A 127,922-nucleotide genomic window follows, 5' to 3' on the forward strand; every position below is an offset into this window, starting at 1 on the left:
TGGCATATAATCAGCATTTCATTATATATAATCATAAAACAAAAAGCAAATGATACCAGCTTAGTAATAGTGTAGACATTGTCACAGTATTGTAATAAAAGCAGTTGCAAAACTAAAGGGCAACAAAGACATCTTCTGGACATCTTAAGAATTGCATAGTTATTTTTTAAACAAAGGACCTTATTTCCATTGTGTAATAGTTATTTAAAAACCACACATTAAGAAGTGCAAAATCAATCTATAATTAGGTTTGAAATTTTAAATATTACATGATTAAATTACAAACATACAACAGTTGAGGAAGAAAAATACAAAATTATTGCATATACATTGGAACTCTATCTTTGCAAAATTTCTTTGAACTTATTGCCAGATAGATTTATAAAAGTATAAACATTTTGGAAAAAACAATTTATTTTTATTAAACGAAATACCATGAAAACTATATGAAATATATATATTGAACCAATACTTTAAAAATAGGATACTTTCTGAATCATGGAGCCCTTTTATATCAAAATATAACTTGGTCACCAACTTAAAGAACTGTACTTAACAAATTCAAAACCATATTTAATTGATTTATGATATTTTAGGTATGTAATAGGTTAGGAAAAAATTCTTTCCAGTGAAATATAATTATTAAATATCAAAACTGTTCACTCAGTTTAAACATATGTTTTCAGACAAACTACTTGAAAATTGTTTCCCTGTAGACACAATTCAATTTGTACAAAAAAAAAAAGTCTCTTTCATTCTGAGGAACCAGTATTGATGTTTACTATGTGCATCTCTAAACAAGTTTGAGGGAAGATCTGGTTTTAGAGATTTTGTTGTTTTTTGTTTTTTCTCCCAGGTATAATCCTAAAAATCTGTAACAAACAACTAGCTTTAGCAATGGTTGTGTTTGGTAAGCAATGTATGCTTTAGTTTAGTAATTTCAAATGAATATGCTATGAATGAAAATGTGCTTATTTCCTAAAATTACCTTTTCCTAATAATTTCAGATGATAGACTATAATTGAATATCAGAACTAGGCATTTAATTCTCTGGATTTTTTTATGTGACTTTCATTTTTTTCAAATTATTGAATGCTATTAACAGTTCATGATTTTTATAATATAGAAATCCAAATAATTAAGATAACCATAAAGAAAGTTTAAGAGAGGTGATATTAAAATCAAATTCATCAGGAGTGATAGATCATGTTCAGTTGGCACTGAAGTGCTTTAGTAACATGAGTAACATGATTCTCTTATTCTTTTTTTTTTTTTTTTTCACTGACTACTGTTTGCTAGCTTTTGCACAACTCCCAAAAGAAATAGGTTTCCTGGCATATGCTCATTTGTGTAGGCAGTTACATTCGATTTGATCTTGAAAAGTTGCTCCCAGGAATTCTGTAAGAAGTAGGATATTTATAAGTCAAATAATGGTAACTTATTATCTTAATGAGGTAGTTAAGGTAATTGTACAGTAAATAATTTCTACATTTAAAAAATATTTATTTTTTAGGGTTTTTTTTAGGTGGGCACAATATCTTTATTTTATTTCTATGTGGTGCTGTGGATTAAACACAATGCCTCATGGATGCTAGGCGAGTACTTTACCATTGAGCCACAACCCCAACCCCATAATTTCTACATTTTATATGCATGCAATTTCATAAAAATAATATAAAGGAGAAAATGATTCTAGTTTTGAAAAATAGGTTATCCTGAGAACTCACTGAAACACAACTGATTCTAGCAGGAGAGTCAGTGCAGAAAGAGCCATGCCTATACTAGATCTGCTATTGGAGAGTGAAGGTATAACTACAAAATATCTGGGGGCAAGCAACTGAGAAATACAGGCAGGGAAGTTTGGACTCTGAATGAGAATTAACAATATTCTTAGGATTGAGCTGGCTGTATGGCTGGGTCCAGCCTAGAAACGGTGATAAGTGGGAACTTGGAAAAAAAGCTTTGAAGAATTTAGAAAATTCTTTACCCTCACAGTTGCATAATTGAATTTATCTGCTGTTCAAAATTTAAGTAAACTACTTTCCAAATTCAGTGAGTAGAGTGGAGAAAGAATACAATTAAAAGTAGTTCCCAGGTAATTATTTCAGTGTTACCTCCCGAGCACTTGGAATTTCTTGAGGACTATTCAACCCTGATTGTCATTTCGAATCTTTTGAATTATGATGTGAATACTCTGAACTTTGGGAAAGGTTTGGTGAATGGGTGAAATGAAGCCCTATGCTGATAACTTTTCTCAGCTATCAGTGTACATATATAATAATATATAACATATTTACTACACTTCTATACATGACTGGCAAATATGGAAAAATTTTTTTAAATGGTGAAAAATGATGGTATTAAAATAGAATAGCTTGGGGCTGGGGTTGTGGCTCAGTGGTAGAGCACTTACCTAGCATGTGTGAGGCACTGGATTTGAGTCTTAGCACCACATATAAATAAATAAAATAAAGGTCCATCAACTACTAATAAAAATGTTAAAAAATAATAGCTTACCTTCCCTCATTTTGGTTGCTCTGGTACATCTGTGCAGTTGGAGATGCAATATTAGGATGTGACAGAAGATTAGGAGAGAGATTTATCCCTCTAAGTTGCCGAAAAGCTATTTCTGCATGGATGCTCCGAGGATTACTTGTCAGGATCCCTGTATTCTTGTCTTTTTTGTCTGAATTTGTAGGAATTCAGACAGTTAAAATTATGAAACAATGAAAAACATTAAGTAATAAGGCTTGGTTGTGGGTAAGACGAAAATATGTTGTACATGTTTTATAGTATGAATTAAACATTTAAAATAAAAATACAAAATTGACATATAGCACTTAATGTGGCTTAAATTTTTGTGAGTTAGTGGATCAATTTGATCCTTTCTGGGTATTTTTTTTAAATACAAATATCCAGATCTGCATGCTGTAATAAATGTACAGATGAAGTAACTATACTTTTCAAAATACAACTTAAGACACCAAAATGAAAAAAAAATAGGAAAGAAATTAAGGACTTTTCCACGAAATCCTAACAAATCTTGAAGAAGGATATATGAAAAGGAAGTTATGAAGATGAATCGAGGATTGAACTAATAGGGAAAAGACATTCCTGAAAACGATAGTACACTGTTAGGGAAGCTAAAAACAATTTAGTGTGCCCAATTTTGTGTATAGTTCTACCTACTGGACAAAAACAGTTCTCATTTTTACTAAAACTGAAAAGTCATAAAATATGTAGAAGTATGAAAAATAAGATAAATCTAACAGAATAAATTAGCTAGGTGTCTTTTAATTGTGTTTACTTTAAAACTGTAACCATATTGAGTAATTGCCTACTTTTATATAGTAGGCTTTTAAGATAATTTTGTAATTGTTGTGATGTTGAGTTTTGTTGTCTAACAGTGGTGTAAGGACAAGGGAAAGTTAAAAGCAATGGAAGTGGTGAGCCCTGAAGAAAGACTAGCTATCCCCAATTTTGCTGAAATGATAGATAGCCAGTTTAAGATCTGGATTCTGGAACAGGTTTGTTCTAAATCTGAATTAAAATGTGTATTTCCTTGTCCTGTTCTTTTAGTATATTCCCTCCTTTAAAGCTCTACCTCTTGAAACTCTTCCCTAATTGCTTCGTAAATTTACCAGTGGTTTTAGTGAAAAAATATGACCTCTTTCTAAGATATCTTCTATTCCCAAATATTCTGTTGTTATTATTTATTTATTATGGTACTAGGAATTGAATTCAGGGATACTCTACCACTGAACCACATCCCCAGCCCTTTTTTTATGCTTTGAGACAAAGTCTCACTAAGTTACCCAAGATGGCTTCCAAACTTGTGATTCTCTTGCCTTACCTAGCCTACCTCATTGCTGGGATTACAGGCATGTGTTACTGTGCCCAGCTCTGTTGTTATATTAAAAATTTTCTGATTTCTACATTTAGCAGGATTTACTAATGAACTATGATCCTAAGATAGCTACAATACAAAGAAAATTAAAGATTTGGAAAAAGTCAGGAAATAATAGGGCACGTATCACAAAGTTTACACTATGAGAGAGCAAATGTTTAGCTAGTTTAGTAGTTGAGTAGAACAAAAACTACCATAGTCTCTGAAATCAGAATGGCCACAGAAAACTTGAACATACAACTTTAAGAAATATAAATTAAAAACATCCAATTTTAAGGAATATTAAAAGTAAAGTGAGATTTTCATTTCAAATGAAGTGTTTTGTTTACACTCTCTGAAACTCTTGTCAAAATACCTTCAACTTCAGGAGTTAAAGTGAAGTCGGGTCCCAAGTAATGGCTAAATCCACCAGGCAGAATTACATTTGTTATTTTAATGGGAGATGCTTTCATTGGGCAGAATGTTCCACCATCCATAGGAGAGTTGGTAACAGGAATAAACTACATAATAAAACAAAACAATTAAGAACATCTTACCTCCAAATCTTAGATCAACAGGTTTAGTCTTCACCACAAACCTCACATGGCAATCAAATTTTTCTTAGTCAGCAGTTAACACGGTTGCCTAAACACAGAACTGGTACTAACTAAAACCTGTAGAATCCACAGAGCTCTCTGGGTGATTAACCTTATGTTCTGTTTCTTCAGACTGCTTTTGCACTCAGCACTAGAAGCTGGTGCTTCATGGCACTTCCTCTTTTCAAAGTGTATTAATAAGGTAAGTGTAGAATTAAGAAAATTAGAATTAAGACTCCTCCATTTGTAATGTTTCTTCTTTTTCACATTACCTTGTCAGGTGCCTTGCAGTTACTTAGTTTTTCAAAACCAAGTTAATAAAATAGGGACTAAGAAAAGCAAATTACAATAATTTTAATGAAAGTGGTAAAGCTTTAAATAGTATTTACAATGTAAACCATCAAGAATTAAGAGACTTTTAAAGAATTTCAGGAATTGGCAAATGGAGAAGAAAAGTATTTTGAGAGGGAGACTCTTGCTGTCCCTAGAAATTTATGACCCCTCTGATGTCATTAATACTATGAATTTGTTTATACTTTTAAAGATATGAATTCTGAACATATTATTGAACCTATTTAGAGACATAGGCCTTTGCAATTTGTGTAAAATTACTGATTTACTTCATATTTTCTTGTTACCAAGAAGACAGCTTTGAAATGAATGGTTTTTACTAAAGCTGGCAAGTCTCAAATTCCCTTATTCCTTTGTGGGAGTTACTTCCTATCACTAATCTAGAATGCTAAAATTTAACAGCATTCTATTAGGAATTAGAAAACTAATTTCAAAATGTTTTGGTTTAAAAGACAGCTTTTAGAGCTCATTTCTCCTTTTTCTGGTATTTAAAAGCAAGAATAGCAGTCACAAAGATTAGTATATTAGACTGAACTGATAATGGCTCAATTTTGTTTTAGCCATGAAAATGAGAATTATTGTTGAATCAAAACATATATCTCCAGAATAAAGACTTCAAATACACCTTTTGTTTTACTAACCATGTATTGATGAACCAAAAACAATATTTAAAATAAAATGTTTACATATAGAAAAACTAAGTGGAAAGATAAATTCTTTTATGGAGCACTGATTCAAATGGCAAGAATATAGACTAAGATTACATCATAGAAGAGCACTGGGAAAAATCTGGGTTCATTATGTAAGATATAGAAAAAAATGGACAATAAATAAACTTTTCAATGAAATATTCATCATTGACTGAAATTTAAGTTAATGTACTTTATTCTGCTATATGAAAACAATTTTTAAAAATTACCTAGGGAAATTGGGGCCTTTAAATATGTTTTAAATGATTTTTTAACATTACTTTAAAATAGAATCTATAAATTTAATATGATAATTTTTATAGGTTTCTCAATGGAGCCCTTACATGAGGTATGATAGAATAATTTCTCTCTCCCAGAGATGTTCAATATCCTAATCTCCAAAACATGTGAATATTTTACTTTACATAGCAGAGGAATTTGCAGGTGTGATATGGTTAAGGATTTTGACATGGGGAGATTACTGTGACTATCTAGATGAAGGGAGACAGAAAGATCTGACAGAGAAGAGATGTGATGATGGAAACATGCAGTCTAAGTGATACATTGCTGGAAGAAGGCCAGTATCCAAGGGATGTAGATAGTCTCTGGAAACTGGTAATAGCAAAGAACAAGTTCTCTCCTGGAACTTCCAGAAGGAATGCTGCCTAGCCAATGCTTTTTTCAGATGTCTGATTTCCAGAAGTGTAATATAATAAATTTTTATTGTTTTAAGGCACAAAATTTGTGATAATTTATTGCATTTGGAATAAAAAACTAATTCCTGAGGCATACAATTTTCAAGAGGTGACTTGCTCCAGGAATACAAAATCAAGAAAGGGAAAGAAACCTTCAATTACTGAACTATATTTTATTTCATCTTTTTTTTCTCTTTTGAAAGACTGGCCTGTGACAAGAATTTGAGTACATGAGACATGTAGTGCTTTTCTTTATCTACGTCATACAGATTGATGGTTAAGATTTTTTATAAGACATATATTTTAGAAAAAATGTAGATATCCACAAATCATTTTCATTAATATTAATAACTTTTATTAACATTAAACAACTTTATGTTTCACAAGTCTCTGTGGATACTTTGACCTATAGTAGAAACTCCTTTGTTAATTAAAGTCAATATTAATCAGAAAAGTTAGGATTAATAAAAAAGTCAGGAAGTCATAAAAATATATAGTAAATATCTTTTTAAAAATTTATAACATAAAATTACATGCATTTATAACATAAAATTACATGCATTCACCAATCTTCTGATAAAGGGGCAAGTTCTTTTCTGTAAGCAAGGGTCTTTTGATTGGTATTTTATCTGATTTTTCTTGGATAAAACATACCCTTAAGGTTTTTCCTACAATTTCCAGTTTGGGTTCTTTAAAATAACAAGAATTTAAAGATATGTGAGGAAAATTTGAATATAAGAATTTGTCTAGATTTAAAAAATAATTTCCCCATATATTTTCTCTAAATTTTAATAATTTTCTCCTTTATTTTATAATTTTTCTTCCATACCTAATTTGACATTATGTACTAATAGTGTGTGTGTGCTTGCTTTTTATCCAGACTTTCCAAAATATCCAATTTTGTATTCATAGAAACAAATAATAATTTAAACTTTGTTCTTAAAGTTCATATATTGAAAATAAGAATCAGTATAGCAGGTTTTGAAAAAAAACAACAGAGTCAACTCTTGAAGAGTATGTCAACCTACTGCTGAAGTGAGAAGTAGACTAGAGCCCAAAGTATCAACAGTTCTGTGTGTTCTGAGAATTCATTTGGTTCACAGAGGGAATGGAGAGTATCAATTATCTCCATACTGCTTTCCAAATTGGCCTCACCAATTTGCAGTCCCACCAGCAGTGTACAAGTGTACCCTTTTCCCCACATCCTCTCCATGGAGATTCCTGGGAAAGCTGGGAATGGATCCACCATTTGACCCAGCTATCGCCCTTCTTGGACTATTCCCTGAGGATCTTAAAAGAGCGTACTATAGGGATACTGCCACATCAATGATCATAGCGGCACAATTCACAATAGCTAGACTATGGAACCAACCTAGATGCCCTTCAATAGATGAATGGATAAAAAAATGTGGCATCTATACACAATGGAGTATTATGCAGCACTAAAAATGACAAAATCATAGAATTTGCAGGGAAATGGATGGCATTAGAGCAGATTATGCTAAGCGAAGCTAGCCAATCCTTAAAAAACAAATGCCAAATGTCTTCTTTGATATAAAGAGAGCAACTAAGAACAGAACAGGAAGGAAGAGCATGAGGAAAAGACTAACATTCAACAAAGAGTGGGGGGAGAGAAAGGGAGAGAGAAGAGAAAGCATATGGAAATGGTAGGAGACCTTCAATGTTACTCAAAATTACATATAAGAGGTTGTGAGGGGAAAGGGGGAGGGAAACAAGGGAGAGAATTGAACAACAGCAGAGGAGGTAGAGAGGGAAGATGGGAGGGGAGGGGAGGGGGGATAGTAGGGGATAGGAAAGGTAGCAGAATACAACAGTCACTAATATGCCGTTATGTAACAATGTGAGTGTGTAACCGATGTGATTTTGCAATTTGTATTAGGGGTAAAAATGGAAGTTCATAACCCAATTGAGTCAAATGTATGAAAGATGATATATCATGAGCTTTGTAATGTTTTGAATAATCAATAAAAAAAGAGAGTATCAATTAATCTAGTGAGTTAAGTGAAAGCCAATTGGGAGGGCTTCACAGTAAATATCTCTTTCCTCTGCAAGATGCCTTTTTAAAAATAACTTTTGTTCCTTAACTTTTTAATGTCCTTGGTCTCTGGTTTTCACTTACATAGAGGCTCACTTATATTCTTCATCCACATCCATCCAGGTCTTTGCAATCTCTCTCTTGGGTTATTCTTAAAAATGTCAACTGGTTTCCCTATCTCCTCCAGTCTCTTCTTCCTCACATTTTACAAAGGCTCACCTCTAATAATGTTTGGTCTTGTTCAAAAGCCATTGATTTTCTGTGTTAAATTTAGTCATTAGGGCAAAGTCATTAAGAGAAGGGGTGGTTAGTGCTAGAATTTCCTAATGATATGTTTTTGTGGTTTCTTCTGTCTCTCTTTCCTACCATAGCCAATACATTTTAGGGCCCACAGGTAAAAGGCCCAGTAATTCTGCCAGCATACAAGAAAAGAGACACATATCTCCATTGTTATGTGATCTGTATGATACAGAGTTGAGGTGAGAACTCATTCCTTCTCTTCCTCTCTGCCTAAGTGGAAACAATTTTATTGTTAGTTTCTTTTCATAAAAATGATGTTATAATTTCTTACCTTCAAGCATAATCTGATATATTAAGCACATAGATACTAAATAATTGTCAAGGTACATTAATAGAAAAAGGTAGTTATCACAAAATAGATACTATAATAATCTATAAAAACATAGATTTAAACATTTTAAGTCACAATGTATAAGATATAATGTTCATTTACTAATAATATATATGTTTCAAAAGGAAAAGTATCAATAATATGATTACCGTATTTTTCTTTGCTTGTAGTTCAGAGAAGTGAAATTCAGCTTTTACTCTATCTTCTGAATTTACAGGAATTCCATCTAACATCTGTAAGTTAGGCAGTCGAAATATGAGCACATGACGATGTAGCATTTTTCTACAAATCTAAAGAAAGTTAAACATAACAATTTATTACTAAAATCACTTTTACTTCAAATATTAACCTTTAAAAGAAGGCAGTTTAACAAAGACAGCAAAGATGATGGGTAACAATTAATTTATAGTATTAGATACTACAGATATGAGCCCCTTTTAATTTCTTATCATGCTAAATGCAGGTAAGAATTTTTTTTTTTTTAGAAAAAAACTAAGGCTATTACTAAGGCTATACTTGTAAAGTACTGTTATTAACTACAGGCAATCTTAATTTTTGGACAGGATTACATTATGAAAGTTTGTTGAAAGTTCTGGAGCTTACATGATATTTTCCAAAAGGAATATCCTATTTAATTTAGTACATATCTATATGTGGTCTATATGTACCAACTCTTCCTAATGTCAAACTACTCCCCTCACCAAAAAAAAAATTATAAACCATGCCTAAGAGGGTATGTAGAAAGTGTTAAATTTAGTAGGCCTGAACTTTAGAATGGTGTGCTTGTACAGATAGATGGCTCTTGCCTGGTGTTTGGTCCTTGAAGTGTTCCCACCATTCCTTAACTGATAAGGGTAGTTCACTGTGCAATATGATTTGTACTCAACCTGCTTCCCTTCTGAGAATCTGGAATTTTGGCACATGATTAGGAGAGGGTCCCCTATGTGATTATGTAATCAGTTTCCAACAAAATTCTGTTCCATGTAATCTTCTCACAGGCATGAGCATGAAGAAGTCTGCATGTAGATTCCTCCAGACTTTCCCTTTTCATCTGTATGTTTATCCTACTCTTACCATGTCACTGCAATTAACTATTTTAAAAGAAGATGGTAGATACATATACACTAATGGAGAAATATCTCTAACATATATGATTGATTTAAAACACACACACACACACACCAAACAACTGACCACATTCAAGGCCACAAAACCAAGCATCATAAGTACCAAAATATAGAATATTTCCTTTGATTGAAGTAAAATAACATCAGAAATAAACGACAAAGAGATAAATAAAACCACACTATTTATTTGAAATGAATACAAAGACATGCACAACAAATTAAAGAAACAATATTTTGGAAAACAGATGATTTTAAGAATAAAAAATAGTTAAAAAAACTAGGGCTGGAATTGTGGCTCAGCAGTAGAGCGCTCGCCTAGCATGTGCGAAGCCCTGGGTTCAATCCTCAGCACCACATGAAAATAAATAAATAAAATAAAGATATTGTGTCCAACTACAACTAAGAAATAAATATTAAAAAAACTACAAACCAAAACTTTTAGAATGCTGCTGTACTTTGTAACCTAAAATTTATTAATTGATTCAGAAGAAGTATTGAAAATTACTGAGCTAGGTATCCTATTTAAGAATTTTTTTGAAAAGAAAATTTCAAGAAACTAAAAAAAAAAAAAAGGGTAGAAATTAGTGAAACAGCAAAGAAATAATAGCCTTAAAACCCAAAATCTCATTCTTTGAAGTAACTAACTCAATAGACAAACCATTACCAAGATTTATCAATAATAATAAAAACCAAAAATTGACAATTTTAAATATAAAAAGAGTGACAAAAATACTCAGGGGAGACTTTAAAAATTCATGAGTACTATGATAACAATACATAAAAATTTAGGTAAATTTTTACAAAGAATTTTTACAAACCATTAGAACTAGAAAAATGGTTCACCAAGTTTCCTAGACAAAGAGAAATATACAAAACCCAGAATTTCTTTAGTTCTACAACCCCAAAAATAGAAAAATACAAAAAGGTACCATTTAAAATAGAAATTAAAACAACAGAATAAATCTAGCCAAAAATGATTAAAATCTTTAAGGAGATAATTATGAATCTTAATTGAAAGACAAAAAAAAAAAAACAAACAAAAGGAAGATACATGTGTTTTATGAGTGAGAAAGCTGAATGCTGTGTTAGTGGAGACTGCTTATTGACTGTTTTTCTTTTTTGTTTTATTAAATATTTATTTATTTTTTTAGTTGCAGTTGGACTCAATGCCTTTATTTTATTTATTTATATGTGGTGCTGAGGATTGAATCTAGGGCCTTGAACGTGCTAGGCGAGCACTCTACCGCTGGGCCACAACCCTATCCCCTTGAATGTTTTCTTCTTGGTAGAAGTACTATAGATCCTTGATGTAGTTCTTCTAGCTTTTTCAACCTCTTCACTCCCTCTCCACTAGTAAAAGCAGAGTGACTTAACTGGTAGATCTGGGAAGAGTGAACTGAGCATTCTTGGATCCTCCTTTCTTCTTGGGAAAGAGGTTATTGCTGGGAGAATGTGTCCTCCCACGTAGAGAAGTCTCAGTCTAGTATTTTCTGCTTCTGCGTGATCAGGATTGCCTATTTCTGGGATTAGATAGCATGCCTATTTGGCTTTCTCACTGAAGGGATCCTGCTTTACTGAATGCAACCATCTTGAGACTTCTATGAGTATCCCTATGTAACCCTGTTATGTTTTCCCTAAATAATTTCCCAGCATACTCTAAATGAACAATAAACTTTTGAGGGTTATGTGGGGCTTTACAGTGCCAGGAATGTGCCTGGTGTTTTTGATATTAGCTTGAGATAGATCAGGACATTCTGGCTCAGATGAAAGTCACTTTCGTGCTATTATGTAAACCCTTCCCTCTGACCCAAATCACAGAGATCCAGTGGTCTTGGTGCGTCCTTCACCATACTTGCCAGAAAGTCCCAAATAAATTGCACTCCATGTAATACGAGATCTGTTTGCCTTTCTTCAGTCTCACAGAATCTTGCCATCAGTTCTTTTATACCAGATCCAGAATACTAAGCTAAGAAGATATTTTCATTTCTTCACTGTCATTTTTTCCAGTTTGTTCAGATATTAGGAAAACAAAGGTAGTACTTATTGGATCCTCTTGAAGACTCCAACAAGAAGACTCCAACAAAAATTTCCCTCAAAATTAATTTAGAAATGAATTCAATTCCAATTAAAATACTAACAGAATTTTCATATAATTTGAGAAATTTGTCCAAAAATCATAGGCAATTTTAATGGGCCAAGAATCACTAAGGCAGTAAAGAAAGAGAAACACATAAGGAGAAAGAGAAGGAGACAGAATAGAAGAATATTTGGAATCTCTTACTCTAACAGACATTAAGACAATATAAAATGTTAGTAGTTAAGACAACATAAAAATACTAGCACAACACTAGACAAACAGGCAAATGAATACAATGTAGAACTCTGAAATAGACCTTCTTATATAAGATAGTAGCAGTTTTCCGTGTAATCAGGTAGAAGACACTATTCAATAAATTGTGCTGGACAATAGTTTTTTTTTACATTAATCAATAAATTAACTGGCTATGCAGATAAAATTAATATTATAAAGTCTTTCTCAAAAAATAAATTACATACATAAGTAAATTAATAAATTAGAAAGGTAACATACTCACTGGATTGCCATAAACTGTAAGCTCCCTGAGAGTAGAGATGACATCAAGTTTTTCCAGTTCTGTGATATCCTGTTAAAAAAAAATTAACCAAATTATTTGATTAGACCCAAAATTTTAAAATATGGACTTATGTAAATATGGACTTTATGTAAATGCTGGATTCCAGGCAGCTCATAATTAAATCCTATGAAGTGAGCCTGAGTGACAATTTTTTGCATGTTGAATAAAGGCAGATCCATGTACTGTAGATTCAAAATATATGATTGAAAGAGATAATATTAGTTTAACATGGAAAATGTAAGTAGTGCTTATAAGAAAAGGCCAAATAGTTTTTCAGAAGAGTTATAATTTATTCTATGGCTTAGATTATATTTAGCTATTTCCTCCAGAGTATTGATCCAGAAGTGTGGGAAAAGGTGAATACAGTTAAAAAAAAAACCAATATCAAAGATACACATTTAAATATAATCTTAACAACAAAGGAACAATCAAGTGGACTACATTTGTTGCTATTTCCAAAATTTAACCATCAAACTTCACCTAAGAATTTTACTAGTTCACATTAATACAATGAAGTTATTGATATACCTAAATTTTATTTGGAATTACAAGTGGATACATACAGCCAATTCATCTATATTTAGACCTATTTTAGTTCACTTGGAAGTGGAATTTGATTTTTAAAATGACTGATCTTTTAAAAATTATTTTGATTTTGGAGACATCATAAAGGGGGGCTTTGAAAACACTCAACATCTAGTGATCTATAGATATTGTGCCTTTTTACCCACAGGCAGTTCCTATCTATGGCATCCAAGTCTGATTAGAAGTCAGAAACACATGAGAAGTCTGTAAATTATTTTTTCAAAGTACAACAGTACTTATTAGTGAACTATCCCTAATTGAAATATTCATTTCTCATGAAATATATTAATGCAAGAACAGTATGTTAAATTTTTAGAGGATAATTGTGGCATAAAATTTTAAAGAGATAACAAGCAAACTAATATGTCCATAATTACAGAAAGAGAGCTTTCCATTTTTTATACAGGCTATTTTTTACAGTACTGTGCTGGAGTTAACTTTTACTGGCTCACAAAAGTTGATTGGTATATTTTCAGGAATTTTACAGGATGGTGTTTTAGCTTGCAATTGACCATGGTAGAGGAAATTATACCATGGAAATTGGCAAATGCTACTAATTAGGGCTTTTTCTTCTAAAAGTTATACATTAATCACCAGCGCATCAGTGGTTATTAGCTTTTGAGTACATTATCAGGATAAGAACTTAAAACAATCACAGTAAAGGTCTGGATTGGGGCTTTCATTTAGGTCAAGAAATACCAAAGATTGTTTTTCTGGTGTTACTTATGGCTTCAGGTTATTATCCAGATGTTTAAAAGTAGACAAAGTAGTTTGGATGCATGATAGAGCAATCATTCAGATGCAGGAATCAAATGGGACTATAGAGTTGAACTCATCTTCATTTGTGTTTCTGCGATTCTCATAAGCAAGTCTATAGGCCACAATTTTCCAAATTTACATTAGTGGACATTGAATAATTTATTCTAGGGCTAATTTATTCTAAGGCTAAGTCAAAACCTTCACACCAGAATCTATTAGATCAAATTAGGGACTGCATATACTTTCACATGAAGTATTATTGTTCTGCTAATTTTTATGAGCTTTTCCCCTCTTATTCTATAATCATCACCAATCCAAAGGTTGTACTCTGACAGTCTAGTGGAAATTAATGTTGGTATCAGCTTGTCCAAGTCAGTATAAATCTAGAGACAAAATTCTCCCCTCAAAAAATTTGAAATGAAAGTTAAAAATTTTTGAAGAACATGGTTTTAAAACTTCAAAAGAATCTCCAACTTGCCCTTGTATTCCTCTGGGTTTGGTTTTTTTCCCTCCTAGCTAAATGTATGGTCACATTAAGGTACTATAATATTAATGGTTAGAATAAGTTTAATGGCAAAATGATCAATCTAAACCAATGAAAATACCATTTCAAGGGTGAAAATAAGGGCTGATATCATTAAATAATCAATAAAACTCATCCTTTCATTCAATGATAAATGTGTCATTCCCCATGATTTAAAATATAGTTTATCACTTAATTTTATTAGACTTGATAGTAAGCCTGACTAAGCATTACTCTGTTTAAGTTGCCAAGGAGAAAGTTGCCATACTAGCTGACCTGTCTATTCAGCCCCTTAAGAGGAACCAGGGGGCTGGTGAGGTAGGGGGACACTCCTGGGGAAAACCCAATTACCTGGTATAATCTTGTAAGAATGCTGGTAACTGGACATCCTGTCAAACAGAACAATGATATTTGTTGGGAAGAAGGTCTTTATGGTATTCTCTTAGCTGATCTGCCTGGCTAAGGACTGTTTACAGTAAATATATCTGGAGTCCTTAGAATTATAAGGTAGCTCCCTATATAATGTCACATAAGCTCAAATTATAAAATGGAAATGTTTCATAAATGAAACACTCCCTTGCTATATGAGATTACTTCACAGAATCTGACTTGCAGACCTCATCTTTTAGTGTAGATAATGTGTATGATGTGGGAATAAAGGACCTGCAAAGCAGTGGAATGTTCCTATAATATTCTTGAAATTATTAGTAAAGCCTGATGCCAGATAAGATCTTTTTCTTTTCCTTTTTCTTTCTCCCCTCTCTCTTCTTTGTCTCTGTCTGTCCGTCTCTCTTTCATGCTGGGGACCAAACCAAAGGTCTTGCACATGCTAAATACATATTCTTCCACTGAGTTACACTCCTGGCTATAAGTCCAATTTGTCACTCCTATGATTAACCTAGTTGTTATCACTGGAAATATTTCCAATAAAATAGCAATTTTTTAGATTTCTTCTAAGTAAATCTTTGTAAGAATCATCACCAGTTTGGTAGGCTTTTCACAGATGAATGTTTGAATCTGGGTAATTAGTTGTATATTGTTTTTCTCTGTATGTACATTCTCTACTTGCTATGTAGAAAGGGGCACTGCTTGTGATTTCCTTCTAATCTTGGGAGAGACCTTTTATATCACCCAGAAAAGGCTTCATGAACTATATCAAAGAAGACCATAAATATTTATCAAGCATCTACTCTGTACCATGTATATGCTATATACTGATAAAGATGTAAACAAGATAAATTTTTTCCCCAGACCTAGAGAAGTACTCCAGAGTTCAGTCTGTTGTTGAGACCGTCTTAGAAGTATGGACAGAAATAGAAGAGTGAAAAGAAGCTAACAGGACATTACCGAAATGCTAAGAAAAATATAAGGACTGCATAAGATAATGTATTCAAGCTCTCTTATTAGTACAGTATCTCAGGAGAGAGTCTAAACAGACTCCGTGGCCTAAAAGTAAAAGTGGCCTAAATAGGTAAAACTAAAGGGAATCTGTGTAAGGAAGACTTGAGTGGGAAGAGTTGGAATATCAAAGCCATTATAAGGAGTTGAATCAAAATACATATAGAACAAGTATGCCAGATTTTATGAGCAAGAGGAAGTTTGAAATCGAGACTCAAAACCCAGCTGAATCAATAGTAGTCAAGGAACAAATGATAAGTCTAGGAGAGGACTGATGAGACAAGCCTGAGAACATTTAGAGCCAAAAGTTATCAATGGGTAGATGCATATGGGTTTGCCCAGTTTATAAGTCTAGCTGTAGGGTGGACATGTCTGCATCACAAAGTATATGCCTCAAAATATACATGTATATAAATGATAAATAACATTTACATACTAGCAAAAACTTCATTGGTATGTTTGGAAGCTTTATGTTTAGTGTTTAGAGGAATTAAAGCTTATAAATCTCAATACAACAACAACAACAAAAATGTTACCTGGATTTTATTATATCCTAGGAAGAGTTTCTCTAGTTTTACCAAAGGTTGCAATTTGCTCAGCTCTCGTAGTCTATTTTCCTCCAGATGAAGTGCCAAGAGAGAACTTGGTTTGGCAAAAGCACTGTCATTAAATGCTCTGATGCGGTTATGGTCTACCACCAATTCCTGAAGGACTGCTAAGTTGTCTAGCCCTTCAACTTGACTGATTTCATTCCCTAAAAAAAGACAAGTCATGATATATGAAGTGATCCCAAATTTTAAAAGTTATCAACCTTCTTCTCTATATTTTTTGAGGGGGGTAACAGGTATTGAACTTGGGGGCATGCGACCACTGAGTCACATCCCCAGCCCTATTTTGTATTTTATTTAGAGATAGGGTCTCACTGAATTGTTTAGTGCCTTGCTTTTCCTGAGGATGGCTTTGTACTCGAGATCCTCCTGCTCAGTCTCCCAAGCTGCTGGGTTATAGGTGTGCACCACCATGCCTGACTCATTTAAATGTTTTTATCAAATGACTTTAAAAGGTAATTTTCATTTTTATGTCTCAAAAGGTTTACAAACTGATTTTTCTCTAACCCCAGATAGGAACTTCCTCAAAATGACATTAGATAGCTTTAGTATGTCCTTTTGCCATTATGAAATGCAATTATGCAATTTTGCAATTAAATTATGGAAATATCTTGGATTCTTTTGATCTCCTTATATATCTAATTAGTCATTTTGACCTAATATTTCATCTTTTTAAGTTGATGATTAAATGAGATATGTAGACAAACATCTTGCCCAATGACTCCATAAGTGGCAGCTATCATTGTCAGAGTATGTTGTCTCATTCCTTATATAGAACTGCCCCACTTGGATTTGTCATGCTAACCATGGCAACTGCACAATTCCCCCTTTACATTATTAGATTAAAATAGACCTTCTATGGTTAGGTTTTCCACTTTTTGCTATGTCAATGTATCTTTTAAAAGGTCTGTCATTATTATGGTCAATTTCTTGATTTTTTCCTTTTTTTGTTTTTTCTTTTTCTCTTTAAGGCTAAGTCTCCATATTCTTGATCCCAATCAAAAATACTTTGATAGGCAAAAGAATACATTAATTTTTTAGAATATAGTCTGAAAAACCTGAAAAAAGTAACTATCCAAATTTCTTCCCATGTCTCATAATGAATTTTGTGTGATGTTAAATAATTATTGTTAGATAATGTTCCAAACTCCATTGGTTTTTTAATGCCACTTTTCTAAAAAATTTACAATTCCTATCTATTGTTGACTATATTCTGTCTAAATTTCTCTGTCTAGCTTTCCTTAGTTTGGTCCTGCTCAGTATTTTTAATTTCAATTCTTCACTATTCCACAAAAATTTAAAAAAATACTATAAAGTGATGAGGCTTACTTAAAAAACTAAATAAAACAAATAACTCATATCATACCTTTTTAAGTGTTGGACCACAGACACTGCAATTGTGTCCTATGACTCTTTTCTTCCTCCCTTGCAAAGCTCTCAAAAATGATCATTTATAATCAAAATTGAAGAGGAGTTAATCTTTCAGTTTCTCTTCCTCTGAATTTCTATTGCACTTACTTAGTAACACATAGTTGAAACTTAATTCATCTTTGTCTCAGTACATCTCCTCAAGTATATCTTAAATTACTTCAGATTGAGGATCTCTATTGTGTATAATTGCAATAATACAGTACTTTCATAGTACTTAGAACAATTTTGACTTAGGAAATATTTGTGTTAATGGTTACTTTATATTGTTTGTTAAATAGAATATCATATAAAAGTAAATTATGATGTAATACTGTATGTAGCCCCAGAATATTCTATTTTCCTTCAAAAAATGGTTTTGAAAATCTGCAGATAACCAAAGAAAAATCCATGTATGATTATTAAAATATTTTTGCTAATAAATATTTAAATAAATGTTGATACTTGAATTTACTTATCAAACAAGATGAGATCAAGTTGATTTAAAACATTTTGATATTAAGTGTTTCTACTTACCCTGCAGAAAGAGGAATTTTAAATTTCTTAGTCTGTTAAGTTGTAGCTGGATTAAATTACAAATTCCATTGTAGCCCAAATGAAGAACCTCTAAACTGTGCATTATTGGAGGTAAATTTTCACTGCTCATTGTATCTCTGAAACACATAAGTTTCAGAACATAAACCTAATTTCAAGTCAGCTATCATAAAAAGATAGTCTGATATGTATTTAGTATAAATTGAAATTATAAGAGAAAAATGAATTGATTAATATATCAGAATTGAGCTATAATATGTATTATCTTATATTTTATGTAATATTAATATTTATTTTTAGTTTTATGTGGTAAAGAATAAAGATGTACAGAAGGTCACAATGAAAAGTGATAGTTAATGCAATCAGAAAAGGAAAAAAAATGTAGCCAATTGCAAAGAAATAAGTAAATTTGTCTTTATTCTCAGATGATATGACTCTGTATTTAGAAAATACAAAGAAATACATCAAAAGACTATTTGAACGAATAAATGAGTTCAGAAAAATCACAAGATAAAATAATATATAAAAATCAATTGCATTTCCAATATTAGCAATAAATAATCTGCAAATGAAATAAAGAAAGCAATTCTATTCACAATAGTATAAAAAGAATAAAATACTTTGGAATAGATTTAATGGAAGAAGTGTAAAATTTGTACACAGAAAACTATAAAACATTGCTGAGAGAAATTAAAGATCTAAATAAATGAAGAAATATTTCATGTTTGTGCATTAGAAGATAATAATTAATTCAAATTGATTAATAGATTCAATACAATCTCTATTAAAAGCACAACAGCTCTCCATTCCCATGGAAAATAATCCTAAAATTTATAAGGAAATGCAAAAAACCCAGAATATTCCAAACCCAACTTGAAAAAGAAAAAAATTAGAAGGCTTAAATCCCTGATTTCAAAACTTATTGTAAAACAGCATTCCAAACCAATCTGGTACTGGCACAGAGATAGACACACAGACCAACAGAATGGAATTGAGTCCAGAAATCCACTTTCACATTTATGATCAACTGACTTTCAGCAAAGGTGACTAGGCAATTCAAGAAGGGAAAGATATGTTCTAAACAAATGGTGTTGGGACAATTGGATCTCTATATACAAAATGATGAATTTTAGTCCTCATACCTAATCTCACAATATGCACAAACATTAACTCAAGATAGATCATAGGTCTAAATGTAAAAACAAAAACATAAAACTTTTTGAGGAAAATGTGAAAAAATCTGTGACTTAAGGTTAGGCAAAGAATTATTAGAAATCATCAAAATCACAATCTATAAGAGAAAAAATTAATCATTTTATCAAAATTAAAATTTCTTCAAAAGACACCACTTAATAAAAAGACAAACTACATATTGAGAAAAATATTTGTAAATAATTTATTTGAAAAAGGGCTTGGTATCCAGAATATTCCAAGAACTAAATAATAAAAAAGCCACATAATCAAAAAATTAGCAAAGGATTTGAACACACATTTCACCAAAGAAAATATATGTTGGGTTTAAATAAATATGTGAAAAATCTGCCCAACTATATTACTCATTAGGGCATTATTAATTAAAGCCTCAATGAGATGCCAATTGAAATCCAATAGAATGGATGTAATGAAAAAGACAGTCAATAACAAGTGTTAACAAGGATATGGAAAAATTAAAATACATAATATAATGTAAAATGGTACAACTATTTTGGAAAAGTGGCATTTTCTTAAGCAGTTAAACACTAAATTACTATATAACCCAATACCTCCATTTTTAATTATCTATCCAAAGTGTCTAACCAAGGGGAACATAATGAAAATATAAGTGTACATAAACATTTGTTCACAAATGCTTATCTTTCATAAGGCCAAAAAGTGGAAACAATTCAAATGTCTATTAACTGGTGAATGGATAAACATAAGATAGCATATACATACAACAGAATATCTGAATTCCTAATACATGCCACAGAATGGATGAGCCTCAAAATCATTGTTCTGAGTGTAAGAAATGAGATGCACAAAACCACTTATTATATGGTTCCACTTTTTTTATTTTTTATTTTTTTTTAGTTGTAGATGAACACAATATATTTATTTGTTTATTTTTATATGGTGCTGGGGATGGAACCCAGGGTCTCACACGTGCAAGGCAAGTGCTCTTCGACTGAGCTACAGCCCCAGCCCTATATGGTTCCACTTATATGCAATGACTAGAAAACACAACTCCATAGAAAATAGATTAGAGATTGCTGAAGTGAGAGGTATGAAAGGGAATTGACTGAAAATGGACCCCAAAGATCTTTTCAGTGTAAAGGAAATGTTCTAAAACTCTATTTCAGAAATGATTGCATAATTATAAATTTAGTAAAAATCATTGAATTATACATTTAAAATGAATTAACATGGCATGTACATGCACTTCAATAAAAAATGTTAGAATAATTAAATATGAATAGTTCCAAAATAAAGGATGTATATAAATGTTCATGGTAACTTTAATCATAATAGCCTCAAATTGGAAATATCCCAAAATGCCCATCAATGGTAAATAGATAAACAATTTGTTGTATAATTTTGTGATTCAATTCATATAATGTAATACTACTCATCAATAAAATAAAATGGACTACTGACACTTGCAACAATTCAGATGAATCCCAGAAGCACTGTGTTAAATGAAAGAAGTCAAGACACAAAAGAGTAATTACTATGTACTTCCAATCTTATGAAATTCTTAAAAAAGGCAAAATAATAGTAGTGGAAAGTAGATCAGTGATTATTGACATGGGTGAGGATGTGGGAGGAGGAGATTGCAGAGAGATAAAAGGAAATTTTCCTGGGGTGGGAACATTTTGTGTCTTGATTGAGATAGTGATTATATGACTGAATATATTAGTTAAATGTACAGTTAATGAATATTTTATTACATTCAAATTGTACTTCAATAAAAGTGATAAACACAAGGAATGTTCTTAATTGGGAATACTGGAAATGAAAGTATTCTGACTGATACATGTATTATATATTATCTCTATATATATACATGTACATAATTTTCCTATTCATATATATGAACATATATATTAAATTATATACATAAAGTTGAAGTATCTATTTATGAAGTTCATACACACATATATATACAAGGTGTATTTATGTATACATTTATATGTGTGTGTGTGTATATATAGATATATTTATATAAATATAAATAAGATGTGTCCTCATTTTCATGAAGTATCTTTTTATCTTTGCCATTGATATTGGGGCATTAAATGTACAGATAAATAATTTAGAAATAAAAAGAAAACAAATATTAAGAGAAACCTAGGCCCATACTACTTGAATAAAGGATTCCTTTTTGGCATGATAAAAATGTTCTGGAATTAGATAGTGGAGATGGTAAACAAACAATCCTTGTACTGTACACAAAGGGTTAATTATATTTAGTATGTGAATTGTATCTCAATTAAAAAAAAACTCAAGGTCACTGAATCTACAGTGACCTTGAGTTTTGTTTTTTTTTTTTCTTTATTTACAATCTAAGTATGAAATGGAGGAAGCAAGGATAAAATGTCCAAAGGAATAGTTTCTCATTTGTTTATTGATACCTGGGATTGAACCCAGGGTTGCTCTACTACTGAGCTATATCATCAACCCTTTTTATTTTTTATTTTGAGACAGGGTCTCACTAAGTTGCTGAGTGATCCTCCTGCCTTAGCCTCCCCTCCAGATTTGCTGCAATTAGAGGTATGTGCCACCATGCCTGGCTGCAAAGAATAGTTTAAGTATTTTCTTTTTATTTGAGAAGTTCACTTTTGACACATAGCTTTTGAATAAAATAATTAATAAAATAAGTTAAATGTATGTACTGGAACATATTGCTTTAAAATTCCCAATAAAAATTATTTGTAATTTAAAAAAGAATTGTACCTATTTATTTTTGAGGTTCCTTGTTGTCCATAACCACTTGAAGGTACTTTCTGGTAAAGTAGTTGTCTATTAGTTAAGTGAGTCTGAGGCTTTAGTCTAGGCATGATTGATTCAATATGATTATAGTTGAGGCATAAGACCTATGGGAAGAATATCTTATTAATCCAATATCCTACAAACTATTAAAATTATAAGGAAAAACTTGGAATATGAACATAATTTAATAAAATATTAGTGTTAAAGGTAAGTTTTTATAACCCAAATTATTCAGATTTAGTTTTAGATGTGTTTTTAATTATCTTATATGTTGGAAAATTATAACACCACACATAAAATAAGAAAGACCTTGAGAAAGCTACACAGCTTTCTCAATCTGCACTTCTGATTTCTTAAGGTGTGATGTCGATGGAATAACTCCTTAGGCTAGGCCTTATTTGGTGGCTGGTTGAGGTAACAGGAAAGGAGACAATGAGGCTGCTTGAAGAACCTTAGCATTCTCAACTTCATGTCATACCTTCTCACTATGGAGGCAGCCTTTTATCCCCTCTCTCCTCCTGCAGAGTAAGATTTACTGCATGCAAGACAATCAATGAATGGAGGTCAAATCAAAATAACTTTGGGAGTTAATACTTTTTCTTGACTAGTAAAAAAAAAATAAATAAAAACAAAACAAAAACCTTTGGAATAATTTCTCTGCTTTAGTAAATAGAAATATATTTTAATTAAAAATAAAGACTACTACAATTTTGCATTGAAAACCTAAAACAAAAAAGAGAAAAGATTTGTAGGTGACTCACCTTCACATTCGGCAGATAGATTAGTCCACTGAAAGAGGTAAGATTATTGTTCTGTAGGTTCACATTACTCACATTTCTAAATTGGTCAACTGGGATCAAATCTACAGTTCTGAATTTAAACAAATCAAATATAGTTATTATTTTAATAGGACAGAGGAAAAAAAAACTTCCTATGTTTTTTGAGTTCCTCCATATATAAACTCCTTTTTAAAAATACCTAAGGGTACTATGAAAAATAATTGCCTTAATATAAAATGTGGGAATCAAAATAAACAGCTAAATACATATTTTTGTTGGGCACATGTGTAAGAAAATAATAGAATTTGATTGTTTTAAGAATGCCTATTACCACATAAACATAACATTATTGCAAAAGAAACCTTATAAAATAAAAATCTGAAATTCATTTATAAATTCACTATACGTCCATAAAACCATGGTGAAATTGATAAGGTAAATTTTAAGATTTTGAGGTTATAAACTTCAGAGAATATATATGTAAATCAGGTTATTTCTGAAATGACAGGCAGTGGATAGGGACAGTAAAGAAAAGGAGAAAGTAGTTATGACATTGGAAAACAGACACCTAATATATTTAGGTATGATGATGTTTTAGGGAAAGAAAACCTATAGGAAGAGAAAGAGCTTGAGGTGAGACTTTGAGGATTTGACCCATAGGTGTTAAGCAAATTAGTAGGGCTGACAGTGCAATAGGCACAAAGGCAGAGAAGCATGAAAACAGTATCTTATGATTAAGATTTAGAAGCTAGAATATTTCAGAGTTTCTAAAGTATAAAGTGTCATGAGAAGCAAAGGTAAGAATTACAAAAGATAAAAATTATTCTACGCTACGCAGAATTTTAAATTTTATTCTGTAGACAATGAAATCCACTGACAATGTTGAAAAAGGAAATGATATGATAAGACTTGCATCTTAGAAGGCAATATGGGTAACAGAATGGGTTTTCAGGGAAGGTTTATGTAAGTCAAACCAAAAGATCACCAAAGGATTTTCTAAAAACAGTTTACTGCAAATGGCAGTGACTATGGAAAGACAAAGGAATTTTGAGACAAAATTCAAACATGGATCTATTGACAAAGATGGTGATGAATTAAAAATGGAAAACAAAATTTTTCTTTCTTTCATTTTTTGGCTTGGGTAGATGCTGTCTTTTAGATACTATCTACAGAGCAATTGTATGCTCAGGTGAGAATAAGTTTGGGCTAAATATGGTAAATTTGGGAATCATCACCAAAAATTAAATCTTGTTTGCTCAGGAAGAGTACAGAATAAGAAAAAGATGAGAGAAAAGGAGAAGTAAGATAGAATAGAAGGGGGACTAAGGATGAAATTCAGACATCACCAGAAAGTTAAGAACTCATAAAGAAATCTGAGAATGTTATAGAAAAACCAAGAATGTGAAACTATGGTTTAGAAAGGGAGATAAGAATGCTGGGCATGATGGTGCATGCCTATAATCCCAGTGGCTTCTGTAGTTTTCATTATATAGATCTTTCACATCTTTCGTTAAGTTGATTCAGGTTAGAAGTTTGAGGCCAGCCTCAGCAATTTAGTGAGACCATAAGCAACTTAGCAAGACCCTATGTGAAATTTTAAAAATAAATTTAAAAAGGGGTGGGGATGTGACTCAGTGGTTAAGAACTCCTGGGTTCAACCCCCAGTTTAACTCCCCCCACCCCCCAAAAAGGGGATATGCGAAGTGAAAGAGGAATCAGCATTCTTGGCCCCTCAGAGGGGTCAAGTTTGATAAGAACTGAAAACAGTTTATCATAGGAATGGTATATGGTTGGGAACTTGTTTAGCATTGATGATTCAATCCCTAGCATCACAAGAACAAAAAATGTGCCAGTGGAAGTACTGGTGCATTGGAATAGAGGGATAAGATATGAGCTGCATAACCTGTTCCTAGCATTGGTCTGGTTGCCAATCTGACATCACTGTTTATTAGTTTGTGTAATTTGGGCAGGTCTCCTCCCTTGTTGGGTCGTTCCCCGCCCCCCCCCCCCCCCCCCCCCGCCTCCCCAGTGTCTTTCACCATGGGTTTCACTTAATCATGGTTTCCACATTGAACTCTACACTCTGGCAACTGCAGGCTGTAGAGTTATTAGTGAAGACCTGGGAATCCATGTTAGCAGACAAGTCTGGAGGCTGAACAAAAGAATACTACTTTCATGTCTATTATATGTCTTTGATGATGCTGTTGTGATTAATAAGTTGCAATTTAAAGTGTTGTAGAATTTAAAAAATTTTGATCTTTAAGATTTTTCTTAACTAAAACATTTAAGTTTTTGCTAAAAAAATAAGGAGAGAGACTAATATATTTGGTTGAAAAGCAAAAGCACAATATCCAAGAAAGAAATTGATATTTGAAAACATAGTCTTATATAATAAAAAATTATTAATTCATTTCAAAGAATGGTAAAGTTAGCATGAATTTTGGAATAGGGTTGATGATTTATTGGTTATGGTTAGATAAGATGTATAAATGTATGAGCTTTAGAAAAATCATCATAATAATTATATATTTAATTATAATATCAAAAGGTATCTAATAAAGTGATTATACCTTATGGATGATGAAGTCCAATTTAATTCCTGCATTTGGGAAAAGTTTGAATGTCCTTGTCGTTCGGTAATCATATCAGAGGTAAGTCTTCCACCAAACAAATCTTTTGCACTCTCAGTCTCTGGTGGTTCCTATATAGGATACCAGTTTCAGGTAAAAATGGAGTGGACTGTATTCTTTCCACTAAGTACAGGTTAACCCCTGCTCATTATATATTTAAAAAACATGAGAATACTAAATGGTGCAGAGAAGGTAGACTAGCTAGGGACCTTGGGACCTGAAGAATGATAATCTGGATTTTCTTTTTGCCTCATTTATGTCATTCTGGTGCTGGAGAAACTATAAATGCCAAAATGTCAACAATAGAAAAAAAAAAAAAAACCCCAGTCTGTCTTCTCTAGGATATTGAAAGCCTCAGAAGACAGAAAACTTTTAAATAATAATATGTCTACTCCAGGTGAACACCACAAAATATACTGTAGTCATAACTTTATCCCCACCAGTAAAAGCAGAATGGGCTGCTCAGACTTGCCCAGTTGTAACAAAGCACTCCTCTGTCATTCCCCTGCGACTTGTCAGCTTGAACTTTTATCAGCTCCTAACAGTAATACACCCCCCCTTCCCCCCCAAAAAAAGTATTACTTCAGACCAGATGGGGAGCCTGGATTCCCACTTCTACTTGGTAATAATGAGGTGTCTGTGGAGCATTAATGAGGTATTCCTACCTCTGTTAGCTAGGATGAATGAGTGGAGGCCTATGGGGAATAGTAACAAGGAGTCTCTCTCTTCCTCTCCTAGCCAGAGAGAATCAATGGAAGCCTGGTGGGAAATATAAACTCCTACTGCAGTCTAGCAGTTAATTAAGATGTTCATGTCAGGTTGTTAACAGAAGCCAAGTGGGGGGAACTTGGATTTCTGTCTCTTACTGAAAACAACAAAGTAGTAGCCCAACTTCTCACTGGTATAGTATCAAGTGAGGTTTGCTAAAATAGAAGATTTGAGAAGAAAATTTGGACATAATACCAGTACATCCAAAATAAAATAGAAAAAGCTCTCACCATGTGCCAAACTAATGAAATCTAAACTCAAGCATGAAAACACAATCAACAAACAACAACTTTGAAACAACACATATTTGTAATTATTTGACAAAGATTTCAAAGCAGGCATCACAAAAATATTTCAAGAAGCAATTATGAATTTATTTAAAACAAATAAAAAAAATTGAATCTATCAGCAAAGAAGTAGAAAATATGAAGAAGGTTGAAATAGAAATTTTAGAACTGAAAAATACAATAGACATATAAATGCAATGGAAATAAATGCTCAACAAAAGAATGAAGAGGAAAGAATCAGTGAAATTGAAGATGAATGATAAAAATAGAAAAACAGACAAAAACAAACAAAAATAAAAAACTCTTCTTACCATGGGATTCATATAAGGAGAGAAGAAACAGATGAGGTTGAGAAGATATTTGAAGAAATAATAGCAGGAAATCCTCCAAATCTAGCAAAAGACATAAACCTACAGATTTAAAAAGCTGAGTGATCTAAGAACAGAAAAAATTACCCAAATTCATGCAATGACACATAGACACAATCAAAATCAATCAAATTTCTGAAAACTAATAAAGGAAAAATTATAAAAGCAGTGAGGGAGGAGTAAAATTTTACCTAGGAGGATGAAACAATTTGAATGACAAAATATTTGTCATCAGCAACCAATAAACAAAGGATGTGGCACAAATATTTTTCAAGTGGCAAAATAAAATAATTGTCAACCTAGAATCCTATATTATATCAAGAGAAAATGTCATTCAGAAATGAAAAGGGTAATTAAGACATTTTCAGATGAAAGAAATCTAAGCAAAGTATCATCATCAGAGATACCATAAAAGACGATTAATGGAAATTCTTAACCAACAAAAGAAATTTTGGAATACCAGGAAAGAAGCAAGTACAATAGACTTTCCTTTTTGAGTTTCTAAATTATCTTTGTTTGGTTAAAGCATAAAGGGATATCTGATGTGGTTCTCAGTATATACAGAGAATATATTTAAGATAATTATTAACAGTGGAGGAGAAATAATGGAAAGAAGATTTCTACTCTTAATTAAAACGGGTAAAAATTTCAACAATAGAGCTCATTAAGTTATGTATATGTAATATAATACTTGAAGAAATCACTAAAATGTCTATATGAACAGACATAAAAAACCATTACAGATAAATAAAAAATTTGACATATGTTCAATCAGCTCATAAAAAAAACAGAACAGAAAAAAAAAGATATAAAAAAACAAACAGAAAATAAAAACAAAATTGCAAACCTGACCACTAGCATGTCAATAACTACATTAAATGTAAATGGCCTATATTCATCAATCCAAGATATAAATTGGTAGTAATAAAAAGACCCAACTATCTGCTGTAAACAGAAAATCACTTCAAATATAATGAGACACACAGGTTTAAAGCCTTCCAACAAAATAAAACCTGGGACTAGATGGATTCTCAGCCAAGTTCTCCTACACCTTTAAGAAAAACTAATGCCAATCTTCCTCAAATTATTTATGAGGTATAAAGGGAAGGAACACTCTCAAATTCATTTCGTGAAGCATGATCCTGATACCAAAACCAGACAAAGACACATAAAGGAAAGTAAATTATAGGATAATATCTCTGATGAACATAGATGAAATTTCATAACATATATATATGTGCTGAATATATTCTCTCCCTACTCATAAATCTAATGCATTTCTATTATTTCTCATTTAATGTCTAAGTTCTTCAGTCTAGTCTTCATGTAAAATTATTAATTTATAAATTTATATCATACCCCATTCTGTAAAGAACTTGTGGCAGTTTATAGGAAACACATATAATAAAATAGTAAAATGCAAATCACAAATAATGAAGACATAGACTAAGAAAAATATAAGTTAAAATAGATAAAAACCAGGGTTAGGGACAGAGAGACCATAAGATCCTACTGAGTTATAAAATTTGGGCCTGAGCTTTTTAGTTGTCAAAGTGAGGAAAAAAAATAGTTGAACACTACTCATTATGGGTGAGAGAATAAAACTTTTCCTTAGAGGCAAAAAGGCTTTTTCTATACTTATCTCTATAAGTATTTTCTCATGTGGTCCTTTGAATGAGGTCACAGAGAGATAGGAAGAAATGATTCTCAACATCTTTTACAGAAAATGCAGAACAGTTTCATAAGACTGTATTACTAAGCAGTCCTCAATGAAAGCTAACAACTAAATAAAACCCAGTATACGAGATTCTAGAGAATATGTATTTGTTGAAGTGAAACTGTTTTAGATTCTCTCAGGAGGACCCTTTAAGAATAAGGAAAGGGATTAGTAATTTTTTTTTCAGAGCACCTGAGTACCAAATAATCATGAACTACCTTCTCAATTTCCTAAAAATTTGTGAGTTTTATTGACTAATGGGAGTTAGGCAACATTACCCAAGGAAACCTTTTATTCTTCACACATTTGTCATGTATTTACCCTGTCCCATGGAAATCATGAGCCTCATATGAACTTGCTTTTTATAGAATCCAAGTTTCCAAATGTTGCTTTTATATTCAGCCATGAATTCTGTGTGTGTGTGTGTGTGTGTGTGTGTGTTTAATTTTTAACATTTACTAGTGATATAGTCATACTACACTTGTTGGTTTTCCTTAATTACTAACAATCATATTTTTCCAAGAAACACGAAGCTGGTTTTAGGTTTAAAGAGATAGTAAGGCTCCAGAGCATATTTTTTTCCTACCCCGTTCCACAAAATTATGCTCCTACTTTTTAGACATTGATCTCAGTGGGTACAAATGTAAGCATCATATTCCTCCCTTTCCATCTCAATTTAGACAATTAAAAATTGCCCAGATGAGAAAAATTTAAAATCCAGATCTAAAATGAGTTTTGGAGACTGAGATCTTAATAAACATAGTAAATTTTGGTATGCTAGTGATAAGTCAGTGATCTAAATAAATGATTATGGCCTATGAGTATATGAATTTGCTGCTTGAACCAAATGCTATGAGTCATCAAACAACTTACAATTGAGATTCCATCTAAAGCTTTTAATTCTGGAAGATGAAATATTACAAATAATCGGTAGTTTTCTTGATTCCATACAATAATGTTTCCGTACACGTCCAGAATGACCAAGTTGCATAAACCCTAGGTAACAGAAGATATACATCATAACCCAGAAAGTTTTTTTCCACTATGAGATTAAACACCCTTGAATCATCTATAATTTTATAGAATTTGAGTGTTTTTAGGTATAACTTTAAATGCAAGGGTTACCTTTCCAGACCACTAAGGTATATTTTTATGCCACATTTCAGTTTGATATATGTTATCTGATAGGAAACCTTTTAAGGACACTAGACTTTCAGTGTTTTCTTTCAGTGGTAAAGGTTTAGAGGGGAACTTTGATATCTTTTAACACAATATATTTTGTTTATGGAATAATGGCCTATCAAATGGTATGTATGTGTATATACGGATATAAAAGGAATGAAAAGACACTGCCATTTGAAAAGAGATAAAAATGAGAGGGTGACAGAACACATCTTAAGGGAAAATGTGCTTTCTTACTCTATGAGACATTTAGTTGTGCTATGAAGGAAAGACCCTGAGTAGGAGAGGATAGAAGTTAAAACAATAGGAAGTAAAATTTTTCTGCATCAAAATGTAAAATGGCTTATTTGGTGGCTGATGTTAATTAGGTTGGTTGGGTGACTTTAGAAGTTATTGTGTGGGAATAGGATGGGGATAACACTGATGTAAGGAAAAACAGGAAATAGACACAAAATTTTGATATAAGATAAAGTCCTATAACATGGTATCAGCAAAAGGATAGGCCAGTGTAAGACTCTCAGCGGTAGAAAGTGGCCACTGAACTTAACATGAAGTTGTTACATTACATTTGCAGTGAATTCCTATTCTGTGCTATAAAAATCCTCCAATTCTTCCAAACCTTTAGTAAAGCCTGTTACACAGTAGCCTTGAATTAGTGATTCTTTTAGAGTACAAATCTGAGTAAAAGTGAAAAGAAAGAATTGGAACTATTGGTAAAAACAGAGAGATAATCAAGATTTGTACTGACAAAGGAGAATGTTAAGAAATCCTACTTCCCTATCAGGTCAGTCAATTCTTGGAAATACTGAAGGCAGCATATATGAAGAGGAATGGGCTTGGGTTCTTTTATTAAAGTATTAAAATAAAAAGTTATCGAATTGGGGTCATTATGGTTACACATACATATATGATTGTTCAATACACAAATTAAATGCAAATGTATCTTAATAAACCTTATTATCCTTATTTTAATTTAGTTCTATAGATTTTTCTACATTTTTCAAATTCTTTACAGCTAACATACATTGCTTCCAATGTATGGATAAATGTTTTAAAGAAACAAAAGTTTCCTTCCATTTCCATACAGTTTCCCTTCTCTCTCCCTTTCTCTCCCCCCACTCGTCTCTGTTTAATGTTAATCTTTTCCTCATGCTCTTCTTCCCTGTTCTGTTCTTAGTTGCTCTCTTTCTATCAGAGAAGACATTTGGCATTTGTTTTTTAAGGATTGGCTAGCTTCACTTAGCATAATCTATTCTAATGCCATCCATTTCCCTGCATAATCCATGATTTTGTCGCTTTTTAGTGCTGCGTAATACTCCTTTGTGTATAAATGCCACATTTTTTTTTTATCCATTCATCTATTGAAGGGCATCTAGGTTGATTCCAGAGTCTAGCTATTGTGAATTGTGCTGCTATGATCATTTATGTGGCAGTATCCCTCATTGTTACACAAAATTACATATAAGAGTTTGTGAGGGGAAAGGGGAAAAAAAAACAAGGGAGAGAATTAAGCAACAGCAGATGGGGTAGAGAGGGAAGATGAGAGGGAAGGGGAGGGGGGTTAGGAAAGGTAGCAGAATACAACAGTCATTAATATGGTATTATGTAAAAATGTGGATGTGTAACCAAGGTGATTCTGCAACTTGTATTTGGGGTAAAAATGGGAGTTCATAACCCACTTGAATCAAATTTATGAAAGATGATATGTCATGAGCTTTGTAATCTTGTGAACAACCAATAAAAAAAAGAAACAAAAGTTAATAAATACCCCAGTTACCTTTAAATTGTAGATTTCCTGATTGAGAGCAATATAGTTATTGCTTATGTACAATTCAATTAGACTAACAGTTTTTTGTAAACCACTCAATGAAGTGATTCTGTTGTTCTCAAGAGAAAGGGAGTGAAGATGAAGCAAGTTATCAAAAACATGCTTTTCCAAACCAGTTAGAAGATTATTATTTATGCTGAGGCGAGTTAATTTAGTTAGCTTGGAAATGCCTAGAAAAATAAATAAATTCAAGAAAACTTCAGACAGCACTGAAAAGAGAATTTTAAAAATAACTGACCATTTACTGTTTCTCTTTATTTAAGTTCAAATGGCTTTAAAGATTCTGTAACCATCACTGCCTTTCAGAGGGAAACAAAAATAAATAAAATCCCTTTTCAAATCTAATTCTAATTTTAGATTCATTTTTTTAGGTGTTAAGGAAAAGCACCACATAGCAAATACTTACTTTATCCATCAAATAACCTTAAAATGATATAATTAATCAGGACTTTCATCTTCAAGACAACACAAAGCTATACACAAAACTCAATAATCACCTGTCCCTCATTTTAAAACATTAAGGTAAGAAATTGGAAATTATAGAATCACCTGTACTTAAGAGAATCATTTGGCCTAATTTCCCCATGGTATGTTCAGAAACGCTCTAAGACAGTTTAGAAAATAGCCCCTCTAACTAGAATTTTACCCCTGTGTAACCTTTGCAGCTATAGGTCCTCTGTAATTGTGGGGGGCAAGATAGTTCAGTTTAAAGATGGTGTCATAGTTGGTCGTAAATGTATCACTATTAGGTTTGGGACCATAGGTAAATGTTGAAACTTCTGAGCCTCAGTTTCTTCATCCATAAAAGGGTCATACTAAAATCTACTTCCAAAGGGTTGTGGAATTAAATACAATGATCTTTGGAGAGGAAGAATAAGAGGAGTTGTTAGCAAGCCATAGAAGTTTTCTTTCCAGATTCAAAGCACTAAAGGAGAATACAAGTAAAGCTATGAAGGAATCAGAAAATATAACTTGGAATATTCTAGAACAAGCCCTCCAAACTCTGGATTCTTAGCTACAGATAAGCACAAACCCAAATGAAGTAAAGAATCTGGAAAATCTGAAGACAGGAATAGTCTTTCTTATTCTGTTCATTTCAGAAAAATGTTTTAATACTGAATTTTAAAAATTCAAATAAAACATATTACATTGGTCTCTTATTTTGAGACATTACTAAAGTTGCTTAATTGTACTTGTATGTAGATCCATTAAAAGGTTATAAATAGTACATTTGATTTTCATTTTATACTAAGTGTAATTATATTTGTTGAAGTCTTAAAATTTCCAAATACAAACTTAATTCCGTATTTTGCAAAATAAACTAGCTTATCTTTTTCAAGATATACATCATTTATCCTTTTATTCTATTTAAAGATATTAATAACTCCCTAGTTTGTATGTGCTAGGGAGTAGTAATAATTGGTAAATCCTGCACAGAGGAGAAGAGGAGGTCAAAGTCCACCTGGGCTCATTATGCATAGTATACCGTTTGTAACAATCTCACTTAATAGGTATTTAGAATATCTGCTGTAAACCTTCTTGGAACTTCTCTAGTGATCATCTTCTTCAGAGATTCTGTCCTCAGTGTCACCATTTTTTTTGCTCCTGCTGTTCAGACATTCACATTTTGAGACTTCAAAGTTCTGAGTGTCTTACCTTCTATCTTTGAGATACAGTTTCCATCTAATGTGAGCTCTTCCAAGTTGACACAGGATTCCAAGCCTTCCATTTTAGTGAGATTATTATTGCTGAATGATGCCCATTTCAAATTTTCCAATTTTTCTAAATTTGTGATTTCAAAGAGATGTTGTCCATCTAAATTTAAGGCAGTTATCTATACAATAATTCACATTATATGTTACTTCTGAATCTTGTAAATAAATTCAATCAATGTTACAAGATAAAAAAATTGAGCAATAGAATTCAAAATTCCTTCAGAAACTAAAAATATTGTGACATTCTTAATTTTGAAAAAAATAAAATTTGAAGACTGTGAGTCCAATAGGGACTTTTATGATATTAGGGACACTGACGTGCCAGTCAGAGTCCTCCTACAGTAAAGGACTTGTCCCAGTTGTGGGCAGTGCTACTGGCGGAAAGCCTACAGCTATTAGCACCTCTAGAGACTACAGACAGCTGCCTTGACCAAGGTCACTCTCCTTCCCATGTTGGCCCATATCAAATAATGAAGAGAAATAAAGACCCGGGCATCTCAGTCTGACATGGGAAAAATTTAAAGGACACTTCTAATTCCAGGACTCCCCATGGAGTTGACCAAAGCTGTCATTGGGCTTGTACTGAAGCTCAGAATCAGTATATACTCCGTAATAAAAACGATGCTACTATTATCTTTAATTTTCAAGGACTCCCTTAGCCAAGTTTATATTTCTGGCAAGTTTCAATCTTTTCTTAGCCCAATTTTATCTGTCTTGTAGGCTCCATAAAGGACTCTGGTGAGTTCTAGTGACCTAATGTTACAAGATATTGTTAGTGCTCTATGGCCTTTCCCTTACCTGGGCTGAATTCTGACCAATTCTTCTATCCCCTTGCCAAGATTCATGATCCTTATCACCCAAATTTTGGCTTGATCCCTGTCTCTAATCCTTTAAAGTCTGCTGGCTGTTTGTGACATATTATCAGAATCTATCCTTTACTTTGCAACATACTTTGTCCTAAATCTCTAATTCTACAGTAACAACAGTCAAAATTTATCACAACAGTGACATCTATCTACAACTTGACCTTTTTTATATTTTGGAATGTGATAAATTTATTACCTTTTTTCTAATAATAATATTGCCTTTTTATTTTTTCCAACTTTATGAAGTATAAATATAAATTTAAAGTTGTATATGTTTAATGTGTACAACTTCGTTTGATATGTATACACTGTGATTTAAACACTGCATGATCTCAATTATATGTGAAATCTAAAATATTCAAACTCATGAATGCAGAGAATAGAATGGTGGTTACCAGGGGCTTGGGGCAAAGGGTTTCAGTCATGCAAGATTAAATCTAATGTACAATATTGTGACTAAAGTTATTAATGTACAATATTGTGACTAAAGTTAAAGATATTGTATAATATACTTGAAATTTGCTAAGAAGGTGCATCTTAAGTATTCCTTCCCTATTTTAATTTAACTCTTTCAATTTTTCCCCTTACCTATCTGTACCCTCTTTATGAGGTACATAAAGACTGACTGACAACATCAATTTAAATTAAGCTTTTATATTAAATTTCATAGAATTAGCCTATACCTTCAAGTGCCAGTTTCCATTCAGATGTAAATGTGGTCCAAATTTTGAAATCTGTGTCAGAATTTTGGCAGAAGGCCAGATGCTAAGTATCCGTGGTCTCTCCTCTTTGGTACTAGAATGCCGTAAGATAGATAGCTAATAAAATAAAAAAAAAACATGATGAATAAAAGAAATAGCATACAGAGGTTCATTTATATATATTTAAAAAGTATTATTTCCTAGGTAAAATAAATGGCACAATACGTAATTTTTAAACAGGACAATTTGTTTGCCTTAACATATTTTCAATATCTAGATGTATTTTCAAGTATTCATTTTTTCATTTTAGCAAATATTGAACTATTAGAAGATAATATTTATAAAACCTTGAAGAGAATTACTATAACACAAACACCAATATAATCCAGCCATTAAAGCAGCTTGAGAGTTAGAATATTACTAATACCTTATAAGGTCCCTGTCATGAATATATTTGAACTTTATGAAAAAATGAATAATGTACTTTTTCTATGACTTGCTTTGTTTGCTTAACATCCTATTTGTGAAATTTTATCTGTGCTTCTCTATGTAGATGTAGTTCATTCATATGTCCCTGCTGTACAGTATTCCTGTATTCCCATAATGAGTCTCCTGCCAATGAACACTCAGGTTGATTCAGCATCCTTGCCTTTTTGAACACTGTCATCATAGACATTCTTGTACATGTTTCTTGAAACATACATGTAAGAGTTCTTTCGAGTATATGTCAGTAACTAAAATTGCTGGACTATAGGGGGTGGTGTGAGTGTGTGTGTGTGTAATAGCACCAAATTGTACCAATTATAACTGTTACTTTATATTCTTGCTGAAAGTTGTTATTGTCAGCTTTAATAAATAGTAGGTCATTGTAGTTTTAATGTTCATTTTCTTGAACACTAATGTGGTGAAGCATCTTTTCCTAATTGGTTGTTCTGATTTCCTCTCTAGTGAAATGTCTGTTCAAATTTTTTCCTCATTTTTCTGTTCAGTTGGTTGTCTTTTCCCTTACACATTCTGGATATATAAAGAATATCTTTTGACACTCGTGTTGCAAATTTCTTTCCCTAGTCTGTAGGTTGTCTTTTTTACTTTCTTTATGGTATCTTATGCAAAAGACATATTAACGTTGATATAGGCAAAACAAATCTTTTATGGTTTATGCTCTTTATTTCTTTCCTAAAAAATTCTTCCTTAGTTCAAGGTCATAATAATTCTGATCTTTTCTTCTAAAATATGGTTGGTTTTGCTTTTTGCACTGAAGTCTTTAATGTACTTGTGCCAATGCCTTTTACCAAATAGCCTCTTATATGCAAAGGTAGCTGTTATTATCAAGTTTCCATAGATGTATGGATCTCGGTTAGATCTTTATTCTGTTCTGTTGGTCTATTTGTCTAACTGCACCAATATAACATTGTCTTAAAATTTTTCAATAAACTTTGATTTCTGGTAGAGCTAATTCCCAAGTCTTTAGGAGTGTTGATAGTGTTTTTTTTAATCACCAAAATATTTCTTCCCTTCATCTTGAAGAGATCCAAAGTTAAACGTTACATTATTTAAGGAATTAATATTCATGTACCCCACAGAAATTAAATAGCTAGATAGAGTGGTGATATTTAGGAGATTGAAGCTATTTTAGCTAAAGTATAGCATTTTTTTAACCATAAAATAATCACTGTTTTTATTTTTGATAAATCTGTTTTTAGTATGTCTTTTTTTTAAAGTATAGCATTTTTAATCTGGATAATATAGCTTTATTTTTCTCTCTCCTCATCCCTGGGCTCATCTGTCAAAACTAAGCAGAAAATTCACTAAACACTTTATCAAAGCCTCTAAGCTTACCTTATTCTCACAAAGTTCCTTATATAGGCTTTAGAACAGACTCTGCTAAGTTGAGGTAACTAGGGGGAAAAAATGTAACCCTAAAGGTATTTATATGCAGGGCTATATCAAAAGAGTCCATATAACCAGAAGGTATTTAAATGAGGTTCATATGAGCAGAAAGCAACCAAGTGGTATAATTACTACATATTATTTTTTATTAATATGGTAAGAGGGAATATAAAATCTTAACAACTAAAAATGAGTACAGAAAATATATATATGTTCCAATAGTACAAGAAATATTAAACGGTAAAATCTAACCTGAGTAATCTTTGTTCCGGTAATAAATTTCAAAGCTGCTGTTGTTTCTTCTTCAGAAATAAGATGTCCATCTAAATGTGTAAGAGTCTTTAATCTGCCAATGACACTCAGCCTCAATGTGGCTGGCTTGGGAAAAATTACAAAAAGTTAATTTTCACAAAATATTACATATGTTATAGTATAGAAAGGAGCATTTTTTTCATTTCTTTCCTTATAATTCAAAATTATCCATTTCCTTGTTCCTTATATGTATCTAAAAATAAAGGCTTCATTTAATTCTTTAAATAATAATTGAAATTAAATTATATTGAAGAGTTAATCTGTTTCATTTTCACATGGATGATTCCATTCTTATGAAGGGGAGAAGTCCTATAAACTGTTGAAAATTGGCTGTGGTGAAAAGAGTTAAAAGAACAACTGCAATGACTCCTGTTTATCTAGATGAGCAGTAAGCTAGTAACCTCCATGTGTGATTCAATATGGACAGTAGCCCTGGACATCCAGTTGGGCAGCAGGGAGAGAGTTGTATTGTGATCATCCAGAAGGTCTGCTTTGGCAAAAGAAAAAGATTAAATTTTGCAAGTTTAAAAGAAGACATAAATTCAGAAATATGGCCAACTTAATAAACTGATCACTCTTTAGTCCCCCATAAAAAGTTGAACATAACACATTTCAGAGGCGGAGAAAGAAAGATTCTTGAAATTATAAACTTGGACATTATTTAAAATAGTTGGAGATACCCTTAAATCTAATCATTGAATATTGAAATCACATATTTCATGATGATAAAAATACTGTTCAATCATATTTCATCTTACAACAGAACTTAAGACTTCATAATGCAATTTTATAAGGGGAGGTGATTTCTGGACTTAAAATAGAGAACAATGCAAAATTCTAAGTATAATTGTAAAACATGTTTCTCAACACAGATTAGAATATATTACACTTCAAACTATGTTTCTTCTTTAATAGTATACTTCCCTCACTGTATCATATTATTTATGGTTCCTGTGCCTCATTACAGTAGGGTTCTGGCACACAGCTTTATAAATTCTCTGGAGGCGTGCAGAAGCCAGTGACATCAATCATTCTTAAAGCAATAATGCTTTCAAACTGTTAGAAGTTACAAAAAAAAACTTAACATGAAAGTATAGCCTTTTCTTATGGTAATATGTGATACATTTTGATTACTGCACTAAATTCAATTTATGAAGGATTTTAAGTCTAGAAAAACAAAGATAGTTGTCCCATTTCTGGCTACTATTTGTTGAAAAGTAGTGAGAAAATAGCTTCAAAGTAAGTGTTTGCTTTTTCAAAAACATGTCTGTTGCATACCTTTTGCCATGGATTATGTTGAATATTAAGAGTGAGAAGGCTTGTGGTGTGTTTACATAACACATTTATTTCATCCCCAGATTTCTTTAGTTGATTCCAGCTCAAGTCCAAGTGCTTTAGTTTCATCAGACCTCTAAATCCCTCAAGAGTTATCACATGGTTGTGGCTTGCATCCAAATATTCAAGGTTATACTGCAGCACAAACAAAAGTGATGGTCAGAATCATGGTTTGTGTTTACACAGCTCTTTTCTCTGGTTCTTTAAATGCCTTGCATGCTTTCTTATAATCCTCATAAAAAACAGACACAGTAGTTAAGCAACAATAATGAAATCAATATATTTATTTTCTTAAAGAGCTATGGGTATTTAATTTGATGGTAATTCTCTCTTAATTCACACTTAACTCTTATAACATAGATCAGTCATATTTGCTTTCATGGGAGAGAAAGCAAAATGAAATAGACAAGATGATTTGTCCTCAGCAAATAAAATATACTTCTAATTAGGCAGCTTCTGGTTTACACTGTTGAACTCAACCTGGTTTTAAAAGGTTCACCCTCAGGGGTAGAAATTAAACCTATGAATTTGACTCTATAATTTTCTTTTTAAAGTGTTCACAACTTTAAATAAGAATTATTAATAGGAAAAGTCAATATTTATTTATTTATTTATATGAGTATCAGGGATTGAACTCAGGGGCACTCGACCACTGAGCCACATCCCCAGCCCTATTTTGTACTTTATTTAGAGAAAGAGTCTCACTGGGTTGCTTAGTGCCTCACTTTTGCTGAGGCTAGCTTTGAATTCTTTGATCCTCCTGCGCAGCTTCCCAAGCCACTGGATTACAGGTGTGTGCTATTGCACATGGCTGATAAGAAATTCTAAATTATAAAAGTTACACACATTCATGCCCATGACACAGACATTATTGTATTTGTCTATGATATACCAGAAGGCAAACGCAAATCAGATAAGATCTGTGCATATGACATTCAGGTAGAAAAGACAGAGAAAGAGAAATAGCAACCTGAATAATGACGATTTAAAGAAATGACAGCATTAGGAGCCGCCGAGCCAGACCGGAGCAGGAAGCCGCGACAGCCGCCCAGCCAGACCGGAGCAGGAAGTCCGGTCCCGCCCCGAGCGCTAGTCTCCAGGAAGCCCATCAACCCTTAAAACCCATCAAAGTGGGTGTGGCTACCAGCACAGTTGCGGCTGATCCAGGTACCCGGTTTCCAACTCCCCCACCCTTAGCTGCGATAACTAAAAATATTTCCCACAAGCTTTTGGGGATTGTAGCTATCAACACAAAACAACAACTGTACAGGCACCTGGTTTCTACCTCAGAGACTAGAGTAGGGAAGATACAGATGGAAGCTCATTTCCCTTCACACTGGCTATACCCACCACCCTGAATACAGAGGCTCAAACTAGGAATAGACAACGCCACCTACTGGAAGCAAGGAAAACAGTGTTCTGAGAGACTTTTTTTTTTTTTCTCTCTTTCTCTTTTCTTCTCTCTCTTCCACAACTTCAGCATATGTGAAACCAAGAACTGAGCATGAACAACTGAATTACCAAAGTAATATAATATAGAGGAATTGCATATACCCCACCTCCCCCCATTTTTTTTCTGTATTTCTATCTTACTTCCCTTTCCCTTCTCTTATTTCTCTTTTCTTCCTTGTTATTTCTTTTCTTTTCTTTTCTTTTTTTTAATTCATATTCTCTCTATACCACTTTCAATCTCCTAACTTTTGCTATCTATACATAGGGTAACTATCTAAATAGGAGGTTGAGTCTATACATTCTTCCATAAATTACCAGTCGAGTGGTTAGAGTTCTCCAAAGGTGCTAAGTTAGTTTAACCTCATTCCCTCACTCCTTTCTCTTTAAGTATAACATCCTTCGTCTGAAATTAAGTTTTCTATATGCCACCAGATATGGTACGCCTTTTATGAAACTAAGGAATATATTCTTAAGTAATAATTAAATCCAATATCTATAGTCTTAGAATCTAACTATAAATGTATTAATAATTAAAACTTGTCCTTAGATAATGTACTGTTGATATTGGGATCTGTTAACATTGTCTTTCTCCGAAAAAGAGGGATATTGGAGCTATTCAAGAACAATACAAATATATAAGGGGAAAAACATTAGCTCAACAGTTTCACAAAGCTAGAAAGAATCATGAGCAGTATGAAAAGACAAGGAAAGAAAGGACCACAAACAATACAGGTCAATTCAACATTAGATGAGGTAATATCTGCAGCTGATGGAATGTCAGACAAAGAGTTCAGGATATACATGCTTCAGATGATCTGGAGTCTCAAGGAAGACATTATTCATCAAATTCAGACAATGAAAAATCACTTTGACAATGAATTACATAAACAAATCCAAGAAGCAAAAGATCAACTCTATAGGGAGATAGAGGATATAAAAAACAAACAAACAGAAATCCTGGAAATGCAGGAAACAATAAACCAAATTAAAAACTCAAATGAGAGTATTACCAGCAGAGTAGAACACTTGGAAGATAGAACTTCAGACAACGAAGACAAAGTTTTTCAACTTGAAAAGAACATAGACAGCTCAGCGAGAATGTTAAGAAATCATGAGCAGAACATCCAAGAATTATGGGATAACATCAAGAAACCAAACCTAAGAGTTATTGGGATACAAGAGGGTACAGAGGTCCAAACCAAGGGAATGAGTAATCTATTCAATGAAATAATACTAGAAAACTTCCCAGACTTAAAGAATGAAAAAGAAATCCAAATACTAGAAGCCTACAGGACACCGAATATACAAAATCATAAGAGATCCACACCAAGACATATAATAATGAAGATGCCCAACATACAGAATAAGGAGAGAATCTTAAAAGCCACAAGAGAGAGGAAGCAGATTACATTTAAGGGTAAACCAATCAGGATAACTGCTGATCTTTCAACACAGACTCTGAAAGCTAGAAGATCCTGGAACAACATATTTCAAACGCTGAAAGAAAAAGGGTTCCAACCAAGAATCATGTATCCAGCGAAATTAAGCTTCAGGATTGAAGATGAAATAAAAATCTTCCACGATAAGCAAAAGTTAAAAGAATTTGCAGCTAGAAAACCAGCTCTTCAAAACATCCTTGGCAAAACATTACAGGAAGAGGAAATGAAAAATAACAATGAAAACCAACAACGGGAGGTAGTACAATAAAGGAAAAACTAAGCATAGAGGAAAAACTAATCATGTTAAGTATCATACATAACCAAATATGGCTGGAAATACAAACCATATCTCAATAGTAACCCTAAATGTTAATGGCTTAAATGCACCAATCAAAAGACATAGGCTAGTAGAATGGATTAAAAAAAAAGATCCAACAATATGCTGCCTACAGGAGACTCATCTGATAGGAAAAGACATACACAGACTGAAGGTGAAAGGTTGGGAAAAATTATATCACTCATACGGACCCCGGAAGCAAGCAGGGGTGTCCATACTTGTATCAAATAAAATAGACTTCAAGCCAAAGTTAATCAAAAGGGATGAACAAGGAAATACATACTGCTCAAGGGAACCATACACCAACAAGACTTGACGATCATTAATATATATGCCCCAAACAATGGTGCAGCTACGTTCATCAAACAAACTCTTCTCAAGTTCAAGAGTCTAATAGACCACAACACAATAATCATGGGAGATTTTAATACACCTCTCTCACCAATGGACAGATCTTCCAAACAAAAATTGAATAAAGAAACCATAGAGCTCAATAATACAATAAATAACTTAGACTTAATTGATATATACAGAATATACCACCCAACATCAAGCGGATACACTTTCTTCTCAGCAGCACATGGATCCTTCTCAAAAATAGACCATATATTATGTCACAGGGCAAAGCTTAGCAATTACAAAGGAGTTGAGATACTACCATGCATTTTATCTGATCATAATGGAATGAAATTGGAAATCAATAATAAAATGAGAAAGGAAAAACCCTACATCACATGGAGATTAAACAATATGCTACTGAATGAACAAAGGGTTACAGAAGACATCAAAGAGGAAATTAAAAAATTCTTAGAGGTAAACGAAAACTCAGAAACAACATATCGAAATCTTTGGGACACTATGAAAGCAGTACTAAGAGGAAAATTCATTTCATGGAGTTCATTCCTTAAAAGAAGGAAAAGCCAACAAATAAATGACCTCATACTACACCTCAAAGCCTTAGAAAAAGAAGAACAAATCAGCAGCAAATACAGTAGAAGGCAAGAAATAATTAAAATTAGAGCAGAAATCAATGAAATCGAAACAAAAGAAACAATCGAAAAAATTGACAAAACTAAAAGTTGGTTCTTTGAAAAAATAAATAAGATTGATAGACCACTAGCCACACTAACAAAGAGAAGAAGAGAGAGAACCCAAATTACTAGCTTATGGGATGAAAAAGGCAACATCACAACAGACAATTCAGAAATACAGACGATAATTAGAAATTATTTTGAAACCCTATACTCTAATAAAATAGAAGATAGTGAAGGCATCGATAAATTCCTTGAGACATATGAACTACCCAGATTGAATCAGGAAGATATAAACAACCTAAACAGATCAATATCAAGGGAGGAAATAGAAGAAGCCATCAAAAGACTACCAACCAAGAAAAGCCCAGGACCGGATGGATATACAGCAGAGTTTTACAAAACATTTAAAGAGGAACTAATACCAATACTCCATAATCTATTTCAGGAGATAGAAAAAGAGGGAGAACTCCCAAATTCATTCTATGAGGCCAATATCACCCTGATTCCCAAACCAGAGAAGGACACCTCAAAGAAAGAAAACTACAGACCAATATCCCTAATGAATTTAGATGCAAAAATCCTCAATAAAATTCTGGCAAATCGTATACAAAAACATATCAAAAAGATTGTGCACCATGATCAAGTAGGATTCATCCCTGGGATGCAAGGCTGGTTCAATATACGGAAATCAATAAACGTTATTCACCACATCAATAGACTTAAAGATAAGAACCATATGATCATCTCGGTGGACGCAGAAAAAGCATTCGACAAAGTACAGCATCCCTTTATGTTCAAAACATTAGAAAAACTAGGGATAACAGGAACTTACCTCAAAATTATAAAAGCTATATATGCTAAGCCTCAGGCTAGCATCATTCTAAATGGAAAAAAACTGAAGGCATTCCCTCTAAAATCTGGAACAAGACAGGGATGCCCTCTCTCACCACTTCTATTCAATATAGTTCTTGAAACACTGGCCAGAGCAATTAGACAGACGAAAGAAATTAAAGGCATAAAAATAGGAAAAGAAGAACTTAAATTATCACTATTTGCGGATGATATGATCCTATACCTAGAAGACACAAAAGGGTCTACAAAGAAACTACTAGAGCTAATAAATGAATTCAGCAAAGTGGCTGGATATAAAATCAACACGCATAAATCAAAGGCATTCCTGTATATCAGCGACAAATCTTCTGAACTGGAAATGAGGACATCTACCCCATTCACAATATCCTCAAAAAAAATAAAATACTTGGGAATCAACCTAACAAAAGAGGTGAAAGATTTATACAATGAAAACTACAGAACCCTAAAGAGAGAAATAGAAGAAGATCTCAGAAGATGGAAAAATATACCCTGTTCATGGATAGGCAGAACTAACATCATCAAAATGGCAATATTACCAAAAGTTCTCTATAGGTTCAATGCAATGCCAATCAAAATCCCAATGGCATTTCTTGTAGAAATAGATAAAGCAATCATGAAATTCATATGGAAAAATAAAAGACCCAGAATAGCAAAAGCAATTCTAAGCAGGAAGTGTGAATCAGGAGGTGTAGCGATACCAGATTTCAAACTGTACTACAAAGCAATAGTAACAAAAACAGCATGGTACTGGTACCAAAACAGGCGGGTGGACCAATGGTATAGAATAGAGGACACAGAAACCAATCCACAAAATTACAACTATCTTATATTCGATAAAGGGGCTAAAAACATGCAATGGAGGAAGGATAGCATCTTCAACAAATGGTGCTGGGAAAACTGGAAATCCATATGCAATAAAATGAAACTGAATCCCCTCCTCTCGCCATGCACAAAAGTTAACTCAAAATGGATCAAGGACCTTGATATCAAATCAGAGACTATGCGTCTGATAGATGAAAAGGTTGGCTCCGATCTACATATTGTGGGGTCGGGCTCCAAATTTCTTAATAGGACACCCATAGCACAAAAGTTAAAAACAAGAATCAACAAATGGGACTTACTTAAACTAAAAAGTTTTTTCTCAGCAAGAGAAACAATAAGAGAGGTAAATAGGGAGCCTACATCATGGGAACAAATTTTTACTCCTCACACTTCAGATAGAGCCCTAATATCCAGAGTATACAAAGAACTCAAAAAATTAAACAATAAGAAAACAAATAACCCAATCAACAAATGGGCCAAAGACCTGAACAGACACTTCTCAGAGGAGGACATACAATCAATCAACAAGTACATGAAAAAATGCTCACCATCTCTAGCAATCAGAGAAATGCAAATCAAAACCACCCTAAGATACCATCTCACTCCAGTAAGATTGGCAGCCATTATGAAGTCGAACAATAACAAGTGCTGGCGAGGATGTGGGGAAAAGGGTACTCTTATACATTGCTGGTGGGACTGCAAAATGGTGAGGCCAATATGGAAAGCAGTATGGAGATTCCTGGGAAAGCTGGGAATGGAACCACCATTTGACCCAGCTATTGCCCTTCTCGGACTATTCCCTGAAGACCTCAAAAGAGCATACTACAGGGATACTGCCACATCGATGTTCATAGCAGCACAATTCACAATAGCTAGACTGTGGAACCAACCCCGATGCCCCTCAATAGATGAATGGATAAAAAAAATGTGGCATTTATACACAATGGAGTACTACGCAGCACTAAGAAATGACAAAATCATGGAATTTGCAGGGAAATGGATGGCACTAGAGCAGATTATGCTAAGTGAAGCTAGCCAATCCCTAAAAAACAAATGCCAAATGTCTTCTTTGATATAATGAGAGCAACCAAGAACAGAGCAGGGAGGAAGAGCAGGAGGAAAAGATTAACATTAAGCAGAGTCATGAAGTGGGAGGGAAAGGGAGAGAAAAGGGAAATTGCATGGAAATGGAAGGAGACCCTCATTGTTATACAAAATTACATATAAGAGTTTGTGAGGGGAATGGGAAAAAAATAAGGAGAGAAATGAATTACAGTAGATGGGGTAGAGAGAGAAGATGGGAGGGGAGGGGAGGGGGGATAGTAGAGGATAGGAAAGGTAGCAGAATACAACATTACTATTATGGTATTATGTAAAAATGTGGATGTGTAACCGATGTGATTCTGCAATCTTTGTAATGTTTTGAATAACCAATAAAAAAAAAATTAAAAAAAAATTAAAAATAAATAAATAAATAAATAAATAAATAAAAAGAAAACCTCAAAAAAAAAAAAAAAAAGAAATGACAGCATTAGATGTGCAGTAGTAAACTAGAAATTGAAAAAGACAGGACTCAAAAGAAGGAGAAGAGTGAGAAAATAAGAGCAGAGGAAATGGAATGACACACAAGAACATTTTCAGAATTTATTTTAATATATTGATACATTTAATTAAAGTAGCTAGATATCAGATAAATATACCATAGGTATATTTTTGGTGTGCAAAAAAAATCTAAACTTAATATCTGTTTTAGAGAAAGCACCAGAATGTAGTGAATGTGTTTTATCCCTGATTTAGGCCATATAATCTTGCATATAGTATGTATGAAGTCATAGTTACAAAGATAATTTACCCTTTAATTTTACTTAAATGTTTTCAAAAGGAAAAAAACTTTCCTTTCAAAGGAGTGGTTATTTTAAAAATTATTTATTTCAATTTATCATTTATCTTTTTATTTTTTGCTGTACCAATGGTTTTTAAAAAATATTAAATTGACAGATTAAGTGTGACTCTTTTCAAGGTGTATAGTGTAATGATTGGGTATATTATACACTGGTTATTGTAATACAATTAATTAACATAATCATTACCTCCCATGTTTATTCATCTTTTAAATGAACGTTTCTACCTTAGACCAATATCCTATCATATCCCGCTTCCTCACAGATCCCGATAGCCACCATTGAACCCTGTGCTTCTATGAGTTTGACTTTTTTAGATATCAAAAGGAAAGTTCTTACCAAGTGGTATACATCATCTAAACAAGTAAATTCATTAAAACTAATATTCAGTTTTCGAAGTCCTGTTAATTTGGAGAGATCTCTCAATTTACTCAAGCTGTTTCCATGTAGATTCAGACTCTGAAATACAATAAAAATTAAAAAATAAAAGAGATTACATTCTATATCACACTGTGAATATCTAAACTGTTTAGACAATTACTTGAACTAATATAACACAAAATAAGAAACTGCTTATTTTAAATTACATTAGGAGAATGTCAATAAGAAAAACTAATCTATGATGTTAAAATGTTAAAAAGTAAAAATAATTTACAATAGCATCTTGGGACCTGATTATTGAATGATATGATTTACAACTGGGTCTAAATTTATCAATAATTGACATGACATTCTTTTTAGGAAATAGTTAAATATATGTGTTAAGATATTTATTAGGGATGATTTATTTCACAGGTTGGAAAGTGAACAATGGGGTCCTCAAGATTTCAGGTATCAGATAGGAAATCTCACAGCAAAAAGATGGCAAGGTATACCTTCATGGAAGGAAACTATGAGAAAAAAACTGTATGGACTAATGAAGAAAGGGTAAAGGTACCAAAACAGCAGGACAAAACATCAAAGAACATGGTGGGAGAACAATCTAAAACAATGCCTATGTCAGATTTTATCCCAGATTTTCCCTGTATGTTTCATCCTAAACTTTATAAAAATGAATGCTTTTACAATTTTAAATTTAGGGGAGATCTTGACGCCTACATGTTTTTCTGTCTATTGTGAATGATATCAAGTTAAGTCTATATTTATGTATAGCCTACAAAATAAACAATGATGCAGTTAAATGTATTAGTTCAGTTGATTATAGTGTCCACAAATGAGCATTATTATAATCAAATCAAGCGTCTACACCCAGTCATCTTCACTCATCACCATCATATTAAATCACTACATTCCTCAAAGAGAAAAACAATTAAATTTCTAATAGTACTCCAAACTAGCAAAAATTGTGAAGAAGGGCCAATTTATGCAGACTAATTATTTTATGAATATAGGCATCACCATGGAACAATCTACAGATATCTTACACTTAGCATGACTACAACTGAATTCATCATCTTCCTTATATCTCTACTGGGTAGCCTATGTTTTCAATCCTGATTAAGAGTTTTACTGTCTGTTGATAACCCCCTTTTTCCCTTTTGCCCATATACATTTGATTGTAGAAACATTTCTCAAACCTCCATTCCTACCAGTGTCCTAGCATAGACTATTATTTCTTTTTTATAACTACTGCAATGGGTTTCCACTGCATCTCCAAACTACCAGTCTGACTTCAGTTAGACTCCACCAGCTGCCAAGAGAGTGTATTCCTTACAAAGAAGAAACTAAGCTTTTAAATTTGGCTTCCAATATCCACCCTAATGTGACTACAACCTCCTACGATTCCAGCCTCAGCTTCATGTGTTTTCCTTGAATTCTGACCTTTATCTTGATCTACCACCATCACAATATATATCCTAATCTTCCTGAATTTCTCAGTGTTCCCTGAAAACAAAGTATCTTTCAAAACCAAGTGCTTACTTATAAAAAGAATATTTTCTCTTTCTGGAAAATGTAAACAACTACATTTCTCTTATCTTCAAAAAAAAAAAATCCTTTCAAGGGCTGGGGATATAGCTCAGTTGATAGAATTTTTGTCTTGTATGCACAAGGCCCTGGGTTCAATCCCCAGCACCACACACACACACACACACGCACACACACGCACGCACACACACAAATATCCTCTCAGAACTCACCTCTGTGAGGCTCTCCCACCAACTCCACCACCTATCTATCTCTTCTACTAAACTGATGTTATTGAGGCAAGGAAAATAATTTATTCGTTTTGAACCCCTAAAACTTACCTCACTGCCTGAATCATAGCAAATTCTCAGTAAATTATAGGTAAATAAATCAATGTAAAAGCCAAACTTATAATTGAGAACTCTGAGTTTCAGGGGTTTTTATTTGATTTGGCTTGATTTTGATATTTCTTAAGGAGACAAGGTATTTCTACATGACACTATTTTACTATGTGTAAGTGGTGGTACAAAGGAAGAAGTGCAAGGGCTATTGATGTCTAAATATTTTTGTAACATCTAATCTTCTTACTAGAAGACAGTAATTTGCTGACTTTTAAGCAGCATAGGCAAATTTAAGAAGAAAATCTTATCTATTCATATATCGTGGGAATTGATCAAATAAATGCAGAATCAGGTAGGTCACAAGAAGGCCAACGTATTATAAAGCCTTATACTCTCCATTTTTTATTTTGGCTTGGAATAGCAACTTTCTATTGCTATGTTTAAATTTTTATTTAATTGCTTTAAACTCAGAAATACATATTGTGGAAACTCAATCAAATCAGAGAACACTATTTTTTTAATCATTTCATTACTAAAACTTTATTATAAAATCTATCACTTATATATTAAATCTTGACATAATAGTAGAAAAATAATAGTTTCTGAGTACTTCCAGTCTGAAGATTGTTCTTATAATCACTATTCTGTACATTTATGATAAAGAAGGTGATATTACTATCATATTATGAAGTTTTTCCTCCTTTTATAATGATAACTAGCTTAGGTAAAGACTTATTCACCACTTTATACCCCAGACTTAAAGATGCAGTAGGATGGTGATGAGGTAATTCCATCAATGAAATCCCATAAACTTCTTAAAACAGATTCTTTCCTGAATATTTCAGAAGCAGACTTAAAACTATTGACTTTGTTTATTTTAGGAAAGTACTTTACATTCTCTTTCTGCTTTATACAGTCACTTGAGAAAAATTTGTCCTCTTAAACAATGGATCTGGAAATGTGAGAATGGAGCAATATGGTTGATTTGCAAGATTAAAAATATAATTTCTGTGTTTTAATCTGTATCTCAGCTTTTACTGCACATATAGAAATATAGTGTCATTTAGAAATAACTTTTCTCCTCAAGACACATCAATTTTTTTATTACTTCTGCAGGGTGAATCAAATGATCAACTTTCTCTGTAAGAACCAATGCCATTTGTAAATATATTCTTTTTAATTTTAATCAAGTAACTACAGGGTATCTAGTGTGTGCCAGGTATTATATTAGGTATTAGTGGAGTTGATGCTAATCCACATTAGGTTTATACACATAAATTAGGAAAAAACATCCATCTTTTCCTCAAGGTGCTTTTATGTCTAGCTTTCTTTAAAAAAATGCAACTATATGCCAGGTGTGGTGGTGCATGACTATAATCCCAGCAGCTCAGGAGGCTGAGGCAGGAGGATCATGACTTCAAAGCCAGCCTCAGCAATGGCAAGGGGCTAAGCAACTCAGTGAGACCATGTCTCTAAATAAAATACAAAATAGGAATGGGAATCTGGCTCAGTGGTCAAGTGCCCCTGTGTTCAATCCCTAATATCAAAAAAGAAAAAAAAAATGCCACTATATGCTTTCGTTAGAACAATAAATTTTGCCAAAAGTTATTAGAAAAGAGTTGTATTAAATATAGCACTATATGATTTAAAAAGTGCTCCTCAGATGTGGACTTTATCTGCAATGTACCCTGTACAACCTTATATTGTTCTCTTGATGCTGAGGACATGTGACTAGAAACATGTCTTTGCTTCTACAGAATTTATAGCATAGGAAAGACACAGAGCATAAAACAAAGAAATCTGGCCTAGGTTCAGAGGTAATAGAAGGCTTTAAACACTTAGTAAACATCTAAAAGATATATTTGAGTTAACTAGGAAAAGGGAGTAAGGGGAGATCAATATAGGAAGGACCAGTAAAGGCAGAAGCCTTGTGTTAGCTGAAAACATGTATTCAAGAAATAAGCAAGAGGCTGAGCCTGGAGAAGTAAAGGGAAGATAAGGTGAAAGAAGACTGGAAAAGTAGGCCTTGGGTGAGGCCATGAAAAATCTTATCAGCCTTATTAAGGATGCTGGTTTTAGTTTAGAGCAATGGAAAGCCATGTAGATTTTAAGTAGGAGTGCTGAGAGGGAACTGAGGTGACATGATCAGATTTGTATTGTGAAAGGATTACTCCAGCTTCAACATGGAGAGGGAAGTCGGGGCAGGATAGGATATCGGTTGCATAACTTTAGAAGGCAACCCCTCTGCATTGAGGATTATCCAGTTATATAGTGAATTCTTTCCAAAGGGCACTTAGTGGAATATAATGTGAATGGTGTCTCCTGGAGTTGTGCAATATTGCCATGGCAAAATGCAGAATGTGTGGTTAGAAGTTTACAGTAGTAATCTAGTAGATTATGATAGTTTGAACAGAGTGGAGCAGCAGATCAGAAATTATCAGACCTGAAAGTCAGATATGGAAGTAGGCTTTTACTCATTAGAATTACCCCACTATGAAGTAAAAGTTGTTAACAAGTAACTCAAATTCTGTTAATAATTTTTTAAAGATAGAGGTCCCATTTTCTATTTGATTAATCCTAGAAATGGATTTGAAACTTATTTGCCTTCATCCTAATCATTTAAAGAGAGCTTTTAATTATTCAGAATAAAATCACTTGTTATTTGGAAAGCCACCTCAAGTGGTAATTGAGCATTAAATGTGGCTAGACTAAATTGAGATGTGGTGAGTGTAAAATATACTCCATAATTCAGATTTAGAAACTCTCATTAATGAATTTTCATGTTGATTACATGTGAAATGATAATATTTTAGATGTTTGGGTTAAATAAAATATATTATTGAAATTGATTACTTTAAAAAGTCTTTCTTAACATAACTACTAGTAATCTTAAAATTATGTATATAGTTGTCACAATTCTATTCAGGAGTACTCATCTAGTTTACTCAGAAGTAGAAGTCTAGACACTTTTAAATTAGACAGTATGATGCCTAGCTAGCACCATCAGGTAGGTAGTTTAGTATTGTTAGAATTCATATGCTAGATTCTGATTCTAAATTCAAGATTCGTGTCTCTAAGTTTTGTTACTCTTAATACTCACCACAATATGACTGTAAATGTTAGTCTTGGCAAGGGAAAGTATTGTTTTATCATCCAAACTAATAAGTTTTGCTTGGGGCTTAATCTTGGGTTCCATTTTCATAACATCATCATCAACTTTCAAATCTTGGGACAAGATTGATCCTTCTGAAATTTTTTTGCTTTCTTCTGGAATAACATTGTTGAATGAAGAAAATAAAGAGTGAGCCTTGACCTAAAAAATTATTAAAAATGTTGAAAAATTGGTGCTGTATTTATCTTTTTGAAAAACAATCTATGTAGAAAAGATGAATTGGCTTTCTTTCCATTATCAGCAATATCTACGATGATCAGAATCACAATAGAAAATCTGTAAGTATAGTTTAAAACTATAGGCCAAGTATGGGTGTGTCCATTCTCATTCACTAAAAATTTCTTAAAACTGGCAAAATGTAACTTCAAAATATTTCCTAACAATGGAAGGAGCTTTAACAAACATACTAGAAATTGTGATACACAAATCAGAAGGGACTTAACTGACAGACAAAGACAAATAAGGGCAGAATATGACCTTTAACCAACACATGCAAGAGAGAATCACTATGAAATCAGATCCAGAGAAACTTGATATTCAGGGTGAAAAACTAAAAAAGCAGGAGGATACCCTAGGTAATTACAGGAAACTAAGTAATTACAGTGAGAATTGTGAATGAATCAGCGAGAGCTACATGAACAAATAGCTAGCTCTAGAAAAAACCAAAATAGTTTATCAGAAAATTTTTAAAACTCTGGGAGAATAAAGCACTATAGAAAACAAGAGGGTAAACACTTCAATGTTAAAGTAAATACAATCATAAAAATAAAAGTATACAATTAATGCTGAGAAACAAAATAGATGGGCAGCAGATCAAATAAGCAATCTGGAAGCTAATATTGAGAAAATCTTCTAGAACAAAGAATTAATAAATGAAGATATAAGAGTAAAAATGAAGACAGGGAGGGCTTAATAGAATGGAAGAGAAGAAATACGAAACTAAGAGAAAAAAACTTCCCAGAAGCGAATAAAGAATTAAATCACCAGATGAAAAGAGCTCGTCAAGTGGCAAGCAGGATGATGGAGCTAAGGCCTTTGCTAACATAACTGAACAGTCATAAGAGTCAGAGGTTTTTATGCATTTTCCTAAAATAATAAATCCAATTCATGATAGAAATATATAAACATAAATGAACTATCTTTAATAAGAAATAGTAAAGACTTATATAAAGATAACCATAAGAAAGGACCTACTCAATTAAATTATCAAGAGAAGCCCAATATTTCAAAGTGGTCAGTCAGTTCACCCCAAATTAAGTTTTAAATTCAATGCAATTTCAATAAAATCCTAGTAGGATTTAAAAATAGAACCTGACAAGGTGCTTCCAAATTTTATTTGAAAAAGAAAATGTTCAAGAATAGCCAAGAAACTTTTTAAAAAAAATGAGTGGGGGTAGGAGGATAAAAATTGCCTTGTCACAAAACAAAACATATCATTCAAGGTTGTAATAACACAAACAAGTGTATTTAAGGTTCAAGATTAGGCAAAGTGATCAATGGAAGAGAACAGATATTCATAAATAGATTGCTTATTTAAGAAAATAATTTTAATGATAAAGATGACATTTCAAAATACAGCAAAAGAGAATGCTTGACTAAGTAATCATTTTTAAGAAAATAATTTTGGATCATCCCTACCTCACATAATAAAAACAATTTCTAGATGGATTAAGAAAGCTAAACATTTTAAAACAAGCTATATGAACACTGAAAAAAATAAAGGAGAAAATTTTAATATCTGACAAACAACATAAAATTCAGAATCTACATAGGAAAAGATTGAGAGAGCTGACTCTTTAAAATTAACTTGTAAATTACTAAATTAAAATGACAAGTTTTTGTTACAAAAAAAAGACAAGTGACAAAAGTATGTGTAACATATGTATACAAAATAAAAAATTAATAGCCAAAATGCATATAAGAATTTTTCTAAACAATGTGCAAGAGAGTCTAATAGAAAATGGTCTAAGGATATAACAGGTGATTCATAATACTATACATAATTTAGTCCTAAAGAATAAAATGTCCTATTTTTTGCTCATCAGAGTGGAAGGGGAGGGAGAGGAGGGGGAGGAGAAGGGGGAGGGGAAGAGGGAGGAGGAAGAGGGAGGAGGAAGAGGAGGAGGAAGATAGGAGGAGAAGGAGGAAGACGAAGATAGGAAGAGGAGGAGGAAATACCCTGACAATATCTTATGTTGATAAGGATGCAAATTAATAATCACTATCACACACTGTCAAAAATTTGTAAAATGGTCAAGTCTTTGTGGAAGGAATTTCAAAATAACTAACAAAATTTAAAATGAATGTATCCTTTGACTATCCAAGTTTTTTACAAATCTATCCTGTAGAGAAATTTCCACATATATATAAAGATGCACCCACAATGTTTGATGAAATACTGTTTTAAATAGCAAAACCTAGATATAACCTATATATGTTATAACAGGTAACAAATAAATCAGAGTATTACTGGATGGTACGCAGTCACCAAAGGAATGAAGTATATATCTATATGTGCTAAAGTGAACTTAAGTCTGAAACATTGATTTTTAAAAGCAAAAAAAAAAAATCACTTAAGACTTAGAACTTGATTCTACTAAGTAAAATAGTATATGTTGTTATATATGGAAAATGCATAGAAAAAGAATTGAAAGCAAAACTGTTAGCAATGGATACACTGGTAAAAGGGAATGGAGGCATAGAATGAAGGCAGATTTTTGTATTTATTTGTCTTTAATATAGTTTGAATCTTTCCCATTGATAATACAGTCTTATTTAATGAAAATATTTAGGTATTATAATGATTTGTTTTAAAAATTAATTACTTCACAGAATAACCATTATACCTGCATACACACATGCACACACCGATATATATATATATATAGGATAAACTTGGCATAACATTATTAGACTTCAAATTACTATTCTGTCCTCATTTAAGGAGTTCTTTTATAAAAAAATGTAACAATTCATACCACTGTGATGTACTCAAATTCAACGATGTATTCTGGCAAGACAAGGTCATGATCAAAGACAAACCACTTGCACTGTCGAAAGCCACAATCACAATTTCTTTGTCCCACAATAGAATCTAGAATAAAAACAAAACCAAGTGAAAAGTCTTCAAAATAAAACAGCCTACACCTTTTCAACCTTACATAGATTAAGAATAAGTTATTATCAATAGCTTCCAAAGTTTTTTTTAAAAAACTTTCCATTCCCCCAAATAACATTCTTATTCTATAAATACTTACTATCATCCTTTCACTACACAAACTAAGGCACAATTTTATTCATCTCTCTGCTCCTTTTTTATACTTTTACTTTAGTATTGAAAATATGGCCATGTATTTTTCACAAATGTATTACTCTAAATCTACTGATAAAAGTTAATTTTTTTATCCCTTGAAAACTAATACATTTATATAAACAAACACACATACACACATATACAATCAACCTTCCATACCCACATGTTCTGTACCCACGAATTCAAACAACTGCAGTCCAAAAATACTTTCAAAAAATCGGACTTTTTCTTGTCATTATTCCCTAAACAATACAATATAACAGCTGTTTACATAACATTTGCATTGTATTAGATATTATAAGTAATATAGTGATTATTTAAAGTATAGAGGAAGGTTGCATAGTTTATTTGCAAATGTTATGCCATTTTATTTGTATTTTTGTGGGTGCTATGGATTGAACTCAGGGCCTTGCACATGTTAGGCAAATGCTCTACCACTGAAAGCAGCCCTCCGTAGCATTTTATATAAGAAACTTGAGCATCCATGAGTTTTGGTATCTATCAGGTGAAGGTCCTAGAATGGGTTACTCACAGAGAGAGAGATAATCCTCTGTGTGTGTGTACACCTACAATATATAATTAAATTTTGCAAAAATAAACTATGCATGCAGAAAAATAAATGTCTTGAGGTATGGAATAGAAAAATTAGTAGCCAGAAATAAATGTTTTTTAAAAAGTTTACAAATCTCATTAGGTGGATGTTAAATTATAAGTGTGTGCATTAAATATAAATGCTTTGCATTCAGAGTAATGAAAACGTATTTCTTTTTATGGCAGACATACTTAGTAAATATTTCCGAGGAATGAACACTGAGTTAACCATTGGATAGTTGGCTTGATTGATAGCTTCTTGTTCCCGAGCCTGAACACTCTGGCCAAGAAAAACTTTCGTAATGAGGAGGATGCCTAAATATGAAAAAACATAAATCACTTTTAACAAGAAATCACCTTAATTGACTTGACATATGTTGTAAAGGCAGAAATACTGCATAGCGTAAAGCACATAGTTGATATAAAATAGGAGCTCAATAAATATTTGTTGAATAAACAAATTGGTTATAAGAGAATCCTGTGATTATGCCAAGCAAGGCTTTACAGAAAAGAAACACTTAGCAAGATCATGTCTTATAAAATATAAAAAGTGTTGGGGATGTGGCTCAGTGGTTGAACACCCTGGGTTCAATCCCTGGTACCTCCCAAAAAAGAAAAGAAAAAGAAAGAAACAACGTAATAATTTAGCATTTTTTAATTAAGTAGTCTAAAATAAGGGTTTTTTTGGTTGTTGTTGTTAAATGAGTAAAAGTCGTCTGTGTGTCAAGTAACACCTGGCATGTACCTTAAATCCATAGAAGACATCTAGTATGTATCTACTGAATGGATAATCATTTCTTTTCCCTTTAGATTCTTATGATCCTTGGAATTCAATTCACTAAACATAAATCCCTGAGAATCAGTGAATCTGAAAATAATTTCTAATCACTGTGCATAAAACATTCAAATGTTTTTATTACTATGTACTGCCGCAGTCTGGCTGGGCACAAGATCACGAGCCACTCAAACAGGAACAAACTTTATTTGAAAAAACCGCCAATACCACGTTCGTGCCCGGGAAGATTCCCGATCCACCCACGCGGCGTTCCACCGGTTCCTTCCCGGAACCCCAGCGCAAGATCCTCCCCCGGAATTCCCTCCTACTGTACTTTCCCAACCAATGGGAACTCTCCAGGAGTCCCGCAGCAGGCCAAGGTAAACAGCAGGAGTCCGGTATCCATATGAATGTAATTTTTAACATAATCATATCATCTCAATGGCTAGGGGGCATCACCTTTCAATCAAAAATGCCATGCATCATATTAATTGGCTGTGGCTCCCAGCAATGTACAAGATATTAAATATAAATTGCGAGAACTTAGTTTTTTTCCTTTGTGTGTGTTAATGTGTGTACATGTATACGTATGCGGGTGTGTGGCACTGGAAAAGCTCTATAAGTAAGTTACACCTCAGTCCTTTTTTAATTTTTATTTTGAGACAGGGTCTCACTAAATTACTGAGTCTGGCTCTGAACTTGCAGTTCTCTTGCCTCAGCCTCCTGAGTAGCTGAAATTACTGGTATACATCACTGTGCCTGGCGTCATGAGATTTTTTTAAAGATGGAAACAGAGAAGAATGATAAAAAGCAGCAAATGGTTTTGCAAAGTAAGAAGTTCTATCTTGATTCAGTAATCAGCTTAAATTTCTTATTAACCAAATGAAGGACTACAAAATACACATCATTTAATTCAACATGAATCACTTTAGCAAAGCTATAGTTTGGAATCTAGAATGTCATTTTTACAGAATTACATTTATGAGTATCCTATATTCAGTAGGTTTGATGGTTAAGACCAAAGAATAAGTGCCCCTTACTCCCTGATCTCATTTAGTCTATCTATCACAATTTCTTTGGTCGTACTTATTAATATTTCATGTTTATAGTCCTTATGAAAATTATAATTTTACATTTATTTATGTGATTATTAATTTTTGTAACCATCATAAAGAAGAAATTGTCTGGTTTGCATAGACTGTATCCCTATGACCTACCTGTGCCTAGCACAAAGTAAGTATTCCATAAATACTTGTAGAAGTAAAGAGTGAACAGTGGAAGAAAGTGAGGCAAGAGAGAACAGGATAGCTGTGAGTAAACTCAGAAATGTCTTATAAATTGATTCTTGTACTTATATAATTACATTATATATTTAAGCTGCAAATAAAGTAGGTAATTGTGAATAAATTAAAATACCAAAACTCTTCTATAAAACAACTTATAAAGTAATACGTACATTTCACAATTTATCTATAGTTGGTTTTAAATTAGACCAGGTTTTCTTATCATCTTATATTATAATGATTCAACACATGAATAAATCATACCTTCTAGAGTGCTCTGATTATAATATATACAGTGCAATTTCTGTTTTCTCTTTCCTGTGAGTTTGGTGTATATTTAACATATATATGTTGAGTTTATTTTTATGACACAATATAATGAACAAAAGCAGGCTGTGTAAAATATATGCGAGTTGGATTAAATATCTGAGTAACAAATGGGTCTCTTCCTACTGATGCTGACACATAATAATCACTCATTAAGTATTTGTTGACAGTGTGGCTAACCTAATGAATGAGAAAATTATGCATTACTACTTTGATAAATATCAAAATGGTTTGAAGAAAATCTCTTGGGTTGATAAAAGCAAGTATAAAAAGGTTATGAAAGTAATGCATTTGAAGACTTAGAACTTAACAGTTTAGAGACACTGTATGTTTGTATTACCGTGTCTGAAGAGCTCATGCTCAAGAGAGTTTTTCTTCTCATCTTTGTACTTTTGCTGTAGAAACTCAATTCGAGGACACTCACACAAACTTAGGCTATTAGCAAGAATAACAGCTTCTTTTCTGAGAGGCAGCTGCAAAGAAAATACAGTTGATTTTTTACAAAATTGATAATACTTTGACTTCAATACAGATGGCTTAGTATTTTATGTTTATGTTTAGGCAAAGAAACCTACAGGGTAGATTCAATGAAAAGAAATAGATAACCTCCAGGTGCAACTTCATTCTGCAAAGTCATTTAAATATTGTAAGTTCATATGCAAATAGATTTATTAAAAAGTGATAAAGAACAAAATTTGTTCCTGGAAAAGCAGCAAGGTCAAGATTGAGAACACTTTTGGTGCAGAGGCAACAGCTTTCAATGAGTACTCTACTAGCAATCTTGTTAACTCCAAAAACAAAGTCCTGTGAGAATGAGATATTACATCAGTGAAGGCTTTATTTACATAATACTTTTTTGGTCTAATAACCTAACATTGTTTTCCAGAAACAAAACATTTCTTATTGTGCTTATGCATGGAAATTTAAGTTTGCATTGTGACTAGTTTAATTTCTTAACTTGAAGGACGAGTTGTTTGCCACAGGGAAAAAGAAGGAAACAACATTTTACTAAAAAGAAATATGACACTGAGTTGTGTTTAGGAGAATCGCAATGCTTCATTTGGAACATTTAATCTATCTGGTAACAGGGTTTTATTTTGGGGACCTCACACATGCTAGGCAAGTGCTTTATGATTGTGCTACACTGAAGCTAGTGTCCTCTGTACTCCAGCCAGTCCTCTCCCTTACAAAGACAGCCAACCAAAGCCAAATCCCTCATTTAAATATTTACACAGCTGTCTATTGACTCAGAGCCCATCTCAGAATGCAAAACATATGTATTTATCTTTACTCTTTGGATGAATCTCATGGCATAGAAATCTAGCATATCTGATCTTCTATATGCTTCTCAGTAATGGTTCCCCCATTTCTAGGATTTCACATTGAGAGGAGTTGACAATATTTCAAGAAAGGAATCTCTATACTGCTTTCCAGACTGGCTACACCAATTTGCAGTCCCACCAGCAATGAATGAGTGTGCCTTTTCCCCCACATCTCGCCAACACTTATTGTTGCTTGTATTCTTGATAATTGACATTCTGACTGGAGTGAGATGAAATATTAGAGTTGTTTTGATTTGCATTTCTCTAACTACTAGAGATATTGAATATTTTTTCATATATTTCTTGATTGATTGTATATCTTCTTCTAAGAACTATCTGTTCAGCTTCTTAGCTCATTTATTGATTGGGTTATTTGGGTTTTTTTTGGTGTTTAGTTTTTTGAGTTCTTTATATATCCTGGAGATTAGTATCTGATGTGTGTGTGGCAAAAATATGCTCCCAAAATATAGGCTCTCTCTTTACCACATTGTTTCCTTTTGCTAAGAAGAAGTCTTTTAGTTTGAATCCATCCCATTTAATGATTCGTGATTTTATTTCTTGCACTTTTAAGGAGTCTTGCTAAGGAAGTTGGGGCCTAATCTGACATGATGAAATTTGGGCCTACTTTTTCTTTAATTAGGCATAGGGTCTCTGGTCTAATTCCCAGGTCCTTGATCTACTTTGAATTGAGGTTTTTGCATAGTGAGATACAGGGGTTTAGTTTCATTTTGCTGCATCTGGATTTCCAGTTTTTCCAGCACCATTTGTTGAAGAGGCTATCTTTTCTCCAATGTGTGTATTTTGGAGTTTTTGTCTAGTATGAGATAACCATATTTATGTTGGTTTGTCTTTGTGTCTTCTATTTTATACATGTTTATTTTGATGCCAAAACCATCCTGTTTTTGTTATTAAAGCTTTGTAGTATAGTTTAAGGTCTGGTATAGTGATGCCTCCTGCTTCACTCTTCTTGCAACCACTGTTTGACTCAGTTGTCCCTCTCCTTGGTCTATACCCAAAGGACTTAAAAACAGCATAATACAGGGACACAGCCACATCAATGTTTATAGCAACACAATTTACAATAGCCAAACAGTGGAACCAACCTAGATGCCCTTTTATAGATGAATGGATAAAGAAACTGTGCTATGTGGCTGAGCAGTAGAGTGCTCTCCTCGCATGTGCGAGACCCTGGTTCGATTCTCAGCACCACATAAAAATAAATAAGTGAAATAAACATATTGTGTCCAACTACAACTAAAAAAAAAATAAAAATAAATAAATATATATATATATATATATAAATAAAGAAACTGTGGTATGTATACACAATGGAACATTACTCAGCATTAAAAGAGAATAAAATTATGGCATTTGCAGGTAAATCGGTGGAATTCGAGAATATTATGCTAAGTAAGCCAATCTCAAAAAACCAAAGGCCAAATGTTTCCTCTGTTAAGTGGATGCTAATCAATAATGGAGGGGCATGGGATGAGCGGAGGAACTTTGGATTGGCCAAAGGGGAGGGACGGGGGAGGGGAGTGGATAGGAAAGGTGGTGGAATGAGACGGACACCATTGCCCTAGGTACATGTATGATTGCACAAATGTTGTGACCCTACTTTGTGGGCAACCAGAATGGTGAAAAATTGTGCTCCATTTGTGTACAATGAATCAAAGAGTATTCTGCTGTCATGTATAGCTGATTAGAACAATTAAATAATAAATAAATAAAATTCAAAAAATTATTTCAAGAAAGAAGGGCAGATCAGTCAACTTTAAACTCATGGTAGTGTCATGTCAAGAGGTAAGACATGTAACAAAAAGGAAACAATGACAGGACAGCTACAAAAATAGGACAGCAATAGTGTAATCTCATGAGTGCCAAAGGAGAGTTTGAAAGGGAGAGAGCTCATACAAGAGAATTCAAGTGCAATCAATAGCATCAAATGTTTCATACAATAATGATAAAATATAAAAACTTTCTATGTATCAGTCACTGGTCCAAGAACTTTTGGGGTAATTTTAATAATACATTTTATTTAATCTAATATAACCAAAATTTCATCATTTATGACCAAAATTTTAGTCCTTTTTATACAATAAGTTTTTAAAAACTGGTGTTTATTTCACACTTATTAGACTCTCAATTTGGACTATCCTTATTTCTAATGCTCAGGAGTCACACGTGGGTAGGTGGCTGTTCTAGCGAACAAAGAGAACTATTGGGAGAATTAAAATAGACAGTTCATCTCATTTAGGAGATGCAGGAGATGAAGCACTCAACACAGAGTCCGGTGGGTAGAAAACACCCAGGAAGTGTTATCTCTCTTTCCCCACCGTCTTTGACAAGATGATTTATGATTTTCAGAAGTGAATATGAGCACTCTGTCTTCTAAGACCCTGAATTTCTCACCTCTTATTTACCTTCCAGAGAGTACAAGAGCATTTTTACCACCATCATCCTGTCAGGAGTATCACATCTCTGGCCTGAGCTGCCACAATAGTACTCCCACATAGTGCCCTGCCACGTCTGCCCCTACTCCCTCCATTCTCCACTGAGCAGTCAGAATGCATTTTTTATTGTGACAAAATATACACAAGATAAAATTCACCATTTTACTTATTTAATCACATAATCCTGTGGCATAGGTATATACACATTACTGTGCAACCATCACCACTATTCATCTCCAGATTTTTTCATTATTCCAAACTGAAACTCTATATCCATCAAACACTAAACCCTCATTATCTCATCTCCCCCAGTCCTTGGTAACATCTATTCTACCTCTGTCTCTAGATTGGCCTATCCTAAGAAGTTCATATACATGGAGTTATGCAATATTTTCATTCTGGCATCCAGCATATTTCATTTACCAAACTGTTTTCAAGTTTCTTCCATATTATAGCATGCATCAGTATTTTGAGTATCTTTAGCTGAATAACTTTCCATTATTTATATATGCCACCTTTGTTTATCCATTCATCCATGGACAACATTTGGGTATTTTTTACTCTTGGCTATTTGAATAGTGATGCTATGAACACTGGTGTACAAGGATCCAAGAACTTTTTAATGCATTATCTCACTAAATCCTACCAACAACTCTGCAAAATGGATAGCAATATTATTCACATTTTACAGATAGGAAGAAATAGGCACAGAGATGTGAAGTCAAAGCTGGTGAGTAGTAAGGCCATAATTCAAATGCAGCATGATATGAAAAGGATTGGAAAGCACTGTTCTATGAAGGTATGCTATTGCTGCTTCATTAAGAGGGCGGACGACTGAGAAAAGCAATGTGGGAAAAGTGAAGTAAAAGAAATGGTGGCAGTAAAAGGAAAGATAAACCAGGATGATAGATAGAAAGCACATAGAGTTAAGGTAATGATTATTTAAATATAGAGAAGACCCTGGAGAGTTTATAATAGATTAAAGATTCACAATGGATTTATAGCCAATTAAAGAATATTTCAAAAATCATCAACAAAAGGATCATAACATAAAAATAAGATGCCTAGAGGGATTAAGTAGAATCAGGCAGATAAAGTGATTAATGAATTTACTATGCTTTAATCTAAAAAGGAAAGATGCTATACTTTCTATGATGTCATTAAGCCTGTGAAATAGCAGACGTTTGCTATAAATATGATGAAAGGATTGGGAATCATGCTTAACCAGTGGCAGAGCTGCACTTATTAAGAAGAAAGCATTGTTCTAAGTGACATGCTACCTTGCTTGTCTCACTCTCTTTGAATCCTTTTTCAAGAATTTGTAGCAGATGCTTTTTCTTCACCATAACTTCAGGATCAAAAACATAAAAAAGGCACTCCAGCATCTTGCGATAGGTCCTTAAGAATAATTGAAACAGAAAATTTTTAAAAAAAGGTTGAGAATTGATTTCACAAATGTTTAGTCATAGATAACCCAATGGTGTATCCTGGGGATATATTCTTTCACAATGGATATTCCAGGGTCATTATTAATACCTCCACCCTACTACTCTTACTCTCAAAAGGAGGCCCAATGTGGATAAATTATGAGGTCATCCTACCCATTGAAGATGCACTAAGAGGAAGTGTTTATTAAAAGGGTATATCATCAATATTGTTGACTTTTAAAATAAAGAATTTTTACAAACTAAAGCCAGACTTTTAAAAATTGTTCATTACGAAATTTAACTTCTTACTCTGAATCATGTATGCTTTCATGATCCAAAAACTTTTGAAATTTCTCTTCAAACTTTAGTCTCAGAATACGGTTGTTAACTTTAATGACACGTTTTACTTTTACTCCTGTAACACCATAAGTTCTGAAGTCCCATGTACAGAAGCGCGATAGAATTAATTCATAGCAGGAATTAAACCTATGTGAGAATACAAAAAAATACATGAAGAAAATAACAGATTTTCCTTAAAATACTTAAGAACACAAAGTTACATATAATAAAAGTTATGGCTTTTATTTTATGTTTTTTGCTAAAGACATAGAGTAGGGGCTGGGGTTGTGGCTCAGTGGTAGAGTGCTCGCCTGGCACCTGCGAGGCCCTGGATTCGATCCTCGGCACCAGATAAAAATAAATAAAATAAAGGTAATTGTGTCCAGCTACAACTAAAACATAAATATTTTTTAAAAAGACATAGAGTAGATCTATTTTGGTTCAAACTGGGCATACTGATTCAGTCAATAAAAGGATGCTAAATTTTCAAATACAGTTTATAAAACCTCTTTTATTATTATTATATATTTCTTTGACCTAAAAGGCATGTTAGTTGAGTAATCCTCCCTTCCTGAAACTGCTTTTAGGGTTCAGTGAAACCTACCCATTCCTGGATTTCCTCTTATTCACTGCCCCTTCACAGTTTTCTTTGCTGATCCTTTTTTAAAAATCTCTCTCTCTCTCTCTCTCTCTCTCTCTCTCTCTCTCTCTCTTAATGCTAAGGATTGAGCCCATAGCTTTAGCATGCTAGGCAAGCATACTATCATTGAGCTACTCTCCTAATACTCTGCCAGACTTTTAAATGTTGGATTTCCTCAGAGACCAATATTTGGCTTTCTTATTTCCACAAATACTCTTCCTAGATAACTTCATTTGGTTCCTTTGTTTTATATACATGATAATAAATTACAACATTTTATTTCTAACCCTTTATCTCTATCTAACTTAACTGGATATGCCCAGACTTGAATATCCAGCTACCTACTTGATAGATGCACTCTCCACTCATGTAAGATGTCTTTTAAATCTAACTTATCCATCACCAGATCCTAAACATGCTCCTCCCATTTCAGGATATGGCACAACAATGTACAGCTTAGGTCAAAGCCTTACCAATATCTAGTTCTGCATATCAATTTATGTCTCCCCGTAAAATATCATGCTTAATATACTCCTCTTTCCTTATCACACTGCTACCATCCAAGTCCAAGTCACCACTATGTCTCAGTTGAACTATTGCAATAATTTCTTAACTGGGGATATAGAAGTAAAAGAGGCAGTTTTTCTGCCTCTGTTAGTCCCCTACTCCAAGGGGAGTAGATACAAAATGTTAGTAAATCTAAAAGTAAAATAATTTATAAACTGATAAGAGCTCTAAAAAAAGAAAGGCTTGAATGTAGAGAGAGCCCTACTTAAGATCAAGTCTTTGGGATGATCTTTCAGATAAGATAGTTGGCTTGAGAGCAAGAGGAGGAGGAGGAGGAGGAGGAGGAGGAGGAGGAGGGGCCAGTTATGGGAAAATCTCAAGAACAAGTATGTACTGGAGTGCTTGTTAGCTCTCTGCTTCCCTCACCTGGTCAATTATAAGATTATAATCCTGTTTTAAAGTAGGACTGAAACTAAAGATAAAATTGAAAAATTAAATTATTTTGACAAGGAAGTAAGTGATTCTGAATGGAATATATTTGCCTTCAATGACATGTCTAAGTCCTTACCTATATAATCAGGGTCAGCATGAGTTAAAGTCACAGAAGTGGGCTTTCCTGTGGGTGGTTTCTCCATGACCCTAATATCTGAATTCCTAGTCTACCTGTTTTACTAACAAATATTTACTTAGTGTACCCAGGAACTGACCATCATTCCTCTCTTAGAATTGAAAAATGATTTTCTCAAACCAAACCAATACCAGAGGAGATCACAGTATGTTAGAAGTGATAATAAGGATGAGGAATGCAAAGTTATACTGGGTAAAGGAAGCAGAGCAAAACCATTTACATGGTATCATGCATTCTTTAAGAACAGTTAAGCAGGGCTAAGGATATGGCTCAAGTGGTAGCACGCTCGCCTGGCATGCGTGTGGCCCGGGTTCAATCCTCAGCACCACATACAAAGAAAGATGTTGTGTCCACTGAAAACTAAAAAATAAATAATAAAAAATTCTCTCTTTAAAAAAAAAAAAAGAAAAAGAAAAAAAAAAAGAACAGTTAAGCACACAGTTTATCTGACTCGAAAAGGTTAAAAGGATTGATGGTAATTTAGAGACATTGAATCTTTCACTATAGGTAGAAGATCTGAATGCAATTTGGAAGGTGGCAGATACTACAAAGGTTTTTGTTTGGTTTGTTTTTAACAGAGTATTTTCTAATTGATTAACAAATTCTGATAACCTGCTACATGCAGCAATGATATACTATTAAAATGTCTTCAACCTTGGCTTGTGGCAATAGTGTAAGCAGATAAACATAGAGGTTAGAAAATAAGTGTTATGATTTAGATATGAGGTATCTCCTAAAAGTTCATGTGTGAGACAATGAAAGAAACTTTAGAGGTGAATGATTGTGTTAGGAGGATCTTAACCTAATTAGTGCATTAATACCCTGATAGGGATTAACTGGGTAGTAACTGTGGGCAGATAGGACTAGAGGATGTAGGTCAATGAGGGAGTGCCTATGGGGTATATTTATGTCCTTGTTGAGCGGGGCTCTCTCTCTACTTCCTGGTAGCCATATCTTGAGCCTCTTACTTCCACCTTACTCTTCCATAAGGATGTCCTGCCTTACCTCAGGCCCTGAGGAATGGAGTCAGCCATCTATGGACTGAGACCTCTGAAACTGTGAGCCCCCAAATAAACCTTTTCTCTTCTAAAATTGTTCTTGTCAGGTTTTTTTGCTATAGCAGCAAAAAAAAAAAAAAAAAAAAAAAAAAAAAGACAACCCACCACCACCACTACCACCACCAACAAAAAAAACCAAACTGACTAGTTTCAATTAGTAGCTGAATATGCTGTATGAGAAATGTTTTGAAAATAGGACATTTTTAAATTATAAATTGATATTCTGATTGGTGATCCTATGTACTTAAAGTTATTTTTTAAAATTATACTTAAATTTCAAACAGATTTACCAGTCATCAGATCGAGTGCCTTCTTCAAAATGGATGTTTCCCACAGTCTCCAACTCAATTAGCAAAAATGGGATCAATAAGCCATGACTTTTCTTTTTTTGTTTTACTTCAATGCGATAAATTGCCTCAATTCTATTAAAGAAAAATAGATATATCAACTATTGGAATAATCTAAAAATCACGACACTAAAATTCACAATAGCTTTTTTAAAAATATACATTTCCCCTTTTAAAAGTATTTTTGTGGTTTTGTTTTATTTTTAGTGTGTTATAGTTATACATAATGGTGGGGTTCATTTTGGCATATTCCTATATGCAAATAACATAGTTTAATTCCATTTCAATCCCTAGTACTACTCCTTCCCTACCTTCCTCCCACCTCCTGATCCCCTTCCTCTACTGTATAGATCTTCCTTCTATTTATTTATTATTTATAATTGATAAATTAAATTTATGTATAAAATTGGGATGCATTGTGATATATTCATACATCACCTACCATAATTTGGTCAGCTTCATTCTCCAGTACTACTTCTTTCTTTCCCTCCCTCTCTCCCCCTTGGTTCCACTTCTATTCTACTGATCTCCCTTTTGTTTTAGTGACGTCCCATTTTACTCTATTCATTTTCTCTTCAGCTTCACATATGAGAGAAAACTTGTTGTTAACTCTCATATTTAACTTGTTAAATAAAGTCCAGGATATTCTATTTTTGGCAATTAAAATCACCTTGAAATTTATGAGCCTCAGAACAATAATTCCAGGGTGAAAAGACTGTCCTGGCTCTAACACCCCAGCCTTCAGATCTTAGACAAGTCATTTAGCCTTTTTTATGCCTCAGTTAGATAGCAATGTTGATAGTACCTATATATTAAAAGGCTGTTTTGAGGATTATATGTAGAACTCTCAGTAAGAGATTCTAACATGCTGCCATTAAAATTATATAGGGCAAACTCACTTAATATACTTACTACCTTAGTAAATAAAAATTATAAAAAGTAAGAACTATGAACTAAATAAGGACTATATATGTTCTTTTGCTGGGTCTCATCTATTTGGTGAGTTTTTGCACCAGTAATGCTTTATTGCTTTTAGTTTGGAGCCCCAAGAGCAACATCACACAGTCATTCAGAGAAAGCTCGTTTTTTCTAATTAAAAGCTGCAAAACAGTATATGCCAGCTGTGAACCAATAATGCTTATATGTACAAGGAATGGGAACTAAGAACACATTTCATATTTTATTTCATACTATAATTCTTTCCCATCCTGAATAAGGGAACTGAGCTCAATTCATAGGCCCAAACATTCTTATTCTCATGTTTCAAATCTGAACTAGACAATTCATTAAACATACTCATCTAGTTTTTTGTTCCAGAATGTTACCCTTTCAGTCAAGGCATTTAGTTTGGTCAGTATCTTCTGATGAAGAGTTGGGTCTTCTGTGACAGTTTCATGATTTTTTGGCTTTTCAACCTCAGTTAATTTATTGTTATTGAATCTATCACTGTGCCCTTTGCCAGATCCTTTGAGTTCAGCCAGTTCCCGTTCCAACTGTTGGAAAAAAAAATGCCAGAGAGCAAAATAAAAATAAAACATGGCAAAGGCAAAGTCTGAACTCAGATTAATTTTCTAGTGAGATATAGCAAGCAGTCAACTTAAATTAACAACAATGAAATCTAGGTAATAAATAAGCCAAGCTTCATATACGAATGTCAAACACATTATTTCAACTTTGATGCAAGTTTGGTCAGTTAATTTCTCTTGAACAAATGTTGACCTTAGATACTTGAAATAGGACAGCTCTCAATTGAAAGAAATAGATTGTGAAATATTATTGAATTTGCTTATGCTGAAGAAAAAGAAAGAATAAAAATAAATGCTGGTTTTGCTATAAATAAAAATTTAATTTCAAGTAATATAATTTTTAACATGTCTCCTATTTTTCCAATTATGGGCTCTGGAAGAAAGGTTAACCATAAAAAAACCCCAAAGTTTGTACACAGCAGTACACCATTTTCCTTTTGCATCAGTCCCCTTATGGCTTAAAACAGCAATGGTCTTTTTTTTTTTCTCAGATTTTGATATATTGTAGCTTTAGTTCATAATGAATTTATTGCATTAACTTGGATATGTAAAAACATTGTACTAAATATTATTTATATTGATTACTTAGGCTTTGAGCACTCTCAAAATTTTGGGCCCAAGGCAAGAGCTTCATTTAACTCACTCTAATTCCAACCTTATAGGATGGATTTCAGGATAAATTGTACTGTACATAAAATAAAAAATTTATTCATTATGTATATTTCTTTTCTAAAACAGCTATATCTACCTATTGAAAACAAATCAGGCATATTTATAGAAGTGTCAACAATCTACATAATCAATAGCTATTGTTTTTTACATTTGAAGATTTTACTTAATACAAGTGAAGCACTGTTAATCTGAAAATTAATCTCAAACACTCTAAAATCTTAAACTTTTTGGCACATTTTAGATTTTAGATTTTCAGAGTAGAGATGTTCAGTAAAGCCTGTGCAAATATTCCAAATCTAAAACACTTTGATCCTGAGCATTTGGATAGGGGATATTCTACACTGTATGTGCATTTACATAAGGAAATGGAAAATATGACTTTCATACATTGTTATTCTGTGCTTTTTATTCAAATAATTTAAATTTTTTATTAATGGTTTACTTTAAGAATATTTTTCTGATTATAAAAATTAAAACCTGCTCATTTAGAAAAAATACTAACCATTTCAAATCCTTTAAAGGCTACATATTACTCTATCTTAAGAGTAACTTTTTTTTCCTCTTGTTACACAGTCATGCAGATTCCAAGTTTTTGTTGTTATTAATAGCATAGTGATGAATAACCTCAGAATAGAGTGCTAGCAGTAGATTTACTAAGCCAAAGGCTGTGAGTATTCTTAGGCTGTTAATACATGTGACCTAAGTTACGTTCTCTTTGATGGTGTATTGGGTATCATGTTCATCTTCACCAGCCTGCATTCTGTCATGTACTTATGCTTTGATAGTTTTATAGGTAAAAATGTTTCTTGATATCTTAATTAGCACTTGGAAATTAATGACTGAACTCTTCTTTCAAGTGTTTATAAAGTCTTTTTAAAATTTCTTCTCTTAAGTGCTATTTTATGTACTTTGCTCAGTTTTTGTATTTGGATATTTACTTTCCATCTTGTTTCACTTATGAGTACTTTTTTACTAAGGATAAAATCCCTTTGTCCATCATGTTTGTTGAAAAGATTTTTTTCAGATTATCATTTGCTGTTTAATTAAAATGCTTTTAAGTACAAAAATCATTTTACTTTGTTATAACTAATCTCCGTTTTGTTTCATTGTGATTTCTAGTATTACTTTTTGGTAGGTTGAAGTGAGCTAAATACTTTATATATTTATTCTTAAATTTTTACATGTTTTCATTTTTTACATTTAATCACCCCTGCCTCATTTACCTTTGTAAAATAATACTAAGAACACAGCTCCCCTACTTCCACATAGCTTGACTATTTTTCTAATGCCATTTGTTGAACAATCTGTTATTTCTTTATACTTTTAAAATGTTCAATAAATTTTTATATATACAAGGGGGTTTTGAGGGAAATAATCCTTAATTTGGGGGATCCAGCTTAAAAAAGGAAATCCAACTTATTCTAGATAAAAGCCACCCATAATTTACTATTAAAGTATGGTTTGATTTAAAGTTTCCACTGTGTTGTATGGCTTAAAAGTATTCATAAAGGAATACCTTAGCACAAAAAAATAAGAAAATGAATTTTGAGCACAGCCTGCTGGTGTCTAAGAGAAATGCGGCTGAAATAATTCTAAGGGTTCTTTATATCTCCAACTCATATTGAATCACATAGCTTTTTAAAAATTTCACCACTATGTAAGTCTATCTTTTTTGAATTGCAGATTTCTAGAAACAGAATGCAGCTTAGTTAATGTCTGGAATCAAAACATTTTTAGGGCAAACTTGACTTGAAATTCAGCATTAACGTTTTATATACATATACACATATATGTATATACACATATACAATTTTACTATCTTATCTGTCAGTTATCTCAAGATGTAGCTCCTGAAATTTTACATTATTAAGGCTTACATTTTTTTTCACAAAGCTGAATAATTTTATTCTTTCTTCTGGCAACTTCTGCAATTTGCATTTTCTATCATTCAGTTTTTCAAGGTCTTCATTAAGATGCCTCTGAACAGTTTTTATACGCATATTGTAATACATTATTTTTTTCATTGCTGTGGTCTAAAAGCAAGAAAGAAATCAGCAAAAACAAATTATAGGTAATTGTTCTATATAACAATTTGAAAGTTTTGTTAGCTTAATCACTAATAACAATGCAGCAGTGACAACAGCTCACAGGGTTCTATATTTAAATTTAATAGGCAGAATATAAAATTCCAAAGATTCTTTTTGTGGATAATATTTATGTGGGAGGCATATTCACCTTTATTTCCAGTATGACAACACACACACACACACACACACACACAAAATTATAGATAGAATTAAATTTATAAGAGAATCATTTGAGTAATGGTACAGTAATATTAAAGAAAATATAACAACATTATTCCTATCTGAATAACTTAGGGAAAAATAAAGAAATACAAAGGAATTAAAAGTAAATGTAATATTAATTCATTCTGTAAAATCCTAAGAAATTGAATTTAATTTCTTTTTTTCCAAATCTATAAAAGGATGCTTTACATGAACTGGTTTTAGACTAAGCAAATGACTAAAATGTCAATCTAACCCAATCATTTTGAATTCCTTAATACTAGTGGATCATCCAGTTATTAATAAGCTAAACATGATAATTTAATGAAATCCATCATTATGAAACAGTGCTTGCGAGTTGTAGTAGCCGAAAAGAACCATCTGAGAAGAACATAAACCAACTAGGTATTCTGTAAAAATGGTTTTAACCAGGTTTAGTGTTTCTCTTTACCAAGAAATAATAGTGTTTTCTCTTTACCAAGAATAAATTGGAAGACTCACAGTTGTAGACGTGTATTTTCTCTGACTGAAGGCTCTTTTGTGTGATTTTTTTAGTACAGAGTATATAATCTAGATCCCAACAGAATTATTTGGAATAAAACACAGAATAAAAATAATATATGGTATGCTGAGAAGGCCAAAAGAATTTCCTTTCCATGTGCATAAGAAGTCTGTAACTGAAATCACTAAATTCCTTTGCTAAAAATAAGGCATTCATAACTTAGGACAGATGAAAAATGTTTTAGTATGATAATAAACTAATTTAAAAACCCCTGATTTAAGACGAACTTAATTTCTGAGGTACAACTGAATCAAAAGAAAAAAACTATAACTTAAGAAATAACAAATGATGTTTTTTCTTTCCATGTATGGAGAGAATGGAAAATCCAATGCAAAATTCTTTGAGTAAATAACAGCTAAAAAGAATTTATAATTAATTCTTAAGTCTAAAACAACAAAACAAACAAATAAAAAGATGGGGTGGAAGTAGTTTATTTTCCTGGAAAAAACCCCACAAGAGACAAAGTTAAATTTCAGATAAGCAACAATGTTTTAATATCATACTTACTAGACATACTTATGATACTAAAACATTATCATTTCTATGAAATTCAAATTTAACTTGAATACCCCCAAGTTAGAGAAAAAAAGATTCAAAATATTACACTTAGTTTGTTTAAAACGGTTTTTTTTGATTAAGCAGTATATTCACATGTATCAAAAACAAAAATATCAAAAGGTATGAAGAAAACTATACTTCCCACACCTATGTCCCATTTCCAAGTTGCCTCATCTTTCATGGGTAATCACTTATTTTAGTTTCTAATGTATTTTTCACATTTTTTCTATTTTGTCCATTATTAAGAATATACCCATGTCTTTATAAATTATGATATTGTACTATTCCTAAACTTTTTCAAAATCACTTTTTTGTGTTACAACAATAAAACATTTATTGTAAGGGATTGTTGTTTAAGAATATTTATTAAGATTCTAGAAAAGTAAGATTCTTTAAACTATGAGTATATTCTTATGAATTATGAATATCTGACAGCAAATCAACTTTGTAGGATGACTGCATGTAATTTTCTTTTTGTCCTGAACTTTTAAGAATTGATGCCAAAGTCATTTTCAAGAACTCTGGTATAATTGCTCACCTGTTAAAAGTTTTCCTTACAAAATTAATCTAATTAATGCTAAATTCAGTTGCGTGTTTGTACTAAGACTACTTTGATCCCTTTGCTTCTTTGATGGTCAAAACCAATTAAAAATCATATAGAAGTATACTTGAGTATGGTTTCATAGCAATCATTTAAAAATTTTTTTTGTAGTTGTAGATGGACAGAATGCCTGTATTTATTTGTTTATTTGTATGTGGTGCTGAAGATTGAACCCAGTGCCTCATGCATGCTAGGCAAGCACTCTGCCACTGAGCTACAGCCCCAGCCCTCACAGCAATCATTTTTATACAACCTAACAATTAAGATGGACTTTTATGCATATTAACTCATTGGATCCCTACAATAATCCAGTGGTGAAGAATAGATATTTTATTTCTCATCATTATTTTAATAGTTCAGAAAACTGAAGTTCAGTGAGTTGAAGGATCTACCTTAAGAAAAGGCAGGGATTCAATTCAAGTCTTTTGATCTGAACCTACATTTTCTTCTTCTATCTCAGGCTGACTCCCTGGTAGTCCTCCTGGTAGGTTCTGTCTTTACTTGTCACTTGTCATATGCACAAACTATTTCATAGTCATGGGTAAAAATATGAAGAACCAACAGCACTCTGTTGAAGAGCTTAACACAGAGAACTGCTGCAACTTGACATCTTATGAATGATAATAAAGAAAGCATTTAAAAAATCTATATCAATGGAATATTTCTCAGCATTAAAAGAAAATAAAATTATGGCATTTGGAGGTAAATGGATGGAATTGGAGAATATCATGCTGAGTAAGTAAGCCAATCTCAAAAAACCAAAGGCTATATGTTCTCTCTGATAAGTGGATGCTGATATATAATGGGGAGGGGGAAGGCATGGGGAAAACAGAGGAAATCTGATTAGGCTAAGGGGAGGGAGGGTGGGTAGGTAAAGTGGGAAAAGATGGTGGAATGAGATGGACATCATTACCCTAGGTACATGTATGACTGCACATATGGTGTAACGCTACATCATGTACAACCAGAGAAATAAAAAGTTGTGTTGCAATTGTATACAAGGAATCAAAATGCATTCTGCTGTCATATATACCTCATTAAACTAAATAAATTAATTAAAAAATCTGTATCAAGCTGGTGGCATATGCCTGTAATCCTAGCGGCTCAGGAGGCTGTGGCAGAAGGATCCTGAGTTCAAAACTAGCCTCAGCAAAATGCCAAATGACATACTACTCATCCACAACATTCCCTTGTAATTTATCTAGCCCACAAGTTTAAGTACCATCTTTCTTGCAATTCTCATATTTATCTCTCTAACCTGGGAAAATCTCTTAAAAATAGCAGACCCACACATCCCTTTGGATGTTCAAAGCCTGTTCAAACTTTACATACCTAAAATTAAATTGTTATTCTTCCTCCTAAATATACTTCTCCCATACTCTTTCTGTTTTTCAAATAACAACACACTCTTTTAATTGCTCAGGCTTATAAATTAGAATTATTCTCTACTTATTTCCTCTGTACTTCATACCCAATAAATTCATCAGCAAACCCAGATGTTTTTCACCTTGTAACTACTAACAGAATCTAATTACTTCTTATGTTGTCTTCCACTAACACCCTGTATTGAAACATCTGCATCTCTCATCTGAGTTACTGGAATAATTTTCTAATCCTCGATTCTTAATCAATTATCCAAAGAATTCCTTTAAGACATATCTTGTTCCTTCTTTGCTCAAATTTTTCCAGTTGCCCCTATCTCCAAAGTAAAAGCCAAAGTACTTACAGCATTCTACAGAGTCTTACATAATCTGGTCCCTTCCACTCCTGTCTTCATCCCTTAGTTTTCTTTCCTTCAAATACTCGGCTCCAGCCAAATGCTTTCTTTGTTGTCCTTTAAATAGGCATGTTCCTGTACCAGGGACTTTGTACTTAGTGATCCCTGTTAAAGCTCTTCCCCAGATATTCACATGACTTGCTCCCTCACTTGTTTTGGGTTTCTGCTCAAATGCTGCATTATAAGAAAATCTTTTTCTGACAATTCTATAATAAAAGAGCCAATACCCCTTTCTCTGTCCATATTAACAACCACTTTTCATTTACCCTTGTTTTATCTTTTTTCCATATCATTTATCAGCATTTAACATGCTAGTCATTTAATTCAGTTGCTTATTATCTGCCTTCTTCACTGGACTATATGCTCCAAGAAAGCAGGGATTGATTTGCTTACGCTGCATCTCTAGTGACTTAAACTGTGGCCAGAATATAACAGGCATTAAATATTTGTTAGATTAATGAGCCAACCAACTAATTTTTGTAGAGCATGTTCACTCTGTTTACTTTTGTGGAATCTCTGATATAAAATTAGAGATAGTGAAATTTAAAAAAATATGGTTGAAACTGTGAAGTTTTGCCGGTGTTTTTTTTTAAGCATTACTAGAGAAAACATTCCTCCCTGGGCCTCCAATGACTCTAATATCTGCCAGTAGACAATGGCATTAGCTTTTTGCTCCATATTACAAGATAGTTCACTTCTCAGATTAAAAATGAGAATAATCTCAATGTTAGAATAAAAGTGAAGAAAAAGGGGGAACTTGAGAATTAATCCATAGCACAAAAAGAGAAACAAGATAGATAAAGACATTCTTTATCTATGTTGAGAAGATGCATGGGCCACAAAGTGGAAGGTCCCTTATATGGGGCATTCACATTCTTGGCACACTATAGATACTCAAAGTCAATTTATGATTAACTGAATGAACAAATGGATTGGTTTTATATTGAGGATCATTCAGACACAAATCCGTCAAGTGAGGCAGCCTGGTTAAGTTAGTGAGGTCCTAAAACAAAGATGTTTGCAAGGGGAGTGGCATTGGCCTAAAAGAGAGGTAGAAAAATGATATAGAAATACTAGTAATGAGCATGGAGAATTCCCATGAACTCCAGTGTAAAATTATAGATCCCTTGGTGACTTGTGAAAAGTCCCTTATAGAAAGGTTCATTGTCAGCAATAGCCCAGGAACCACTCTCTTCATGATTTCAAGAGTGTAATGACAGTGAGGAGGGCCACTTCTACTCTGAGTGACTCTCAAACTATTTTTAATTAGACTAAAATCTACCTAATTTTTGGCATACTATCATCATCCATGGATACTTTATTATTTGTATACGTAATATTCCAGATGAGAGGTAGTTACTTATTATATTTTTACTGTTATTTATATTTTAAGTTTTTATATGCAGCAATAGTTCAGTTAGTTTAGCATTAATGGATGCTTCAGATTTCCTTCTTTTAATTTTGTACAGATTATAAACAACTTTTTAAAGTATTTCACCTTACAGTATTATCATCAAATTCTAGTATTAATGTTATTATTTGTATGCTTTCATGTGAAATATCTTGTTTACTGGGTAAAAGAAGAATTAGAGACAAAAAATGATGAAACAAAGACAGAAGTTAATTATCAAACTAAGTCACAGATAGTTAATTAGGAATACACTTACATCTGCCAGTTCCTTGATCTGTTTGGCTGACACATCAAATGTGTCAAGTCTTTGAAGGCAAGGCAAGTGATACAATACATGTGTGGAATAATTACACAGCAGACAAACTGGATTGGTTTTATATTGAGGATCATTCAGACACAAATCCCTTAAGTGAGGCAGCCTGGTTAAGTTAGTGAGGTCCTAAAACAAAGAGTAATAATAATATTCAGTTAATTAAGTGTGAATATCCATTTCTAAAGGAGGCATGTGAACACTTGAGGTCACCTATAAGTTAATGTAAAACATTTTAACTACATACTTAAATATGTTAAAGTAATTCAGAGGGCTAAAATATTCTTTAGTCAAAAACATGTTAAATTCCTGAAGAAAAGATCAACAATAACTAACATCAGATTTTGTACAACTATATGTTTTCTATATTTACCAAACCATATAAATCAATTTGAACCTTGGAGCCACCACACATGTTGCCACCTTTGCACAGCTCCTTTTGCTAACAATTACCCCCAGGGTTCCTGGAGTGCTCTGCTTCCTCCACCTCTATGTCCTACACTTACCACCAAGAAACACTGCTCTCCATCTTCCTTGCTCTCCAGGTATGACATATTTACAAAGGTTAGGGGAACCCATTCTGTTACAATCACCATGGAATTCTTGATTTCTCATTGTTTTCTGTTTGCTTGCTTTGCTTTTTCTATAAATGCCCCTTCTACCTATTATGATCAATTTCAAGCTAGCTTTCTTGGAGGGCCTAGTTTCCTCACAACCTATGGAGGGGGAAGGCTTGATCATGTATTCCCAGATCAATATTTCTCCTTAACATATTTTATTCTCATCTTTAAGTCATTGTTTATATTTTCTTTCTTTCTTTCTTTCTTTTTTTTTTGTTATCTGGCCCTTGCTTAACTCTTCAGTCTTGCCTCTCCCTGCTTAAATTCTGACATTTTATGTTTTGGCTATACTGAATTACTTATAGTTTCAGAATGTGCCAGAATCTATTTTATCTTTAGACTTTTACTCACATACAGTTCATATTTAATTGACTGAACTTCACTCAGCTTCGCATATAAATCTATCTAGGCCCAATCCAGTTTTCACCTTCTTTGGGAACCTTATTTCAGACCCCAAAGTTAGGGTAGATGAATAGAACCTATGAGTTCTTTTAGCCACTTGGCTTAATTTTATTATAGAATTTATCAGTCTGTATTGACAATTGCTTGTGAACCCAGCAAGTCATATGCCAAGGGTCTATATGAGCTTTATCATTCAATCTACAGTCTAAGAATTGTTTACATTTATAAAGTGTTATAAAAAATAAAAAAGAATATGCAGCAGAAGGCCATCTCTGATCCAAAAAGCCTAAAATGTTTTCTATCTGGCCTTCTTCAGGAAAAATAGAGACAAACTTTTCCTGTCTCCACTGAGACAAACTCAGGGATTGTACCTTAATGTTGTATTCCCAATACTCAACATGTAGAACACAGAAGGCTTTAAATAAACATGTAAATTGAATCATTGTTTTCTACCAACCTCTTTCCAAGAAATCCTTATAATGTCCTTATTTCTAGGATGCTGCCTGAGGTAGGAGGGTACTAGGGTGGGGTAAAACTTGAAGGATGTGATGATAGGTAGTAGAATCAGAATCATTAATTAGGAGAAATTCAAAGGAAGAACCAGGAAGTATTAGTTTTTTTTTAAAGAGAGAGAGAGAAAGAGAGAGAGAGAGAGAGAGAGAGAAATTTTTAATATTTATTTTTTAGTTTTCAGCAGACACAACATCTTTGTTAGTATGTGATGCCGAGGATCGAACCCGGGCCACACGCATGCCAGGCGAGCGCGCTACTGCTTGAGCCACATCCCCAGCCCAAGTATTAATTTTTTTTTAAAAATTTTTTTGTAGTTATAGATGGACAGCATGCCTTTATTTTATTTATTTATGTGGTGCTGGGGATTGAACCCAGTGCCTCACATGTGCTAGGCAAGTTCTCTGCCACTGAGCTACAGTCCCAGCCCCAGGAAGTATTAGTGCACCAAAACAGACTGCTAGACCAATGGTACAGAATAGAGGACACAGAGACTAACCCACAAAATTACAATTATCTTATATTAGACAAAGTTGCCAAAAACATGCATTGGAGAAAAGATAGAATCTTCAACAAATGGTGCTGGCAAAACCGAAAATCCATATGCAACAAAATGAAATTAAACTCCTATCTCTCACCATGCACAAAACTCAACTCAAAGTGGATCAAGGACTTAGGAATTAAACCAGAGACTCTGCATCTAATAGAAGAAAAAGTAGGCCCTGATCTTCATCATGTGGGATTAAGCCCCAACTTCCTTCATAAGACTCCTATAGTGCAAAAATTAAAACCAAGAATCAATAAATGGGATGGAATCAAACTAAAAAGTTTATTCTCAGCAAAAGAAACAATTTGTGAGGTGAAGAGAGAGCCTACATCCTGGGAGCAAATTTTTACCCTGCACACTTCAGATAGAGCACTAATCTCTAAGGTATATAAAAAACTCAAAAAGCTAAGCACCAAAAAAACACAAAACAAACAAACAAACAAACAAACAAAAAAAACAAATAACCCAATCAACAAATGGGCTAAGGACCTGAACAGACACTTCTCAGAAAAGGATATATAATCAATCAACAAATATATGAAAAAAATGTTCATCATCTCTAGCAATTAGAGAAATGCAAATCAAAACTACTCTAAGATATCATCTCACTCTAGTCAGAATGGCAGCTATTATGAAGACAAACAACAATAAGTGTTGGCAAGGATGTGGGGAAAAAGATACACTCATACATTGCTCGTAAGACTGCAAACTGGTGCAGCTAATATGTAGAAGTATGGAGATTCCTTGGAAATCTGGGAATGAAACCACCATTTGACCCAGCTCTCCCTCTCCTGGGTCTATACCCAAAAGACTTAACAGCATACTACAGGGACACAACCACATCAATGTTTATAGCAGCATAATCCATAATAGCTAAACTGTGGAGCCAACCTAGACGCCATGGATGAATGGATAAAAAAATGTGGCATATATACACAATGGAATTTTACTCAGCAATAAAAGAGAATAAAATCATGGCATTTTCAGGTAAATGGATGGTGTTGGAGAAGATAATGCTAAGTGAAGTTAGTCAATCCCCAAAAAACAAATGCCGAACATTTTCTCTGCTATAAGGAAGCTGACTCATAGTGGGGTAGGGAGGGGGAGCATGGGAGGAATAGATGAATTCTAGATAGGGCAGAGGGGTGGGAGGGAAAGGGAGGGGGTAGGAGATTAGCAAGGATGGTAGAATGTTACAGACATCATTATCCAAAGTACATGTATGAAGACATGAATTGGTATCAACATACTTTATATACAACCAGAGATATGAAAAATTCTTATTACTGTATAACTGCCATAAGAATTGTAATACATTCTACTGTCATTTACTTTTTTAAAAAATCAATAAAAAATAAATTAATTTAAAAAAAGATAAATTACAAATGGAATGGGAAGGAGAGAGAATGAAGTCAGGATGCTAAAATGAAGAGTAAAACAGTGTCAGTATTATGTGCCCAAACTCTCTCTGGACAAGTAAGAATATGGTTCACTGACCTCAGGCAAGAACTGGGCCCACAAGTGGAGGGGGACTAAGTAGAATTTCTCTAAAAGGGAGATTTATGGACAGAGCTATGCACATAATCATTTGACTGAATTCTGCAGGGGCAAGGAAGATAAACCATCTGATGTCCCAAGAAATAAAAATACCTTTTGATTACTGAGTGGCTCTGTTGCTTTTGACCATTAGTCTGGGTTAGGAGATAGAGGGTGTAAACTCAGAAATACTACTCAGGAACCCACTACCTACACTCTAAAGTCAGATGAGGTTGGAATCCATGAAGGCACAAAATGTCATTGAAAGTCAGTGTAATGGTGCCTGGTATGAATGGAATAACAGAAGTTATTCCATCACCACCAGGATAGTATCTTTTTAGGGTGGGACAAAAAAAGATAAATATCTAGGTAACAGTGTTGCAGAAACATTTCTAATATGAGGATGGTAAAGTTCCATATATATGATATGCTAGCATTATCATATATAGTCTTTCTAATATTATATCTTACAATGAATTTTCACAATAGTCCTATTTTACCAAAAATAAGGATATAGAAATATAACAGGCTAATATAAGTATAATAGCAATACAGCAATAAAACAACACATATTTATTATTGAGCCCTTAGTATGTAATAGTCACTATTCTAGTAGTTTTACACTGAAACTTTATGCTACAACTGTATTATGCTACCTCTGGTATAGGTCAGGACTAGAAGTAACAGACCTCTCTGCTTACTCAGCCTGTGCCTGTAATCACCAGAAGGCTGCATGGCAAACTAGTAAGATAAACTTCCACATGGCTTCTTAGCAGGGCAGTTGCATGGCCTCCCAGCATTCTGCACTTATCTCCTTCAGCCTCAATCACATAAGTCTCTCCCTTGCCTTGTTCCAGTCACATAAGACTTCTAGTTTCTTTTCTTTTTTAAAAAATACATTTTAAGATGTTGTTGGACCATAATGTTATTCATTTATTTATATGCAGTGCTGAGAATCAAATCCAGTGCTTCACATATGCTAGGCAAGCGCTTACCACTGAGTCACAACCCCAGTCCAAGACTTCTACTTTCTTGAATTGGCCATGCTCCTTTCCACCACTTATGGCCCTCATCCATGTTCTAATTTTGCCTGGAATGCTCTACCTCAGCTACTCCTGTTCAGATTTCATATATTAACTAAACATTACCCCCTTCAAGGATGACTCCACAAGGCTAGATCACCTTTTTATATGTTGCCACACACTCTAAATTTATCTTTCACAGTTCTCTCCGACTTCTTCCGAAATTTAAAAATATCTAAACCTAAAGTTTTATCCACATTTCACATTGTTTTCTTGGAATAGATTCCTAAAAGTAGACTTGATAAAGGATAGAAACCTTTTTAAAGGACTTGGCATACAATGTCTAAATGCTTTCTAGAAAAGTTCTATCAATTTAAATAACTCTCAAGATCATATAATTGTCCTTTTTACCCTAGTCTTTCTAGCATATAGAGTACTATGTTTATTTAAAAATTGCCTATTTAAAATATGATCAGTTTAAAGTTACATGTTTTAATTTGCATTCTATTCATTCTCAATGAGATTGAAAATTCTTTTATGAATTTACTAGGCATTTAGAATTCATTCTGTGAATTATTCAATCATTTATTCTTTATTCTACTGGGTATGTTAAGTTAGTTGTTTATAATGGATTTAACAGTAAGTATGTTCAATTTTAACCTACCACATTCTCTGTAAAAATAATTTTCCACATTTTTTGCCTTTTAATTTTACAATATATTTAACAGACTTAAGTTTAAAATTTCCATGTAGTTAGATTTGAACAATTTGTATATTCCTAAACTAGCAGAATTAGAAGGGGACAAAGACAAATACACATATATACCCCACTATCTCACTGGCCATCCCAACCCGGTGACAACTGTTACCAACCTTTCAATGTTTCTAGTTTTAATAACAAACTTATTTCCCATGTGTTAAATCTGATTCCTCATCTGACGCTTTCAATAGTGGAAGAGGCAATCTGCCATGTTCCCTATGTATTTCTTCTAACTCTTGCTCAGTATGTAAAGAATGCAAGGCCTGCCTTTTTTTTTCCATCAATTTCCACAGCACTGTGTTTGCAGTGAGTAATCTTGAGAGATGAATTAATATCCCCTGTGGGAGACCAACCTTGCACATGACTGAGTCACACTCCCTGGCTGGGTTCTGAGGTGCTCAGTCACAGAAATGTGACAGAGCTTTCCCCACCCTTCTTGGATTCAAGGGAGAGGGACGGTGTCTCCTGCATGGGTGTGTCTTGCTACAGCCCCATGGGTGGAGCTATGCTCACCTGTTCCTTTGTAATATAACCCCTTGCCCTGTTTAGGATAGAATCTTCCATGGAAGTGCCTTGTATGTGTCCCCTTCTCTTACTGTGCCCTTGGGTGTGGCCCACCCAGATGCCAGTCAACCTGCTGACAGTGGACATCATGAAGATAAACTCAGGCCCCTGACCCCTTACCCCTTGTCTCATTTGAATAGCTTCTCCTCAATTAAAGATGTCAGTGTGTGCTCTCGCTCTCTCTCTTCCTGCGGACCCTTAAGGTCAGAGGAGCGACCCCAAAGAAAAAGGTACTTGTGTCTCTTGTGTGGTTATTTTGCACAGCCCAGTTAACCCAGTTTACCTGGAGTAACCCCTGAGCCTTTTATTCTTGAGAACAGAAGCCTGGCAATCCCCTTTTCCAGCCTCATATTCCTCTATAGAAAGTAGGACTGATTCTAAAGCAGTAGATTCCTGTGCTCTGTGTTCCTTAGGTGTGATATGCTGCAAACCCAGTCTTTGTTCAGTACTCATTTGGGTGCATCAGTTACCCTGTGGAACTTGGAAAGCATGGGATTCTGAAGCAAACCAATATTTTGTTCATGCTGATTTCTAGTCCTTTGTCTCAGACCCAGGAATCATTTCTTCTGCCAACATCCATGAAACAGTGACAGGCTAGCTTGCTCACTCAGCTGACTTCATTACTCTACATTCAGAAAGTACTTAGTCAGGCAGATGTTTAGTTAAGGAAAGAGACCACAATTTGACTCCACCTAGGGTCACAGATTTTTTAGTCTCAACCTCTGACTTGCTTGACCAGGTGCTTCCAGCCCAGCTCACTACTTAACCAATCAGTTAAGTATCAGCAGGTCATCTAACATACTGCCAAACACATTAGGCTATCAGATGGAATCCCATGACTAAGATTTTTTCTCAAGACATGGCCTGACAAAAGCCTATTTGTTTCCATGACAAATTAGGGCAGATATTATGGAAGTTTTCTTCATCCCTGATCTATCTATCTAATTTGACTGTGGACTATCCTGTTTAAAGTTCTCTTATCCTTTAACATCTCTGATAATAATAAGTCTTCAACTTTTCTTGGAGCTCTGTTTACAAATTTTATCTTTTCCCCATTTTCTCCAAATCCCCTCAATATATGCTTTGTTCCAAGGGCACAGATTTATTACTCATAGCCATTTAGCCAACAGGAAATGTATTCTACCGATTCTTAAATTGACTATTCTAGTTATGAATTTTAGCCCCTCATTTCCAACCACTTATACAAGCTCTTCACCTGATTATTACACTAGTACACTGAACTCGACATATCCAGATCAAATACATTCTCTTTCATTCCAAACTAGCCACTAGAAAATTTTAGATAAAGATGAGTAGGAAATAATTTTGAATTGATCAGTATTAAAATAGACATTCTTTTATGCAGAGAAAAATACAGGAAAACTCCAAGAAGCTACAAAATAAAGCAGAATAAGTACCTTAAAAAGAAATTTAAATAGGTCTTGGGTTGTAACTCAGTGGTTGAGTGCTTGCCTTGCATGTGTGAGACACTGGGTTTGATCCTCAACACCATATAAATATATAAATAGAACAAAGATATTGTATCCATCTACAACTAAAAAGCTGTTTTAAAAAAAGAAATTTAAATAAAATTTTATTTTATTAGTCAAATTCCAGAGTAAATACTTGTTATACATGGAGTCCTACGACAAATATTTCTTAAGCTATACATGACAAGTATTTCTTGAGCATGCTAAGTACTGGAATTACAGATCCATTTTGTACTCTCTTTCTTTTCACATTCTACTAGGTGACAAATGCTGCAAGTTCAAGAAACATAAGGTCTCTCTCATGTATTACTTTTTCTTCTCTTTTTCTCCTCTTTCTCTCTTCTATTCCTCTTCTTCTTTCACTTTCTTCTTTGTTTTTTCTGTTTTTTGCTTTAGTTTGTCTACAATATCTCATTCAGACAAGTTTCATAGTCTCCTAACTGGCTTTTCTGCTTTCTGCTGCACCAAAACAATAAATACTAATTTCATATTATGAGCCCTAAGGATCATCTCTGGTTATATCACTCCCTTTCTCAAAGATTCTGAGAATGCTCTGTTGTCCATAGCATACAGACCATATCAGGACCCAGTTTGCCTTTCCAATTTTAACTTCTAGTATTTTCATATGTACACTCTACTTTGGTCAAATAACAATGCCGATGTTACTCAAACATACTCTTTGACTTTTTACCTCCACACCTTTGTGCATATTGTTCTTTCCCTCTTAGAATACCCATCCCCTGCTGCCCAGGGGAAATTTTTTAAAAAATTTCTCTTTAAGGCAGTTATTCTTCTTTATTTTGTAGCTTCTTAGAATCTTCTTTTATTTTTATCTAAGTAAAAGAATGCCTATTTTAATACTGATCAATCCAAAATTATTTCCTACTAATTTTTATCCAATATTTTCCACAGGAAGTATTTGAATATGTACCTTGAATATGCTGTCAAAATTACAAATGCTACATGATTTAACCAACATTATATGTAATAAACATAACACCCCTAATTTGGTTGTTTCTTTGGCATTCAAGTTCTTGACAAATGTTTACTATGATTTACTACATGTACAGCACTGTTCTAAGCATTGTAGATAAGCAGTGAGCAGAATAGGCAAAGTTTCTGAATACATGGAGCTTTTATTCTAGCAAGGGATGTGCTGAGAGGTAAAATTAAACTGAAAAGTGTGATTTGAAGTGCTGGGGAGAGTAGTGGGGCTTATAGCTATTTTACCTATATCAGCAGGAAAGACATCATCAAGAACATAATATTTGAACAAAGATCAAAATGAAAAAAGGGAATGAGGCCTACAGGAACATGGGAAAGAATACTTCAACAAGTACAAAGGCCAAAGGTAAGAGTGTACTAGGTATATTCGGAGAATGGTGAGACCAAAATGGCTGGAATAGAATGTGATAATTATAGGGTATTCATTTAACATTTGAGCAGCCATTTTAAATGTTAACCACTATCTTATGAGATAAGTTTTGCTTTCTTGTACTTCCTCTTACTCAAACTCCTCCCACCCCCATTAGTGACTTACCCCATGGAACCATAACCCTAAGCCAATCCCAGAAGGACGCGATCCCTTTCCTCTGCAAAAGCCCCATGGTGACCATCGACCTAAGCCAATACCGTGCTATTCCCCACCTGCCTAGCTCTGACGCAAGCAACCCTGAGCCTATCCCATAGCACCACAACTACAAATCCAAACCCCAACCTCACAAAAGCTAAGCACCCAAACATCTCGGGGCCTCTCTCTTCTCTATAGAGAGATGGCCTTTATTTGTCAGCTTTGACAAATAAACTTTTGTGTAGATCTCTGCCTGGTCTCTGTCCTTCCTTTCTCGCTGGCCTGTATCTTGCTTTTTCATTTTCCTTTCAATAATGATAGAAACTGTGGTTAGAGAGATAGCTGTGGGTGAGAGAACAACTAGACTTTATAAAGTCCTGTGGGCCATTGTAAGAATTGTCTGATATTGTGAAAGAGATGAGAAGCCAAGGGAGGATTGTGAGCAGAAGAGTAATTTCATCTGGCATATTTTTAAAGGCTTCATCAGGATACTGTGTGGAGAAGAGATTGACAGTAGGGAAAAGAAAAAGAGAGGAAGAGATGTTAAGACATTTTTTCTCTCAATAATACAGATTAGAGATGATGGTGTCCTTAACTATATTGACAGTGATGTACATGGTAAGAAATGGTCAGACTCTGGACATATTCTGAAGGGGGGACCAATGGAATTCACTGATGAATTAGATGTGGGATATGAAGGAATAAAAGGAGTAAAAAAAATTGCTATAAGGATTTTGGCTTAAGTTACTGGAAGAATGGAATGCCATTTAGAGAAGTGGGGAAGCCTGTAGAAGGTTTATTGTAGGAGAATCATTTTGAGCTAGGATAATTCTAGGGAGCTATCAGGAAAAGCAGAGGTACGTACCAATTTAGGAGTAACCAATAGATAAAAATATTTAAAGTCACGAGACATGATGAGATTATTTAGAGAATGAGTGCAGACAAATAAGAAAAGATCCCAGGACTGATCAGGGACACTCCATTTTTTTGATGCTAGGAGAAGATGAAACCCCAGAGACTCCCAGAAAGACTGAGAGAAAATTAAGAGAAAAATGACACTCTAAGAGTCAAGTAAATAGTCATCTTTTTGGTTTTAATACTGTAAGATCATAAAGTCAATTTAGTCAGATGACTCTGAAATTCCCTGAAGTATGAGGTAGCCTGAAAAAAATGAATCTGTTCCTTTAAAAGGGACTAGTAAGTCAATTTTTCTGCAATTATATGGTTCATGATTCAGGTAAAAACAAATTATTCTACTTAAACATACCTTGAAAGAACATATTTGGTTACCAGAAAGGTTAAGCTTCTCCAGTTGTTCATTGATGTCAAGACACCGACCTTTGATTTAACAAGATAAAAGAAAAATCAAATTTCTTGTTTTATCTCCTTTTCATATCTTATCATACCTCTGAGTTATATACAGCCATCATTTCCCACATATCAGCAAGATTAATGGTACCATTAACAGCTAATATTTTCACATCCTATAAACATGAGATAAGAAATACTTTGTAAAGACATTATTCAAAAAATCTAAAAGAAAGAAATCTATCCATATACATGTTTTATATTGATAAATAACTGTTGTAGTTTTCTCTCAAATTCCAAATGAAACAATACATACCAATGATGCTTATTAGATTTCCTGCAAGGTTGAGGTCATTTAAATTCTTCAAAGTCTGTAAGCCCTGAAAATTTAGACAATATGTTATTTAGAAAAAAAATCATTAAAATCTTAATTTCCAAGTCATCCCTGATTAATCTGGTAAGTTCTCTGGATGTTTTGTTTATTGGGTGCTGTGTACTTCACAAGCACAGAGGGAAGTGGGTATCTCAATGAAGCCATCTTTGTTTCTCCATATTGGAACCTGGAGAGAACTATTTTAAGAGGGAACAAGAAGGGAAGTGGAGACCAAAGAGGAGGAGTTGAGTGGAAAAAGAACACATTACACACATGTTAATAATCTAAGACAAGTCATATAACTCCTCTAAATATCTTTTTAAAAAATCTTCAAATAACAACATTATCTTTCCTCTCAGATTTGTTGAGAGAAGTAATGATGATGATGAATATGAAACCTCCATGCATTATAAAATGCTGTGTTCATCTTAGTTATTTTAATCATAATAATTAAACTTGTGATAATTATTTTGATCCCTAATCATAATCCGATCTTAGACATTGTGGTTTAAGTAACTGGTTTTATATATGAATCATTGAAATTATCTTACCTCAATATTTTTAATCATGTTGTGGTTCAGCCAGAGGACTTGCAATTTAATTAATTTGTCTAAATTTTCTATTTTAGAAATTTTATTATAATATAAATACAATTTTTCCAAATTTCTACATTCTTGAAGACCTCCAATTTTCTGTTTAAAAGGAAATTCAATTGTATTACGTTATGCTTTGCATTAACCCTTCCAATAAAGTAAGTTTCTAAGTAAATTTTTATTAAATATAACATTTTACTGTGAAATGTTCAAAAAATTAACTAAATTTTTAAAAGAGAAAGCATATAATTACTCCATCTACATACAATTTTATTTAGTCTTGTATATTTTACTTAAATTTTTAATCAACTCTATTTTATAACTATAATCATAATATATTATGTAATTTGGTGAAGACTTTTTTACTGAAGACCATCTAAAATGTTTTATAATCTTTCAAATTATAATATATAATAATTTTAGAATATTTCTTGAAGTTTACAGTAATTTAAAAAAAAATTACTCTATGAATAAAATGTTTACATTCCAAATTCTTAGCTACTATTTATATTACTGCAACAAATAGCTTCATACATACATTTGTTTTCTGCTATTGAATTACTTCTCTAGAATAAAATTTTAAAAACAGGAGTTCTGAGGTAAAAATGTGTGAACATTTCTGTGGCTTTTGGTGTTTTAAAATATTGAATTTCAAAATTGATGTCTAATCAACAGTGTGTAAGTAAACCAATTTTACTGTTAAGCAGTGCTGGCTCTGATTTGATTAGCTTTGATAACTAAAAAGTAAAATATGTTTATGCTTTGATTACTTATTTCTAATTTTTCTTTTTTGAATATCAATTTCTATCTTTTGCCACTTATCTGTTTTGCTCTGCTTCATCATAATTTCAATGAATTATTGTTCCAAAGTCAAGATTTCAGTATAAAATATTCCATTCTAAGATTATATATTTAAGCTTACCTCGATGCAACATTCAGCAATCCAAAGTTCTTTAAGCAGGACACAAGTCTCTAACCCTGAAATTTCTTTTATATCTTGAGCAACAATTGTAAGACTTGTTAAATTAGGAAATAATGATAATCCAACTATACGGGGATACCCTGAGAAAAACATCTCCAGTTTTGAAGCATTTGATCCTTCTTTTCCAACTATCTCATAAGATAAACCATTGCACAAACACTGTTTAAAAACAAAAAGAAATTTAATTATTACAAAAAGAAATTTAATTATTACTATTTTAAATAGTGAAAATGATTTTTGTCATTTGAAATTACAAATTGTCAATTGTACGGTGCCATTTTTATATCTCTCACAAGAAAGTAAGTTGTACCACATATGTGATTTTTCTGTGTTTCCAAAAGGCATTTTGCAGAAGAAATCACTAGATATTCCTTTCAGCTCCAGAAAAGTGCATAAAAAATGTTCCCTCTCATATTTTTGCAAATGTTCAAAAGAAATTTAGATTTGACTCACCAGTTCTTTAATTATTTCTTCTTGATGTAGATTTTCACTTTCAATCATCTTCCATTAAAAATAATGGTCATAATAATGTATCTATTAAGAAAATCAAATGAATACTTGGGTCATGTCATTACAAACTGAAAAGGACCTTAAAATTAACTTTAAGTTGAACCACCCAACCTGACTTGAAATCTTCATATAGTATATTACCAGACAGCTGGACCCCAAGACAGTCTATTTGATCTCTGAAGTTTTCTGTTAGAAAGCTATTTTTTTATTCTGAATTTAATTCTGTCTCTCCATAACTCCTCTCTTCTTGTTGCCATCCTATCCTTCGTTCAAATAAAATAAGTATAATTTTTCTACTGTATAATGAGCCTTCAATACTTGAAGAAAATTGTCATTTTTCATCTACACCCTTATTTTGCTCTCAGTTCAATTCTTTTAGTTCTTTTGATAGACATTCTTTGTCTCTTTTGAATAGCCTCCAGCTTATCCTTCTTATTAAACTGTGGTACTCCAAACTGAGCACAGTTCTTTGTACTTAGAGAGCTTACCTGGCATATTATGTTAAAATAAATTCAACAACTTCATTGTAGATAATGTGAAGAAATTAATACCTAAATTATTTTGATAAAATTTAACCCCATTTTCATAGTTTTTAACATTTTCATTATATAATTCTGGACATTCATTATCTAAAAAGTATAAAATCCTATTTCTAATATTATGATATGACAAACAAAATATAGAGAACTATTTATATTATAATCCCACTTGTTACAATAATAACTCCCCCATAGATATGTGTGTTTGTGTGTGAGATTCTGTGTCTGTGTGATTAGGTAGGAAGAAAATGTAGAAATATAAGTTGTTAACATAAGTTGTTAACATAAGTTGTCTTGGATGTAGGAAAGCTGATGTGGCTAGAATAGGAATGAAAAGTTAGGATTGATTTAGGCAGAGGGAAAAGAAAAAAAAATGACAGTTTAAAAAGACTGTTTAGTATTATAAATTATTGATGTATAAACATGGTTTTATTCATTCTACTATTGGTACATATTTGAACTGTTTCCAGTTGGTGGCTAAATAGTGCTTCTCTGAATATTTTGTTAGGTGGGATATAACCACACATTTCTTTTGGGTTTTAACCTAGAGAATGAAATGGCAAAGAAATAATTATTGTTATATATAATGAAGATGATTCTCAGAGAACAATGTTAACCAAAGAACACATACATATGTAATGAGTACATACTATATGAGTCAATTCATAAAAAATATGAAAACAAACTATAGTATTAGAAGACAGGAAAATGATTATATTTCAGGGGTGAGTGACTAAGAGGAGTCAAAAAAGGGCTTCTAAAATGCTGCTGATTATTTTTTTTTATTTGGTTGCTGGGTAAGGCGATATGCTCACTTTGAGAAAAAATTAAATGTCTATACTTTAAAAAATTTACACTTAAATATTTATTTATAAGCACAACTTATATGTAAGTTTAAAAAAAGATGGTGACTTGAGTCCTGTATTTACCTAACTTCCCTCTTCAAATCCCACTGGAAAGGTTGAAGAAATGAAAATAAGAAAAAATAAAAAGAAAAGCCATGCTAGGAAAAGAGCATAAATTGCCAGAATACTAATAAAGGTCTTTTAAGAATGACATGGATGACATTAGATTGAGAAAAATGCCATTAATGCAAACCAGAACAAAATTCAAAGTAAAAGTAAAAAAAACTCAAAGGAAAAGTTCTAAAAATGTCTTCAACTCAGAGTAGTAGTGGTCAGTGAAAGGGTAGCTGTGGGTCATACATAAGGGTAGCTATGGGTTATGTTGCTTTATTATAGCAGCACAAAACAGATAAAAACACTGAGTAAATAGGAGGGGAGAGAGATCCCAGCTAGCAAAAAAAAAAAAAAACACTAAAAATCATCAAAATATACTGGACACTGTCACTAATATTGAGGGTCTAATAAGTACACTGATAGGGTGGAGGAAAGAGAACACTTCTTTGATGAAGAGGAATCAGGGAAAAGAACTGATATAAATCAGGGAGTGTAAGCCATGAGAGAATCTGGGGAAAGTGCATCCAGGATGAGGAACGAGCAAATGCTAAATAAAGGAGTGAACTTGGCATGTCTGCAAAATAGCAAGAAAAGTCACGTGGTTGTAGCATAATGAGAAAAATGGATGTGAGATCAGAGAGACATCATGGAGCCAGATCACATGCTATCTTGTGGGTCCTTGTGAACACTGAATTTTCTTATGAATAAAACGGAAAGCTGAATGAGGACTTTGAGGAGACAAATAACATGAATTGTATTTAGTACTAAAAAGGATCCCTCTAGCTCCTTTGTTGAATAAAGACTACAGAGGTAAAAGAAAGGAGACTGCCAAGAAGCAGTTGTAATAACCTAAGTAAGAGAGAATGTTGGTTGGAGTTGAGAAGTAGTAATGGAGATAAGAGTGGTTAGAAGACAATCTACATGGAAGGAAATGCTTCTCATTCCTCCCCTGGCAATTGCATCTTCACCTCAATCTTGGACAACCCCAAGATGTTGCAGCACAGAGTGCAGGAGTGGTGAAGCAAAGGAGCACTTTGTAAGGAACAACTGAAAGATACTCTCACAAAAGCCAAAGTACAGATGCAGGCCACAATTTTCCCTTCCTAAGCTTCCTTGGATGGTACAGCAAGTAAGGGAAGCTTTTATAACCCCTTTACTTATCAGAATAGAAGCCCCTGTTTTGAGCCCCTTTGTGTGAGCAGTAAAGGAAAGCCTAGCTGCCTACTACCATGCCAGCCTGACCTCAGAGTCTCCCAAGTCACCCAACAGGGATCCAAGTAATGTCGTCTATGTCCAAGGTATCTATTCCAGAAGAAGTTAAGGTGTTTCCTTCAGTATACACTAATGATCACAGATGCTTGTTCTAATTTTGTACTTTCTAATCTGTGTTCTTCTTTAACACTCTCTACTTTTGTTCTATATCAATATGTTTTAATTACTTGGATTTATATTATAAATTCTCACCTTGGATTCTTTTTAAAGAAGTTTCCCAGCTGCTCTTTCATATTTACTTTTCTAAATGAGATTTATGATTTTATTTTGTAACTAATTTTTAAAATTCAGCTGGGTTTAACTGAAATTGTATTATAAAGGTTAATAGAGAGAGAAGGTCCATGTTTACAGTATTCAGTCTTCTTCTACAACAAGGTATGGATCTCTGTCTATTCAAGGACACAACTTTTTCTTGGTAGATAAATATGCTCATTGCCTCTCACTTCATCTTACTTTCTCTTCATTGAGTTTTAGAAAAAAAGTCTTGCTATAATTCAATAGTTAATTGGCAAAAAATTAATTTAAACCCTAAATGCTATATTTTACAAAACTATGTATAAATTGGAACCTAGACCTTGTTGGTACTTGTAAGCCTCATGTACTTTCTTCAGTCATGAATGTACTCAGTGTTTCCAGATGAAGTTTCTGATTCCATCAGGAGGTAAATGTCCTATCAGCCAGCTTGGCTACTTTCCTGCAATTTGGGAAGGCTCTTTTTGGGACCTGCCCATTTAAGAGGTTAAAGGTCATCCCTAGTTTCCCCAGGGAACCAGAAGTTACCAAGGTTTCTAGGGCTTTTCCCCTTCAAAACGCAAATCTTGGATTGATCTAATCACAACTCTTCTCCAGTTTAGATTAAACCAGTATGGAGTTGAACTCACTACAACTATATGGCTTCTACAACTTAATCTTCAGCAACAGTTATTTGTATTTTCCTTATCAATTTCCTCTATGGGAGTAGGACTAAAGATAAAGATCTAAGATTCATTATACATTAACTATTCTACACCTCTTCTCAGGGTCTCTTTCAAAAGATGATCTTGTCTGCACCTTCACAGAGAATAGTGATATCATTGGATGTACATTCCTTCAATTCTCTTCCCTTCTAAATAAGTACTTTCCCCCCTTATAGCTCCTGTCTTAGAAGTATTCTTCATTATCTCCTAATTGAATCTTTTTTTCCTATCTTGATGTATTGATCCTATCTTTTCTTTCAGAATATTGCATTATCAAATTTTCATTTTTCTTATTTATTCCCACTTTCCTTCTCTAAGATCTTCTCTGTGTATAGACATTAGGTTTCCTATCTTTTAAAAAAGTCCCTTCTATCCTGTATTCCTTTATGAATAGCTGTTTTAAATATTTTCACAGAAAGGTTTAATCATGAGCAACACTTCACTACCTCCATTCAATACTCAACTCATTACAACTAACTGAAGATACCTCATTGCACTGCAGCAGCAGCTGTGCAGAAGATGCTGCAGTTTCTTCTCCTTCTGAAGCTGCTGCTTATCTTCTACTTCCTCCTTTTCCTCCTCCTCTTCTTTTTATTCTTCTTCCAATTCTTCTTCTGCTTCTTTATTTTAACAATGTCAACAATAATTTTCTAATTGCCAAAGACACTGGACATGTTTCAACTCTCAACTTAGCCTTGACATAACATTTGGCAATGGTGATGACTGTTGTTTGTTCCTTTGGTTTGATTTTGAAAAATTCTCCTTGGTTTCTCTCCATTTATTTCAAACCTACTTTTCAAATCAATTGTTTTGTTTTCATTTTTTTTAATGAAAAAATACTAATATTTATTGTCTTTTTTTCCTGGGCAACAAATTTGACTGCCTACATGGAAAACTCCATCTATATGTGTTACAAGCATGTCAAAACCAGTTTGTCCAATACTGGCTAATTATATTTTCCAATTCCTATGTTTCTCCTAATGTACGCCTTCTCTGGATAAATGACACCCCTCTTATCATCTAAGTTAGAAACCTGGAACTTATCCTCAACTTTTTCTCCAGGTTTAGTCACTCTTTAAATTCTTCTGTAAATACCTCATGAATGTATATACATTCTTCTGTGCCATTTCAATTGCTTCTGATTTAGTTTAGGCCCTCTTCACTTCACCTAACTGGATGCCCTTCCTGTTGTCTCACTGCCCTTCAGTCCATACTCAATACCATTAAAAGGTAAATCTGCTATTCACAGTCACCATGAGCTGACTCCTGCCTAACTCTCAAGCTCCTCATTAACCACAACCTCCACAAAGTACCCCAAGCTCTGGCCACAAGTGTAGTTCTATCATTGGCTGGGATGTTCTGTACTTTTGCATATTGTTTTCTCTTCCTAAAATGTCTTTTTTATCTCTACAGCATATTCTATGCACCCCTAAAAATTTTAATCAAGAATCTTCTCTGAAGACCAGTTCTTTCTGGTCATAATATAAGCATACTCTTCTTATGACTCAGATTTAGATAGGCACATACTCTGAATACAGCACCTGTCACACTGCATTGTGATGCTTTCAGGTCTTTCCTCCATACCAGGTTACATGTTCATTGAGGGAAGAAACTATGAACCTATCACAAGCCTGGCACATGCTAGGTGTTCAGTGAATTTTTGTTAAGAGGTTTGAATTTGGGCTGGGGATGTGGCTCAAGTGGTAGCGCGCTCGCCTGGCATGCGTGCGGCCCGGGTTCGATCCTCAGCACCACATACAAAGCAAAGATGTTGTGTCCGCCGATAACTAAGAAATAAATATTAAAAAATTCTCTCTCTCTCTCTCTCCCCTCTTTCTCTCTCTCTTAAAAAAAAAAGAGGTTTGAATTAATTGCTATGCCACAGGTTCCTATACTGTATAACTTTAATAATTTCTTCTACATGACCATTCAGAGTATAATAATAATCTCACTATAGAGGACCAAGTTTCTGTCATGAGAGTTGCGTAAGAAGTAATTCTGAGAAAACTAAATTTCTTTTCTGCAAAGTGAAAATCCTATATGGTTGAATCATTTCCTCCCTTGTATATAAAGAGATTCGAATCCATCAATTATCACTGATGGTTCAAATAAACTCTCTTTCCGCTCTAGAGGAGCAATATTAGGTTGGGCAATGAGAATTTGGTTCTTCCCGTCCTCTACAGGTGACTGTGGGCCACTCTGTCTTCCTTCCTCCCTTTAAGTCACCCTGACGGTCTCTAAAACCACGTCACTATCTCTCATTATTGTTATCATTTCCAATGCACCGTTTTGGGATGGGAGGTCCCTAGATGTCAATGTTGCTTCCTTTGCGTCTTTCTTCAGGAGTGGCTGAGAGCGGAGGGCGGAGCCGACTCTCTGGGCCTCCCTCGTCAGGTGTGCCACCAGGTGACATACACTCACCTTATCCCAGAAAGAGGAGGGATTCCGGGGCAATCCGAGACGGGTCAGAGCTATTTCGACTGCCCAATTCCTCTCTTGTGATAGCAGACGCGACACCGTCTCTAGCTGCGGGCTTGGTGTGTACAGACTGCCCGCTGCGGTTGCCTAGGAAACCCGCTCTCCACCAGCAGAGACCTCGGCTGGAGAAGGGGTAAAATGGGGCGGAGAAAGCAGCGGCCCGCGCGTGCCTCTGTCACGTGCGGCAACCTCTAACCAATCAGCAGAGGCAGGGACCACCCGGAAGACCCTTTAGTGCTCCTGGGAAAGGGAGCATCTAGTTTGCCGGTCTCTTGGTACCGCCGCGCATCTCTTCATCTGCCTTCGCTGACTGCCAGGACCCCGCAAGCAACAGGTTGTGAGCCCAGTGGCGAGGACCTCGTTGCCGCTTCCATTCCTGACTCTCTCACGCTGACAATTTTTGACTTACAGGGAAGCATGGAGGCTTGCTGAGTTGAAGCCAGAGCCATGGCGCTATGATGTCACAAGGCGGCCTGACGGCTGGTAAGAGCCCCGATTCTCAAGGGCGACCTTTCTCCCCGGCCTGCGACCACCGCCCAAAGCTGCTGTGCGCCCAGCGAGCCGAATGGAAGGACCACGCCCATGAACCAAAGCCCCGGTGCGCGTGGAAGATGACTTAGCCTTCCCAGGGTCTTGTTCTCGGACAGGCTCTTAAAGTGCCTTTTAAGTTTTCCCAAATGTTCATGAGGCAAGAAAAAACATTTGCAAAATACAGTTTAAGGGGCAAAGGGAGGGACTTGTCTGAGTGTGCAGAGGAATGAATGAATGACCTTAGTGAAAGACAAAACAAAGTAATGCAGCGCTCTTCCCATTGTGTGTATCCGCCCAGTCTGGTAAGGTAAGCCACTGCCTCAGCCCTGTGGTGCTGTTGAGCACTTGAAATGTGGCTAGTCTGAACTGAAGTATGCTCATAAAATACGCATAGTATTTTGAAAGCTCAGTATGAAAAAAAAAGTAAACTATTTTGCTAATATTTTTTATATTGATTGCATGTTGAAATAATTGTTGATACATTGGGTTAAATAAAAATATATCAAAATTGTTGTTTCTTCTTTGAAAATACGGCTATCAGAAGAATTTAAATTGCATGCCTTAAATGACTTGGGTTAGGTTTCTCTTGGAAAGCATCGTTCTATCCTTTGAGGTTCAGGGGGTTTTGGTAGAATACGAGGGTACACTTCACGTAAAATAGTTGTCTGTAGTGCTATTTTCTTTCACCAGATGGCCTCCTCATTCAATAGACTAGTTTTAAATGGCTCTATCAAGAAAAATAATTTAAAAATATTTCTGTTTATCTAACAACTGTCAAGAATTATATGTATTTACTGAGATGCAGTTAACATTGTTATCAGTATTATATACTGTAAACACAAACACATAGAAAAAGGTAGATTTATTTTTCATTCTATATTTTTATTTCATATAAAATTATTTCCAAGAGCTGGGATTGTGGCTCAGCGGTAGAGTGCTCGCCTGGCAAGGGTGGGACCCGGGTTCTAACCTCAGCACCACATAAATAATAAAGAAATAAAATTATTTCCATCATTGATAGGTTAAAAATAAATTATTTAAAATATTTGTGGCTTAGGGATTTTAGACTGATGCCAGAAAGAATCTGATTTATAGTTTGACTTTTACTATTATCCTCTGAAAATCTAGTTGAACATCATGACCTGTGTTTGGGGAAGTTTTCCTTTTAGAAAATAGGCTAATTAGAGGATAATAGTTTAAATTTATGAACCTTTATATAAAGATATATGAATCAATTAGATGAATTATCTACATCAATTTTCTCATTTCAGGAAACACTGCTTTGGATGATAATATAGAGATTGTCAAAGTATATATCTTGTATATTTTCAAAGTCTAGAAATCTGTTGTAATTTTCCTAAACAGTAAAGGACAGAAGAGAGCTGACACACGTTTTCTTTATGTTATGTAAACAAATTATTTTAAGAATGTTACTATTTCTAGGTAAAGCTCAAGAATTTTTGTCAAAAATTGAATCCAAGTTTCTGTATAGCTATAGACTAATAACTACTGTGACTTGCTGAATTCAAGTCTTTGCCCACAGTAATTCTTTTTTGTTTTGTTTTTTAGATGTTGATGGACTTTTATTTTATTATTGTATTTATATGTGGTGCTAAGAATTGAACCCAGGGCCTCACACATGCTAGGCAAGTGCTCTACCACTGAGCCACAATTCCAGGACCCTGCCCACAGTAATTTTTAAGAGAATTGTCTATTCACATATTCCAGATTTTATTTGAGCAAAGGATACTTGTAGTTAAAAGCCATGGGAGGAATACAGAAACAGTGACCATTTTTATCTATCTCCTTTTCTTTATCTGAAGTTGCTATATGATGTGGTTTTATGTCTGTACAAAACAAAAGTAGAAATTAAGCCACTAAAAAAATCAAGCAAGTTAAGTGAAATAAGGCTTCATCTTATTCATATCTCTATTCCTGCTCCTAGACAAGGCCAATCCTTTTTTTTTTTAGATTTGTTTACAAAACATGTTTATTTAAATATAACAAAACATACAAGAGTTTGTTATAAATTATGTCTGTCATTGTATTTTACAGACAATATTGCACCATCAATGTTGTATTAGCTTTTCATCATAGTCAAAAAACATCTGAAATAGTCAAAAAACATCTGAATCCAGTAAACTTAAGGAAGAAAAATTAATTTTTGGCTCACTGTTTCAGAAGTTTTAGTCCAAGTTTGGTTGACTGCATTGCGTTTGGGCCTGAGTTAAGGCAGAATATCACAGCAGTAGGAACTGTGGCAGAAGAAATTGTTTACCTTATTGTAGCAATGATAAATAATTTATTCTTTTAAAGAGAGGGGGAGGGGGAGGGAGCGGTGGGAGGAAGTAAGGGGCCTGGGACACAAACAGCCCTTCAAAACATGACTCAGCATCTTCATTCCTAAAGTTTTCATCACCTCTCAATAGCACCATAGTCAACACATGGTTCTTTGTGGGACATTCCAGATTCAAACTATAGTGAAGGTTGGCTCAAGGTGCAGAGAAGTATTTGATAACACAACCAAGATTAAAACTCTTTGTTGAGATTTCTTGTTCCAGCAGTCAGAGGCCAAGTGAATGATTCCATAGATTAACAAAGAAAATGGTCAAACATGTTAAGAAAAAGTGCAGAATTGGACTATCACAAAATAGAATAAAGAGCTCAAAGTTGAAGTTAAAGGATCTTCATGGAGGTCATCAGATCTTAGGGTGGAAGAGGCCAAAGTCTAGAAATCTGTTGTGATTTTCCTAAACAGTAAAGGACAGAAGAAAGCTGACACAGGCAAAGCAAAGGTGCTGGGATGGATGGGAGAGTGAAAGCAATCAGAATAGTTGGACTCTTGCAGAAGTTGATTGTGGCTCATGGTGTTCCTAGAAGTGAAATACACGAGTATCTTGTAAATCCTCACTAGATCTGAATAAGCAGACCAGCTCTAGGCTAAGTGACAAAGTCTCACTGACATCCTGGAAGGCTCTGGATTTGTGTTTTCATCTTCATTTGCTCTATGGAGGAATAACAGGTAGGACATTGGCAGAAGATCAGTAAGGACTGTTATTTCACTGATTTACATTTTCAGAAGCTTCTTGGGAGCATCTTTAACCTGTCAGGAAGGTCTGGAGACCTAGGTGGATAAAACAGGTGAGGATCAACAGCAGGGCCAAGAAAATAAGGGTGATGGCTGTGGACTCTTGAAAGGCTTTGTCGAGGGTGGCAATTGAAGATCCTGTGGGCTCCTGCTCTGCTTCTCATTGCCCCACATTTCTTTCATCCAGCTGGACCTAGGGTGAACCTCTGTCCACCTGCTTTCTGAGTCAAAGTGGAGCCACGTCTGTCCATTGAAGCCCAAATGCCAGGAGCTGTTGGATTTATGCTGACAAGACATCCTGCCCTCCAGTGAGTGAAGACTCTGGCCATGTAATTTTCTGCTTTAATATCAGCTAGTTTCTGTTTTAGCATATCCCCCATGTCTCTCAGCGCGGTTTTTTTGCTCTTCCCAGGTGATTGTAGCACTCACTTTCTCTCCCAGTGCACTCAAGGATTTGACCCTGTCCATGCTACATTCATAGGAGAGAAAATTCTTCTACTCTACCCGGCCTTGGACTGTACACCACTGTTGGTCAGGTGAGGGCTCAGAATTGATAATGAAGTCATAGCAAAGAGAGTGAGTGCCTTGCAGTGGCAGTGCCAGACCTACTGTGAGGAAAAGGCCTGCGTGGCAGAGGATGTGCAGAAGCAGGGGAAGGGAGTACTCATGCTGGATCACGGTTGGTGCAGTGAGGAAGGGATCATAGCTGCTCAGTGTTCCTTGGGGGGGGGGGTAGCTGGGCACAGCTCCTCTCCTGAGGGCCAATCCTTATAAAGTCAAATCTGTTTATTTAGAGGTAAAACTATCTTTTTGTTTTTGTGTGTTTTGGTACCAGGGATTGAATCCAGGAGTCTTAACCACTGCGCCACACCCTCAACCCTTTTTTATATTATTTAGAGACAGGGTCTCACTGAGTTGTTTAAGGTCTTGCTAAGTTGCTGAAGTTGGCTTCAAACTCATGATCTTCCTATTTTAGCCTCCAGAGCTGCAGGGATTATAGGTATGTGCCACCAAACTGGTAAAGCTGTCTTAATCCAAAAACAATTGGGATGATCTAATACTACTAATAAGAGTTTCAAGCTTACTGTATCACCACTTGGCTTGTAGAATCATTTAACATTTAACATTTAATTTTCTTATTTGCAGGCCCAAATAAGAAAATTTTGAATTTACAAATTTATTAAAACTTTATGGAATAGGGAGCCTACATCCTGGGAACAAATCTTTACTCCTCACACTTCAGATAGAGCCCTAATATCCAGAGTATACAAAGAACTCAAAAAATTAGACAATAAGATAACAAATAACCCAAACAACAAATGGGCCAAGGACCTGAACAGACACTTCTCAGAGGAGGACATACAATCAATCAACAAGTACATGAAAAAATGCTCACCATCTCTAGAAGTCAGAGAAATGCAAATCAAAACCATCCTAAGATACCATCTCACTCCAGTAAGATTGGCAGCCATTAGGAAGTCAAACAACAACAAGTGCTGGCGAGGATGTGGGGAAAAGGGTACACTTGTACATTGCTGGTGGGACTGCAAATTGGTGCAGCCAATTTGGAAAGCAGTATGGAGATTTCTTGGAAAGCTGGGAATGGAACCACCATTTGACCCAGCTATTCCCCTTCTCGGTCTATTCCCTAAAGACCTAAAAAGAGCATGCTACAGGGACACTGCTACATCGATGTTCATAGCAGCACAATTCACAATAGCAAGACTGTGGAACCAACCTAGATGCCCTTCAATAGACGAATGGATAAAAAAAAATGTGGCATTTATACACAATGGAGTATTACTCTGCATTAAAAAGTGACAAAATCATAGAATTTTCAGGGAAATGGATGGCATTAGAGCAGATTATGCTAAGTGAAGCCAGCCAATCCCATAAAAACAAATGCCAAATGTCTTCTTTGATATAAGGAGAGTAACTAAGAGCAGAGTAGGGACGAAGAGCATGAGAAGAAGATTAACATTAAACAGGGATGAGAGGTGGGAGGGAAAGGGAGAGAGAAGGGAAATTGCATGGAAATGGAAGGAGACCCTCAGGGTTATACAAAATTACATACAAGAGGAAGCGAGGGGAAAGGGAAAAATAATACAAGGGGGAGAAATGAATTGCAGTAGAGGGGGTAGAGAGAGAAGAGGAGAGGGAAGGGGAGGGGAGGGGGGATAGTAGAGGATAGGAAAGGCAGCAGAATACAACAGACACTAGTATGGCAATATGTAAATCAATGGATGTGTAACTGATGTGAGTCTGCAATCTGTATACAGGGTAAAAATGGGAGTTCATAACCCACTTGAATCAAAGTGTGAAATATGATATATCAAGAACTATGTAATGTTTTGAACAACCAACAATAAAAATTAAAAAAAGGAAAGCAGTCAAATAGGTCATATGAAAAAAGGAAATTACCTTGGAAATTGAAAATAGAATAATGTAAAATTAATATAGACATATTTTAGAGACACTTCAGAGTAGTAGGCTTTTCAATAATATACTTTCACTACTTTAAGTGTGTTATACTGGGATTTCTGTTTAGAAGTAAGAAAGCTTTCCAAGAATTATAAGTATGCTTTAAAGTTAAAGATTAATGAAATAATTATAGGTATGGTTTAAAGTTAGAAGTGAATAATAGGTCAGGAGTCATGTAGTCTAGTTGTGTCGCCTAGCACCTAGTGATTGAGGTAAAAACCTAAAAGCTTAATCATGATTGTCTAAGGTTACAGAAAACTATTTTGAACAATGTACTCAATATCTTAGGTAATCAACGTATGTCAGAAAAGACTGTAACTCCTGAAAATTATGTAAATCAAAAAAGTTTCAGGCTGGGAGTTCATAATCTGCTTGAATCAAATATATGAAATATGATATGTCAAAAAAAACTTTATGGATTAGTTGTGGTTTTGGGGGGGCATTCAAAACGTATTTTTTGACAGACAGCATTATTAGGGATTTCTCCATAGACCACACATTTACCAGTGTTGTGAGCCCAATGGCAGGAACCACTTGTGTGCTCTCTGTAACAGTATCCACATCACAGTGTAAAAACGTACTATTATTGTGTGTGCTTACAAATTATGAATTGGTTGTTAAATTCATTTCTCAAAATGAAAAAAAAAAAACTATTAATAGTGTTAGAGAACTGTGGAGATATCTAATTAAAATTCTGCTTTGTAATCCCTTACATTTAATTCCAGAGAACCAAAAGTCTGAAGATACAGAAGTCTGGAAAATTTTTAGCTAATTTGATTTTTACATTATTGTAGATTTTTGATGTTTATGTGAGTACTTTCTACCTAAATATAATATTAAATTATCTGTAAGAATTTGCCCCATCTCACATTTGAATTTAATGTATTATGAAAAATCACAAATGAAGCACAATTCAGTATTTACTTTGACAGTGGAAGAAATAATTTTATGGTGCTTATTAAGACATCAACAGAGGCCCTTCTGTTAATGACTAGCAATGAATATAAAGATCCAATGAAATGAATATACTAAGTACCATTTAAAAGTTAGGAGTCATTCTGAAACACACTTAAACAGGCCACTGAATGATATTTCTAATGATTCTATCAAAAAATGTAAGTCTTCCTCCAAGGTTTGTTGGTATATAATCAATAGACAAGATTTTCTTAAAAGGTACTTTTAAGTACCAAACTGTTAAAAGCTACTTCCTTTGTATCATACAATTTAACCTTATTTTAATATCCCAGATATATTTGTATTTAGTCCCAAGGCAGCACATTGAGGGACAGTCAATTTAAGTAGGCTTACTAGTCTTAATTCACTAGAGAGATGATCATATCTTGTGTGGAAGAAATTTATACCTGAGGCTTAAAGAATTGATTGTATTCTTCAGGGCCAAGCACATTATCATCCTAGTACCATATAAGGCCCTCCTCTTACTTTATCTCCAGTTTTTCCCTATACCCTACTCCCAATCTAATGTTCCTTATAAACCTTTAGTTATACCTTTACAGTTAAAAATCAAACAGTGGTTCTGTGTATATTTTTAATTTACATAACTGGTATCATGATATAGCTTTTATTCTTATTCTTTTTTATCCCATGCTATTTTAAGATCTGTTCTTTTTATATATGTATGTCCAATTCATTGTTTTTATATTCTGCACAATATTGCCTAATGTACACCAACCATATTTTGTCTTTTTTTGGTGTTTCTCTAGAGATGGGCACTTAGGTTGACTAAACAACACTCAACAGCCTTGTAATTATTAAGGACAGTTTCTCTAGAATGTATAATAGGAATGGAATTATTGGCCAAACAAACATACTTGACTTCACTAAGTACCATCTGATAACTTTCCAGAAGGGCTATCTGGGATTTCCCTCCTAACAACAGTACTTGAGAATTCTTGTTTGCCTTGTTGGGGAAGTATAATTGAAAATAAAATCTCCTGTCTACACAGAAAATAGGTAGAAGTAAAATAAAACAATTCTATTATTGAATGAGCATAAAACTAGATCATGATATGTACCACAGGCAAGGTCCCAAGGAGATTGCAAGGACAGAAAGAAAACTTGGGTTTTTATGTAGCCAAGCAAATACAACCCATGGCACACATGTTCTCAAAATAAACAATAACTAGTCCTCAAGTAACAGAACTTCACCGGTACCATTGTTATACCTTTAGGATGAGCATTAAGTTCATCCTACTAATTGGGGGTGACCATACATGTTAGAGAAATGGTTTTATCCAAAGGAAAAGAAACACCTTATATCTTCATGACCAGAGACAGTTTAGGAACCAGACACCTGCAAGTTAGGGTCCTACTGTCCCACAGAAACTGGGAGGGGTGCCATTTTCTTGATGATACATTTCAAAGAGACTCCCAAGTCCTCAAAAGTTTTGGCAGAGCATTTGCCTAGCATGCATAAGGCACTGGGTTTGATCCATAGCATGGTACAAAAATAAAGGCATTTTGTCTATATTCAACTACAAAAAAAATTTGTTTTAAAATTATTCCTGTGTTGTAAAGCTGCTGAGAAACTTTAAAAATATTTACATATTGATGGGACAGAAAATTTACAATTGCATATTTTCTAAGGAAAGTGTTTTGAAAGAAAGAGAGGAGGGGGATAAGTTTCTCTTGTACCATGGATTTAAAAAAATATTGTATTTCTTTTACCCTCATCTTTGCTAAATATTTGCATAATGCCTGTCTCTACTACTAGACCTTGCCCTCTTTGAGGGTAGGAACCACCTACCCTCATTCACCCTTGCATTTCCAGCATCTAGCTTAGTAGCTGTCATAGCAAGTGTTAAGGAAAGATTGGTCAAATGTATGCTTATCAAATAAGTTTTATATAAACTATGTCATATTTTGATCAGTTTGTTGTTTTGGACCTCTGAAATGTCCACAGCAGCTTTTCTGACCATTTTCTTTAGGTAAGCAAGAAGTAGCAGACGACTCTTTTTTTCTCTAGAGCATTCTGTTTTCTCCACTTTAAGCAAACTAAATGCAATATGAAGATTGGCATTTATAAAACTCAAATACTTGATGATGTTTTCATGTTGGGGAAGTTCCTCTCAGGAAGATGGAGGAGTACTGATTTCTTTCTGTATCCTCACCCTGTGGAAGGGGTGACTGAGCTCCCTTGGACCTCCTTTATGAGAGCACTAATCCCACTCTTCAGTGTTTTGCCTTCATGATCTTATCCACTCCCAAAGTGTCTACCTTCTAAGCATGTTGGAGGTTAGAGTTCCAACATAAAAACTTTAGGAAGAACAGACATTCAGACCAGTGCATTCCACACCTGACTCTCCCTAGTTCATAGCATTCTCAAATGCAGAATACTGTCATTCCACTCCAATAACCCCCCAAATCTTAACTTAGTCCAGCATCAGCTCAAATAAGAGTCACATCTAATTAGCAACAAAGTTAGACATAAGTGATACTCAAGGCATGATTAATCTTAAGACAAATTCCACTTAGGCTGTAAACCTGAGAAATCATCCAAGCAAAACAAAAGTTACAGGATAGACATTCTCATTCTGAAAGGGAAAAATAAGAAACAAGAAAAAGGTAATATGTGTTAAGCTCAACGGGAAAATACTTAAATTTTCAAGCTCAAGAATAATCTTTGACTCAGTACCCTGCCTTCTGGACACATAGGGATAAGAGTTAGTCCTCCAAAACTCTGGGTGATCCAGCTCCCATGGCTTTGCAAAACACAGTCCATGACATAGCTTTTACAAGTTGGTGCTGTATACCTCTCCTCTGGCTATTGCCCTAGTAAGACTTTGTATTTTTGGAGGCCCAAAGATATTGTGAACTAACTCATTTATTCAGCAAACACCAAATTTTATTTTCAGTGTAGATGCAGCTTCTGTACACTTTTGCCAGGAAAAGGTGACATTTTCAGTGAGGTTCTGATGACTGAGTTTTAGGGGAGGAAAGATAAGGATTAGAGGAGAGAAGTGTAAATAATCCTATTTGTCTAGAGCAGGAGTTGGCAAATAATGGCCTTTGAGCCAATCCAGCCTGCCACCTGTTTTTGTAATATAAGTTTTTATTAGAATACAGTCAAATTTTAATTTGTCCATTAAAATGGCAGAGTTGAGTAATTACAAAATGGAGATAGTATTGCCTGCAAAACTTATATTTACTTTTTGAACTTTTACAGAAACAGACTATCCCTATGATCTAGCCCTATGGTTTATGAGTATTAGTACTATTTATGGCTGAAGATTCAAAGGGCTTGCATTCAGACAGTTTCCTATGTACTCTGTCCCTCTACTCAACAAATACTTGTCACTTATTATTTTAGATTATAAGATTATGAGCATACAGTAGTAAACAAAAATCTTCTCCTTCTTGAGCTTTCATTCTATTGAGGGAAATTATATTGATTCCATTTTTTTCTCTCAACCAACCATGTATTACTAGCTTCCAGATTCAAGGTGATTGAAAATAAAATTGATTGGCTGAGATTAGGTCACATGCTTGATCATGCTGGATGAAGAAGAAGGAATATCTGGTGGAAGGACCCAGAACAGTGTATGTTTGTGTGGGGGGCACAGAAAGGGAGTAGATGTTTCCCCAAAAGGCAATTATATTCTGGACAAGTTGAATAGTGTCTCCACCAAAATTTATGCCCATCTGAAACCTTAGAATGTTGCCTTATTTGTAAATAAAGTATTTAAATATAAAATTCATTAGGATGAGGTGATACTAGATTAGGATAGGCCCTAAATTCAAGAACTGGTGTCCATATAGAAAAGCCATGTGAGAACACGGACACAACAGAGGGAAGAAAGCCATGTAAAGACAAAAGGCAGAGATTTTATTGGTGTAGCTACATACCACAGAACACCAAAGATTGCCAACCACTTTCAGAATATAGGAGGAGGCAAAGGATTCTTCCTGAGAGCCACCAGAGGGACCATAACTTATCCAATACCCTGTTTTGGATTTCTGGATTCTAGAATTGTGAAAGAATAAATTTCTGCAGTCTTAAGCTGCCTAGTTTGTGGTAATTTGTAATAGGAACCCTAATAAATTATTAAAGGCACTTTTAGGAAGGGAAAAGTAACTTGCTCAAAGTAACCTATAAGTACTTTTGTGGAAATTAGAAAAACTATTTCTTCTGGGAAGGTACAACTTAAGGAAATAATTTTTGAGCAAAAAAAAAAAAAAAAAAAGAGAGAACTTCTCTCCTGGAAGACAAAATTAGTGTGCATGGAGACATGGTGTATGTAGTCCACCTCTATCAGTGCCCTTGTACAGTGTTCAGGTCGCCCTGCATGAGCTGTGGCCCTGTCCCAGGGGAAATAGAGAAGGTAGCCATTGTTGACTAACTGAGGGCCCATTTGGGTTTCTGAAAATGCAAGAATACCTTGTATGGGAAAACCATTAGGTGGTGCAATTGAGGCCAAAGATGATACCTGAACTATAGGGTTTGCCACACTGGACTCTTTAGGCAGGTATATATGGTGGTGATATGTGGAAATCCTTTTCTCTTGGCTTCAGTTTTCTTCAGGAAAGCCAAGAAAGCAGAGTAAGGACGCAGGAGGAGTTGGAGATTTGACGAAAGAGAGAGGTAAAATTATGATTTAATGGTTCAGGAGAATGGGAGAGTGAGTGGACTAGGTCAATAGAGTATGATTGACAGGAAGCAGTTCTGTGTGCCAGCACACAGTGATCAGCAGTATAAGGTGGGGCAAGGCAGTATGGCTGTGAATTTCTCCATTGACATTCAGCTGTGTATGTGCTAGCATAGAGGACTGGAGAGTTGGGTTTAACAAAAGTGTGGTTTAACAAAATGAGCATAATACAGTGAAAGAGAGATGGAAAGGTTGATGGTATGTTCAGAAATTCAATAATGATTGACCTGTGATTTAAGTCTGTCAGGAACGTGACTTCTTGAAAAAAGTTAAAGGGTAAGTTAGGATTGATACACATACAAGTGGAAGAACACAAGAACATATCTCACATTTTAGTATTTCACAAAATTATAAGCCTAATCACCTCTCTTGCTTTCCTCATCTCCTCACCCCATTTTGCAGGAATTCCTCATATTATACTCACATCAAACTCATCATTTTCAGAATATTCCAAGTCCTTACATTTCATTTTTATATCCACATCCACTAGTTCCTAAGTCTCAATGTTCTTTACCCTTTCTTGATGTATATTCCTAAAACTTCTTTTCAACTGTTCCTTCTTTTTCAGAACCCTGTCTCAATATCCCAGCAAAGTGAGCCTTTTTCCCTTCCAACTTTCCCATCCAGACCGTGGTTCATGCTTCTTTAGAGTCCATGGGGTCAAGTTGTGGCTCTTTATGAAGCGGGGCTATATATCATTCATCCCTTAGCAAAACAGAAACCTATAAATAATACCTTAATGAATAAATGATTGACTGAATACTATCAATGTGAATTACCACCACCACCATCTAGACCAACAGTTTGTAAACATGATTATTAAAATCAATTGTGATGTGGAGGAAGATGGCAAAATAGAGAGGTTGCTTCCCTGGTGGCTTGATGCTGTGAAACCAAGAAAACAGATAGCTTTTCAGCAAGGTGGGTAAAAGAACAAAAATTGTGTGTGGGGTGCTTTTACAGTGGGCACTCAAAACAGATCAGAGACTAAGGAGACTGAATATAATAAAATAAAGAAGAAATTTCCAGGGCCCCAGCCATGGCAGCAGCTGGAGGCACAAGCTAGAATGGTCCTTCTGAAAATGCAGTAAAGCAATAAGGGAATTAAAGAAACCTTCATTCTCAGGAAGACTGAGATGTATCAGAGTACAGAGGGTTTAGAGATCAGAGTCATTGCCCAACTAAGCAGTAAGGTGCATTGCACAATATCCTTGTACAGGAAAGAAGCCATCATCTATCCTGGAAGAATGTGGAAGACAGCAGAAAGAAACCTTTTGCAGCTGTGATGTGGGGCTGGAAGCTGGGGGAGCCAGATTCTGGCAGACCCAATCCTGGCTCAAAAAAGAAACCAGGCAAACCCACACTGTGTGACAGAGAATGTGCCTAAGTGACCAGAAGAAAAATCAAGCATGGAAAGAGGTTTACACAGGGGAATACTCATCATGGAAACCCACCTGGCTTCCCCCTGCGCTTCTGATTTGGCAGCTTGCAGTACTGGCCAGGAGAGAAGTGCCTGACTGAGAATTCAAAAGGACAGGGGGTGGGAGAGATTGACTTTGAAGACTGAATCAGAGACCAGGAATCATGGTCTTCAGGCTACATAGTGAGTTAAAAACAGGCTCCTATGCCACATGACTGGAAGCCAAAGAAGATTCCCGGGGTGTAATCTTCCAGTGTGGACTGACAATTGGTGGGCCCTGGAGGTACACTGATTTAAAATCTCCAGACAAGTTGGCATTTAAGGAGGAGACTGGAGTATATCTAAGCCTAAATCCAGCCTCCAGGAATTCCACCCCGAGAATTAACCCTCTCACCCTAGAAACCTCATCCGAGGGTGGAGCAAACATCATACTCCAGGCAACCCCACATAACTGCTGAAAAGGGAAGCTTTTGAACTCCAATGGTAACAATTGTTCAATTCTTCATCAAGAACTTTTTTCTTTTTCTCTCTCACATTTTTACCATTTTTGAAACCAATTATTTTTCATACATCAGCATTTTGAAGACTAGGATGTCTGATTAGTATATTCTGGTTTTGTTTTGTATTATTTCATTTTTTCTATTTTTTTAATTTTTAAAAATGAGATATATATATATATATATATATATATATTTCTCTCATCTGTTTCCCTTGATTCTCTTTCTCCCTTTTCTCCCAATAATAGCCAATCTCTATAATTCCCTTTCATTCTTTCTTTAATTTTTTACTTCTATCTTTATTCACCCTTCCTCATAAACATCGCATCCTACAACACTTGTGTTCTCTCTTTACACCACTTGAAATTATAAACCCTTTTTCAAACTTACATTTTTATTGTAGGAAATAACTGAACATATCATTTCTGTTTATTGAGACAAATTGTAGATGTCTTAGTAGGAGCTATTTGGCTTAAGGCTATACATTGTTTGCATTGATTGCTGTTATTATTTGTCTCCCCCTTAACAGCAAGGCTCTATAAAACTTCAGTAATATATAATAAGTCTACAAGGTAGAAACTGTACTGCCTCACCTTCAGACTGCTAGATGGGCAGACACACAAACAACATGAAAAAACAAGGAAACAAATCACTACAAACAAACCAAGATGCTCCAATAATAGAATCCATTGATACGACAGTGGAAGAAATGTCAGAGAAGAAGTTTAGAATGTACATATTTAAACTTATCTGCAAGGTAAAGGACAATGTGAGGAGTGAAATAAAGAAACATAGATTTTTAAAAAATCAAGCAGAAATCCTTAATATTAAGGAATCAATAAACCAAATTAAAATTTCAATGGAAAGCATGACCAACAGATTAGACCATTTGGAAGATAGTTTCAGTCAATGAAGATAAAATATATAATCTAGAAAATAAGATGGCCATGGACAAAAGATGTTAACAGACCATGAATAGAACTTTCAAGAAATATGGGTTAACATGAAAAGAGCAAATTTAAGATTCATTAGGATAGATGAAGGTATGGAGATACAAACCAAAGGAATGCACAATCTTTTCAATGAAATATGAGAAAATTTCCCAAATCTAAATAAATGAAAAAGAAAATCAAACACAGAAGGCTTACAGGACCCCAAATATACAAAATCACAATAGACCCACACCAAGGTACATTATGATGAAAATACCTAACATATAGAATAAGGATAAAATTTTAAAGGCTGCCAAAGAAAAATGTGAGATTACATTTAGAGGAAAACCAACTTGGATGTCAGCTGATTTCTCAACCCAGATCCTCAAAGCTAGGAGGTCTTGGAACAATGTATACCAAACTCTGAAAAAAAATGGATGCCAACCAAGAATCCTATACTGTGGGAAGCCGTGAATGTACTGTGGGTGTGTCTAAGACATCTCTAAGCAGAGGTGTGCCCCTTGGAGAACTCTCAGTGTAATCTCACCAATCTGAGACTGCTTTGTTTCCTTGGCAAATGTTCTGCTCAAAGAGAATTCTGTGATACTGAAGAATTCATTGGCTCAGGCAGCCCTTGGTTCAAAGGCAACTCCCTGGAGGTAGAAAGAGATACCAGTGCCCCACCCAGCCTTGAGGCTCCAGCTGCCTGGAGGAAGAATTATTGCTGGAGTGATAAGTCCCCAATCAGGCCAGCTTCCCCATAGCCTCTGCCTTCTTATTACTTTGAAGAACACTTATGTACCTTAAATTCCTTTGGCATGTTTCACTCACTATAAATAAAACATTCATGGGCTTTTCCCATTTATTGGAATCAGACCCATCAGGTCTTTTCCACCTGTAAATCCCCTGCTTTCCATATAAATATTTTCTCTATCTTTTGCTTTATTTCTTGATATTACTTTTCAGCCTTTTATTTATAGTCAGCCCACATCTCTGAGGGTTATCTATTCCCTCCCCATGCAAGCCATGGGTGACATTATACACAGCAAATTAGGCTTCAGATTTGAACATGAAATAAAGAAATTCCATGATTAGCAAAAGTTAAAAGATTTAACAATTAGAAACCTGCACTACAGGACATTCTCGGCAAAATATTCCATGAATATGAAATGAAAAAAAAGTGAAAACCAGCAAAGGGACCAAATAAAGGAATAGTCAAAAGAGATACTAATTCAAATTAAAAACCAGAAATAAACCAAAATGACTGTGAATACAAATCATATCTCAGTAATAACCTTAAAAGTAAATGGCATAAATTCATCAATTAAAAGACATAGACTGGCAGATTGGATTCAAAACAAGACCCAACAAATTTCTGTCACCAAGAGACTAACCTCATAGGTAAAGACATCCACAGACTAAAGGTGAAAGGATGGGGAAAAAAACGTATCATTCACATGGATTTTGTAAATAATTTCTATGATATCAGAAAAAGTGGATTTCAAGCCAAAGTTAATCAGAAGGGACAGGAATTTTACATCAACAAGACATAACAATTGTAAATATTTGTGTCACAAACAATGGAGCGTTTACATAAATCCAACAAAAAATTCTCTATTTCAAAAATCAAATAGACTACAACACCTCTCTGACCACTGAAGAGATCCTCCAAACAAAAAATAAAGAAACTATAGAACTAAATAATACAAACAAAAATTTATACTTAACAGACTTATAAAGAATATTTCATCCATCAATACTGAATACACTTTCTTCTAAGTGGTGTACACATTCTTCTCTAAAATAGACCATATCTTAGGCCAAAAAGCAACTCTAGCAAATACAAAAAAAAGTAGAGATAATAACTTATGCAGTCTATCAGATCATACTGGAATGAATTAGAAATCAGTAAGGAAATAAAAAATAGAAGCTACTCTAACACTTGGAGACTAAATAATACACTATCAAATGACCAATGGATAGAAGAAGAAATCAGGGATGAAATAAAAAAAAACAGAAGTAAATGAGAATAGTGACACAACATATAAAAATCTCTGAGAGATTATGAAGGCAGTTCTAAGAGGAAAATACATTACATTGAGCTCATTAGTTAAAAGAATAGAAAATACCAAAATAAATAACCTAACATTGTATCTCTAAGTCCAAGAAAAAGAACAACAAATCAACACCAAAAGAAATAGAAGACAGGAAATAATTAAAATCAGAGCTGAAATAAAGGAAATTGAAACAAAAGAAACAATTCAAAATATTGAGAAAACAAAAAGTTGGTTGTTTGAAAAAATAAATAAAATTGATAAACCCTTAGCAACACTAATGAAGAGAAAGAGAAAGAAAATTCAAATTACTAATATTCATGATGAAAAAGGAAATATCATGATGGAAACTACTGAAATACAGATGATAATCAGATAATATTGAAAATTTATACTCTAATAAAATAGAAAATCTTGAAGATATTGACAAATTTCTAGAGACATATGACCTACCCAAACTGAATCAGGAGGACATACACTATTTAAACACATCAATTTCAAGCAATGAAATAGAAGACACCATCAAAAACCTACTAACCAAGGAAAGCCAAAGAACCACATAGAGTCTCAGCCAATTTCTACAAGACCTTCAAAGAAGAATTAACATCAATACTCCTAAAATTATTCCATAAGGGGCTGGGGATCTAGCTCAGTTGGTAGAGTGCTTGCCTTGCATGCACAAGGCCCTGGGTTTGATCCCCAGCACCCCCCCCAAAAAAAATAAATTATGAAATAGAAAAGGAGGGAATCCTTCCAAACTCATTCTATGAAGCTAATATCACCCTGATACCAAAACCAGACACATCAAGGAAAGAAAACTTCAGACCAATGACCCAGATGAACATAAACACAAAAATTCTCAATAAAATTCTGGCAAATTGCGTACAAAAACATATTAAAAAGATAGTACACCATGATCAAGAGGGGTTCATCCCAGGGATGCAAGGTTGGTTCAATATATGGAAATCAATAAATGTAATTCATCATATCAATAGACTTCAAGATAAGAATCATATGATTATCTCAATATATGCAGAAAAAGCATTTGACAAAATACAGTACCCCTTCATGTTCAAAACACTAGAAAAATTAGGCCTAATAAGAATATACCTCAACCTTGTAAAAGTTATATATGTTAAACCAAAGGCCAACATCATTATAAATGAAGAAAATTTGAAAGCATTCCTTGTTAAAACTGAAACAAGACAGGGATTCTCTCTTTCATCCCTTTTATTCAACATTGTCCTTGAAACTCTAGACAGAATAATTAGAAGAAAAAAGTTAAAGGGATATGATCAGGAAAAGAATTCAAGCTCTCCCTATTTACTGATGATATGATTTTATATTAGAAGACCCCCCAAAAATTCCACCAGAATACCTCTAGAACTCATAAATTGATTCAGTAAAGTAGCAGCATATAAAATTAACACCCATAAATTAATTGTGTTCCTATATAACAGTGATGAAACTACTAAAGAGAAATTAGGGAAACTATCCCATTCACAATAGCCTCAAAGACTATTTGAGATTCAATCTAACAAAAGAAGTGAAAGACCTCTACAATGAAACTACAGAAAACTAAAGAAAGAAATTGAAGAAGACCAGAAAATGGAAAGATCTCCCATGTTCTTAGAGAGGCGGAATTAACATTGTCAAAATGGCCAAAACTATCAAAAGTGCTATGCAGATTTAATGCAATTCCTATTAAGATTCTGATGATGTTCTTCATAGACATAGAAAAAGCATGAAATTTATTTGGAAAATATAAGAGACCAAGAATAGCCAAAGCAATCCTCAGCAAGAAAAGTGAAGCAGGAGGCATCACAATATCAGATCTTAAATTGTTCTGCAGAGCTATAATAACAAAAGCAGGATGGTATTGGCACCAAAACAGACGTGAAAACCAATGGTACAGGATATAAGCACATGTAAACACAGTACTCTCATACTAGACGAAGGCACCATAAATATACATTGGAGAAAAGAGAGCCTCTTTAACAAATGGTGCTGGGGAAACTGGAAATACATATTTAATAAAATGAAATTAAATCCCTATCTCTCACCCTGTGCAAAAGGCAACTCAAAGTAGGTCAAGGACCTAGGCATTAGACCCGAGAGCCTGTGCCTACTAGAAGAAAAAGTAGGTGCAAATCTCTATCAAGTCAGCTTAGGAACCAATTTCCTCAACAAGACTTCTAAAGCACAAGAAGTAAAAATCAAGAATCAATAAATGGGATTGTATCAAATGAAAAAGCTTCTTCACAGCAAAGGAAACACTCACAGACATGAAGAGAAAGAGCTTACAGAATGGGAGAAAATCTTTGCCACCTGTACTTGAGATAGAGCATTAATCTCCAGGATAATAATCAATCAGTAAATGATCAAAGGAACTGAACAGACACTTCACAGAAGAAGAAATACTATTGGTCAACAAATACATGATAAAATGTTCAACATCTCTAGCAATTAGAGAAATGCAAATTAAAACTAAACTGAGATTCCATCTCATTCCAGTCAAATGGCTATTATCAAGAATGTAAGCAACAACAAATGTTGGCAAGAGTGTGGGGAAAGAGGTACACTCATACATTGCTGGTGGGACTGTAAACTGGTGCAACCACTTATGGAAAGCAATATTGAGATTCCTCAGAAAACTTGAAATGGAACCACCGTCTGACACAGTTATCCCCCTCCTTGGTATATACCCCAAGGACTTAAAGTTACCATACTATAGTGACGCAGCCACATCAATTTTTATAGTAGCTCAAGTCACAATAGCTGAACTACGGAACCAGCATAGGTGCCCTTCAACAGACAAATGTATAAAGAAATTGCAATATATACACACAATGGAATAGCTATAAAGAAGAATGAAATGATGACATTTACTGGTAAATGGATGGAACTGGAGAATACTGGAAAGTGAAACAAGCCAATCTCAGAAAACCAAAGGCCAAATGTTTTTGCTGATATGTGGGTGCTAACTCACAATAAGGAGGTGGGTAGGGAAAAAAAGAAGTAATTTGGATTAGATAAGTGGGAATGAAGTGAAGGGAAGGGAAATTGGAATAGAAAAGATGGTAGAATCAGACATTATTATCCTACTGTACATGTATGATTACATGACCAATGTAATTCTACATCATGTACAACCAGAAAAATGAGAAGTACACTTCATATATATATATATATATATATATATATATATATATATATATATATATATATTATGTCAAAATTCTTTATACTAAAATATATAACTAATAAGAACTAACCAAATATGTATAAATAAAATAAATAATATAAAGCCAATTGCAACTTTCAGAACTTTAAGATCCTAAGAATATTATCTCAAAGAATATCATTCATTATACTAAATGGGGCTTTATAAATTTATGTTGTAAAATATTCCCCAGATGCTTTTAGTTATGAATCCTCTTTGAGATATCCTTGCTAATTATCAACGTTTAACCAGAAGCTGATTCAAAAAGGAAGAAATAAATTTATCTTTTTATTGTTCACCATCTCTAGCAGTCAGAGAAATGCAAATCAAAACCACCCTAAGATACCATCTCACTCCAGTAAGATTGGCAGCCATTATGAAGTCAAACAACAACAAGTGCTGGCGAGGATGTGGGGGAAAGGGTACACTTGTTCATTGTTGGTGGGACTGCAAATTGGTGCAGCCAATCTGGAAAGCAGTATGGAGATTTCTTGGAAAGCTGGGAATGGAACCACCATTTGACCCAGCTATTCCCCTTCTCGGTCTATTCCCTAAAGACCTAAAAAGAGCATGCTATAGGGACACTGCTACATCGATGTTCATAGCAGCACAATTCACAATAGCAAGACTGTGGAACCAACCTAGATGCCCTTCAATAGACGAATGGATAAAAAAAATGTGGCATTTATACACAATGGAGTATTACTCTGCATTAAGAAATGACAAAATCATAGAATTTGGAGGGAAATGGATGGCATTAGAGCAGATTATGCTAAGTGAAGCCAGCCAACCCCTAAAAAACAAATGCCAATTGTCTTCTTTGATATAAGGAGAGTAACTAAGAACAGAGTAGGGATGAAGAACATGAAAAGAAGATTAACATTAAACAGGGATGAGAGGTGGGAGGGAAAGGGAGAGAGAAGGGAAATTGCATGGAAATGGAAGGAGACCCTCAGGGTTATACAAAATTACATACAAGAGGAAGCGAGGGGAAAGGGAAAAATAATACAAAGGGGAGAAATGAATTACAGTAGAGGGGGTAGAGAGAGAAGAGGGGAGGGGAGGGGAGGGGGGATAGTAAAGGATAGGAAAGGCAGCAGAATACAACAGACACTAGTATGGCAATATATAAATCAATGGAAGTGTAACTGATGTGATTCTGCAATCTGTATACGGGGTAAAAGTGGGAGTTCATAACCCACTTGAATCAAAGTGTGAAATATATCAAGAACTATGTAATGTTTTGAACAACCAACAATAAAAAAAGATTGCATTAAAAAAAGATTTATCTTTTTATTTTCCTTAGAAAAATGCAAGTTTCTTTGATAAAATACGAATTTTCCACATTTTTTTTCTTCCCAAACTAGTAAGTTGCTGAACACTAAGGTGCTCTAATTGACAGCATGGTACTTCTAGAAGAAGGTTACATCTGTGGTATAATTTTAGCCTATATAACAAATTGGAGGGAATGATATTTTTATGTGTGTATCAGTGAGTTTATTTATTAACTGGGAAAAATTTTAATGTTAAATAAAGAAAAATAAACTTGAAAAGTTTTAAGAAAAGATTTTTTTAAAAAAGAAACATTTGAATTTCATAAGCAACAGGTCAATGCCCAGGAGTAGACTTTAGGCAAAGCTGCATATTCAACATTCATTCAAACAAAATGTGAGGACTTGGTGTCTCCATTATATTGGTCTATTTTCATTGGTTTCCCTTTGGAGAGAGTTATCTCCAGGCTGTCCAGGCTTGCTTTCTTCTAACTTACAGGCACTGATGAAAGTAGGGTGATTTTTTTCCAGGAGCATCAACTCACGTTCTAGGGTTCAGGATAAAGGGTTTAATTTGGGTCTGGGTCTCCACAGAATGCTCCAATTGGCTTGGGCTAAGGTGGGGTCAGGCCCATCAGAATCTCATTTACTGTAAGAGATGGCCCTCTGACAGTAGAGGAAGATGGTAGATTCCATGAAGGGAAATTAAGGTGTTCCTACCAGAAATATAGAATGCTGAAAAGGGAAACACAGTAGATGTCTACTCTAGTGACCCTACATCACAGTGTGTAGAGTGAGTTTTATTCCTCAGAATCCTAAAACAGTCCTACCTTGCTTTATATATTCATCTTCATTTATTTTCCATCTGTAGCATTTTTAAAATTTTTTTTATTAGTTGCTCAAAACATTACAATGATCTTGACATATCATACATTTGATTCAAATGGGGTGGCATTTTTAACAATAAAATAATTTTACAATAAAGTATTTGAAAGTTAACAATAAATGTGGTACCTCACTGACCCAGGTATTTTGATTTGGTGAAGAAGCTAATTTACTACATGACTGAAAATGTTGGAATTCACTCCTATTTTCATCTGTTATGTGCCAGACAAGTTGGAGGCAGCAATTTTTCCTAAGTGAATCTCCTGCACAGATCCAAATTTTCCCTCCTGTGAGTTGTCATAAGGTATGACGGGAATACAGAATGTTAGAGCTCCTTTCTCCATAGATTTATAGTCATACTTTCCCAATGATCTTTCAGTAATAAAACTGATGTTTTCATGTCTATAAAAATACTTTGTGTCTTGTTTCCAGTTACTTTAAGCTTGAATCTTTAAGGCTGACTGCAATTTGGGTTAAATTTGATTTTTGTATAATTCAAATGTTGAAATTTTGAATGTACATTGATGCTCAAAAAAAAAGAAAGAAAAAGCAACCCCCAAATATTCCATTAGTTAGAATAAAGAACTCTTTTCTCCTCTCCTTTTCCCTTTGGGGAAAGTTAAGCTTTCTGTACTGTTACTACACATCTACCTCTTAGCACATAGATCACAGTATCTTTAGAAATTAGAACTAGTCTCCCTAGAAATACTTGCTCTATACACCATGGCTAATGCATATACCTATGCACTTGACAAAAAGCCTTAGGAAGGAGATGCTGCACTGTTATTAAACACAGCTCTGAGCCAAGTGCTGGGTGTGCCCAGTCACATTGTGCTAGCTATGACAGAATGATCACTACATGAGCCAGCCTGCAAACCCACCATTGATGCTCAAAAAAAAAAAAAAAAAAAAAAAAAAAAGAAAGAAAGAAAAAAAGCAACCCCCAAATATTCCATTAGTTAGAATAAAGAACTCTTTTCTCCTTTTTCCTCTGGGGAAAGTTAAGCTTTCCCCAAATTCTGCTTCTGAGAAGCAGAATTTAACTACGTAAATACAAGATGAACATCAAGCACAGCACTAAATTGCAACTAACTTTAGACCCATGACATCAAAAATTAAAAATCCACTCATGCTGTTGAAAGCATTAGCAACATATAATAAAATCTAACACATACATATATAATGTAAAATAAAAGCTAACATGCACATATGTAATTTGAATGTCTCGCATGTCTTTGCACTTGTACATATATTTATATATTTTTGAAGATTTTACTTACAGAGGTTTTTGTATCAAAGTTATGAAAGGTTTTAAATCAGTGTGCTTCAGAGACCATGAGTGTTTGTATAATTCACTTTTTGTCTTGAAATAAAATCACATTTCAACTTATCTGAGATCTCTTTATTTGAAAGATATATTAATCTTCCATTCTCATTTTAAAGGTTCCTATTGGCATATATTCATCCTATGCCTGACATAAATCTAAAATGTTATAGTCTGTTTTCTTTATCTTTTTTGATCTTCAGTGAAGATTAATAATCTCCAAATTTAAAGGTTTGTGCATATTCTAAATAAGCATTGTTCAATAGGAAGGAAATGTGGACCATAGAGATAATTTTAAATGTTCCATAGACCAAAGTAAAAAGAAACAAGTGAAATTGATTTTAATAATATTTTCAAATCAACATATAATCAAAATATATGGTTATTGTCAGGTGCCTAGCCTGTAACCCCAAATATTCTTAAACATACCAATTACCATTTCAGAGTTAAACAACACAATTCTAAGCTAAACCTACTTTAATAGAATTAACCTAGGCATTTGTTAGTTTGTGGGCAAATCTACTATCATTTAATGTCTCAGGAGATACAGGATTCTGCATGACTTCAGGACTGGGCGATGCTTAGTTAACCGTCAGAGAGATTTCTGCCACTGTAGGAAGGTTCCTACAATCTTGGTTTATAACCAGGTCATCTCACATGACAGTTTTTGTCCAGGCTCTCCAATTTCGTGTTCATACATGTACACATTTAAATACTGTTATTTAATTGGTGTTATGTGTCCAAGAAATATTATCCTACTGAATTGAGAGTTTCTCTAAATGTGGAGCTCTCTTCTGGAGAGAAAATGTGTTGAATGTTTAGTAGATTCTATTTCCCCCTTTTGGACACATTTTGCTGCAGTTTAACCATTTTGTCAGGTATCTTTTCTCTTCCTAAGTATTTATAAAAAGCCAGAAGGCATGAGCCAATGTTTTGTTGCTTTTGTATTTCTTAGACATAACTTTTGACAGAGTAGTTGAATAAACAGATTTTGATATTTCTAATCAAATGTACAGCTAGCTACCTTAAAGCTATGGAATCTAAGGCAAATAACCAGGAATTAATAGGCTGATTTTTTTTGATATGTGGAAGCGAATGCAAAAAACCCAAAGCTGCTCCTTCTGCTTTTGTTCAAGGCTAGTTTGCTTTCTCTCTGATAATAAATACTAAAAGTTGAAATCAAAGTTCTCTCTTCCTCCTTTCCTCTATCAATATTCTTAACTTCTAGCCCAACAAAAAGTATCATTGTCCCCATTCCAACTATGTAAGTTTGTGGAGATTTGAGACTAATGATAAACAAGTGGGTTTCCATGTGGCATCTTAGCATGACTTCAATAATCTAAGAAGATACAGTAAAATATTCCAAACGAATTGAATTAATTAGTAGACAGGGAGTCCTTTGGTTTGTTTGAGAGAGGGGGAGAGAGCCACCAATGAGAGTAGGTAAGATGTCATATGATCAAATCAATGGGAAAGATTCACCATGTCCCTCTGAGCCTCCGTCTTCTCTCCTCTACTGGGTGATGTCCCATCTGTCTTCTGTCCTCAGGTCTCAGATTTAAAATTACAGAACAATTATTCGTCTTCCTCATGACAGTGACCCAGGAAATGACCCTGAAATACTGCCGATTTCCTTTTACCAACCAAAGTTGGTTGAGTTAAAAAGATAACTGAACAAAAATGATTTTAAAGAAATCACAATAGTCCTTCCCATATCAAACTATTTTTGATAATTTAATCATTTTGTGTTTTCCATTTCGACTTATTTCAGCAGTCTCTTGATTGAGTTCAAAGGGAAAAGTAAACTGGAGAAGGTATTAGCACCTTCTAAGTTGTGGAGCAGAGAATGGAGAAGATAAAATAAATTGCATGTGAGATTTTTGTGTTCTTACAGTTGTAGATATTTGTTCTTACCCCTGAGGCACTTTATTTCTTTAATTCTTATAATTTTTGCTTTTCCCTTATTCAGCCATGGAGATTATATAATTTGCAATTCTTGTTGTGCATGTCTCAAGATTTAGGATCCACTTAAGAATTTTCCGACTGGATGCTACATTTAATGAAATATAAAAGCTCATTTCTTCAAGGCTTTTAAAATAGGGTTTCATTTTGTCACAGACTTTGTTCCATCAGTTGTTTTTACTTTCATGAGTCGCTAAGTCTACATTGTGTTATTTCAGCCATAATACAGGGACTTAAGTATACACTGTGAGAGAAGAACCTTGATGAACAGTTATAATGAATGACTGGCAACTGTTTCAAATATCAATTTTATTGTTTTTTTTAAAAAATGCTAATTCACATTTCTTTCCAAATGTGTAGAATATCCCTATCTACCCAGTTTTTTACAATATCAAATCACACTTACTAGGTGTTTTTAATTCAGAATTTTACCATTAAAATCTTTTGATTATAACAACTTCTTGGTCTCCTTCATTCTCTTAAAAATTATTGAGGAACCCAAAGAGCTTTTATTTATGTAAGCACAAGCAAATGATATTTACTATATTCATGGGTAAAATTCAGAAATGTTTGGGATATAATTTAAAATATATGAAAATATTTCTTCACTGTTGAAGCTGTAGAAGTAGAGATTAGTTTTTAAAATTCTGAAAAATACCACGTATGTGTTTGTTCTTATTGAGTGTCAATAACAGGAAAGAGAGAGAGAGAGAGAGAGAGAGAGAGAGAGAGAGAGAGAGCGCTCACATGAGAGAACGGAACTTTTAAAAAATAGTCTTCAGAAGTTGTCAGTTCTGACCTTACTACTTTAGTTACCACCATCATATTACTTGACAGAATTATCATGGTACATGTGTGTGAAGTCAAAAAAATATCTATGACTAAGAGTACTAATTAGCAAGGATGCTGATGGACAGCTATGTTGAATTCCTCCTGGTGGGGGCAGTAGTGAACTGCATGAGCAGGGCAGCTTGGGCAAACCTCAGCTGCAGATGGTTGATAGACCCTACTGAGAGAACATCCAGCCGGATGCAAGTGTGAAGCAGCAGTGGTGTCCTAGAACCTAACAGATCAAAGCAACTATGAGGTGAGACACAAAAGCCAGAAACCAGGGTGAACCCAGGAATGAAAGCCAGAGAGCAAGCTGCTGGGTTATAGAGGGGAGAGTCAGATCAAGGCCAGGAAGTAGGATCAGTTAAGGGCTTGAAGAAGGTACAAAGGACCCTGAAGAGAAGTCTCAGATCCTGGTTGAGCTTTCTGGGGATGAAGCTTTCTGGGTTGGTAGTCTGTGCCACTCAGTTAGGCCCATCCTGATCTGGAAAACAATCTGCCCCAGTGTGGCTGCAGGGAAGGGGGCAGGATGGGTGATTTTTACCATTTATACCAGAGGGAAATGACATGGGAAAAGTGAATATCCCCTTTCCTTCAGCCCTTCTTATCTCTTTATCTTGTAACAAAAGTACTCTTTCCTGTGGAGAACTCATCTTTCATTAAAAAAAAAAAAAAGTAAGACTGGACTTATCTGGGGTAACCAACCTTCCTTGCTTGCCTGGAACTGAGGGGTTCCCTGGGACATACGGCCTTCATTTATAAAACTGGAAGAATCCCAGGCAAACTGGAATGAGTTGGTCACCTTCCCCTACAATATAAAACCACCCTCACCGAAAAAGAATGCATATGGTACCCTAAGTTGGGCCGATGGACATCCTTCCCAGGACATCCTTCTCAGAGCTTTCAGTAAAGATTGTTCTATTTCTTCTGAACTAAATCAGTCGGCTAGATGTTGTCATCTGTCTACGCTCATTGCCCCATCACAGGGGAAATATCTGAGGGATAAAGGTCAATCCCAATCCATGATAAACACCTTGTTCTACTAAGCCTGAAACAAAGACTACCCAAGAGCACACTACAGGGATACTGCCACATGGATGTTCATAGCAGCACAGTTCACAATAGCTAGACTGTGGAACCAACCCAGATGCCCTTCAATAGATGAATGAATTTAAAAAAAAAAATGTGGCATTTATACACAATGGAGTATTACGCAGCACTAAAAAATGGCAAAATCATGGAATTTGCAGGGAAATGGATGGCATTAGAGCAGATTATGCTAAGTGAAGCTAGACAATCCCTAAAAAACAAATGCCAAATGTCTTCTTTGATATATTGAGAGCAACTAAGAACAGAACAGGGAGGAAGAGCAGGAGGAAAAGATTAACATTAAACAGAGACATGAGGTGGGAGGGAAAGGGAGAGAAAAGGGAAATTGCATGGAAATGGAAGGAGACCCTCATTGTTATACAAAATTACATATAAGAGGCTGTGAGGGGAATGGGAAAAAAACAGGGAGAGAAATGAATTACAGTAGATGGGGTAGACAGAGAAGATGGGAGGGGAGGGGACGGGAGGGGGGATGGTAGAGGATAGGAAAGGTAGCAGAATACAACAGTTACTAATATGGCATTATGTAAAAATGTGGAGGTGTAACCTATGTGATTCTGCAATCTGTATATGGGGTAAAAATGGGAGTTCATAACCCACTTGAATCTAATGTATGAAATATGATATGTCAAGAGCTTTGTAATGTTTTGAACAACCAATAAAAAACAAAGACTACCCACAAAACTTTCAATGACATGAACTTATAATTTCTTTTTCTGCATAAGTTTGGATTTGGTCTCAGGCCTGGCTTAATATAGTGTGTACTTTGGATAGAAGACAAAAGGCAATGGCCATGTAGTTTCATGGAATATTTTTCCTATAACACTGAGAGACAGTAAAGAGAAGTAGATGTTGTCCCAGGTTACCAGATCCAGTTTAAGTTCTCAAGGCTGCTTAGGTTGGTAGAAGCTGTTAGGACCATTGTGGTGATCATCATAGGTATTATGTGACTCTATGATGACCATCATGCTTTGGAAGGGACCTCATTACTTATCCTTCTGTAGGTCCCTCAAAATTGATCAATGACAATTATTTTCCACTCCATTTCTCCACTTGGAGCTTATAAATGATTAAATGACTGACTGTCCAAATGCAAAGAGGAAGAGAAAGCAGGAGACAGTCTGGGCTCACTACATGGGTTGCAGATGGTCCCTAAGGAAGGCACAAAGTCAGAATAATTACATAGAAACCTGAGCTGGCATGTAAAAGGCATTGAATCAGTTTTAGTCAGAAGGCACAATGATCAGGACAAAATTGCAACTTTCTTAACTGCAGTGGCCCAAATGGACTAACTATTCAGAATGTCCTGAAACTCATTATCTACATGGCTTTCTTCCAGTCCAAGCTGAGTGAGTTAAATGAAATGAGGAATCTAGGCCAAGATATAAGGCTCTACTACTGCTACTGAAGGCTTCCAGACCCAGCTACCATCTCTTACATATTTAAAGCATGCCCCTATAGCTTCCATAGAGGATACACACACACACACACACACACACACACACACACATTTTATATATTTATATGGATATATTTTTATTACTAGAGATTTTCATCTATAACTCTTCTGGAGAGGTGGATTATGAGGAAGCCCAAACTTGAAGTCACCTACATTGAAGTGATTTGAAACACAGACCAAAGATTTTAAAATCTGGATTCACTCCAAGAAGTTGGATAGAATGTTTTTTTTTTTTTTAAATTTCAGATTTGTTTGGAATTCCAAGAAAGAAAATCATAAAAGAATCAAGAGAGGGGGCTGGGGTTGTGGCTCAGTGGTAGAGTGCTCGCCTCGCACGTGCAAGGCCCTAGGTTCGATCCTCAGCACCACATAAAAATAAATAAATAAATAAATAAATAAAGTTATTGTGTCCAACTACAAAAAAATAAATATTAAAAAAATAATCAAGAGAAGAAGGTGGTAGAATTTAGTCTTGAAGACATTAAGAATGCTGTAACCTCCCTTCTGTAGGGTCTTGGGCTGGAGGTCATACTTCTCACTGCACATTGGGAGTTAATGAGCACAGAGAGCATGGACTGACCATCCAAGAAGCTAATCTCAGAGTCTGCAGGTGCCACGTGGGTAATGGATGTAGAGGAAATGAGGTCAAGGAATTGAGGGAAAGAGTGACTCAGGTTTATCTGGGAGATGGGGAAAAGACTTGTAATTTTGAAAAGAGGCTTAAGTGGAACTAGGCAAGACCAAGTTACTAGAAATGGCAACATATTTGTGGGAGAAACTAGGGCAAACAGGGATAGAAAGCTGAAGTCTAAGCCACTCCGTGTCTAGGAGAAAAGGATGATTCAAACCTGGGACCTGGAATATCAGAGGATCTGGAGGTGCTTGATGGAAACCTTGGTTAATATCACAGGACTCAAAAGCAGGAGCAACCCTTGGAGAAGGTGGGCTAAGGCTTCTGATGTGATCCTGCTCAGTCTAAAGGACCACCAATGTGTCTTTTTCTTGGGGAACGCCTCCTGATTCATTCATTTATTCAGCTTCATATATTTAGCATATACTTATACAAGTGACCTCTATAAACTGTACTTGCAAATTATTGAGAAAAAGGCATCCAAGAACTCAATGATATGCTATTTAACACAACACGCAGGAAGAAATTAATTTTACAGGACCAAAATAACTCCTGATCACCTTGCATCAGTCTTCACAGACCTCTTGCAGTAGTGCTCCTGGCAGCACTTTTTAAGCATTTGTATCAATCCAGAGCACCATCGCTTATGGCTGTATGCCCCTTGATTTTTATGGCATTTCCTCACCTTGCAATTAGTTTGCATTTTTGTTCATGTCAAAGATGCCATTAATAATTGAGTAGGCTGGATAGTCACAACCAGAACACAGGATTTCCAATGCCATTCTTTTCCTCTGTTTTTTTAATGTTTTTATTGTAATTTGTTATATATGACAGCAGAATGTGTTACAATTCATATTACATATATAGAGCGATTTTTCATATCTCTGGTTATATATAAGTACAGTCAAACCATTTGTGTCTTCATATGTGTATGCCGCAGTCCGGCTGCAGCAAAATAACTGGGGGGTGACGAACAACTTGTGTACATTGATACAGCAGGAAGGGGAGCCGTTTATTGTAGGACAGGAGCGGTATTTATACATTCCACACAGCTTATCTAATTAACATAAACTAGATACAGCAGTCAACCAATAAGAAATCTCCACACTTAATGGCTCGCTGGCTCCACCTCACAAACCACTCCCCCTGGCATTTTGCCAGGCGCCATTCAGACTTGTTTACAGACTCTAACATGTGTACTTAGGGTAATGATATCCATCTCATTCCACCATCTTTTTTACCCCCATGCTCCTTCCCACCCCTTTGTCCTATCTAATCCTCCCATGCTTCCCCTCCCAACCCTACTATGTATCAACCTCCTTATATCAGAGAAAACATTCTGGCATTTGGTTTTCTGGGATTGGCTAACTTCACTTAGCATTATATTCTCCAACTCCATCCATTTACCTGCAAATGCCACGATATTATTCTCTTCTATTGCTGAGTAATATTCTATTTTGTATATATACCACATTTTTTTATCCATTCATCTACTGAGAGGCATCTAAGTTGGTTCCACAGTTTAGCTAATGTGAATTGTGCTGTTATAAACATTGATGTGGCTGTGGCCCTGTAGTATGCTGTTTTTAAGTCCTTTGGGTAGACTGAGGAATGGGATAGTTGGGTCAAATAGTAGTTCCATTCCTAGCTTTCCAAGGAATCTCCATACTGCTTTCCAGATTGGCTGCACCAATTTGCAGTCCCACCAGCAATGTATGAGTGTGCCTTTTTCCTCACATCCTCACCAACACTTATTGTTGTTTGTATTCTTAATGGCTGCCATTCTGACTAGAACGAGATGAAATCTCACTGGATTTTTGATTTGCAATTCTCTAATTGCTAGAGGTATTGAACACTTTTTCATATATTTGTTGATTGATTATATATCATCTTCTAAGAGGTGTCTGTTCAGTTCCTTGGCCCATTTATTGATTGAGCTATTTGTTCTTCTGGTGTTTAGCTTTTTGAGTTCTTTATATTCCCTAGAGATTAGTGCTCTATCTGATGTGCAAAGGGTAAAAATTTGCTTCCAAGATGTAGGCTCTCTATTCATCTCACTAATTGTTTCTTTTGCTGAAAAGAAGCTTTTTAGTTTGCATCCATCCCATTTATTGATTTTTGATTTTAATTCTTGTGCTATAGGAGTTTTATTAAGGAAGTTGGAGCCTAATCTGACATGATCGAGATTTGAGCCTACTTTTTCTTCTAATAGGTGCAGTGTCTCTGGTTTAATTCCTAGGTCTTTGATCCACTTTGAGTTGATGTTTGTGCATGGTGAGAGATAGGGGTTTAATTTCATTTTGTTGTGTATAGATTTCCAGTTTTCCCAACACCATTTGTTGAAGATGCTAGCTTTTCTCCAATATATGTTTTTGGTGCCTTTGTCTAATATAAGATAACTGTGATTATGTGGGTTAGTCTCTGTGTCCTCTATTCTGTACCATTGGTCTACCAGTCTATTTTGATGCCAATACCATGCTGTTTTTGTTACTATTGCTCTGTAATATAGTTTAAGGTCTGGTGTAGTGATGCCCCCTGCTTCACTCTTCTTGCTAAGGATTGCTTTAGCTATTCTGGGCCTCTTATTTTTCCAGATGAATTTCATGACTGCTTTTTCTATTTCTATGAGGAATGTCATTGGGATTTTTTTATTAGAATTGCATTAAATCTGTATAATGCTTTTGGTAGTATGGTCATTATGACAATATTAA

The 127,922-nt window shown here is 34.2% G+C and overlaps 1 protein-coding gene across 2 annotated transcripts; it reads right to left on the bottom strand.

Moving 5' to 3' along the window:
• Positions 1-380: 380 nt before the first annotated feature.
• On the bottom strand, positions 381-89,636 carry Lrrc9 (leucine rich repeat containing 9). Of its 2 annotated transcripts, XM_076848344.1 has the most exons (32): positions 89,589-89,636; positions 89,076-89,294; positions 88,112-88,252; positions 87,504-87,567; positions 87,147-87,217; positions 76,805-76,987; positions 71,229-71,384; positions 68,450-68,646; positions 67,097-67,228; positions 63,944-64,120; positions 63,488-63,605; positions 58,773-58,905; positions 56,240-56,362; positions 55,122-55,237; positions 52,072-52,284; positions 47,065-47,184; positions 38,811-39,002; positions 37,473-37,598; positions 35,313-35,447; positions 33,705-33,882; positions 31,998-32,218; positions 29,912-30,034; positions 25,839-25,969; positions 23,251-23,359; positions 22,454-22,593; positions 18,503-18,639; positions 16,487-16,704; positions 12,626-12,694; positions 9,054-9,194; positions 4,263-4,407; positions 2,518-2,686; positions 381-1,398 (listed from the first exon to the last, which is right to left on the bottom strand). In XM_076848344.1, the coding sequence occupies exons 1-32, from the start codon at positions 89,634-89,636 to the stop codon at positions 1,359-1,361; spliced, it is 4,485 nt and encodes a 1,494-aa protein (XP_076704459.1). In that variant the 3' UTR covers positions 381-1,358. The 2 variants fall into 2 exon arrangements, with proteins under 2 accessions (XP_076704459.1, XP_076704461.1); XM_076848346.1 differs by lacking the exon at positions 2,518-2,686.
• Positions 89,637-127,922: the final 38,286 nt, after the last annotated feature.

Source organism: Callospermophilus lateralis, chromosome 3 (assembly GCF_048772815.1).
Source record: "Callospermophilus lateralis isolate mCalLat2 chromosome 3, mCalLat2.hap1, whole genome shotgun sequence".
NCBI classification, from domain to species: Eukaryota; Metazoa; Chordata; class Mammalia; order Rodentia; family Sciuridae; genus Callospermophilus; species Callospermophilus lateralis.

Coding starts and splice junctions, on each gene's coding strand:
- Lrrc9 (XM_076848344.1), bottom strand. CDS start 89,636: ATGATTGAAAGTGAAAATCTACATCAAGAAGAAATAATTAAAGAACTG. Junction 35,448..37,472: donor CCGGAACAAAGATTACTCAG/GTTAGATTTTAC, acceptor TTATTTTATTAG/CTATCTATCTTACGGCATTC. Junction 18,640..22,453: donor GGAACCTCAAAAATAAATAG/GTACAATTCTTT, acceptor TATGTGTTTCAG/AGATACAATGAGCAGTGAAA.